Raw genomic sequence first — 144,179 nt, 5'->3', positions numbered from 1 at the left:
TGACCCAGTTCTTCCCTTGGAAATGCTGATGGATTCTGTCTTTTCCCTTAGCAGCTAGACTCTTGGGCTTGATTTGCTCCAGGCATTTAAGTTAAAAAACAAAGAGAAAATGTTCTTTTCCTTCCTGCCTTTTGCTTTTCTTGGGCCAGTGGTGTCTCTAGGGTGCTGTGCAGCAGATGGAGAGATGATGCCTGCTGTTTCAGCTCATGAGCAGCTTACCTTAGTGATTCAAACTGGAGATCAAAGAACTGCATGGGTTTGTAAGACAGACACATTGAAATTCAACTTCTTAGAGTTACCAGTTTTTCTTAAATCTATACAAAGGCAGCTTATTCAAAGATAATATTCTTATCCTGTTTCTTTAAAGAAGTAGCAGAATGCAATTTTCATGGGCATAAAAAGTGTCTATTTTCATGAACATAGATTCATGCTCAGAGGTTGAATTGCAAACTGTTTCAAGAACTTAATGAAGTAAGAAGGGTACATGTGTTTAAATGTGAGGAAATAGTCAGGACACAATATCTGTGAAACATATTCTTTTAATTAGCAGGATAACTAAGGAGCAAAAATAATTTTGCCTGCATATTACACACACAAAGTTCTCAGGATTTTAAGAGTTTAGAAGCCAAGATGACAAGAAAATGATTTAGAGGATTTGAGAAATTTGCAGATAAATGGTAAATTGGTAATATTCCTATTGCTTGCTCCTTCCATAAGAAAAACTGTAGGTAGAATTCTACCTTGTTTTCAACTGGACTGACCAAGCAGGCATGTGATCAGTATTACTGTTGAATGAACTAAAGGAATTCACCACGTGTGATCATCCTTGAAACTGAGATAGCCAAGCTATGGAAGTTGTTGAAATGATTGAAACTTTGAAGGGAAGCCCACGTTTTGTAGTGATGTATCTAGTTTTTCAGGCAGTTAGTGGATAGAACAAGTGTTCTGAGCTAATCTTTCATTGGAAGAAATGTACTGCTCTATTTTTATGTTCTTGGTTCTTAAACATTCAACAAACACTTACTGAGCATGTATTATGCTTCAGGCAGCATGGCTGGCACTAGGAATATGGAAACTCAAATCAGTCTTCGATCTTAAGGAACTCACATTCTAGTGGAGAGAAAGACAAGCACACAGATGTATATGAATCTGTGGTAAGTGCCAAGTTGGAGCCACTGGTACCCCAGGTTGGGGGAGGAGTTGGAATCAGATAACAGTTTGGGGAAGATGTGTCAGGGCAAATTTTAAAGGAGCAGTGAGACCTAGTCTGCTGAGAAAAAGGAAGCAGGTATTCCAGGAATTTGGATCCAGGCTTTTTTCTACTTTGTGGCTGCTTGGAACTTGGGTAGGTGCAGAAGAACAGTTATAAGGAGAGTTTTTATTTGGTTTATGGGGGAGGAGTCTCATCCTCGAGTGATCTGCTTAATAGGAATACATTTAGTGTGACCTAATCTCTCCCTTGTAAAAGGGAGACTAATAATTTGGATTCATTTTTTGGTGTGCTTCTTAAAAGACAGAACAATTTCCATAAGATATAATTTAAAATATGTTGTGGCAGTTAGGGAAAATTGATTTTAAAGAATGACAGAGGTATTTATTTGATGAAACAATAAGAAAAAAGAAAAATTAATGATTATTAGGCATCATTTAATCCTGTGTTAGCTGCTGCTTGCTTGTCTGTATGAAACTGGTATTAAATGGTAGATAAAAACTGGGTTCAGACACGATTCCTAGTTGCGTTTCAATCACAGGATAATGTGAAGTAATCCAGAACTTGGGTTAAAATACAAAATACTCTGGGTTTTTTTGGATAGAATATTTTTATGGGCTAAACAGATCTGAAACAATTCATGGAAGAACCACATTATAAGTAAGCTACAAGGGAGCTATGCATAAAGATACCTTTTAGAAGGGAAAGCTAAGAATTACATTTTCAAGTGACAGAATCAGAATTTGATTGGACTAAAGCTAGTGTAAAGTTTTAATACCAAGATAAGAACATATGCACTGTCAAGTCTGTCAATTATTAGTTGGGATTTACAAAACAGCTTTGTTATAAGCTTGGACAGATTATTTCTATCAGAACATAACATAAAATGCCATTGGATATTAATGGCTTGCCAATTAAGGGTTTATCTTTGCAACAGAAGCAGCAGATGAGTGACAAAAATGCGATTTTCATGTCCTATAATCTTCAGAGCTAACAGCAGGTTAGCTGTAGAAAGAAATTCTTTATCTTTATGTACAAATCATTCACTCAAACTTGATTTCTTTCATGACTTTTCTTTTCATATTTACTAATTACAGGTCTGGGGATGTAGTGAGTCAGTTGAAGAAAAGCTCTTGGATGAACTCTGTATATAGAATGCTGGAAAGCAGAGGAAAGACACACTGAGACTTTGAAATAAAGGGACAGCTAAGAAACAATAGCCTAGACCAAAACCTCTAAGAGATCTAGACCACCTACACTGTTATTGTGCCGCTAGTGTGTAGATTTTTGTGTTCTGTAAATTGAATAGTCCTGTCTGCATTAATTCACCTTGACTCTAGCCTGTAGGGCCATGGCTGAGGTGTAGCAAATGAACGTAATCTCTAAAATGTTGGGAAACTCTCAGGCAAGGAAAGGTACAGTAACTCCCGTGGAAGGAGAAACTGCTTTAATGCAGGGCTGTGGCTTTCTGATGCTGCCTTTGTGTGACTTTTTAAAAGGTATCTCCCTCTGGGAAGGGCAGAATTTTGGAGAGCAGAGTACAAGCTGGACTTCAGCCCTCACTCATCTCCTCACCCAGGTACCACCTGAGTGGCCTATGCTTTAATGAAGACCTGTGAAGAGAGTCCTTCATAGTAGCTACAGAAAGTCCTCGCCCTAGACTCTTAAGTTCTAAGTGTAATGTGCATGCCTGCATTTTCCTCTGTTTTATCTTGCTGCTAAGTCACTTCAGTCGTGTCCGACTCTGTGTGACCCCATAGATGGCAGCCCACCAGGCTCCCCCGTCCCTGGGATTCTCCAGGCAAGAACACTGGAGTGGGTTGCCATTTCCTTCTCCAATGCATGAAAGTGAAAAGTGAAAGGGAAGTTGCTCAGTCATGTCCGAGTCTTAGTGACCCCATGGACTGCAGCCTACTCCTCCGTCCATGGGATTTCCCAGGCAAGAGTACTGGAGTGGGGTGCCATTGCCTTCTCCATTATCTCGAGCCTAGTACAAAGCCCAGTGCAATAAATATTTGATCTATAGCTGCAACTGATTAGCTGACAAACAGATGAGCCTCTAAGGTTAGAAGAATTGTTACTTGGCTATATCTTCTGAATACACTGAAAAAGTGGCGATGCTTCAGTTGTGATAAGGTATTAGGAGTCTCTCTGTAGGTTAACCTTACAGTGTTACTCATTGGCTGTCATGATAAAATGTCCCTTACTGACATGTGTGACTTGCTCCCCAACAGGATCCTTTTTCAGAAGAAAATCACTACAGAGACATATGAAAAGTTTGAAGAGACAGCAGAGTGAGGAAACCCAGAGGGTAAGTGAGAAACAAAGAAAGGAAAATAGGGGAGAAACCTCTGCCAAGGCAGCAAGTTGGAGGCAACTGGCTCAGTAATAACTTTTCTCCGTCTCATGTTCTTTTCCTTCCTATCCATGGGGGAATATCTTTTCTGAGCTTGTTCCTTCTGTCTTGAATAAAGATGTTCTCTGCTAGCTCAGTACCTGGGTCATCAGAACAGACACTTGTCTGATGAAACAGGGCTCTCCTGCTTGGATAGATTACATTAACTACAAACATATGCTTACCTGTGAAACACAGACTTCCTAGATATAGCCTAGAGCATCTTTCTTTTGAACATTTTTACTTTGCATTCAACCTGGGTTCTGATTCTACGTCAAAATATTCCTCGTAATTACCTTATTATGGAAACTAGAAAATGCATTCTTAATTTAGCACCACATGTGTCCTTTCTCTTGCTTCTTGTTTTCTGGTGTTTTCAATGTTTTGACTCCATGGGTGAATCAAATGAACAGGAAATTTCATGCCCAGTTTCCTCCCCATTCATGGCTGAATCAGAAGCTATTCATTTTGTTATGGAGACAGATAGGAAATGCTGGAAACATTTTCAGTTCCTTTCATGATTTACCTTTGTTTCTAAGAAATTTCTAACCATTGACTTCTAAATTTGTGGTTCTTCTGGCAGTTATTTTTGTCCATGTGGAAACTGGAGAGGAGTTGAAATTTAGTAAATTTCATCATGTGAAATTATTTTTCATAAGGGCCTGAATTGGAATCTTTCAGAATTTAAGGTTGTTGGTGGCGGTGGGAACAGGGGGATGGTGAGGCAAAGGAGGCCAAAGTAACTGTAAAAATATTAGGGTATAGTTGCTTCCCAATGCTGTGTTAGTTTCTGCTGTAAAACAAAGTGAATCAGCTATATGTATACATACATATACCCCCTCTTTCTCTGCTGCTGCTGCTGCTGCTAAGTCGCTTCAGTCGTGTCCGAGTCTGTGCGACCCCAGAGACGGCAGCCTACCAGGCTCTTCCATCCCTGGGATTCTCCAGGCAAGAGTACTGGAGTGGGTTGCCATTTCCTTCTCCACCTCTTTCTCTGACCTCCTCACAATTCCACCCATCTTGGTTACACAGAGTACCTAGGAAACTTTTAAAACTACTTTAGGCCGTGGAGGAGCTTCATGAAAATAGCATTTATTTAGCTTAATCTAGGAGCAAAAAAGAGGCATGTAGAGAGCTGGTTTATTTTTCTTAGCCAAATATTTTCTCCTTCTTGAATGTGACCTCAGTAGTAGAAGAGTTACAAATTAATGGCTTAATCTATCATCATTGTCATTTTTTTGCTGTGGAGGCTTTAGAGTGGTGATGCTGAGGGTCCTTGGGTGAAAAGAAATTGTACCCAGAGACACTTAAAGGGTTGAGTGGCACTTAGCTTGGGAACCATATTTACTAGACCAATGAAGGAAGGTTTAAATCCCATTTGGATAATCAGCAATTTCTCTTCACAGTAGAGAGAATTCTAGCAAATTGTATTTAGGCAAAGAAATAAAAATGGCTTGGGGTGAGGCTATTAAGTTTCAAGCTATAACGTTTGAGATTTAATAATGACTCTTGGCTCTTTCCTATAGGAAAGTTCCATGCTAACTAGCTTACATCAGCATGAATGCTCTTGCTCTCATTAGCTTTAGGGCTGTCAAGATTGTGACTTTTAAAATTTCACCCTTCATCCTGGTGTGAAAGGCCATGTACTCACAGTTAAAGAGAACATAGAAAAGCATTTATTTTCCAGAAAGTTTAGGTGACTGGAATGTTAGACTTAGTATTTTTATTATGAGCTTTGTCTATTCTCCTGAATGTGTAACTAGACTCAGAAAATAAACAGAGGTTTGGATGAACTTTACGTCTCTTTAGAAAAAGAGAATTAGAAACTGAAAATAAATTAAGAGAAAGAGCAGAGTGACAACTGGATTTTAAACATTTCATTTATGATTTTTAATTGAACCAATGACAAGAATCACTTTTGTTCTCATACATTAAAAAGTCAACTACATTTATAGGAAGTTGGTTTAAAAATATATAAAAATATTATTTTCCTTTGCTGTGAGGACTGTCAGTGTAGGATGAGCAATAAGTGTCAGGAGATAGATATCATTAAGATATTTCTGAGATTTGGCCTGAGCTCGTGTGCACAGTATAAAGATATTAGCAAAATATTGTTCTTCTTTTGATGCTTTCTCCACTTAGAATTTGTAATTATGTTCTCTAAAGCTTAAAATCAATAATTACGTTTAGATAATTTTTTTCTGTAAAGCAAGAAGCTTGGATAATTATTAAAAATACATCTAAGATGGCAATCATAAGCTCTTGACAATAACATAATAGAATATACCGATCCAGGTTGCTGGGAGCAGGATAGGAAGAAGAATATGTGTGGGAACATGTCTGGGTGCTGAGCTCTATGTAAAACAAATACAACAATAACAAATATGATTTCGGTGGTATGTACTCCAGTAACTGCAGGGCTGAAGAGCAGTGTGAAACATTGCCTAATGACAAAAACTTCATTAGGAGGTGAGCTTTGTTGATTACAAATTAAATGGCATCCCATTCTGGAAGCTAAAATTTGGGACCTGGGCCAAGACTCACAACAATTCTCTCTGAACCTGTTCTCGCTCTGCTAGGCCAGCCTGCTTTTTATGCTGAAAATGTTCCTGGGGGAAGTTAGCTGCGGTATGACACGGAGAGGAAAGTGGAGGGGAAATTTAAAAGCTTGGCTTCTAGTTTCAAATCTGGCAAAGCAGGCATATAAACCTTCTTTGGGTTTCAGTTTCCTCATGAGTAAAGTGATGTGTCCTTCCAGCCATAAAATTCTTTGATGATTGTCTGTAGTTCCTCAGGTTCTTGTGGTAAAGGATGGGGGCATGGTTAAGACCTCATGGAAACTTTGCCACGGAGGTCTAGTCTTATGAACATGTACCCAGTCTGTTAACTTCTTTATCTGTGATATTGTTCGTGTTGGTGAAGATTCTGGTTGTAAGTTTAAACAGTGAAGAAAACACAGAGTGATTTTAGTAATTCAGGAATGTAATGAAATTGAATGTAAATTATACAAAGTTAAAAGATGCCAGAGGAAACTTATGGTGAAATAGGTTCATAAACTCAATACTATTTCTAGATTGCCAAACCAGTTTTTTTTTTTTCACCAAACTGCTCTCAGATTTCTTAGACTGAAACCCAAACCTCAGATTTTATTCAGTGCTACCATGAGGTGGCACTAATGATACATTCACTATATAAAACTTCACTTCTTTCAACACAGGTGAGTTTTTTCCTGTTGCTGAATTTGCTCAGGGACCTCAGTAAGGGAATCCTAATTGTAAGCCCTCCTGGTTGTACCACAAGTAAATGATTTAATACTGATATAGCCAACATTCTTGGAGCAAATAACTTTTATTGAGTCTTCCTAGAGAATGTGACAATGATTTATTGAGCTCACTTTTCCTATAACTAAGAATAGCAGTGTAACTTTAAGTCAAGATCGGTATGTGAACAGGTTGCCTTTTTGCGTAATTTCAGATAAAAGATGAGTATTGTGAAAATCCTTTCTTTGCCTATAGTATCTCCACAGAAGAAGAGACACTCTCAGGTGAAGGTTTTCTTGGTATGAAAGTGAAGTATTAGTTGCTCAGTCATGTCTGACTCTTTGCAATCCCATGGACTGTAGCCTGCCAGGCTCCTCTGTCCATGGAATTCTCCAGGCAAGAATACCAGAATGGGTAATTATCCCTTTCTCCAGGGGCTCTTCCCGACCAAGGGATTGAACCTGGGTCTCCTGCACTGTAGGCAGATTCTTTACCATCTGAGCCACCTATGGCTGAGCTTTAATTTTACTTGGCTTAAAGTCTTTTAAAATACGATAGCTTGCATAATATTTGAAACATTTCCTATATTTTCCCCTTTTCTCCTTACTTGGGTTACTGAGGCAAAGGATGTAGCTGTACAAGAAATTGTCATGTGCTGTTAATGTTTTTGAACTTTGTGTTTCAAAATCCTTAATATTTTTTGGAAGAGGACTTACGGGAATAGAATAAGTACTTCACCAGAAATTGGAAAGAGAACAAGGCTATAACCTACCCCAGACCAGAGAGAACTTTCCTTAAGATAGGAAGAGGTCTATGGAACCCAGGAAAAAGATGACCTGGGGCCTGCTGGCTGCCAGTGTCATTAGAGTGGCTCAAGACTTTAAGAAGTGGCTTCCTGTTGCATTTAGGCTGATGAGAATCCTACAGCATTACATAAACTTTTTCTCTTGAAATTGTGGAATGGAAATAGCAGAGAGCCATAAAAACTGAAGGAGTTATGTCATCAGAGATAATGGATGTTACAGTGGCAACCCACTTGTGCGGACTGGACCGCTCCATGTTAACAATCATGTATACTCACAACACTCAGTGCCTTGGGAATTCACTTTAGAAAATGGTAAAACTAACTTTAAGTGTTTTCTATTAGTCTTTAGTGTGGGGACTTGGAATAAAATATTGTAGAAGATAAAAATATTTTATGCATTTGAATATGTGGATGGCTTTTCATTCTTTGTCTGTTGGGAAGGATTTTTTTGTATATCCATCAGGAGTACCCATATCCTAGAATTCTCCTGTTCTTTCCCAGTCTGTCTCAACACAACCCACTTCAATGCCTTTGCTCACTGGGTTTGGAAGTGATCTCTTTGGAGCTTTTGTAAATTCCCTCATTAGACACTTTCCTATCCTACTTTGAAATAAATATTTTGCCAAATAAACCAGAGAGTGAGCACAGAAGTATACCTTTGTTAATAGTGGTTTGAAACAAAGAAGCAGATTCACATGGAGCTCCACTAGATCAAAATCTCATGCATTTAAAGATTTTTCAATAGATTGTTAGGACTTGAGAGATTTTACTTTTTCTCTCTTCTCCTTCAGAGAAGGCAATGGCACCCCACTCCAGTACTCTTGCCTGGAAAATCCCATGGATGGAGGAGCCTGGTGGGCTGCAGTCCAAGGGGTCGCACAGAGTTGGCCACGACTGAGCGACTTCACTTTCACTTTTTACTTTCTTGCACTGGAGAAGGAAATGGCAACCCACTCCAGTGTTCTTGCCTGGAGAATCCCAGGGACAGGGGAGCCTGGCGGGCTGCCATCTATGGGGTCACACAGAGTTGGATGCGACTGAAACGACTTGGCAGCAGCAGCAGCAGCAGCTTTTCTGCTTGATGTTGTAAACAAATATAAAGGATGCTGAAATTAAGGTTAGAGCATGATATCATGTTGTCATGATGTCGTGCTCTGCTTTCTCATACTGTTCATGTTTTCGGGGTTCCTATGGCAAAAATACTGGAGTAGTTTTCCATTCCCTTCTCCAGTGGACCACGTTTTGTCAGAATTCTCCACTATGACCCGTCTGTCTTGGGTGTCCCTGGATGGCATGGCTCATAGCTTCACTGAGTTACGCAAGCCCGTTTGCCATGACAATGCTGCCGAGACAGTGTATTAAAAAGCAGAAACATCATTTTGTTGACCAAGGTTTGTATATTCAAAGCTATGGTTTTTCCAGTAGTCTGGGTATGAGAGTTGGACCATAAAGAAGGCTGAGCACTGAAGAATTGATGCTTTGAACTATGGTGCTGGAGAAAACTCCTGAGAGTCTCTTGGGCTGCAAGGAGATCAAACTAGTCAATCCTAAAGGAAATCAACTCTGAATATTAATTGGAAGGACTGACACTGAAGCTGAAGCTCTGATGCTTTGGCCACCTGATGCAAAGAGTTGACACATTGGAAAAGACCCTGACATTGGGAAAGATTGAAGGCAGAAGGAGAAGAGGGTGGCCGAGGATGGGGTGATGAAATAGCATCACTGACTCAGTGGACATGAATTTGAGCAATCTCTGGAAGATAGTCAAGGACAGGAAAGTGTGGGGTGTTGCAGTCCATGGGGTTGCAGAGAATTGCACACTACTTTGCGACTGAACAACAACAACTTGCTCTGCTGTCATTGAGACGTTATAGGTGCACAGGGATATGTATGATATCTGAAGGTATGTGATTTTCTTTTAAAAAAATCTTTGTCAGTTTTGTAAAATGATACAGGGTTGAAAAAACTGTAATACAGAAAAGTACAAGAAATGTAAAAATCTACTGATATCATAAAGGAAGTAACTACTGTTACAAATTTATGAATCCTCCCAAATATCTCTGTACTTATATGTTAATGTATGTAATACCTTTACATAAATAAGACCCTATCATACAAGTATGAGGTACTACATTTTCCCCCACTCATCAATGTATGGCTGTTTATACCAATAAATATGAATTTATCCATAATTCCTAATGGGTGCATAGTATTCTATCATATATATTTACTCTGATTAAACTATCCCTTTTTCATGAGCCTCACACTAACTCAATTACATTGGTGGATCCCAAGAGTTCTCCAATAAAGTCTTTCTTTATGTACACATATATAGGCAACCTCAGAAAGAGCATGAGTATATAAAGTTTTAGGGATACAGGTGAAATATTCAACAGTCTGTTTTAAAAATATTGATTTAATTACACATAAATTTGAAATAATTTAAAATGTTCCTTTTCCTAATTTTATAAAACTGTTTTATTCAAACTCCTCTGGCAACTTGATATCAGTGTCATCACTATTTCTGGGGGCCTGTTTTGAGTCATTGATCTATGCATCTTATGATACTTTTTTAAGATCAAAGTTGTTTAATTTATAACACTATTTTAATCAACGTATAGAGCAGTTGCCGGATATTTTATTCCAACCTACAGGACTCATTCACTCTTTGTGATCTCTATATGTAACCACACATATTACTTAAAACATTTAAAAAATTTAAAATTTGAAATATATAGCACATATATTGAATCGAGTAGAAATGTATTGTATTAAAAGTAATAATAATTACTAATGATGATCAAGCAGATATTATATTTTTCTATAGAAGATAGAGACTACATGGAGCAATATTTTTTTTTAGGAACATAATACCTTTCAGTGTTTAATGAATGCTAAAAACCTAACCAAGAAATTAATTTGTTTTCCCCAATTTTTTATTACAAAAATGTCAAAGATGCAGAAAAGTTGAAAGAATAGTACAGTGAACACCTGTAAAACCCCCAACAATAGTAGCATTTTCTGTACATTTTTTTTCTTCCCTCCCTTTCTCCTATCTATCCTCCTTCCCTATCTCCCTCATTTCCTTTCTCCTCCTGTAGGGGAGGTAGAAACTTTTTTTCACCCTTCTAGAATTTTGTGGCTGATCTAAGGATTTAAGCTGATATAAAACAGGTTAGCAGGAGAGAAATAATACAGATTTTATTTAATAAAATATTATGTGTACATGGGAATCCTCACAGGAAAATGGAGATTAAAAAAATGGTTAGACCTAGGTGCTTATTTATTAGCTTGAACAGAGGGCCAATATTGGAATATTAACTGAAATATATGGGAGACAAAGGAAAATAAGAATTATTTTAGCTAAGTCTATTTGTATACATTTCTCCTTGTCTCAAGTCCCTGTCTCTAATGATAAGAATGTTTCTTTCACCCTGGTGTCAAGAGGGTGTCCTTCACATGAGAGTTTCATCTGTTGTTTTCAGGAATAAAAGGGAGATCAGATGCCCTTTTGCATCTGCTGTTTTCAGGTGCCTTTGGCTCCAAACAATCAGTATGGCAAAGCCACATATTTTGGGGTAGCACGTCCTAAACTCCTTTACTTCATTCCTTTCTCGTTTCCTCTCTTTCTCTTTCTCTCCCTCTGTCTGCCTCTTTCTCTTCACACACACACACACACACATACACACACACACACACACACAAACAGACATATATGGAAAATTTTTTTCCTACGCCATGAGAAAGTAACTTGTGGACATCATGATACCATATCCCTGCATACTTTAGCATATATCTCCTGAAAATAAGGGCAATTGCTTACATAACCATATATCACTACCACACCTAATTAACAATAAGTCAATGATATAATATGCTGACTATATTGAAAATTTCCTTAATAGTCTCAAGATTTTATTTTATAAAATATCTCCTACCCCAAATTGTGTCTCCAATCTCTTATAGTCTTCTACAGTGATTCTAAAAGTGTAGTCTGTGGACCCTTGGAGATTCTCTGAGAGCTTTTAGGAGGTCTGTGAGGCTAAAGTTATTTTTATTATTATACTCAGATGTCATTTTGATTTTTCATTCTGTTGAAAATTTCAGTGATGGTGGTACATGAATAGTGGTGGGTGAAACTGCTGTACCATTGCACAAATCACACTTTTCTAGTAGGTTTTTAAAGAATTATACCTATAACTGAGATCATGTGGTGTTTGTCTTTGTCTGACCTTTTTCACTTAGCATAATGCCCACAAGATCTGTCCATGTTGTCAAAAATGGCAGGATTGCCTTCTTTTCAATGGCTGAATAATATTCTATTGTGTCTATATATCACATTTTCCTTATCCATTTATCCGTGATGGACACTTAGACTGATTTTATGTCTTGGCTATTATAAATAATACCGCAGTGAGCATGAGGGCACAGGTATCTTTTTCAGTCAGTGTTTTGTTTTCTTCTGATAAATACCCTACATTGGAATTGCTGGATCAGAAGGCAGTTCTATTTTTTAAGTTTTTGAGTGACCTCCATACTGTTTTCAAAGTGGTTACACCAATTTCCCACCAACAGTGCACAAGGGTTCCATTTTCTCTACATCCTCATCAACACTTGTTATTTCCTGTCTTTTTGATAATAGCCATTTTAATAGTTGTGAGATGATATCTCACTGTGGTTTTGTTTTCCATTTCCCTGAGGATTAGTGATGCTGAGTGTCTTTTGCTTCATCTACTAGCCATCTGTATGTAATCTTTGGAAAAATGTCTATTCAGATCCTCTGCCCATTTTTAACTATATTTTTTCTTTTTCTTTTTTTGCTGTTGAGTTGCATGGGTTTTAATATATTTGCATATTAAATCCTTGTCATATAATTTGCAAATATTTTCTCCCATTCAGTAGTCTGCATTTTAATTTTGTTGATAGTTTCTTTTGCTGTGCAGCAGCTTTTTAGTTTGATGTAGTCCCATCTGTTTATATTTGCTTTTGATGTCAAATCCAAAAAATCATCATCAAGACCAATGTTAAAAACTTACCATCTATATTTTCTTCTAAGAGTTTTATGGTTTCAGGTTTTATGTTCAAGTCTTTAATTCATTTCATGTTGATTTTTATTTATGGTAAAAAATAAGGGTCCACTTTAATTATTTTGCATGTGGCTGTCCAGTGTTCCCAACATTGTTTATTGAAGAGACTATCAAACTCTTTTCTTGGGCTCCAAAATTATTGCAGATGGTGATTGCAGCCATGAAATTAAAAGACGCTTACTCCTTGGAAGAAAAGCCATGACAAACCTAGACAGAATATTAAAAAGCATAGATATTACTTTGCCAACAAAGGTCCATCTAGTCAAAGCTATGGTTTTTCCAGCAGTCATGTATGGATGTGAGAGTTGGACTGTAAAGAAAGCTGAGCGCTGAAGAATTGATGCTTTTGAACTATGGTTTGGAGAAGACTCTTGAGAGTACCTTGGACAGCAAGGAGATCCAACCAGCCAATCCTAAAGGAAATGAACCTTGAACATTCATTGGAAGGACTGATGCTAAAGCTGAGTCTCCAATACTGGTGCCACCTGATGCTAAGGGCTAAGTCCTTAGAAAAGACCCTGATGCTGGGAAAGATTGAAGGCAGGAGGAGGAGAAGGAGATGACAGAGGATAAGATGGTAGGATGGCATCATTGAGTCAATGGACATGAGTTGGAGCAAGCTGTGGAAGTTGGTGATGGGTAGGAAAGCCTGGTGTGTTGCAGTCCGTGGGGTTGCAGGGAGGCAGACATGACTGAGAGACTGAACTGAATTGAACTGATCCTTTCCCGATTGTATATTCTCGGCTCCTTTGTTGTAAAGTAATTGGCCATATATGCATGGATTTATTTCTGGGATCTCTATTTTGTTTTCTTGATCTATGTGTCTCTTTTTATGCCAATACCACACTGTTTTTATTACTGTAGATTTGCAGTATGGTTTGAAATTAGGAAGTGAGCCATTGTTTTCAAAATGACCAACGCCTGTTACAATACCAAATTCAAAGTGAAATATAGGCGAATAAATTAACGTAACAAAAGTTTATTGATGTGGTTTCAGATTCGGAGAAGGCAATGGCACCCCACTCCAGTACTCTTGCCTGGAAAATCCCGTGGACGAAGGAGCCTGGAAGGCTGCAGTCCATGGGGTCGCTGAGGGTCGGACATGACTGAGCGACTTCATTTCCACTTTTCACTTTCATGCGTTAGAGAAGGAAATGGCAACCCACTCCAGTGTTCTTGCCTGGAGAATCCCAGGGATGGGGGAGCCTGGTGGGCTGCCATCTGTGGGGTCACACAGAGTCAGACACTACTGAAGTGACTTAGCAGTTAGCAGTTCAGATTCCTTACTGCAATTAACCATTAAGAAATTTGCACTTTTTGAGTTTGAGGTAGTATCAAAAAATATCTATAATTATCTGAAAAAGTTATTAGCATATTCTTTTTCTAACTGTTTATCTATGTGGGACTGGATTTTATTAATACAGTTTAACTTAACATTTTATATCAAGCTGAATACAGAAGCAATTATGAGAGTCTAGCTTCTTTTATTAAGCCAGATATTAAAAAGATTTTATAAAATGTAAAACAATGCCACTGTTTTCATTGTATTTTTTTGATTTTGGAAAACTGAGTTTTTTAAATAAAAAATGTGCTACTAATTTGGACCTGTATGACTTATTATTATAAAATGACCCTATAAGCATGTAACTTAAAATATGTTTTAATTTTTTAAATTATATGTTATTAGATATAATCTGCATAAACAAAAACTCTTTGGGGTTCTTAATAATTAGTAAACTGCAAAAGGGCCTCAAGATCCAACAGCTTGAGAACAGCTGAGATTGAGAGAGATGAGAATTAGGTGGATAATCAAGAGAGGACTGTGTGCAGAAATGACATTTGAGTTGAGGACTGAATAGTGAGAAGAAGGCATCCAAGTGAAAATTAGGAGAACATTCCAGGCAAAGAGTGATGATGAGGAGCAGCCAATGAAAGAGCTCCAAGACAGGGAAGAATTTTGGGTGTTTCCAAGGAGAAACAAGCTAGTATGAGATCAGGTCAGAGAGATGTGTTGGGATCAGATTGTTAGGGTCTCATAGATTGTGGTAAGGAGACTGAATATTATTTTATATATAATGGAATTCCACCAGGGCATTATAGAGTTGTGACATCATCCACATTTTCCCTTTAAAAAAAGAATAGACTGTATGTGCTGAGAGTTGAGGAAAGAATTAAGTTAGAAGACAGTTGCAGCAGCCTAGGAGAGTGAGAAGAGAAGGCAATGGCACCCCACTCCAGTACTCTTGCCTGGAAAGTCCCATGCATGGAGGAGCCTGGTAGGCTGCAGTCCATGGGGTCGCTAAGAGTCGGACACGACTGAGTGACTTCCCTTTCACTTTTCACTTTCATGCATTGGAGAAGGAAATGGCAACCCACTCCAGTGTTCTTGCCTGGAGAATCCCAGGGACGGGGGAGCCTGGTGGGCTGCACAGAGTCTATGGGGTCGCACAGAGTCGGACACGACTGAAGCGACTTAGCAGTAGCAGCAGCAGCAGGAGAGTGAGAAAAGGGGCATGCACTGTGTTTTAGCAATGAAAATAGTAAGGAAATGTCTTAGTCCATTTACATTGCTGTAACAGAGTACCATTGACTGGGTGGCTTATAAACAACAACAATTTATCTTTCATAGTTTTGGAGGCTGGGAAGCCCAAGATCACAGCATAAGCAGATTTGGCGTCTGGTGACACCTGCTTCTCAGTTCATACATGGCTGTCTTCTTTCTGTGTCTTTACATCATGAAAAGAATAAGGGAGCTGTCCAGAGTCTCTTTTATAAAAGTGCTAAGCCCATTTATGAGGACTCTGTCTTCATAATCTAATCACCTTCCAAAGGACCCATTTCCAAATACAATCACATTGGGGATATACTCAACATGTTAATTTTGAAGGGACATAAATATTCAGTTTATAGCAAGTGATAAGATTTAGATTATACTTTTTTGAAGATAAAAATGACTGATCAATTAGATGTGGAGTGAAGGGTAAAGCAATGAACTGGAGTTGGTCAGAGCAACTGGGTAAGTGACAGAGATGTTTACTGAAACCAGGAAGACTGGGAGAGGTACAGTTTTAGTGAGTTCTGTTTTATACTAGTTAAGTATAAATCTTATGACATAAGTACTGTCATTTTTTACATTAAAAAATGAGGATGTGGTGGTTCAGAGAGGTCATGAAACTCATCAGAAGTCACTTGTGTGTAAGTGGTGGAGGCAAGATTTGACCCCAGACAATTCAGTTTCAGAGCCTGCTGTCTCAGTCACTAAGATGAGAAAGGACACTTGAGTTTTTGGAAGGTGAGCCACTAGCGTGGTCTTTTAAAATATAAATCAGATTTATATTTTAAATATAATATATCTGCTCTCTCATCTTGTTACTCATTTCCATGACCTTCCAGAAGAAAATCCAGACCTCTGCCTGTTTTTCAACCACTTACACCATTCAGCCTCTTGTGAAGATCCAGCATGCTGGCTTCCCTTCTCTTGCTGGAACATGCCAAGTCTCTTCCCGTAGTAGGGCCTTGGCACATTCTGTTTGCTCTGCCTGGAATTCTCTTTCTCCAGCAGTTTGCCTGGATGGCAGATTCCCATACTTCAGTTCTCAGGTCAAAGTTAGATTTTTAGAGAGAGCTTTGCTGGTCACTTTTTTCCCTTCAAGGAGCCCCTTCCAGGACCATGCTACCTGAGCACCTTATTTATTTCCACATAGACCTTTCATAGGGTGAAATTATCTTGTTTACTTACTTGTTTACTTTTATACTGAATGATTTTTTACCAGTATGAGGTAAGATCCATGATGGAAGATCCACTATTCTTTTTTTTATCACTACTCCTTAGACTTAAAGTGCCTGGGACAGAAGATGCATTTGACAGACAATTGAGCACTGAATGTATAAATGATATAGTTTACAACCAGTGAGTAGATAATCAGAGATATTTGTGAGATACTAAAGGAATAGAGGCAGTGATTAACTGTACTTATTTATTAACCTTGAACAGGACCAGTCCTGTTGGAGTGAGGGGTTGCTTAAGTCTTCCAGTACAATATTTTCTTTGTTACACAACTGCTTGAAATTCTTTATTTTATTACACTTCCTGAATTACCACAATATATATTGATTAATATTAGCATTAACAACCATTTGTTCTCTTTTTTCTTAGTTGTTCTTAGAAGGCAAATATCTCTGAGAAAGTAAACACAGACCAAACTACTAGTCATATTTTAGGGGGAATCAGTTCAAATAGCTTCTCTTCTAATAATATGATCCCTCAGTAGAATAGAGGAAACAGGACTTAACCTGGCTCAGACAATAAAGAATCCGCCTGCAATGTGGGAGACCTGGGTTCGATCCCTGGTTTGGGAAGATCTCCTGGAGGAGGGCATGGCAACCCCCTCCAGTATTCTTGCCTGGAGAATCCTATGGACAGAGAAGCCTGGGGGGCTACAGTCCATGGAGTCTCAAATAATTGGACACGACTGAGCGACTAAGCACAGCACAAAGTCACTGAACATCCAGATGATGGCTCAGGCATCAGGGGGCTGGAGTGAAAAAAGTAGGGAAGTGAGTGAAGGGCAAAGACAAGAACATGAAAGATCCCCCTCAAGGGCAAAAGTTTCTCTTTTCTCAGTTTTCTCCAGGGCTGAGCTTGATAGGTGAATGATGTTTCAACTCATTTGGATTTGCTATTACTTAGTTTATGAAAAGTCAAAGCCAGTTATTTAAACCATCCCACATAAATTCAGCTGTAAAGACACTTTCAGAGATTTAACTGATGCAGTCTTTGTAGAAGAATCTTATGAATTATTGAAATGGTGAAACAAGAAGCAAGCAGTTACCTAATTTGCCCTTGATGATGAATGGCAGAGATTTAGAGATTAATATCTTTCTCTAAGATATTTTCTGTTAAATGAAGATGTAGACACTATCATTTGAGATGGACTAGAGTAGAAAATATCTTTCCAAAATTTATTAGCTTTCCAGCTGTGAATGTAATAAACAGCTTTTTACAAATTAATGTTTGTTTTCATTCATATAGTTTTAGCAGTTGTTTTCTGTTCCGAGGGATAGAAGTGAAGGTGTTGATGGGAATAAATTACCTCTGTGGCCCATGGTTTATGTAGAGAATATTTTTATGAAGTGGTAACAAATCATGACTTTTTTGGGGAAAGCTTTTGCTTATGATAACATTACTTCTGATATTTTTATGGTTACCTAGCAGGAGAAAACTTTATACCTTAAATTCAGAGCAGTGATTTGTGTGTGTGTGTGTGTTTAAAGTTCTCTGTGAATTTAACGTGCAGTGACATGAGGCAATGCATTTTATTTAGTTTTGATTGAGGGTGAATTTTTTTCAGTTTAAGAATTAAAAAAATCTTGACTTAATAGGATTATTTAAAAAATCTCAATAGTTTTAAAGATTATAATAATAATCTTAAGATTTTAAGGTATTGTCCCAAATTCTGTCTTACTACTGGAATCTAAATCCAGAATTCCCTTCTTATCCTCTTATATCTTGCATTTCCAGAGCAAGAACAGATAATATATATTCTATAAATATGTTATAGATAGATGTGGCTAAATGAAGACTGTTTAGTGATACAGTACAATAGTCTTGGTAATATACACTTAAATAGAATTATCATGAGAAGTAAAAATCAGTCCCTTAAGTCCTATTCATTAGCTTTCCCTCCAATGAGTCTAGAAGATTTTAATTATTAGCGTAATGTCCAAAAACTAAACAACACAAAGTGCCCATGAAGAAGTAGAAAGTAATGGTTAAGTCTTATTAGTAACAATGAACCATATGTTCCTAAAGGAGTTGTTGTGATTTAGTCACCAGTGGTTGAGATTTCAAGTTTTTATTGAAATATAATTCACATATAGCACTGTATAGATTTAAGATACATAATATGTTGATTTGATACACTTACATATTGCACAATGATTATCACCATAGTGTTAGTTAACACCTCCATCATATCACATAATTATCATTTCTTTTATTTGGTGAGAACATTTAAGATCTACTCTCTTAGCAACTTTCAAGCATATAATACAGTATTTGTTGTGGTTCAGTTGCTCAGTCATGTCTGACTCTTTGTGACCCCATTGACTGCAGCACACCAGGCTTCCCTATCCTTAACCATCACCTGGAGCTTGCTCAAACTCATGTCCATTGAGTCAGTGCTGCCATCCAGTCATCTTGTCCTCTGTCATCCCCTTCTCCTCCTGCCTTCAATCTTTCCCAACATCAGGGTCTTTTCTAATGCGTTGGCTCTTTGCACCAAGAAGCCAAAGTACTGGAGCTTCAGCTTCAGCATCAGTCCTTCCAATGAATATTCAGGACTGATTTCCTTTAGGATTGACTGGTTTGATCTCCTTGCAGTACAGGAGACTCTTAAGAGTCTTCTCCAACACTACAGTTTTAAAGCATCAATTCTTGAATGCTCAGCCTTCATTATGGTCCAACTCTCACTGGTAAATAGTCATAAAAAATAATATAGTAAACAATTTATCACTGCCATAGTCCTACATGTGTATTCCTACTGTACAGTCATATACCTGATACCATGTTTCTCCAGCTATTTTTTGATTCTTGAATGAGGAAGCATGAAATAGAAGGACTGTTTCTAAATATAAAAGAGGTATCATGATTTTAATTCTATTGTGAGCAAGTGAGCCAATGTGTTGAAAACTGAGGCAGTAAATTAGGACCTATGAGCTTATGAGCTTAGATCCTAGTCTCTCTTACTAGCCAGAGGGGACTTGGAAATACTTTATATTATGCTTTTATAGTATTACTGACAGTGACAGATTCAGTCTATATGCTAAGCCAGTCCCCCCCCCCCCATTTTCTCTTTCTCATGGTTGACATCTAGAGATGTTTCTAAAGTCTGAGACATAGACACTGCAGTATCATCATTGAAGGTTAGTTGAACAGTAATAAATCATTGAGTCCTTCAAGCCAAATACTCTCCTTGGGCTATATTCTATACAAGGGCTATGGCTAATATTTCTTACTGCTTTGTAGTCCTTTGTGGTTTCTCTCTAGTTGCACTTCTAAAGGACCAAAACATTTGGAGTCTTAGATCTTCAGAGACATATCAGGTACCTTAATATTTCCTTTGATTTGGAAGCAGAAAAATTTTGAAATGAAAGTTATTGAACAAGAGGAGTATGGGACAGATAGGTGTCATCTTGGAGATAATAATGAACTTTGATCTCCAGAATAATATACTAAATGTGATAATAAAGCTTTCATTGAGTTCAGAGCATTGCCTTGTTAAAAGTAGCTTTATTGCATTTTTTTTTGCTTTTCTTAAAGAATAAAATATGTCTTAAGTAACTAAAAAATACAAGCCTGAAATACATAAGGCTGAACAGATTCAGCATGGCTTAATGTGACTTATGAGAAAGTATTCTACATTTTGGCATAATATGAACCTGCGTATAATTCTTTTCTTCTGCATCTTTTTTTCCTGTGAGCAGGAAATCCTGTGATTTAGAAATCTTTGAATCACAAATCGGGAGATTCTGTTTATGCTCTTAATTTTAACAACATTGAAGTGCTAATGTGATCTAATGATGAAGAAGCAGGTAAGAGAATGGGAAGAATTAAAGTGCAGGCCTTTGAATGTATGCTTTTATTTTCTTAGAGTACACCTCACCCCAAGCTTATAAATTCTGATTATAAAATTTGATAAATGCTCAATGAAAAGAACTTAGAAACTAGAGAAAGCCATTAAGAAAAAAAATCACCCTTCAGAGATAGCCACTCTTAGCTAACATTTTGAAATGTCTTTTCAGCTTAAAAATTGCAAAGTTTAAAAAGATAATCTGTAAATTGTGTGGTAGTTTGAACACTCATCTCACACGGTAGCAAAGTAATGCTCAAAATTCTCCAAGCCAGGCTTCAACAGTAAGTGACCGAGAACTTTCAGATGTTCAAGCTGGATTTAGAAAAGGCAGAGGAGTCAGAGATCAAATTGCCAGCATCCACTGGATCATAGAAAAAGCAAGAGAGTTCCAGCAAAACACCTATTTCTGCTTTATTGATTACACCAAACCCTTTGATTGTGTGGATCACAACAAACTGTGGAAAATTCTTCAAGAGATGGGAATACCAGACCACTTTACCTGCTTCCTGAGAAATCTGCATGCAGGTCAGGAAGCAACAGTTAGAACTGGACATGGAACAACGGACTGGTTCCAAATTGGGAAAGGAGTACACCAAGGCTGTATACTGTCACCCTGCTTATTTAACTTATTTTCAGAATACCTCATGCGAAATGCCAGGCTGGATGAAGCACAAGCAGGAATCAAGATTTCCAGGAGAAATATTGATAAGCTCAGATATGCAGAAGACACCACTCTTATGGCAGAGAGTGAAAAGGAACGAAAGAGCCTCTTGATGAAAGTGAAAGAGGAGAGTGAAAAAGCTGGCTTATGACTCCGCATTCAAAAAACCAATATCATGGCATCCAGTCCCATTACTTCATGGCAAATAGATGGGAAAACAATGGAAACAGTGAGAGATTTTATTTTCTTGGACTCCAAAATCACTGCAGATGGTGACTGCAGCCATGAAATTAAAAGATGCTTGCTCCTTGGAAAAGAAAAGCTATGACCAACCTACACAGCATATTAACGAAGTAGAGACATTACTTTGCCAACAAAGTTCTGTCTAGTCAAAGCTATGGTTTTTCCAATAGTCGTGTATGGATGTGAGTTAAGAACTGATGCTTTTAAACTGTGGTGTTGGAGAAGATTCTTGAGCATCCCTTGGACTGCAAGGAGATCAAACCAGTCAATCCTAAAGGAAATCAGTCTTGAATATTCATTGGAAGCACTGATGCTGAAGCTGAAGTTCCAATACTTTGGCCACCTGATGTGGAAGAACTGACTTACTGGAAGACTCTGATGCTGGGACAGATCGAAGGTAGGAGGAGAAGGGGACAACAGAGGATGAGATGGTTGGATGGCATCAGTGACTTGATGGACATGAGTTTGAGCAAGCTCTGGGAGTTGGTGATGGACAGGGAAGCCTGGCGTGCTGCAGTCCATGGGGTTGCAAAGATTTGGACATGACTGAGCAAATGAACTGAACTGAATCTGTAAATACATGTTAAAAATATTTTAAATAGTTTTCTTTATGTAAAACACTTAAAAATAAATGACTGGTTAGAAGTAATTAATATTGAGAAGTTTGTAATATTTGCATTGTTCTCAAAACTTTGGTTTTATTGGATAAAGATCAATTTTTCTCTTTGGTAAATACTTAATGAAAATTTTATCATATTTTAGGGTATGGTTATATTTAAATAATTTAACATTTACCTCATTAACTCTATATCCTTTGCCCAAATATGCAACTTAATTACCTGAGTCAATTCTTGTATTGTAAATGAAACTCTAAAAGGCATGTGGACAGATTTCTTTGAAGTCCTGATGCCAAGCTCTTTCATGTGCTTGGACATTTGTGGTTGTCTCCATTCTGAAGAGTCAAAGTTCTGGAAGTCTTTGCAAGGGATTTGGATATATTAAAGGTAGATGGATGTGTCTCACATGGAATTGAATACACCCGCCCACCCCCTGTCAAGTTTAGAGTTTGATCTTGTTGCTTTCAGTTCAGTTCAGTTCAGCCGCTCAGTCATGTCCGACTCTTGGCGACCCCATGAATCGCAGCATGCCAGGCCTCCCTGTCCATCACCAACTCCCAGAGTTCACTCAGACTCATGTCCATCGAGTCAGTGATGCCATCCAGCCATCTCATCCTGGGTCGTCCCCTTCTCCTCCTGCCCCTAATCCCACCCAGCATCAGAGTCTTTTCCAATGAATCAACTCTTCGCATGAGGTGGCCAAAGTATTGGAGTTTCAGCTTTAGCATCAGCCCTTCCAATGAACACCCAGGACTGATCTCCTTTAGAATGGACTGGTTGGATCTCCTTGCAGTCCAAGGGACTCTCGAGAGTCTTCTCCAACACCACAGTTCAAAAGCATCAATTCTTTGGCACTCAGCTTTCTTCACAGTCCAACTCTCACATCCATACATGACCACTGGAAAAATCATAGCCTTGACTAGATGGACCTTTGTTGGCAAAGTAATGTCTCTGCTTTTGAATATGCTATCTAGGTTGGTCATAACTTTTCTTCCAAGGAGTAAACATCTTTTAATTTCATGGCTGCAGTCACCATCTGCAGTGATTTTGGAGCCCAAAGAAATAAAGTCTGACACTATTTCCACTGTTTCCCCATCTATTTCCCATGAAATGATGGGACCAGATGCCATGATCTTCGTTTTCTGAGTGTTGAACTTTAAGCCAACTTTTTCACTCTCCTCTGTCACTTTTATCAAGAGGCTCTTTAGTTCCTCTTCATTTTCTGCCATAAGGGTGGTGTCATCAGCATATCTGAAATTATTGATATTTCTCCCAGCAATCTTGATTCCAGCTTGTGCTTCTTCCAGCCCAGCGTTTCTCATGATGTACTCTGCATATAAGTTAAATAAGCAGGGTGACAGTATACAGCCTTGATGTACTCTATTTCCTATTTGGAACTAGTCTGTTGTTCCATGTCCAGTTCTAACTGTTGCTTCCTGACCTGCCTATAGGTTTCTCAAGAGGCAGGGTCAGGTGGTCTATTCCCATCTCTTTCAGAAGTTTCCACAGTTTATTGTGATCCACACAGTCAAAGGCTTTGACATAGTCAATAATTCTAATTTTCTTGAAGAGATCTCTAGTCTTTCCCATTTTGTTGTTTTACTGTATTTCTTTGCATTGATCGCTGAGGAAGGCTTTCTTATCTCTCCCTGCTATTCTTTGGAACTCTGCATTCAGATACTTATATCTTTCCTTTTCTCCTTTGCTTTTCACTTCTCTTCTTTTCACAGCTATTTGTAAGGCCTCCCCAGACAGCCATTTTGCTTTTTTGCATTTCTTTTCCTTGGGTATGGTCTTGATCCCTGTCTCCTGTACAATGTCATGAACCTCCGTCCATAGTTCATCAGGCACTCTATCTATCAGATCTAGTCCCTTAAATCTATTTCTCTCTTCCACTGTATAATCATAAGGGATTGGATTTAGGTCATACCTGAATGGTCTAGCGGTTTTCCCTGCTTTCTTCAATTTAAGTCTGAATTTGGCAGTAAGGAGTTCATGATCTGAGCCACAGTTAGACTTCCCTAGTGGCTCAGATGGTAAAGCATCTGCCTAGAATGCGGGAGACTGGGGTTCAATCTCTTGGTCGGGAAGATCCCCTGGAGAAGGAAATGGCAACCCACTCCAGTACTCTTGCCTGGAAAATCCCATGGACAGAGGATCCTGGTAGGCTACAGTTCATGGGGTCGCAAAGAGCTGGACACAACTGAGCGACTTCATTTTCAGAGGATCTTAAGATATTAAACATGGGCTGAAGTCAAGATTGCTGGGAGAAATATCAATAACCTCAGATATGCAGATGACACCACCCTTATGGCAGAAAGTGAAGAGGAACTAAAGAGCCTCTTGATGAAAGTGACAGAGGAGAGTGAAAAAGTTGGCTTAAAGCTCAACATTCAGAAAAGGAAGATCATGGCATTTGGTCCCATCACTTCATGGCAAATAGATGGGGAAACAGTGGAAACAGTGTCAGACTTTATTTTTGGGGCTCCAAAATCACTGCAGATGGTGACTACAGCCATAAAATTAAAAGACGTTTACTTCTTGGAAGAAAAGTTATGACCAACCTAGATAGCATATTCAAAAGCAGAGACATTACTTTGCCAACAAAAGTCCATCTAGTCAAGGCTATGGTTTTTCCAGTGGTCATGTATGGATGTGAGAGTTGGACTGTGAAGAAGGCTGAGCACTGGAGAATTGATGCGTTTGAATTGTGGTGTTGGAGAAGACTCTTGAGAGTCCCTTGGACTGCAAGGAGATCCAACCAGTCCATTCTGAAGGAGATCAGCCCTGGGATTTCTTTGGAAGGAATGATGCTAAAGCTGAAACTCCAGTACTTTGGCCACTTCATGTGAAGAGTTGACTCATTGAAAAAGACTTTGATGCTGGGAGGGATTGGGGGCAGGAGGAGAAGGGGATGACAGAGGATGAGATGGCTGGATGACATCACTGACTAGATGGACATGAGTCTGAGGGAACTCCAGGAGTTGGTGATCGACAGGGGGGCCTGGCGTGCTGCAATTCATGGGGTTGCAAAAAGTCGGACATGACTGAGTGACTGAACTGAACTGAAGATATTAAAATAACCCTTTTCTTTTAAGAGCAATAGTGTTTATTATGGACCATTTGAAAATATAGATCATAGGAAAAAATCCAACAATCTGACCTCTCATACTATCACTTAATGTAATCTTTTACACTTATACTTCCATATTCAATACTATTCATAAGTGGAGTCATAACATATGGACTGTTGTTGAACTCCCAGTATATCATCAGACAACCTGTTCATATAGCAGGCTGACAATATAGACATGTTTAAGTAAACAAAAAGAAAGGCAGCATCACAGAAGCATTTATAAATTAGGCACTTAATTCGCTTAGAGGAAGAAGTGATTTAGATTCATCCTCCATCTTCTAAGTCTCTTAAAAGTTAACTGTGAAAACAATCACAGGAAGATGGCATGTTCTGGTTTATAGGTGAGGTAGCTGAGAGGTTCTCCTTCTGCTTCTGCATTCTTTTGGTAATTTGTGATGCTTTATGCTACATGTGTACCTTGTAGAACATCTCTAGTCTAATCTGTTGGGATATAATATTCCTATAAAAGAACTCAGATATCAAGAACTCTAATTGTCTCTTTTGGGCTTCTGACTAACCCATTTTTCCTGCTTTTAAGAATACAGTTGTATAAGAAATAAATTTTAAAATCAAATCATAGCCTGATAGCTTTCCCCCCTACTATCACCCACCTTGATATTTCTTGTTTCCTTAGCATGCCGAATTTCAATCTGCAGTATATAATAAAGAACTTACTGACTGTCCAAACGCCCGTTCTTTGTAAATTTATATAAGAGCTTTTGCTTTCTTAGAAATGTTTAAAAAATAAGTGTTTGGGCACAGTCATCTCCCCCCTGTTAAATGTCTATATTTGTTTCCCATTTCAACCAGCTTAGGGTTTTGTTTTAGTGGAAGCTGCCTGGTCTGATTAAAAGCTTTAGTTAGCATTGAAAATTTGTATTGGCAGGGTTAATTGCATAGAGAATTGTTTCCATGGCTATAGACAATTTACAACTTGGTGTTACTTCTCTAATACTTTGCTATTTGAGATGAAACAATGTATGATTTTCCAAAGATGATGATATAGTATTTCACTGGAGTTGAAAGTTTCATGTGAAATTTGGCCTTTTGCAAGACAGACTGTAGTATAAAAGTAATAGTGAAAAGCATTAAAAATTACTATCTCCTAGTAGAGAAGTGATTGTTATTGCAAATCATCAGAATGGAAGTAAACCTGAAGCTGGTATTGTAATTTCATGCATTCTTGTCTTAGATTATACTGAGTGACTTACTTTCAGCCAGAATACTTGTGCTGTCCTTGGCAAAGGTTAGGTAGAAAATATCCAGTGACAGTCATAGTGTTTTATAAAAAGGGGAGATATATGACTATATGATCTCCTTTTTGGTGGGATTGGAGGATGCTAAAATGGAATCATTGAATTTAGAAAAGTCCTGGGCCTGGGTGAGATGTTGCCCTAGATTAGGTAATCAAGGACTAGTTTGATGATTATGTTCTAGTTATAAAGTGTGGAATGCATCTTGATGAAGTAGAGTAATACCAAAGAGAAAGTAGGGTCTGTTTATAGTTTTTTTCTTTTTTTTTTTTTTACAGTGTTTGACTTGTTCATTTGCTCTTATTGAGAACCAGGGTATAGACATTAGCTTCCTTGATTCTACTGAGGACAAAAGCTAATTTTAGAAGACAGAACTTTAAACATTGACAATTTTTATGAAGTCACTTCATGTCCTGAGTGTCTTTTATGCAACAGGTGCTACGTTGGATGTGTGAATGTAATGATGTGTAGAAATAAGAGACTAGTAGGAGAAGATGAACGTGGAATTATTTTGTTTAGAAAGCAATGAATGTGATTTTTTTTCTACTCTCTCTTTATTCTTTCCATATATTTGGAAAAACAACTACCTGAAATATTTAGGCTTCCGTAAGCAAGGATTTACCCAGTAATCAAAGAATCTTTATCAAGCACATGCTATACACAGTGTCGTTCTAGACCCTGCTGCTGCTGCGGCTGCTAAGTCGCTTCAGTCCTGTCCGACTCTGTGCAACCTCATAGACGGCAGCTCACCAGGCTCCCCCGTCTCTGGGATTCTCCAGACAAGAACACCGGAGTGGGTTGCCATTTCCTTCACCAATGCATGAAAATGAAAAGCGAAAGTGAAGTCGCTCAGTCGTGTCCGACTCTTAGGACCCCATGGACTGCAGCCTACCAAGCTCCTCCCTCCATGGGATTTTCCGGGGAAGAGTACTGGAGTGGGGTGCCATTGCCTTCTTCAGTTCTAGATCCTAGGAATATAATAATAAACAATCCACGTTTATGCTCTTATGAAGCTTACATTCTATTTGGCGCACAGGAGAGAAAAGAAAGAAGAGAAAGAAGAGAAGGGATATCAAATAAACACGTACCTTCAGATTGTGATGAAGTGAGGTTGTAAACAATGATGAAGTTTTGTTATATGGGATAGTCAGATTAATTCTCTCCGTTGGCTGATTTTAGCAGTGACCTGGATAAAGTGAAAAAAAAAACTGGACGAATAGACATCTGGGGAGAGCATTCCAGGGTGGGGTGAAGAGGTAGCTGTTGTAAAAGATTTGGCCCCCACAGTTCTCCAGCATCTGTTTGCTACAAGCTGCCCTGAGCTTCCAGAACCTCTCCCAGTATATCCCCAAATTCTGTCTTCTTGGGGGAAGCTCCAATGTTTTACTCCTTTACTGCTTACCTCTTAACAAAATAGCTCTCATTTCTTGAGTGCGAACCAAGGTGCCAGACACTGATTATCTAATTTATTCCTTACAACAATCCTGAAAAACAAGCATTACTGTCTCTGTTGTAAAGATGAGAAAACTGAGTACCCAAGAGATTACAGAGTTTTAATAGCATGTAATAGTCCCAGATTTCTGGGACTGAATGGAAGCTTTCTAATTTTGAAGGTCATTTTTCTAGACTACATGGTCTTTCTATATTTACTTGATTTGTGACCTTGCTTTCAGTTAAAAGCTGATTTCTAACATAAAATTATGTTAATAGGTTAATATTTTTTAAATTAAATGTTTTACTTTAAGATAATTGTAGATTTATATACTATTGTAAGGAATAATGCAGAGAGATCCTATGTATACCTCCCTCTGATTTTCCCAGTGGGACCATCTTTCAAAGTTACTGTAAAATAGGAGACAGGAAAATTGAGGCAAATCTCTTTTTATTTTAAAATTAAATGAAAGATTCTTTAAATTCTATAATGCTTTATAATTTTTGGAAGTTTCACACATATGATAATCTCTTTTCTTCTCTTACCCCTATATTGACCCTCCTACTTTTTCTCTCCCCTCAGGTAACCATTAATTGGTTATCTATTTCTGTGAATCTGCTTCTTTTTCTTTTATTCACTAGTCGTAATTTTTAAATTCCACATATATCATGTCATACAGTATTTGTCTTTGACTTATTTCACTTAGTGTAATACTCTCCAAGTCCATCCATGTTGCTGCAAATGGCAAATTTTCAAGAATTTAAAGTTTTAAAACTACCCAAGACTGTGTGGAATGCATTGTAACTGTGATGTGAAGGTGAAGAATTCAGGAGACAATTTCAATCATTTCACATATTGCCAGGCTTCAGCAATACGTGAATTGTGAACTTCCAGATGTTCAAGCTGGTTTTAGAAAAGGCAGAGGAACCAGAGATCAAATTGCCAACATCTGCTAGATCATTGAAAAAGCAAGAGAGTTCCAGAAAAACCTCTATTTCTGCTTTATTGACTATTCCAAAGCCTTTGACTGTGTGGATCACAACAAACTGTGGAAAATTCTGAAAGAGGTGGGAGTACCAGACCACCTGACCTGCCTCTTGAGAAACCTATATGCAGGTCAGGAAGCAACAGTTAGAACTGGACATGGAACAGCAGACTGGTTCCAAATAGGAAAAAGAGTATGTCAAGGCTCCCTGCTTATTTAACTTCTATGCAGAGTACATCATGAGAAACGCTGGACTGGAAGAAGCACAAGCTGGAATCAAGATTGCCAGGAGAAATATCAATAACCTCAGATATGCAGATGATACCACCCTTATGGCAGAAAGTGAAGAGGAACTAAAAAACCTCTTGATGAAACTGAAAGAGGAAAGTGAAAAAGTTGGCTTGAAGCTCAACATTCAGAAAGTGAAGATCATGGCATCTGGTCCCATCATTTCATGGGAAATAGATGGGGAAACAGTGTCAGACTTTATTTTTTGTGGCTCCAAAATCACTGCAGATGGTGACTGCAGCCATGAAATTAAAAGACGCTTACTCCTTGGAAGGAAAGTTATGACCAAGCTAGACAGCATATTAAAAAGCAGAGACATTACTTTGCCAACAAAGGTCTGTCTAGTCAAGGCTATGGTTTTTCCAGTAGTCATGTATGGATGTGAGAGTTGGACTGTGAAGAAGGCTGAGCACCGAGGAATTGATGCTTTTGAACTGTGGTGTTGGAGAAGACTCTTGAGAGTCCCTTGGACTGCAAGGGGATCCAACCAGTCTATTCTAAAGGAGATCAGTTCTGGGTGTTTTTGGAAGGACTGATGCTAAAGCTGAAACTCCAATACTTTGGCCACCTGATGCAGAGAGCTGACTCATTTGAAAAGACCCTGATGCTGGGAAAGATTGAGGGCAGGATGAGAAGGGGACGACAGAGGATGAGATGGTTGGATGGCATTACCAACACAATGGATATGGGTTTGGGTGGACTCCGGGAGTTGGTGATGGATAGGGAGGCCTGGCGTGCTGCAATTCATGGGGTCACAAAGAGTCGGACATGACTGAGCGACTGAACTGAACTGAACTTCAATCATTTCATTTTCTTTAAAATAACCCTCAAAATAAATAGTTTTTATTCCTATAAAGGACATAAATTAGGTTTCTCTCCACGGATATAATTTTGAATTATGTTGATTGGAGGATAAATCAGGAGAACTGCATACTAGTATGTGAATGTTTAAATAATTATCGTTAATTTAAGTGTCCTTAAGAGAGCTTTAGCTGCTCAAGTGAACATTTGCTTAATTTAAATTGAATTAAAAATGATCTTTGGGAGAAACAGTTTCTAAAGTGCAACTTGGGCTTTATGGAAATGGGAGGAGTAAGAGATGTTATGTTGCAAAGAGCTAATATTGGGAGAATGGAATTTTGAGGCTCACTGTTGCAGATATGCCTGAATATTAGATTGGTACAAAATTGCAAAGTCAAATGATGCTCCAGAGGGGCAGAAAAGTTTCTGTCTAAGGTTTCTTTCCTGCGGCCACAGAGCTCTATCAAAGGTTCATTTCTTGCTTTCAAATTTAGGAGCATCTAGGAAATTCCCTGAAGGATAATTTTATGTAGAATATATTAAAATGTTCCAATCTTCGCTCACCTTCCAGGTGGCTGAACAGAACTCCTAGGGGAAGAGATTACATAAGGGCTTGCTAAGTAACATGAAATAGGTGCCAAAGCAGCCCCTTTGTTTTAGAAATGTGTTATTGGAGAATTGCATAAGTAAACAAATATGTTGATATATTCCCTCATTGGAACTGTCCAGGCATGGTTTAATTCTTAAAATCCTCCTGTCTGGTTTGCCATATATTTTGATAGGGAAAGCACTGCTAGAAATGAGAGACGGCAGTGGTGAGAGGGACAGCTCTAGGGAAGAGCTGCTTCTGCTGCTAAGTCGCTTCAGTCATGTCTGACTCTGTGCGACCCCCATAGACAGCAGCCCATCAGGCTCTGCTGTCCCTGGGATTCTCGCAAGAACACTGGAGTGGGTTGCCATTTCCTTTTCCAATGCATGAGAGTGAAAAGTGAAAATGAAGTCGCTCAGTCGTGTCTGACTCTTCGCAACCCTATGGACTGTAGCCTACCAGGCTCTTCCGTCCATGGGATTTTCCAGGCAAGAGTACTGGAGTGAGTTGCCATTGCCTTCTCCTAGGGGAAGAGCTAGGAGTAATAAATATGACTGTCACAAATGTGGGTGGAGTCTTTTGGCTGGCTCTCTACTATCATTGTACTTTGAACACTGGCATCAGAAGGAGCAAAAGACTGTCCTGGTTTTGACTGTTGTGCAAATAATCAGGCAGCTGGGGCAAAACAAAACCTGAAAAATCCACCTGAAGGCCTTAAGAAAAGGCTGCAGGCAGTTTGCAAAAATTTGGGAGGCTTTAGTCTTTCAGGGAGCCTGGTATCAAGAAAGGGGTCCTAGATTTCAGTGGCCAGGGAACCTGTATAGAAAAGTTAACACAATTGGCCTGGGACCGCTGTCTTCAGAAAGTGAAAATTGCTTGCTGCTGCTGCTGCTAAGTTGCTTCCAACTCTTTGAGACCCTATGGACTATACAGTTCATGGAATTCTCCAGATCAGAATACTTGAGTGGGAGAAGGCAATGGCACCCCACTCCAGTACTCTTGCCTGAAAAATCCCATGGACAGAGGAGCCTGGTAGGCTACAGTCCATGGGGTCGCGAAGAGTCGGACACGACTGAGAGACTTCACTTTCACTTTTCACTCTCACGCATTGGAGAAGGAAATGGCAACCCACTCCAGTGTTCTTGCCTGGAGAATTCCAGGGACAGGGGAGCCTGGTGGGCTGCCGTCTATGGGGTCGCACAGAGTTGGACATGACTGAAGCGACTTAGCCGCAGCAGCAGCAGCAGCAGCAGCAGCAGCCTTTCCCTTCTCCAGGGGATCATCCCAACCCAGATTTCAAACCCAGGTCTCCCACATTGCAGGTGGATTCTTTACCAGCTGAGCCACAAGGGGAACCCAAGAATACTGGAGTGGGTAGCCTATCCCTTCTCCAGGGGATCTTTCTGATCCAGGAATTGAACTGGGGTCTCCTGAATTGCAGGCAGATTCTTTACCAACTGAGCTATCAGGGAAGTCTGCTTGCAAAGTTAGCCCTTGTCTGGCATCTGGATTCTCAGATTTGGAGAATGTTTTCACCATTTTCTAACTTATGGTTTACTGTGCCTAAAATGTTTATTTAAGCAATATGGCTTGTGTTTAACACCTACTTTCATTCTGAGAATCTGGAGTTTTGGTATATGTTCAGCAGCTCTCAGTAAAAACACTGGGGTCTGAGTTTCTAATGAGATTCTCTGGTAGACAACATTTCACACATATCACACAGTTTGGTGCTGGAGGAATTGATCCCATCTGACTATGCAGGGAGACTCCTGGGAACTACGTCTGATTTTTCCTTCAGATTTCATCCCATGTACCATTTGCCTTTACTGATTTTGCTCTGTGTCCTTTCACTGTAATAAATTTTACCTGTAAGTCCTGCGAGTTCTAACAAATCACTGAATCTGGGGGTGGATTTGGAGACCTGCAACACAGAGCCTTAACCAGAAGAGGTTTGTAGATGAAGTGAGAGTTGTACTCTGGAGTATACTAAATTCTGGAACTTAAACCAGGGATGAGTTTGGAATAACTGTTTTACTAGCATTGAACTCTTAATAGCTTTGTCTAGAGATTGTTATGGATTGAGATGTGCTAGCAGTATTGTGGGTTTGTTTTGTTTTTTTGGTAAAGAATTTGCCTGCCAATGTAGGAGACACAGGAGATGTGGTTTGATCCCTGGGTTGGGAAGATCCCCTGGAGTAGGAAATAGCAACCCACTGCAGTATTCTTGTCTGGAGAATTCCATGGACAGAGGGGTTTGGTGGGCTACAGTCTGTGGGGTTGCAAAGAGTTGGATGTGACTGAGTGATTGAAAATGAGATCCTTCACATAAGCATAGTAAGATTAGATTAAGGCGGGTTAGGTCCATGTAGTCCTCCCCAACTTTCAAGAAGAACTGAAACTGGTTAATTGAATCTAGAGGAGTAATGACAACCTCTTAGTGGAAGATCTCTAAATGGACATTTTGGTGGAAACTCCTGTTACACCAGAGTAGGCACAGACAGGGGAGAAGACCCCATTGCTGGCAAGGCCAAGAATTTTATGGCCTGACATTAAACGTCCATAGTTAATACATTTTTCTTAGTTTAATGTAAACCAAGTTCTTTCACATTTCTTCTTTGTTGGTTTTTATGTTAAAGATGGTGATTTCACTAATAGCAAACTCTGTTAGAAGCCATAACAAAATGGCCTTACATTCATGGGAAAGTGCTAACTGAAATTGTAAATACCTGCAATTTAATGTCAGCAGGTAGCCTGTCTTGTTCAATAGTGTCCAAGAGAAAAAAAGTCTTCTACTTAGGAAAATAAACCCCCTTGCTTAAAATTACCATAAACAAGTTTCAGTGTTTTAAAAGAGTACCTAAAAAAGTATTCAACTGTTCTTTGACTTGCCCATTTTCTAAAGTAAAGTAAGAAAGATTTTCCTTTGAAATCAATAATGTGCAGTTTGGTCATATGGATCTTTTTAGTATTTTTGTCACTTACAGCTTTATAGAAGCATGGAAAGGCTGCTACTCTGCAAAATTTAGAATTTTACAAGTATTAGCATAGAAGGTACTGATTGCTTACATGAACAAACAAGACTGGGTGTATACCCTGTCTTGTTCTCTGTTGTGGGACCTGGATTAGCAGAGAGCCTTAGAATTACGTGGTCCTGGTATGACCTCATTCTTATCAGCTTCTGGTTGGTATCCTCACATACTGGTAAAGTAACTTGCATGTTGTTCAAAAAGCAAGTGCATTTGGAATATTCATGTAAATAACCTGGATATTTTAAAGAGTTTTTTTTTTTTGAGAAACAAGGATGTGAATTTTGCTTTGTACGTATAGTCATGGCCTTTGAATTATAGAAACTTGTGCCAAAGAATTGATGCTTTTGAACTGTGGTCTTGGAGAAGACTCTTGAGAGTCCTTTGGACTGCAAGGAGATCCAACAAGTCCATTCTGAAGGAGATCAACCCTGGGATTTCTTTGGAAGGAATGATGCTAAAGCTGAAGCTCTAGTACTTTGGCCACCTCATGCAAAGAGTTGACTCATTGGACAAGACTCTGATGCTGGGAGAGATTGGGGGCAGGAGGAGAAGGGGATGACAGAGGATGAGATGGCTGGATGGCATCACGGACTCGATGGATGTGAATCTGAGTGAACTCCGGGAGTTGGTGATGGACAGGGAGGCCTGGCGTGCTGTGATTCATGGGGTTGCCGAGTCGGACATGACTGAGCGACTGAACTGAACTGAACATCAAATAAGATTATCGTGTAACTTATTAAACTGGGCACTTTTATGAGTGAAAGGGGGGCAATTAATCATTACTTTGGGATGTGTGTAAACGGGGACTGTTCCTGGGAGAACTGAGACATATGGTAATCCCAGCCTTGGACACACAATTTCTACTCTTTTTCCTTTCATGTATATCAATGGGAATTTGTGAAATTGTAAAGTACTTTAGATGCTGTCAGAAAAGATACTCAGGAAACCTGTTTTTGTTGATATTGAAACATGACCTCAAAATTCTTTAACACTTTACCTTTTAAGAGGTGGGTTCTATGATATTATTCTTTAAATCTATATAGGCTTGTGACTGCTTTGACAAAGAGTATGATGGGAATCACACTGTGATTTCCAGAACTGGACCAATAGATGATGTAGCTTCTTTCCTGTGACACCACTGTTTGGAACCCTGAGCTGCTGCCATGTAAGAACTCTGACTACTCCGGGGCTGCCATATTGTGAGGAAGCAAGGTCATATGGAGAGGCCACATGCAGGTGTCTTGGCAGCAGTCCTCATCTTTAAGTCATCCTAGCCTAGAAGAATGAGAGTGAATGAGCCTTTTTATGGCCATAGTTTGTAGACTTCAAGTCTTCCCAGGTGAGGCCAGTGTCAATATGGAGCACATATTGACATAAACATTCCTAATTTATTCTTTCTAAATTTTTGACATACCAAATTCATGAGAATAACAAAATGGTTGTTTTAAGCCATTAAATTTTAGGATAATTTGTTATACAGTAATAGAATGGGTATACTGTGCTTTCCATTTTTGCATTTATCTGTTTCAAGGTATTCCAGGACTTTCCCAAGTACCCTTGGTTCTGAACAAAACCCTCTCAGTTCAGTTCAGTTCAGTTCAGTCGCTCAGTTGTGTCCGACTCTTTGCGACCCCACGAATCGCAGCATGCCAGGCCTCCCTGTCCATCATCATCTCCCGGAGTTCACTCAGACTCACGTCCATCGAGTCCGTGATGCCATCCAGCCATCTCATCCTCGGTCGTCCCCTTCTCCTCCTGCCCTCAATCCCTCCCAGCATCAGAGTCTTGTCCAATGAGTCAACTCTTCGCATGAGGTGGCCAAAGTACTGGAGCTTCAGCTTTAGCATCATTCCTTCCAAAGAAATCCCAGGGTTGATCTCCTTCAGAATGGACTGGTTGGATCTCCTTGCAGCCCAAGGGACCCTCAAGAATCTTCTCCAACACCACAGTTCAAACGCATCAAAAAAACTCTCAGGGTTCCACAAAAACACATTGGTCTCTATGTTTTGAGTTACTCTGTCTACATATTAGCTATCTTGAGGCACATCTATTTTCTGGAAACCTGCTTTTTGGACCTCAATACTTAATTTTTCCTAATCTCCAAACACCAATATTGTACACTATAATATACAGTATATACTATATGTTATACACTATAATAACTTTGTATTGTACACTATAATATATAGTATTATACACGATAATAACTTTGGCCACCTGCTTTGAAGAGCTGACTCATTGGAAAAGACCCTGAAGGTGGGAAAGATTGAGGGCAGGAGGCAAAGGGGTCAACAGAAGATGAGACATTTGGATTGCATGACTGATTCAATGGACATGAGTTTGAGCAAACTCTGGAAGATAGTGGACAGGGAAGCCCAGCGTGCTGCTGTTTATGGGGTCGCAAAGAGTCGGACATGACGTAGGACTGAATAAGAACAAAGACACTATAATATACATTATACACTGTCATTGTCAACCTTTGGGCTTTAGTAGATGCTATTTGTATTGCTTACTCTTGCTTTGTGTGTGCCCTTTCTCCTCGGGTAGGTGGTAGTATAAACTTCTTGAAGGCAGGGAGCATGCTGTATATTTTATCTTGTGTAGCGCAGTGTATTGATGAATGAAGGAGAGAAAATATTCTTCTGGCACTCCCTGGGACTGTGTTTACATTTTCAATATTTCTGTTTGATCTTGAAATGTGGTGGAGCCCTGATGTATTTGAAAACCATTTTCAAAGATAATTCTCAATTGTAAAGAAAAAGCAGAAGAGACTATTTTAGATATGCTGTGTAAGATGAGTTAATGAGATGCTGGGAAACAAAAGCACATAATGAATGGCTCTATTTGTGGGATAAACAAGACTCCCAGAATGTGCCAATACAAAATCTTTTATGATTAGGTGGTTTTAGATTCTTTTTAAGGCTTTTGGTTATGTTTTACAGGCTAATAAAGCTTCTTGGGGGAAAAGTCAAGCCTAAAATCTTTGCTATAAATTAGTTGATGCTTTTATTTTCCCTAAATCAATGTTGCATTCCAATAAGGAAAGCTTACGGGAGGTTTCTTTGCAATGAATAAAAGGAAGTTCGAAAAGAATTAGGAAGATGTTAAGGAAATACAGAAGAACATTTTAAGGTTAACTGCCTAGGATGGTTTTCAGGTTCCAGGGATATGAAGATAGGGCAGTCCTGATACAATGTGATATTCCCTCAGTATCTTATAGGCTAAGAGTGATATTTTATTCCTTCTTCCTGGGTCTTACTCAACTGCTGCTGAAATCTGCAGTAGAAGATTGGTGTAAAATTTTCCAAGTTCTCCATTTCATCTCCTGGGAGTGGCATAAACTAGCAAGGGAAAATTTGGCACTAGATTAGATAACTGAATATGGAGGTAACTGTAGAGAAATGTCAGAAGTAAAATTTTCAGAGAAACAAATAGTAGAGACATCATTGCACAAAACTAATTATGTAAGAGTGTTCTCTTTTTTAGCCGTTTTAATAGTACAGATCTCATTTAAAATTCTACGTTGCTATAGAGGTTTGGTCAAAACTGATGTCTCTTCAGTTTCTGCTTCTTAGGATTTGTTTTGTCTCAGAAATTGTCTTATTTCAGGTCTTCAAATCAATGTTTTTGATCCTATAATTTTTTTTTCCACACTCAGACCTTTCTGGAGATGTGATACAAAATTAGAGATTTAATAATTAATCACTTATGTTTTTAGGGTTTTTGACTTTACCAGTTAACCTTAGCTTTGATCCAGGTTAGAAGCAGTGGTTGACCAAAGTTGCTTCTCGTCAGTCCCCCTGCACAGAGAGATTTTTCATGATCTGTATGTCACAACTTGTTAGAGGGAGTTTAGGAGTTAGGAGTGATATACGTTAATGATCTCAGTGCTGTGCTTAGTCACTTCAGTTGTGGCAGACTCTTTGTGATCCAGTGAACTGTGAGCCCACCAGGCTTCTCTGTCCTTGGGGATTCTCCAGGTAATAATACTGGAGTGGGTTGCCATTCCCTTCTCCAGGGGATCTTCCCAACCCTGGATTGAACCCAGGTCTCCTGAATTGCAGGTGGATTCTTTATCATCTGAGCCACGGGGAAAGCTGAATGATCTCAGAATCCTGTTGTAACTAGGTGATTTTTAGGACATTGCAAAGAAAGCAGTCAGTGAGCAACCCTCAGGGCAAAGTGATAATGGATAAATAGCTTCACTCTCCAATTTAGGGATGTGGAAAGAGACAGGTTGGCATGGTATGCCCTGTGCTCCTACACAGATAAGAGTCCTACATCTGATGACTTGGTTACTCATAGATAAAGTGAATTAGGTCTATTTATTAAGCATCTTTTGGTTTATGAAAGAAATAGCAGAACTACAGCAACTTACGTTTCAGGAACATATAAATCTCAGTAGTTTGTCATTCCAAGTTGTCAGAGAAAGTGTAGAATCTGGAGCACAAATACATATTCTAGGTGCTTGGGTCAGTGGTGGTCATTCTCAGCTCCTCAGTGTTTTTATTTGCTGGATAGCAGTGGGACATAGGAAAGGGTAGGTGGCAGCATCTTTCCACTTTATGAATGAAAGCTTAGATTACTAATATGTCATGTATTCCATTTAAAATGAAGGTTCACACTGAGAAAAGATAGAGGAAGAAGAAAAGCTTATACCATCTCAGTTTCCTATGACTCAGGAAATATTTGTATCAAGGAAAAGAATAATATAAATTTCAAATTAATTTTTTGCTTACTTTTCATAAAAACCTAATTTTAATAGCATTGATTAGGCATTTGGAGTTTGAAGTGTAAGCTGAAACACAATTCACAAATTTTTAAATTATTTTCTCTGTTGTGGACCTTAATTAATTTGATCTTTAATAGTAGGAAGCATACTCAGAAAGAAATGGACCTTGTTAAAATGAACTGCTTACCTCTTATCCACTCTCTTCACCCTTTATTTATAAAAGAATGTGTGCTCTTCATAGAAAAAATTTTCTGATATGAATTAAGAAAATAAATATCCTTTATATTGCCACCACCAGAGAGAACTCTTGGTAATACTTTTTTTCTGGTCCTAATTTGTGCATTTTGAGGTTATATTGAATATATAAATTTATCCTGCTTTTTATATAATAATTTTCCAGTTTTAATACAAATTCTTCATGAACATGTTTAATGCTTGTATAATATTCTGTTGGCTCCTGGTTTAGTGCCTAATGCCCACTTAATATTCATATTATAGAATGGCTAGAAAATGGTGGTGTTGATTTTGAGTGGAGTCGACCCTTCTGGGTTTTAGCAAGCAATTGGGTGAGCAATCTAAACAGCAGGCAGCCGCAGTCGATCCACTCCTAAGCCAATTTACCCAGGCTGCCATGAGAATGAGCTTTGCCTTTTTCCAGCTGAAGGTTCCTTCTAATATTGATGCAGACAGATAGAATGCATTTGATGAATGCACAAAACTCTTATTTGTTTATTTATATGGGTTATTACCAAGTCAACTTTAGTAACAATGGATCTGCCATGCCTGAGTTGTTCTGGAGCACTCAGCTACAGCAAAATCCTTGATACATAAACCCCAATTCATTCGCTGTGTCATTTAGAACCTTTCACTTCACTAGTTCAGGAAGTTCCTCCCAGAACTCTCCCTAAAGTAGAGATAACTAGAAAATACTGCTTCACTCCTAGTTAGTAATAACTTCATTTACATATGGACCTTTTCAAAATGGTTTTAGTATAAGGAGGACCCAATCTTAGGATAACAGAAAGAGATGCATATTCTATTCGATTTTTGCAGACACTTTAGCCCTGCCAGGTTATCTGCTCCTGCAGAGGTTTGTGGGACTTCACTGCGGTACTGTTAATAAAATGTAAAAATTTTGCAGCATTTCTCTTCCTCTTTCATCTGATTTTCACAAATTTGCATTTATCAGTATATTCTATCCTGAATTTACTGAGAACTTACTTGTTTCTAATGATACTTGTTTCTAGCAATCCCTCCTCTAGTATTGATAGATTTGATCAGTACCATCTAACATGTTACTCAATACATCCCAGTTTATGAGGACACCATGATTTCCTAATCATTCTATAATATGAACATTAAGCTTTTGTTGTATTTTATTTGTTTTGAAGATATATTGTCTGAAAAAAAAACTAGGTCAAAGTTTATAAACATTTTAAGGTTCTTGATGTATATTGCCCAAGTTCTTTCCAGTGTGCCAGCACATAGTAAATACATGAAATAATTGCTGACCATGATGCCAGGACTGTGACTGTACTTATGAGTAATAATCTGTTTGATATATGTCTTTTTGTGTATATTTATGATTATCTCTGAGAGATTTTTATGAAGCCTTATGGTGAAATGAGAAAGTCCAGTCCCCAGCCCTGTATACAAATGAGTGATAGTATATTTACTGAGTGATTAATTAAGCATACATTAAATATAAAGACCATGAATACCAAAAATAGCATACTAATATCCATTTACTGTGCATCTGAGTGAACAATAAGCATCCTTTTGTTTATTATGCCAAGAGAGCGGTTGCTCTTCCAGTTTGAATTCTCTCTAAAATGGCTTTGTCCAAGTACCAAAATACTCCTTCGCATGTTTCATTCTATCTCCAGTTCCCTCTCAGTTGGGATTGGTCCTTTCCTTGCTTCAGGACATTACTATTTGTAGAAATGTCTAGTTTTTGTCATCTCTGAATACTCAAAACATTCCTAAAATCCTCAGTGTTTATTGATACATTGGTAAGAAGTGTTGTGTTGATTTTATTACATTTTTGATTGCATGCTTTACTTATTTCTTGGAAATCGCTTCTTCCTGCTCTTTCTTTTAGGATTTTTTGAAATTAACTTTTATTAGTGTATAGTTGATTTACAGTGTTGTATTAGTTTCTGCTGTACAGCAAAGTGAATCAGTTATACACATACCCACTCTTTCCTAGATTCTATTCTCATATAGGTCATAACAGAGGATTGAGTACCCTGTGCTATATAGTAGGCTTACATCTTTTTCATGTAGTAGTATATGTATGTGGAGAAGATGGCACCCCACTCCAGTACCCTTGCCTGGAAAATCCCATGGACAGAGAAGCCTGGTAGGCTGCAGTCCATGGGGTCGCTAAGAGTCGGACAGGACTGAGCGACTTCACTTTCACTTTTCACTTTCATGCATTGGAGAAGGAAATGGCAACCCAGTCCAGTGTTCTTGCCTGGAGAATCCCAGGGACGGGGGAGCCTGGTGGGCAGCCATCTATGGGGTTGCACAGAGTCGGACAGGACTGAAGCGACTCAGCAGCAGCAGCAGCGGTGTATACGTGTCAATCCCAGTCTCCCAGTTTCTCTCTCTCCTTTCTTCCTTGGCAACCATAAATGTGTTTTCCACACTTATGACTCCATTTCAGTTTTGTAAATAGGTTCATCTGTACCCTTTTAAAAGAGGTCATTTCCATATATAAATGGTATCATGTGATATTTGTCTCTCTCTGTCTGACTTTCCTCACTCAGTATGGAAATCTCTGCGTCTATCCATGTTGCTGAAAGCGGCATTATCGATATGTTTTTAAGGGCGGAGTAATTTTCCGTTGTATGTTTGTGCCATGTCTCCTTTATCTGTTCCTCTGCTGGTGTCCATTTAGGTTGCTTCTATATCCTGACATTGCAAATAGTGCTTCAGGGAACATTGTGGCGCATGGATCTTTTTGAATTATATTTTTCTTTGAATACATGCCCAGGAGTGGGATGGCTGGATCATAAAATAGATGGCTCTATTTTTAGTTTTTTAAGGAGTCTCCATACTGTTCTATATAGTTGCTTATTGATTTACATTCCCTAAGTAAAGGAGAGTTCCCTTTTCTCCACACTCTTTCCAGCATTTATTGTTGGTAGATTTTTTGATGATGGCCATTCTGACCAGTGTGGGGTGATATCTCATTGTAGTTTTGATTTGCATTTCTCTAATAATTGATGATGAGCATCTTTTCATGTGCCTGTTGGCCATCTGTATGTCTTCTTTAGAGAAATGTCTATTTAGATTTTCTGCCCATTTTTGATTGAGTTGTTTATTTGTTTATTTTTAAGTTAATTTATTTTTTATTGAAGAATAGTAGCTTTATAGAATTTTGCTGTTTTTTGTCAAAGCTCAACATGAATCAGCCATAGGTATACATATATCCCCTCCCTTTTGAACCTCCGTCCCCATCCCACCCCTCTAGGTTGGTATTGTTTATTTTGATATTGAGCTGTATGAGCTGTTTGCATGTTTTGGAGATGAATTCTTTGTCAGTTGCTTTGTTTATGAATATTTTCTCCCATTCTATGGGCTGTCTTTTTGTTTTATTTATGGTTTCCTTTGCTGTGCAAAAGCTTTAAAGTTTAATTCAGTCCCATTTGTTTATTTTGTTTTTATTTTTATTCCTCTGAGAGGTGGATCAAAAAAGATATTGCTGTGATTTATGTCAGAGTGTTTTGCTTATGTTTTCCTGTTAGAGTTTTATAGTGTCCAGTCTTGCATTTTGGTCTTTAATTTATTTTCAATTTATTTTTTATGTGGTGTTAGAGAATGCTCTAATTTCATTCTTTTACATGTAGCTGTCTAGTTTCCCCAGAGCCACTTATTTAATGCTGTCTTTTCTCCATTGTATATTCTTGCCTCCTTTGTCATAGATTAGGTGATGGTTCCATTGATTTATATTTCTGTTTTTGTGCCAGCATCGTACTGTCTTGGTTACTGTAGCTTTGTAGTATAGTCTGAAGTCAGGGAGCTTGGTTCCTCAAGCTCTGTTTTCTTTTCTCTAAATTGCTTTGGCTCTTCAGTGTCTTTTGTGTTGCCATATAAATTGTAAAATTTTTTATTCTAATTCTGTGAAAAGTGTTATTGATAATTTGATAGGGATTGATTGCATTGAATCTATAGATTGTTTTGGGTAGTATAGTCATTTTGACAATACTGATGCTCCCAATCCAAGAACATGATAGATATATCTATCTGTATCGCCTTTGACTTCTTTCATCTGTATCTTATAGTTTTCAGAGTACAGGTCTTTTGCCTCCTTGGTGGGTTCATTCTGAGGTATTTTGTTCTCTTTGATGCTATGGTAAATGGGATTGTTTCCATATTTTCTTTTTCTGATCTTTTGTATTAGTGTATAATAATGCAGGAGATTTCTGGTATTAATTTTGTATGCTGCAACTTTGTTAAATTCATTGGTGAGCTTAGTAGTTTTCTGGGAGGCTTTTTGGAATTTTCTATATATAGTATTATGTCATCTGCCAACAGTGATAGTTTTACTTCTTCTTTTCCAGTTTGTATTTCTCTTATTTATTTCTCTTCTCTGATTGCCATAGCTAGGACTTCCAAAACTATGATGAATAAAAGTGGTGAGAGTGGACATCCTTGTCTTGTTCCTGATCTTAAAGGAAATGTTTTCAGTTTCACTGTTGAGAATGATGCTTGCTATGGGTTTGTCGTATATGGCCTTTATTATGTTCGGGTATGTTCCCTCTATGCTCACTGTGTGGAGAGTTTTTTTCATAAATAGGTATTGAATTTTGTCAGAAGATTTTTCTGCATTTATCCAGGCAAGGATACTGAAGTATGTTGCCATTTCCTTCTCCAGGGATTGAGGTGACCATATGGTTTTTATTCTTTATTTTATTAATATAGTGTATCACATTGATTGATTTATGTATGTTGAAGAATCCCTGCAATTCCTGGGGTAAATCCCACTTGATCATGGTGTATGATTCTTTTAATGGGTTGTTGGATTCAGTTTGCTATGATTTTGTTAGGATTTTTATGTCTATGTTCATCAGTGATACTGGCCTGTAGTTTTCTTTTTTGTGTATCTGATAGCTTTGTCTGGTTTTGTTTTCTGGGTGATAGTGACCTCATAGAATGAGCTTGGGAGTGTTCCTTCCTCTACAATTTTTTGGTATAGTTTGAGCAGGATAGGTGTTAACTCTTCTTTGATAGAATTTGCCCGTGAAGCCGTCTGGCCCGTGGCTTTTGTTTGTTGGAAGTTTTAAAATCACAGCTTCAGTTTAAGTACTTATGATTTGTCTGTTAATATTTTCTATTTCTTCCTGGTTTGGTCTTAGAAGGTTGTACCTCTCTGAGAAATTGTCCATTTCTTCTATGTTGTCCATTTTATTTACATACAGTTGCTTGTAATAGTCTCTTAAGATCCTTTGTATCTCTGTGGTGTCAGTTGTGACTTCTCATTTTTATCTCTTATTTTATTGATTTGAGTCCTCTATTTTCTTCTTGATGAGTCTGGCTAAAGCTTTGTCAATTTTGTTTATCTTCTCAAAGAACCAACTTTTAGTTTCATTGCTTTTTGCTATTGTTTCCTTTGTCTCTATTATTCTATTTTGCATGTGTTCTTCTATCTCCATGGAACATTTTATTGGACTGTTATCCTGTTGCTACTTCATCTATCCTAATAGCTCTTAAAAATTCCAGCTTCTCTAAGAATACTTTCCCAATCAGTGCTCACTTTTCTTCCAAAAATATCAGTTCCATCTAAGCAAAATGTCCTTCTTCAGTGCTTCTAAGGTATCTTCACCCAACATAACATTCATCACTGTAAATTGCCACTACCTGTTTATTTCTCTGTGTTTCAAGGGGTGGGCCAGTGACTTGCACATGTATATATTTCAAATATTTAATGCTGTGCTTGGTACACCTTAGGGGGCATGCAAATAAAGATTTGCCAGATGAATGGAGAAGTTATTAAAAAAGTTCCCACCTTAAAAAATAAATTGCTTTTCATGTTTTGTTTGATTATATCTTAAGACAAAATTAAAATAGCAATATCAAATATTTCCATAAAAATAAGAAAATTGACATGTTTGTTTCTACTTTTTCTTTCAAAAGGAGTTATTTGTTACCAGGGTTGCTCCTGTGGACTTAATCATTGGGCATTTCATTAATACCTGAGGGTGATAAATCAAAGAACATAAAAAGAAGAATATTAGCGTTTATTATATAGTGTCTAGGTCATTTTCTTAGGTTGAGATAGAAGAAAAAAATTCTATGGAATTACAAACTGAGACCTAAAAAGGACACTTGAAATATGTATGGAGCACATTGCCTCCAGCACTCAGATTTGCTTAGAAACTTGGGAAGAATAGACTCAGCCACAAAATAGTTCTAGGTATGGCAGTGATAAGAAGAACAGTGGGGCAGTGGAAGGCACAGGAAGGGTGAGATTGCCTTTAGCTGGAGAAAGAGAGAAATTATTTTGGGGAGAGAGTTGAAGACATTAGATGTCAGGGTACATACATGTGAAAGGGTAAAGAAAACACATACATTCTTAACTCTGTCTAAAGAGAGGATTAATTTAACTATTCCTAGTGACTGAGAACTAAAACAATAAGGAGTGAGATCTCAGAGAGAAAATTCAACAAACTGATCTAGAGTTTATCCAGGACTATGAAACATTAAAGAATGCCTTCTGAAAGTTGTAGACAGGGAGTCAATATTGAGAGCTTTTTGGATGACTGGACAAGCTGCACTAGTGATTATAGAATATTTGTACAGACTTGAGCTATTTAAACTGGAAATTTCACTACTGATCATTGTGGACATTGTTAGATGAATTTCAGGGTGACCACAGTTATCGTAGGTAGGGGAAACACATACGTGGTAGATCCCTTGGGGAAATATGGCCAAAATTTATGAGCTTGAGATATTACCTCCATGAGAATGTGCATTAATTATGAAACAGAGTAAAAATGAATCAAATGGGACTAATTACAGACAAATAAAGCTCAGATTACAAACTGGACTGATGGAAGATTTCCTTGTGTGGACTAACTCTTAACCCTGTCCAGGATTTGAAAGAAGGTGGAATTTGTTTAAACAACAGATATTTGTGGCAGATCTCGGACTTTGATTTCTTATCTCTCACTGTGGAGGACTTTAAAAGACAGAATCTAGAGTTAAGAAAGCAAATTTGAGGATGGGGAAGCAAACCAAAAAAAACAACACACGTAAAGAGCATTATTGTTATTACTTCTTGTGGTAGAAAGAGAACAACAACCTAAGGATTATATTGAAATACTCAAATTTCACTTGGGCTTGATTAAAAAGAATAGAGGAACAATAGCCCGATGTGGAAGGCTGGACATATGTTCCATTACTATGAGGAACAAAGTGGCAGAAAGACGAGTTTCTACTGCTAATGAATTAGTGCAGTAGATAATAGATTGGAAAATTTATAAATTGAAGTAATGAAAAACTTTGAGGACAAAAACATGTCAGATGTCAAATGATAGCAAATATCATGGGATTACAAATTCTAAAATGGAACTCTAAAGTGATTGTCTGGTGGAACACATATGGAGATTAAGGATAAAGTTCTCCTTTGAGTCAAGATTAATATGCTCAAGGAATTCTTCACCAGGAGGTAATAACACTTGCCTGGCAACCCACTCCAGTATTCTTGCCTGGAGAATCCCATGGACGGAGGAGCCTGGTAGTCTACAGTCCATGGGGTCGCAAAGAGTCAGACACAACTGAGCGACTTCACCTTCACCTTTGATACAGGAGTTTTCCTAGGGATGCAAGACACCCAGAAAAGGTGTCTGGGACAACAGGGAATACAAGAACATGAAATTTGCTTGGAGAAAAGTGAAATGTGCCCTTTTATTAAGAGAGAGTGGGGGCCACTCATGTGCCAGGAGATTTATACCGTGTTTGGATTGTATTCCTCCAGAGAGGAGGGAAGATAGTAGGAGAATTTCTTTTCTTTGGATGTGGGAAGTCAGTGTCACATTTACTCTCTTGAGAGGAGACTTTAGCAGTTGTGTTTATGTTTATATGTCATAAACACTAGACCCTGGCATGAATTTGCCAGCCTTCTGGCAAAACAGAATCAAGATGAGGTTTTCTTGTTCTGTCCTGTTTTCTCTTTTTACACTGTAGTAGGAAGTCCTCCCTAACAATACAAGGTGTCTGTTATCTTGACTGCCAAGCAATGTAGTCTCATTTTAATACATTCTTGTTTCTGAAGATACCATCTTTGCTTGGGATAGGGTTGTCAGCTACAAGATATTGATTTTTTAAGGTGGAGATTATGCTATAGAAAAAGTCAAGGAATGTTAGATTAATGAAAAATTTCTGGAAGTTTAGGGAAAATTACAAAAGTAAATTCTTAGGAAATACAAGTATAATCCTTTGATCTGGGGTTCGGAGTAAGCTGTTGCTTATAAGGGAAACAGGGTTCTAAAAATTTGTTCTTACTTTAAGAACAAATAAATCTAAAGAGAGGGGAAAAGAGAGGTCATTTTAAGAACACCAGATAGTAATTTTTTATATAAATCTAAAAGATAGACCAATCTATCCACTTACCTATGAGATATATCTATATCTATTTATATATACACATACACACACACATAATTTAGAATGAAAATATATAAATGTAAAACATACATATTTAATGGATGAGACATATATAATGGAGAGGTACACATATTTATAATGGAATATATATACATATATATATGGAAAGGCTTATGATAAGGAAAGGTGAAAAAGTTTTTTTTTTAAGGTAGCTAAAGCTTGAGTAAAATAAATTTCACACAAATGTTAGAAAAATATTAAAATTCTGATTTGGGTTTGAAGAAGGAGAGAAGACAATGGTTCTGCTGAAGACTATGTAATGCTCACTGATGAATTAGAAATAGAACGATGCAGTTTCAATTGAACTTTTATTTTACATCAAGGGGAGAAATCTTAAAATTGGAAAGGGCAGAACATATAATGTTCAGGAGAAATTGAAGTCTCAGGCAGGTGAGGAGATGGGGAACATTCATTTTCTTTCGGTAAATCTAGGTCTCCAGGCTCAGACGAAGTATGTTCAGACCCAGATGAAATATATGAGCTGAAAGGATTTGAAGATAAAATCCCACAGCAATTATGAATTTCAGTTGGTCTTCATTTTGTGGGCTATATAAGGAAATGAATAGAAAGCAAATCATGAATAAATATCCTGATTTTCTAAAAGATAAACAGTAGACTCTGGGATCTACAGATTGCTGAGCTTGATATGGATTATTAGCATGATAAAATAGGTAATTAAATAATCAGTTTGAGCAATTAGAAGGAAATGATCAGTCATGAATTTGCCAAAAGCAATTTATTATACAAGTTTTTTCATTTGTGTATTCATTAATTTTCAAAAAATGATTTCTGAATATCAGATTGTCCCAGGCATTGATCTGGATGCTGTTGAAAGAAAGGGTCCAAGAGAGGTAAATGGGGGAAAAAAATAGGTAAAGTAATGAATTAAAAAAATAATCACAGATTATGGCTTGTATTATACAGAAAATGAACTGAGTCAATTTATAAAGAAAGGGCGTATGAGAGGGTGTTTAGAAAGGAAAGGGCTTTCTGAGGAGATACATTTGAATTGAATCTGGGAAAATGAGAAAAAGTGTGCTCTGCAAAAACCAGAGGAAGAGGGAACAGCATTTTCAAAGACTCAAAGGAAAAAGTAATTTGAATATTTGAAGAGCATAAAGCAGACCAATATAGCTGAAGTAAAATGAGAGAAAAAGGGAGAAGAGGAATCAGGTAATTTTGGAGGAGAAGAGAGGCATCAAGGTACACTACCTTGTGGGCCAAGATGTGAAGTTTGAATTTTATTCTAAGAGCAGTGGGAAGCTAAGAATATTTTCAGGGGGGGAGTGATCTGATATGCTTTATGTTTTAAGTGAATACTCTGTGGAGAATAATTCTCAAGATGGGCAGGGGAAGAAAGGAGGCTGGGAAACCAGATAGGAGATTATTATGGAGGCTCAGGCAAGAGATGGTGGTGATTTAGATGAGATCCTGGCAGTGGACAGGCACTGATGGCTTGAACATATACTATATAGGAGATGTTGAACTGATTGATTGGATATAGGAGATAAAGAGGTCAAGGGCAGCTCTTAGGTTCTTGGCCTGGGTGAATAGTGATGCTCTTTCCTGTGATGGGAAGGAATACATTTATTGGGAGTAGGAGGCATGAGGGACTCAAAAGTTGGATAGTGTAAAAAACAACAACAACAAAAAAAGGAGTCAGACTATGTAAGTTAGAGAGACCTATTAGACATTAGACATCTAAGTAGAGTGGGCAGTCGCCTACAAGAGTCCGAAATTTAGGGGAAAATTCAGAGCTAAGGAGGTATATTTGAGAGCTGGAAGCATATAGGATGTATTTAAGGGCATGGAACTCAAAGAGAGCAGACAATGAGAACACCAATGAATGTAGGTGAAGTTTAATGAGTTCAGGTTGAAATCCAGTTCTTGGAGGTTGGGCAAGAAGGATACTGAAAAGGCATAGCTGAGAGGGAAAATGCAAATCAAGAAAGGTAGAGGCATGGAAGCTAAGAGAGGGGTGTTTCTCATGAAGAAGGTATGATCAGTTGTCAAGTGCTTATCAAGTTGTCATTTTGAGTAAGAAAACAGGGAAAGAATTCTACCATCATTTCCACTTAGGCTGTAGATCTCTTGCCGTTCAAAAAATTTTCCTGCAAAGATTTCTTTATTTTAAATTATGAACTCTTATCTTTTGTCAGAAGCATAAGCCCACAAGACCAAACAAACAAACAAAAAAACCCTTGAATGCTTATTCTTCTCAACTACTTCCCTTTATCACTGATCTTTTTCATAGCACATTTTGTTAGAATTGCACAATTGTTCTTTCATTCCTGTCAGTCTCTCGAAACTATTATTACAGTCTCAAATCACCAAACAATACTTTGTCATATTGAATAAAGAATTCTCTATTTTCATTTAAAGAATTCTCTATTTCATTTAAAGCCCCAGCAGCACTTGACATACTTTGCTAAAATACTTTTTCTTTGCTTCCTCTGCACCAAAATTTCCAAGTTTTCCTCCTACTTCATTGTTTTCTACTCTTTATATGTTTTGCTCACTTCTCTTCTTCCTGGAAAAGGTCAGTTTTCATTCCAATCCCAAAGAAAGGCAATGCCAAAGAATGTTCAAATGACTGCACAGTTGCAGTCATCTCCCTGATGGCTCAGTTGGTAAAGAATCTGCCTGCAATGCAGGAGACCCTGATTCGATTCCTGTGTCAGGAAGATCCCCTGGAGAAGGGATAGGCTACCCACACTGGTATTCTTGGGCTTCCCTTGTGGCTCAGCTGATAAAGAATCCGCCTGCAGTGTGGTAGACCTGGGTTTGACCCCTGGGTTGGGAAGATCCCCTGGAGAAGGGAAAGGCTACCCACTCCAGTATTCTGGTCTGGAGAATGCCATGAACTGCATAGTTCATGGGGTTGCAAAGAGTCAACTTTCACTTTCATTTTCACATGCAAGCAAAGTGATGCTCAAAATTCTCCAAGCTAGGCTTCAGTAGTAAGTGAACCGAGAACTTCCAGGTGTTCAAGCTGGATTTAGAAAAGGCAGAGGAACCAGAGATCAAATTGGCAACATCTGTTGGATCAAAGAAAAAGCAAGTGAATCCCAGAAAAACATCTACTTCTGCTTCATTGACTACACTAAACCATTTGACTGTGTGGATCACAACAAACTGTGAAAATTCTTCAAGAATTGGGAACACCAGACCACCTTACCTGCCTTCTGAGAAATCTATACGCAGGTCAAGAAGCAACAGTTAGAACTGAACATGGAACAGTGGATTGGTTCCAAATTGGGAAAGGAGTATATCAAAGCTATATACTGTCACCCTGCTTATTTAACTTATTTTCAGAATACCTCATGCAAAATGCCAGGCTGGATGAAGCACAAGCAGGAATCAAGATTTCCAGGAGAAATATCAGTAAACTCAGATATGCAGATGACACCACTCTTATGGCAGGGAGCGAAGAGGAACTAAAGAGCCTCTTGATGAAAGTGAAAGAGGAGAGTGAAAAAGGTGGCTTAAAATTCAACGTTCAAAAAACTGAAATCATAGCATGTGGTCCTATTACTTCATGGCCAATAGATGGGAAAACGATGGAAACAGTGAGAGATTTTATTTTCTTGGACTCCAAAATCACTGCAGATGGTGACTGCAGCCATGAAATTAAAAGACGCTTGCTCCTTGGAAAAGAAAAGCTGTGACCAACCTACACAGCATATTAAAAAGCTGAGACATTACCTTGCTGACAAAGTCCATCTAGTCAAAGCTATGGTTTTTCCTGTAGTCATATACAGATGTGAGAGTTGGACCATAAGGAAAGCTGAGCACTGAAGGATTGATGCTTTTGAACTGTGGTGTTGGAGAAGACTCTTGAGAGTCCCTTGGACTGCAAGGAGATCAAACCAGTCAATCCTAAAGGAAATCAGTCCAGAATATTCACTGGAAGGACTGATGCTGAAACTGAAGGTGCAATACTTTGGCCATCTGATGCAAAGAACTGACTCACTGGAAAAGACCCTGATGCTGGAAAAGATTGAGGGCAGGAGGAGAAGGGGATGACAGAGGACGAGATGGTTGGATGGCATCACTGACTTGATGGACATGAGTTTGAACAACCTTTGGGAGTTGGTGATGGACAGGGAAGCCTGGCGTGCTGCAGTCCACGGGGTTGCAAAGATTTGGACATGACTGAGCGACTGAACTGAATTGAACTCACAAAGTGTCTCACAATCCATGTGTCAATAAAATGGCAGAATGTGGGCTGAATGAGAGGGCAGGATTAAGAGATGATTGCAAGTTTGTCCCCAGAAGGTTGGAATTGAACTTTTAAGTAGAATTGGCTTTGTAATATATACTTGAATTTATCTGGGTAGGTAATTTTATTCTGCAAAGAGGGAGTAATCAGCAATATTTTGAGATAGTGAGTATTTATATACTATGCCTTTCCCCTGAAAGTTTAGGAAAGCAAAACCTCAGAATTTGTACTTATAGGCTTTTTAAAGTCAGTCCTGTCCATTATGGACCTAACTAAATTTTTACTGACAGAGCACTTACTACAAATAACCAGGAGATTAACTCTGAATTATAGCTTTTGTTTAATTCACATCCACTTCTAACAGAGCTTATTTCTAGCTTATGAAACTTAAATTTACTGTGATATAAAACAATTAATGACTTATGAACTTTTGTGCCCAGAAGAGAAGATATGTGGAAATGGGAAACCAATGAAAAAAATGGATGTGCATTAAAACTTAGAAGGAAAAATGGTAACTTTTGTAAACAGGGTTTTACTCTAGGGCAATGATTCTTGACCATGGCAATGTTTCTCCCTCAGAGCCATTTAGCAATATCTGGAGACATCTTTGATTATCATGATGGGTGGTGGGGGGTTGCTACTGCTCTCTAGTGGGTACAAGCCAGACAAGACAATCCTCCTTGTCCCCCTAAAAGAAAGAATCATCTAGACCAAAATGTTAGTAGTATCAAGCTTGAGAGAAATCTCTCTATAGACAGTGGTTCTTAAACTTTAATGTGCATCAGAATCACCTGGAAAACTTACTAAACCTATTTCTGTTTTGGGTCTCTAAGAGTTTCTTATTCAGCAGGTCTGGCATGGGGCCTGAGAATTTAAGTCCAGGTAATGTTGATGGTGCTGGTCTAGAGGCCACATGTTAATGACCATTGCTCTAAGGCTAATATTTTTTTAACTTATTTATTTATTTGCACTTACTTATTTATTTGAAGGATAATTGCATCACAGAATTTTGTTGTTTTCTGTCAAACCTTAACATGAATCAGCCATAGGTATACATATGTCCCCTCCCTCTTGAACCTCCCTCCATCTCCCTCCTCCTCCCACCCCTCTAGGTTGATACAGAGCCTCTATTTGAGTTCCCTGAGACTTATAGCAAATTCCCATTGGCTATCTATTTTACATATGATGATGTAAGTTTTCATGGTATTCTCTCCATACATCTCACCCTCTCCTCAACTCAAGGCTAATATTTTTTATTTATTTTATTTTATTTTACTTTATTTTAATTTACAATACTGTATTGGTTTTGCCATACATTGACATGAATCCACCATGGGTGTACATGCGTTCCCAAACATGAACCCCCCTTCCACCTCCCTCCCCATAACATCTCTCTGGGTCATCACCGTGCACCAGCCCCAAGCATGCTGTATCCTGCATCGGACATAGACTGGCGATTCGATTCTTACATGATAGTATACATGTTACAATGCCATTCTCCCGAATCATCCCACCCTCTCCCTCTCCCTCTGAGTCCAAAAATCTGTTATACACATCTGTGTCTCTTTTACTGTCTTGCATACAGGGTCATCATTGCTATCTTTCTAAATTCCATATATATGTGTTAGTATACGGTATTGGTGTTTTTCTTTCTGGCTTACTTCACTCTGTATAATCGGCTCCATTTTCATCCATCTCATCAGAACTGATTCAAATGTGTTCTTTTTAACAGCTGAGTATTACTCCATTGTGTATATGTACCACAGCTTTCTTATCCATTCATCTGCTGATGGACATCTAGGTTGTTTCCATGTCCTGGCTATTATAAACAGTGCTGTGATGAACATTGGGGTACATGTGTCTCTTTCAATTCTGGTTTCCTCGGTGTGTATGCCCAGCAGTGGGATTGCTGGGTCATAAGGCAGTTCTATTTGCAATTTTTTAAGGAATCTCCACACTGTTCTCCAAAGTGGCTGTACTAGTTTGCATTCCCGCCAACAGTGTAGGAGGGTTCCCTTTTCTCCACACCCTCTCCAGCATTTATTGCTTGCAGATTTTTGGATCACAGCCATTCTGACTGGTGTGAAGTGGTACCTCATTGTGGTTTTGATTTGCATTTCTCTAATAATGAGTGATGTTGCTTTTCATGTGTTTGTTAGCCATCCGTATGTCTTTTTTGGAGAAATGTCTATTTAGTTCTTTGGCCCATTTTTTGATTGGGTCGTTTATTTTTCTGGAATTGAGCTGCATAAGTTGCTTGTATATTTTTGAGATTAGTTGTTTGTCAGTTGCTTCATTTGCTATTATTTTCTCCCATTCAGAAGGCTGTCTTTTCACTTTGCTTATATTTTTCTTTGTTGTGCAGACGCTTTTAATTTTAATTAGATCCCATTTGTTTATTTTTGCTTTTATTTCCAGTATTCTGGGAGATGGATCATAGAGGATCCTGCTTTGATTTATGTCGGAGAGTGTTTTGCCCATATTCTCCTCTAGGAGTTTTATAGTTTCTGGTCTTACATTTAGATCTTTAATCCATTTGGAGTTTATTTTTGTGTGCGGTGTTAGAAAGTGATCTAGTTTCATTCTTACTAATTGGCGGCTATATACAGTTGGACACAAATTGTGTCTTGTACACTAGAAAGTCTTTTACAAAATAATCATCTTAGATCAACAGAAGACCTATCTTCAATGTCCTCCTGCAAGATGGTTACTTTAGCAATCTCTTCCTGTTTTCTGCAGTGTCCCCTTTAATACGGCTGGTAATTGTTTTGGTGATTGCCACCCCCTCGGGATGCCTTGCTGTAAGAGCTCTGTTGGCCACTGTAGTCTGCATATCCCTGTCCATATCCATAGTTCCCATAGTTATACCCAGTATAATCATAGCCGCCATAGCCACTATAGTTTTGATCACCACCATAGGCACTATTGTAATTTCCATATCCTTGATCATAATAGTTATTAAATCCTTGGTTCCAGTTTTGGCCCTGACCTCAGCCTCGACCCCTATTACCACCTCGCCCACCAGCTGCAGTACCTCTTCCTCCCTTTTGTTGTTGCTGTTGCTGTCTATATACCTCTTTAGGTTGTGCAACTTTGATTTCACACTTCCCAGAACCAATTTGATGGTATCTGCTTTCTAACAATTTCTTTACTGGCTCCTCGTCTGTATATATAATAAAGCAAAATCCTCTTCTTTCATTTGTTTTTTGTATCCATTGGAAGTTCAATATTTTCAATCTCTCCAAAGGCTCCAAAATATTCTTTAATTTGTTCCTCCAAAGTATCTGGGCTCAATCCACCCACGAAAACCTTTTTGGGGGGTTCCTTCCCTTTGAAAGCTTTGGCCCTTTTAGGGTCTATCAATTTGCCATCCAGTTTGTGTTCTTTCAGTTCCAAAACCTTATCAACACTAGCAGCATCCTTGAAAAGCACAAATCCAAATCCTCGTGATCTTCCAGTAACAGGATCTGTTTCAATTGTGCAGTCCACAACTTCCCCAAATCGAGACAAATATTCAGTTAGATCTTTCTTGCTTGTATCCCAGCTCAAGCCTCCAATAAACATTTTACCATCATCCTGCTGGTTCTTGCTCACGTTGATCTTGGATCCCTCTGCGAATTCCTCTATGTTGCTGTACTCGTTCATGTCTTCCATAGCGGCGGAGTGGTCGGCCGGAGGGTGCTGGCGCACAGACCGAGTCGGGGCAGCAGCGGCGGCGGAGCGTTGTATGGAGCTGGATTTAAAATGGCAGCGGAAGAGCAAGGCTAATATTTTTAAAGGAAGTTTTTAAAACTCCTGCTGTGATTTATGTCTGAGAGTGTTTTGCCTATGTTCTCCTATAGGAGTTTTATAGTTTCTGATCTTACATTTAGATCTTTAATCCATTTTGAGTTTATTTTTGTGTGGGGTGTTAGAAAGTGATCTAGTTTCATTCTTTTACAGGTGGTTGACCAGTTTTCCCAGCACCGCTTGTTAAAGAGATTGTCTTTACTCCATTGTATATTCTTGCCTCCTTTGTCAAAGATAAGGTGTCCATATGTGTGTGGATTTATCTCTGGGCTTTCTATTTTGTTCCATTGATCTATATGTCTGTCTTTGTGCCAGTACCATACTGTCTTGATGACTGTGGCTTTGTAGTAGAGCCTGAAGTCAGGCAAGTTGATTCCTCCAGTTCCATTCTTCTTTCTCAAGATTGCTTTGGCTATTCGAGGTTTCTTGTATTTCCATACAAATCTTGAAATTATTTGTTCTAGTTCTGTGAAAAATATGGCTGGTAGCTTGATAGGGATTGCATTGAATTTGTAAATTGCTTTGGGTAGTATACTCATTTTCACTATATTGATTCTTCCGATCCATGAACATGGTATATTTCTCCATCTATTAGTGTCCTCTTTGATTTCTTTCATCAGTGTTTTATAGTTTTCTATATATAGGTCTAGGAAAAAAGACACAGATGTGTATAACGGACTTTTGGACTCAGAGGGAGAGGGAGAGGGTGGGATGATTTGGGAGAATGGCATTCTAACACGTATACTATCATGTAAGAATTAAATCGCCAGTCTATGTCTGACGCAGGATACAGCATGCTTGGGGCTGGTGCATGGGGATGACCCAGAGAGATGTTATGGGGAGGGAGGTGGGAGGGGGGCTCATGTTTGGGAACGCATGTAAGAATTAAAGATTTTAAAATTAAAAAAATAAAAAACTAAAAAAAAAAAAAAATAAAATAAAATCATAATAAGTCAAAAAAATAATAATAAAAATAAAAAGATGTTAATAGAAAAAAAAAATAAAACTCCTGAATTAAAACAAAACAAAGCAAACACAATGAAGATAAGTAAAGGTCTGCCATCCTCATATCTCTTTGGTTTATTTTCCCTTTTATTTTTAATTATGTAACCATTTTATGAATATAGTCTTAGTACACAGTTTTATGAATTCTAGCACATGTATTGATTCCTGTAACCACCAATATTTTCATGATACAGAACAGATCCATCACTCCAAAAAATGTTTTTGGGCTATCCCCTCGTAGTCACATCTTCCTTCCACTTCAGATGTCTGGAAAACCACTGATCTGTTCACGGTCACTGTAACTTTTAGTTTTTGAGAATGTCATATGAATGGAAGCATACAGCATATAATGTTTTGAGACTAGTTTCTTTCACTTAGTCTAAAGCCTTTGAGATTCAGTCATGTTATTGCATAGCTCAGTAGATCTTTTTTATTGCAGGGTAGTCTTCCACTATAAGGTCTTCCCTCATAGCTCAGCTGGTAAAGAATCTGCCTGCAGTGCAGGAGACGTGGGTTTGATTCCTTGGTTGGGAAGATCCTCTGGAGAAGGAAATGGCTACCCACTCCAGTATTGTTTCCTGGAGAATCCCATGGACAGAAAAGCCTGGCAGGCTACAGTCCATGGGATCGCAAGAGTCAGACACAACTTAGTGACTATATGGATTTCACTATATGGATATACCACAGTTTTAGAAATTGAAGTATAGTTGATTTACCGTATATTATGTATCTAGTGCGGTGGTGGTTTAGTCAATAAGTTGTGTCCAACACTTGTGACCCCATGGACTATAGCCCATTAGGCTCCTCTGTCCCTGGGATTTTCCAGGCAAGCATACTGGTGTGGATTGCCATTTCCTTCTCCAGTGATCTTCCCAACCCAGGGATCAAACTCAGATCATCTGGATTACAGGCAGATTCTTTACTGACTGAGCCATTAGTTGATTCACAACATATTATGTATCAAGTGTACAACATAGTATTTCAATATTTTTATGCAATTATATTCCATCTAAACTTACTAAAAATTATTGCCTTGATTTCCTGTGCTGTACACTGTTTCCTTGTAGCTTATTTATTTTATACATAGTAGTTTGTACCTGTTAATCCCCTACCCCTATTTTGTTCCCACTGTTTCTTCTCCCCACTGTTAACTGCAATTTGTTCTCTCTATATACGTCTGTTTCTGTTTTGTTATATTCCTTTGTTTGGTTTCTTACATTCCAAATATTAGTGATAACATATAGTATTTGTCTTTCTCTGTCTAACTTATTTCACTAAGCATGATGCCTTCTAGGTCCATCCATGTTGTTTCAAGGGGCAGAATCTCATTTTTTTTTAATTGGCCAGCAATATTCCATTGCACCTTTTATACCACAACTTCTTTGTCCATCCATCTGTTAATCGACACTTAAACACTGCTGGTGTGAACATTTGGGTACATGTATTTTCACAGGTGGCACCAGTGGTAAAGAATCAGCCTGCCATGCAGGAGACACAAGAGATGCAGGTTTGATCCCTGGGTCAGGAAGATCCCCTGGAGGAGGAGATGGAAACCCACTCCAGTTTTCTTGCCTGGGAAATCCCATGGACAGAGGAACCTGGCGAGCTATAGTCTGGGGACTCAGAGTCAGTCATGACTGAGAGGCTAAAACAACAACAACAAATTTTTTTAGATAGTCTCCTGTAGCTTTAAGATGATCTTTTCTTTTTGTTGCTATTCTCTTGCCCCTGCTCTGCTTCAATTTTGGTAATTTCTATTAACTTAACTTCAAGTTAGGAAAATTTTTCCCCTCAGCAGTATTGAGTCTACTGACACGTCTTTTGAGGAGATTATTTTTTGTTACCATTGTTTTTATTTCTAGCATTTTTATTTGACTCTAAGGGCTTCCCTGGTAGCTCAGTGGTAAAGAATCTGCCTGCAATGCAGGTGACCCAGGTTAGATCCCTGGGTTGGGAAGATCCTCTGGAGAGGTTAACGGCAACCTACTCCTGTTTTTGCCTGGAGAATCCCCATGGACAGAGGAGCCTGGCAGGCTACAGACCACAGGGTTGCAAAGAGTCGGACACGACTGAACAACTAAGCACAAAGCTTTCATTTTTTTAAGTTGAAATAAAACTGATATACAATATTATGTTAGTAACAGGTATACTACATAGTGATCTGACATTTTCAGTTCAGTTCAATTCAGTTCAGTCGCTCAGTCGTGTCCGACTCTTTGCGACCCCATGAATTGCAGCAGGCCAGGCCTCCCTGTCCATCACCATCTCCCGGAGTTCTCTCAGACTCACATCCATAGAGTCCGTGATGCCATCAAGCCATCTCATTCTCGGTTGTCGCTTTCTCCTCCTGACCCCAATCTCTCCCAGCATCAGAGTCTTTTCCAATGAGTCAACTCTTTGCACAAGGTGGCCAAAGTACTGGAGCTTCAGCTTTAGCATCATTCCTTCCAAAGAAATCCCAGAGTTGATCTTCAGAATGGACTGGTTGGATCTCCTTGCAGTCCAAGGGACTCTCAAGAGTCTTCTCCAACACCACAGTTCAAAAGCATCAATTCTTCGGCGCTCCGCCTTCTTCACAGTCCAACTCTCGCATCCATACATGACCACAGGAAAAACCATAGCCTTGACTAGACGGACCTTAGTTGGCAAAGTAATGTCTCTGCTTTTGAATATGCTATCTAGGTTGGTCATAACTTTTCTTCCAAGGAGTAAGCGTCTTTTAATTTCATGGCTGCAGTCACCATCTGCAGTGATTTTGGAGCCCAAAGAAATAAAGTCTGACACTGTTTCCACTGTTTCCCCATCTATTTCCCATGAAGTGATGGGACCGGATGCCATGATCTTTGTTTTCTGAATGTTGAGCTTTAAGCCGACTTTTTCACTCTCCTCTTTCACTTTCATCAAGAGGCTTTTTAGCTCCTCTTCATTTTCTGACATAAGGATGCTGTCATCTGCATATCTGAGGTTATTGATATTTCTCCCAGCAATCTTGATTCCAGCTTGTGTTAGTTCCAGTCCAGCATTTCTCATGATGTACTCTGCATATAAGTTAAACAAGCAGGGTGACAATATACAGCCTTGACGTCCTCCTTTTCCTATTTGGAACCAGTCTGTTGTTCCATATCCAGTTCTAATTGTTGCTTCCTGACCTGCATACAGATTTCTTAAGAGGCACATCAGGTGGTCTGGTATTCTTATCTCTTTCAGAATTTTCCACAATTTTTTGTGATCCACACAGTCAAAGGCTTTGGCGTAGTCAATAAAGCAGAAATAGATGTTTTTCTGGAACTCTCTTGCTTTTTCCATGATCCAGCAGATGTTGGCAATTTGATCTCTGGTTCCTCTGCCTTTTCTAAAACCACCTTGAACATCAGGAAGTTCACGGATCACGTATTGCTGAAGCCTGGCTTGGAGAATTTTGAGCATTACTTTACTAGCATGTGAGATGAGTGCAATTGTGCGGTAGTTTGAGCATTCTTAGGCATTGCCTTTCTTTGGGATTGAAATGAAGACTGACCTTGTCCAGTCCTGTGCCCACTGCTGAGTTATCCAAATTTGCTGGCATATTGAGTGCAGCACTTTCACAGCCTCATCTTTCAGGATCTGAAACAGCTCAACTGGAATTCCATCACCTCCACTAGCTTTGTTCACAGTGATGCTTTCTAAGTGACATTTTCACACACTGTGAAATGATCACTGTGAGAAACCTAGTAACCATCATGTCTTCATATAAAGTTATTACAATATTATTGACCATACTTATTACGCTATATACTATGTCCCTGAGCTTATTTATTTTTTAACTGGAGGTTTGTACCTCTCAACCCTTTTCACCTATTTTGCCCACCCATCCAAGTGCCTCTTCTTTGGCAACTAACAGTTTGTGAGTTTTCATTCTGTTGTGTTTGTTTTGTTTTTTAGATTCCACATATGTAGGTACGTGGAGATTTTATGGTATTTGTCTTTTCTCTGTCTGACTTACTTTCCTGAGTCTGATACCCTCTAGATCTGTTCATATTACCATATATGTAACCTTTTTTTTTCATGGATGAGTAACATTCTATTGTGATAATTTATATGTATATGTACACATATTACATCTTCTTTATTCATCTGTCAGTGGATACTTAGGTTCTTTCATATCTCAGTTATTGTGAATAATGTTACTGTTAACAATGGTTTCATATACCTTTTTGAATTTGTACTTTTGTTTTCTTTGGGTAAATAACCATAAGTGAAATTTTTGAATCATGCTGTTTTCCATAATGGCTGCACCAATTTATAATACCACCAGCAGTGCGTGAGGGTTTCCTATTCTTCTCATCTTTGCCAACAACTGTTATTTGTCATCTTTTTGATGATAGTCATTCTGACAAGTGTGAAGTGACATCTCATTGTGGTTTTGATTTGCATTTCCCCGATGATTAGTGATGATAAACTTCTTTTCATATGTTTGTTGACCTTCTATATAGCTCATTTGGAAAAATGTCTATTCAGGTCCTCCGTGTTTTTTTTTTTTTTTTTTTTTTTTTGCTGTGCCGCATGGCTTTTGGATCTTCCAGGGATTAAACCTGGGCCATGGCAGTGAAAGCCCCAAATTCTAACCACTGGACTGCCAGGGAATTGTTTCTGTCCATTTTAATCAAGTTTGTTTTTTGTTGTTGATTTGTATGAGCTGTTTATATATTTTGGATATTGACCTCTCATCATATATATATTTGCAAATATCTTCTTCCATTTAGTAGGTTGTCTTTTCATTTTAATAATTTCCTTCACTATGAAAATGCTTTTTTATTTGATGTAATCCCATTTCTTACTTTTTGCTTCTGTTTCCCTTTCCTGAGGAGGCAGATCCAAAAAAATATTGCTTACATTGATGTCAGAAAGTATACTGTTTGTTCTCTCCTAAGAGTTTTATTATTTCAGGTCTTACATCTATATCTTTAGTCCATTTTGAATTAATTTTTGTATACTATGTAAGAAAGTAGTCCAGTTTCATTCTTTTGCATGTAGCTGTTCAGTTTTCCAAATACCATTTGTTGAAAATTATATCTTCTCCCCATTATATATTACTTCCTTCTTGTTACAGATAATTGGCCCTGTAAGTGTGAGGTTATTTCAGGGCTCTCTCTTTTCTTCTGTTGATATATGCATCTGGTTTTATACTATTGTCATATTATTGGGTTACTATAGTTCTATGGTATAGTTTGAAATTAGAGAGCTTGATACATCCAGCTTTGTTCTTCTTTCTCAAGATTACTTTGGCTACATGGGGTGTTCTGTGTTTCCATACAAATTTTAGAATTATTCTAGTTCTGTGAAGACTACCCTTGGCCTTTTGATAGAGGTTGAATTGAATCTGTAGATTGTCTTAAGTAGTATGGCCATTTTAACAATATTAATTCCTCTAATCCATGAGAACATTATAAATTTCCATTTGTTTGTGTTGTCTTCAAATTCTTTTGTCAATGTCTTATAGTTTTCAGAGTCTAAAACTGTTACCTTGTTGGTTAAACCTATTTGTAGGTATTTTAGTCCTTTTGATGAAATTGTAAATAAGATTATTTTCTTGATTTCTCTTTCTGATAGTTTGTAATTAGTTTTCAGGAATGCAACAGATTTCTGCATATTAATTTTGGATGCTACAACTTTACTGAATTCATTTATTAATTCTTATAATTTTTGGTGGTATCTTTCTTGTTGTTCAGTTGCTCAGTTGGGTCTGACTCTTTGAGACCCCATGGACTGCAGCATGCCAGGCTTCCCTGTCCTTCACCATCTCCTGGAGTTGGCTCAAATGCATGTCCATTGAGTCAGTGATGCCATCCAACCATTTTGTTCTCTGTCGTCCCCTTTTCTTCTTGCCTGATGATCTTTCCCAACATCAGGGTCTTTTCAGGTGAGTCAGCTCTTTGCATCAGGTGGCCAAAGTATTGGAGCTTCAGCTTTATCAGCAGTCCTTCTAATGAATATTAGGATTGATTTCCTTTAGGATTGACTGGTTTGATCTCCTTGCAGTCCAACGGACTTTCAAGAGTTTTTTTCCAACACCACAGCTCAAAAGTATCAATTCTTTGGTGTTTGGCCTTCTTTATGTCAAATTCTCACATCCATACATGACTACTGAAAAAATCATAGCTTTGACTATATGGACCTTTGTTGGCAAAGTAATGTCTCTGCTTTTTAATATTCTGTCTAGCTTGGTCATATCTTTTCTTCCAAGGAGCAAGCGTCTTTTAATTTTGTGGCTGCAGTCACCATTGGCAGTGATTCTGGGGCCCAAGAAAATAAAGTCTGTCACTGTTTCTACTTTCTATATGTATTATCTTGTCACCTGCAAACAGTGGCAGTTTTATATCTTCCTTTCTAATTTGTACTTCTTTGATTTCATTTTCTTGTCTGTTGCTGTGGTTAGGATTTTCAGTACTTTGTTGAATAAAAGTGTGAATGTGTGTATCCTTGTCTTAGAAATGCTTTCAGTTTTTCATCATTGAGTGTAGTGTTTGCTATAGGTTTGTCCTTTATGATGTTGAGGTTTGTTACTTCTATAATTACTTTGCTGATACTTCATCATAAATGGATGTTGAATTTTATCAAATGCTTTTCCTGGAGTTGTTTTTGTAGTTTCTTCTTTCTTTGTTGTTGTTCATTTTTCTTTCTTTGCTCGTTTCTTCTTTTACTCTCTTCTCTTGTGATTTGATGACTATCTTTAGTGTTATGTTTGGATTCCTTTTTTGTTTTATGAATGTATCTATTATAGATTTTTGGCTTGTGATTACCATGAGGTTCATGTATAACTGTATATATGAAACTTTATAACTATAAAACTGCTGCTGCTAAGTTGCTTCAGTCGTGTCTGACTCTGTGCGACCCAATGGACGGCAGCCCATCAGGCTCCACTGTCCCTGGGATTCTCCAGGCAAGAACACTGGAGTGGGTTGCCATTTCCTTCTCCAATGCATGAAAGTGAAAAGTGAAAGTGAAGTCGCTCAGTTGTGTCCGACTCTTGGCAACCCCATGGACTGTAGCCTACCAGGCTCCTCCGCCCGTGGGATTTTCCAGGCAAGAGTACTGGAGTGGGGTGCCATTGCCTTCTCCAACTATAAAACTATATGACTATAATTATATTACTGGCTAAAACTAGGTGCATGACTCAGTGGTTGTGGGGATTGTTCCAGCTTGCTGGTGGGTAGGTAAGCTTCTGGTACTGATAGGCTAGAGGGAGAATTCCAGAATTGCACTTGTCAGTACTGAATTTATTGCCATAGAATGAGTTTCCCAAAATGGATGCTGCCATTATCTCCATCCTCAAAGTGAGTCCCAATTGACTCCTGCTTCTCTGGGGGGTTCTCCAAAATCACCAAATTGTTCTGATCCAGGCTCTTTTTGAGTTACTGCCTCTGTGCTGGGACTCAAGGTGTGAAATTTTGTGTGTACACTTTATGAGCCAAGTCTGCTTCCTATATTTCTCTGGGTCTCTTGAATTTAAGCCCTGCTGGGTTTCAAAGCCAAACATTTTTGGGGCTTATCTCCCTGGTGCTAGATTCCTAGGCTGGGGACCCCAGTGTGGGTCTTGATCTCTCAGATCCTTGGAGAAGACCTCTAAGATTGTGGTTTTCCTCCTATTTGTGTGTCACTGACCCAGGCTTAAGGATCCTGACTGTACTCTAAATGACATCTCTTCTTTTCCTATCTTCTTCATTGTGGCTCCTTCTTTATATCTTTAGTTGTGGTAAATCATTTCTACTGGTCTTCAGTTCATTCTCATAGAAGTTGCTCTGTAGTTAAAATTTTGGTGTGCTTGTGGGAGGAAAGTTCAGCGTCTTTCTACTTTGCCATCTTAGCCACATCTGATTCTTTCTTATATTTCTATCTCTTGGCTAAAAGTTCCCATTTATGAATACAAATTGTTCACATTCCACCCCTCCTCCACCCTGCTATATCCTTTCATGTGTTCAGTTCAGTTCAATTCAGTTCAGTCGCTCAATCGTGTCCGACTCTTTGCGACCCCATGATTCGCAGCACGCCAGGCCTCCCTGTTCATCACCATCTCCCGGAGTTCACTCAGACTCATGTCCATTGAGTCCGTGATGCCATCCAGCCATCTCGTCCTCGGTCGTCCCTTTCTCCTACTGCCTCCAATCCCTCCCAGCATCAGAGTCTTTTCCAATGAGTCAACTCTTCACATGAGGTGGCCAAAGTACTGGAGTTTCAGCTTCAGCATCATTCCTTCCAAAGAAATCCCAGGGCGGATCTCCGTCAGAATGGACTGGTTGGATCTCCTTGCAGTCCAAGGGACTCTCAAGAGTCTTCTCCAACACCACAGTTCAAAAGCAGCAATTCTTTGGTGCTCAGCCTTCTTCACAGTCCAACTCTCACATCCATACATGACTACTAGAAAAACCATAGCCTTGACTAGACGGACCTTAGTCGGCAAAGTAATGTCTCTGCTTTTTAATATACTATCTAGGTTGGTCATAACTTTTCTTCCAAGGAGTAAGCGTCTTTTAATTTCATGGCTGCAGTCACCATCTGCAGTGATTTTGGAGCCCCCAAAAATAGAGTCTGACACAGTTTCCACTGTTTCCCCATCTATTTCCCATGAAGTGATGGGACCGGATGCCATGATCTTTGTTTTCTGAATGTTGAGCTTTAAGCCGACTTTTTCACTCTCCTCTTTCACTTTCATCAAGAGGCTTTTTAGCTCCTCTTCATTTTCTGACATAAGGATGCTGTCATCTGCATATCTGAGGTTATTGATATTTCTCCCAGCAATCTTGATTCCAGCTTGTGTTTCTTCCAGTCCAGCGCTTCTTATGATGTACTCTGCATATTAGTTAAATAAGCAGGGTAACAATATACAGCCTTGACGTACACCTTTTCCTATTTGGAACCAGTCTGTTGTTCCATGTCCAGTTCTAACTGTTGCTTCCTGACCTGCATACAGATTTCTCAAGAGGCAGGTTAGGTGGTCTGGTATTCCCATCTCTTTCAGAATTTTTATGTGTTAATCATATCTATTTTAAATTCTCTGTCTGATAGTTTCAACATCCAGGTCATCTCTGAATCTGATTCTGTTGATTGCTTGTATGTTTGTTAGTCTCTTAATTTACTGAATGTTCGACATCCTTTAGAACAAAAGACACTGAAGTTAATAATATTTATACATGGGAATGAACTTGCCTCTTCTCAGGAAGTATGTGTGAAGTCAAACATGGTCAGGAGTTGAACTGAAATTTGGTTTTATTGTTGCTATGATTACCTTCAGTTCAACACAGGCTTCAAACTTCCCTCAAAATACCTTTTACTTAGAGACTGGAGTTGAGTTTTTGGGGTGAGATCTTAGCATTCCTGCTGCTTCTTCAAACTCTGCCCTGTATATATTAAAGATTTAATCAGGGGAAAGTATCCTTACCTTAATCCAGTGCAGTGTTTCTCAACTTTTTTTTTTTTAATATCATCTACTAAAGAGTCTTTTAAGATACTTTTATCCTCTGACTTCTTATGAAAATTTAATACCAGAAATATACTGTGTGTCTTTATATACTGTGGCCCTTTGGAACGCCATAATGAATTAATATTTTAGATTTTATTTTATTTTTTGCCTACAAATAATGTAGTGTTGCTCACTTTGGGGAAGATATTTATCCTGTGGAGAATGTATGCCCCAGTGGTATGTGACATCTACTACTATTAGTTTAAGATCCTGGGTTTAGGACTGTTTTCCTATTTCTTCCCCCAACATAGAAGCTTTTTCTTCTATTCTTCCCCAAGCAGCAATGAGACTTTGTCTATGCCCTAAAGGCAATAGGTTCAGTGATCAATGCAAAGAAATAGAGGAAAACAACAGAATGGGAAAGACTAGAGATCTCTTCAAGAAAATTAGAGATACCAAGGGAACATTTCATGCAAAGATGGGCTCGATAAAGGACAGAAATGGTATGGACCTAACAGGAGCAGAAGATATTAAGAAGAGGTGGCAAGAATACACAGAAGAACTGTACAAAAAAGATCTTCACGACCCAGATAATCACGATGGTGTGATCACTCATCTAGAGCCAGACATCCTGGAATGTGAAGTCAAGTGGGCCTTAGAAAGCATCACTACGAACAAAGCTAGTGGAGGTGATGGAATTCCAGTTGAGCTGTTTCAGATCCTGAAAGATGATGCTGTGAAAGTGCTGCACTCAATATGCCAGCAAATTTGGATAACTCAGCAGTGGCCATAGGACTGGAAAAGGTCAGTCTTCATTCCAATCCCAAAGAAAGGCAATGCCTAAGAATGCTCAAACTACCGCACAATTGCACTCATTTCACATGCTAGTAAAGTAATGCTCAAAATTCTCTAAACTTCAGCAATACGTGAACCGCGAACTCCCTGATGTTCAAGCTGGTTTTAGAAAAGGCAGAGGAACCAGAGATCAAATTGCCAACATCTGCTGGATCATGGAAAAAGCAAGAGAGTTCCAGAAAAACATCTATTTCTGCTTTATTGACTACGCCAAAGCCTTTGACTGTGTGGATCACAATAAAATGTGGAAAATTCTGAAAGAGATGGGAATACCAGACCACCTGACCTGCCTCTTGAGAAATCTGTATGCAGGTCAGGAAGCAACAGTTAGAACTGGACATGGAACAACAGACTGGTTCCAAATAGGAAAAGGAGGATGTCAAGGCTGTATATTGTCACCCTGCTTATTTAACTTATATGCAGAGTATATCATGAGAAATGCTGGACTGGAAGAAACACAAGCTGGAATCAAGATTGCTCGGAGAAATATCAAAAACTTCAGATATGCAGATGACACCACCCTTATGGCAGAAAGTGAAGAGGAATTAAAAAGCCTCTTGATGAAAGTGAAAGAGGAGAGTGAAAAAGTCGGCTTAAAGCTCGACATTCAGAAAACGAAGATCATGGCATCCGGTCCCATCACTTCATGGGAAATAGATGGGGAAACAGTGGAAACTGTGTCAGACTTTATTTTGGGGAGCTCCAAAATTACTGCAGATGGTGACTGCAGCCATGAAATTAAAAGACGCTTACTCCTTGGAAGAAAAGTTTTGAGCAACCTAGATAGCATATTCAAAAGCAGAGACATTACTTTGCCAACAAAGGTCCGTCTAGTCAAGGCTATGATTTTACCTGTGGTCATGTATGTATGTGAGAGTTGGACTGTGAAGAAAGCTGAGTACCGAAGAATTGCTGCTTTTGAACTGTGGTGTTGGAGAAGACTCTTGCGAGTCCGTTGTGCTGCAAGGAAATCCAACCAGTCCATTCTGAAGGAGATCAACCCTGGGATTTCTTTGGAGGGAATGATGTTAAAGCTGAAACTCCAGTACTTTGGCCACCTCATGAGAAGAGTTGACTCCTTGGAAAAGACTCTGATGCTGGGAGGGATTGGAGGCAGGAGGAGAAAGGGACGACCGAGGATGAGATGGCTGGATGGCATAATGGACTCAATGGACATGAGTCTGAGCGAACTCTGGGAGATGCTGATGGATAGGGAGGCCTGGCGTGCTGCGATTCATGGGGTCGCAGAGTCGGAAACGACTGAGTGACTGAACTGAACTGAATGTGGATGACTATGTAATTTTTCCCCCAGCATATTCCAGCTGGCTTCATCTAAAAGTGAAGGTATATATTAATAGTTGGAATAACTGGAGTTTCTTCAGCAAATAAATTGACCAAGGGGTGAGGTGGGGGTATTAGTAAGATGATTGTTTCGTTGCTAAGTTGTTTCTGACTCTTTTGTGACCCTATGGACTGTAGCCTGCCAGGTTCCTCTGTCCATGGGATTTCTCAGACAAGAATACTGAAGTGGGTTGCCATTTACTTCTCCAGGGGATCTTCCTGACCCAGGGATCAAATCTGTGTCTCCTCTTTGGCAGGCAGATTCTTTACCCCTGAGCCACCTGGGAAGCCCTAGTAAGATAATAGGGAATGAAATCTAAACTGGATAGGAAAGAGGATGAGGAAAGTAGGTGATTGACAGGGAGAAAGTATGTGGCATAATCTCCTTGTGTCTGGGGTAGTGTCTGTACAATCTATATTTTTCTTCAATATTCCTTAGTATTCAATTCTACCTCCATTATTGGCTTATTGAGAACTTTTGTTTTTATTATTTTATTGATTACCCTGGTTGGCTCCTGGGAACTAAGCACTAAGCTTTTAAAAATATTTTGCCTGTTAAGAATGTATTTTTTTATTCCTGAGTCCTGGGACTGTGCTGTACCTGTTTGATCAAATAGTGTGTATTAATACAGTAACATGCTGCATCTGAAGTGGATGAGAGTTAGGGATTTTTTAGTTTTAGAAGCCTAGTTTTAGTTTAGAAGCCACATGGGGAAGGGAAGAGAATACCAATCATGCCCTTTGTGTCTCTCTTTGCTCAACAAAAAAATTCTGAGTACTTATTATATGCTAGACGTTCAAGATCTTTCACTATTTTCTTGGTTTTGACTTAGCAGTTAGAATCAAACTTGGTATGTTATGATTATACTCCATATGAATTTTCTGCCTCTGTATACAGTATCACCCCATTCTTTCTAACATTCTTATTATACTGCTTACCCTAGTCCTTTAAGCTGATACTGAATTCAAATTGCTCCATTTGAAAGTATTTTGTGCTAATAATTGTCCGGTGTGTCTTAGACTCAAACCATGAGTCATGACCCATTAGTAACTTTTGAAAACAATTTAATGGATCTTGAACAACATTTTAAAAGGGAAAAGCATGGTAGTTTAAGTATTAGCTTATTGGAATTAAATAGAATTCTGAGTATTTTGCTGTTTTTCACCAAATGAAAGGCAATTGCACAGTTCAACCTGATAGTTGATATTAGAGACTATCACACTTGGTCAGGTTTAATGTTGTTCTGTAAAACTTTTGCTTCACTCTGGCATTAAAAATCAACCAGAAAACTCCAGTTCATGGTCAAAACAGTTTGAAAATCAGTGTAATAGGCCACTCACGCTGTCTTGCTGAGTCATGCCACTATGATCTAGGACACATGCCGGTGTTGGGTAACAAACTAGGGCCATGGTCTAAGGCTGGATGATAATTTGGGCTTTGACTTTGTTAGTTTTATGCTTTACTTTCATTCAGCCTGTGATTTTATTACACATCCTATTTTCTTTTCTTTTATTGTTTTTTAAAAATATTTATTTTTAGTTGATTGATAATTGGTTTACAATATTGGTTTGATTTCTTTCATACATCAACATGAATTAACTATAGGTGTACTTATGTCCCTTCCCTCTTGACTCTCCCTCCCACCTCCCACCCATTCCGCCTCCCCCCAGGTTATCACACAGCCCCTGTTTGAGTTCCCTGAGTCATACAGCAAATTCCCATTGACTATCTATTTACATATGTTAGTGTATACGCATCCATGCTACTCTGTCCATTTATCTCACCCTCTTCCTCTTCTCTCCCGCCCCTGTCCATAAGTCTGTTCTCCCTGTCTGTGTCTCCATTGCTGCTCTGCACATAGATTTGTCAGTACCATCATTCTAGATTCCATATATGTGTATTAATATATGATATTTGTTTTTCTCTTTTTGACTTACTTCACTCTGCATAATAGGCTCTAGGTTCATCCACCTCCTTTTTCCAAAGTTTTTTTCCTCTCATTTTTTTTTTCTCTTTCTTCTCCTTATCCTCTCTCTGCACCTTCTTTTTCTGTCTTTTGTGGCTCTGCTGGTGGACTTGGTTTTAAATAAATAAAATCATTACCACCTGCCAGGGGAAAATCATTATTTTTTCCTGGTTAGTGAAATTGATAAATATGAAATCACTTCAATTGTTTCATTTTTAGTTGCCCTCATTTGTTTTTGTTACTTCTTATACTTGGGGCCTTTTGGAAATATTTCTGAGTTCATGGTTTGTATAAATGATTAAGGGTCCCTGAGAAAAGTGGCATGCTGATATATCAGATGTTTGTTTATGTTTTAGTTTTTACTTTAGGAAGGGTAAGAAGTGTTTGCACTGACAGATGAGGAAACTGAGGGGCAAAGAAATGACATGAATCTGCTTCACCTTTTGCATACTGGGAAACATGGCAGTCTTTTGTATTAAACAGATCCTCCAGTGCTAATCATAGTGAATAGTATTAAGTTGAGAATGCATTTGACTATTTCTGAAAAGATGTAAAGACTGTCTCTGTGGAGACAGATACTATGATTCTGTCTAACTCTTCTTAGTCCCCTAATCTTCTTGTCTTGATTTTATACCCACATATCCTCTTCACTTCAAAAAGATATTCTCAAAGTGAACTGAATAGCGATTCAGTTGAGGGTTTTATTTATTTGTTTATTTATTGGCCAGGAAAAGTTTTCTCTGTTTGCCAGGGCGGTGCATATCTTCCTTGCGAGCACTTTACACTGTGAAATAGAACGCTCAAGTAGATGATTTTAGAAAGCTACTTGCTGCAAACTATGTGCTTTAGATCTGTTTAACAGCCTGACATGAACTGCTGTCACTGGGCATTAGGGTAGCTGCAATATTGCCTGTCATTAATAGTTTCTGCTACTCTGCCATCATAATTGCTGACCTTAGCTTAGTCCTCTGCTGTGAATTAGAAATTCTTTTTAAGAGGGAATATTAAAGAAACAAAGTTAAATTCTTCAGCAATTTGCAACTGGAATTGAAGATAGCCTCCATTTCATTTATAAAGGAGAATGACTTTGAATCTACAAACATTGCTACTGTGACTACAAAATGCATGAAAATAATTATATTTAGAAGCATTTCTTTTTGAGGAGGTGGAAAAGGGTATTTTGCTCACTTTATAAAATTCTTAGAAGAATTTAAAACACTTTTTCTGAAGAACATATAAATAAAGGGGATTCTATGTCTGCCAATGCAGGAGTCTTAAGAGATGCAGGTTCAATCCCTGGGTCGGGAAGATCTCCTGGAGGAGGGCATGGCAACCCACTCCAATTCTTACCTGGAGAATCCCCATGGACAGTGGAGCCTGGTGGGCTACAGTCCACGGGGTTGCAAAGAGCCAGACATGACTGAATGACGATGCACAGAACTTCAGCAATGAACTATCTCATCAGCTGAAGAATTACTTAATGAAAGGTATAAGAAGGAGAAATGCCTTCTTCTCATCACCATGTACTTCGCTAATTTTAAATAAAAAACTGGCCCAGGACATTATTTCTTCAGAAATGCATACATAGCATATCCTATCCTGTTTTTAAATGTGGATTTCTCATGTTTTACTCATCTTCCAAGATATAGCATATTTATATATTGAGTCTTTTTATTTTTATAGTGGAAATGAAAGAAAAGTTGAGTGATATGTTTATTGTACTGAGTCATGCATCAGGCAATCATGGAAATGACTGTCAGACTGATAGAAATGTGACTGATTTTGGGAACTTAATAGTTGTGATGAGTTAAAAAATGCTTTATTATTAGGACATATATAATTTTAGAAATTAAAAAGAAAGTGTTTTATTTTAAATCTCTCATCATCCTCTCATATGGGATACCTGACACCGAGGAATCCATGATCATAGAATCTAGAAACTGAAGATTATCTCCACTGTAATATTCTAATCACCTCATCTTTAAAAAAATGAGGACTTTATCTTGAAATTGTAGCTAATTCTAGTAACTTATTTCAGTGAAAATAATTTCTTTAATGTATTGCTTCAAGTAAATGTTTTGCTTTTGAGATTGCTTCCTTTAGGTTAAATTTCTTTGCTCCTATTTTTCTTAAGTTTGGGGGCCATTACTGGTTCATCTATCTTCCTGTTATGGATATTCACTAGAGTAGCAAAAGTTACTAGCAAGAGGAGTTATGCAGTTCATCTGGCATTTGAGTTTTATTTAATACATCAACATGATTCTATTAATTCTGAATGTTGCTATGGAACTAAATAGTCACAGGGCCTTCAGAAACAGCATTAGGGCTCACTATATATATATTCTGAGTGTTTCCCGATGGCTCAGAGGGTAAAGAATCTGCCTGCAGTGCAGGAGACAAAAGAGACGTGGGTTCATTCCCCGGGTCAGGAAGATCCCCTGGAGAAGGGAATGTCAACTCGTTCCAGAATTCTTGCATGATAACCCAGAGGAGCCTCGTGGGCTACAGTCGAAAAGGTTGCAAAGGGTCAGACATGACTAAGCATCTAAGCACACAGACATATAGTTGATTGATTGATGTTACTAGTCCAGTTCAGGGCTTCCCTGGTGACTCAGATGTTAAAAATCTGCCTGCAATTCAGGATACCTGGGTTCGATCCCTGGGTTGGGAAGATTCCCTGGAGGAGGGCATGGTAACCCATGCTGGTATTCTTGCCTGGAGAATCCCCACGGACAGAGGAGCCTGGTGGGCTACAGTCCATGGAGTTGCAAAGAGTCAGATGTGACTGAGCAACTAAGCACAGCATAGCAAAGTCCAGTTCAAATGATGGAAAGATGTTAAGATTGAATTTTTAGGTGTGCTTATAGGCACCTGGTACACCTAGTCGAGATGTTGGCCCAATGAGTTATAGTCTTAAGACATTATAATAAGTCTGGATCTGGCCAGAGGATCCAAAAGCTACCCTTCTCTGTATCATTTACTTTCTATTTTTCAAAGTGGCAAATTTATTTGCAAGTTGAATAAAATTTTACTTCATGGCTACAGGATAGAACAATAGGCCTGAATATAAGATAGTTGGGGGTGGGGTGTGGGGCTGGCAGATAGAGGACTTGCTATCCCTTCTCTGTGAAGGGAATTTGACTAGAAGATTTGATTTGGCTACCTGTCATCACCCACTCTCTCAGAAGTCTACTGAAATAATGCTTCAAAAATAGGCATCTAGAACCCATTCCAGTACTCTTGCCTGGAAAATCCCGTGGTCGGAGGAGGCTGGTAGGCTGCAGTCCATGGGATCGCTAAGAGTCAGACACGACTGAGCGACTTCACTTTCACTTTTCACCTTCATGCATTGGAGAAGGAAATGGCAACCCACTCCAGTGTTCTTGCCTGGAAAATCCCAGGGACGGGGGAGCCTGGTGGGCTGCCATCTATGGGGTCGCACAGAGTCGGACACGACTGAAGCGACTTCACAGCAGCAGGTCAAGACCTAATCAACCTGGTATCTCTGTTATTTGTCTGGCAAGAAAACTCTAATTCCCAATACCAGTTCAAAGTATTGCTTTTTCAGGAAAAAAAAAAAACAATGAAAAGTAATATTACAAAATAAAAAAATGAAAAGACATGTCAAGCCATGTAATTATCAGGCAGTTTATATAATTTGGTAATCATCCAGTAAACAAGGAAATTTTTTTCCTCCCCTCAATCTGACAACTATAAGGAGGGCCAAGGAGAAAATAAAAGAAACTTTAGCAAGGTTATTTAGAGCCTGACCTCCCTGTCTGGACTCTGTGCCGTTCCCTTAGAAATTGCATTATCATTTGGACTTCTTTTTAGAGTAGACAGTTGGGGTAGCTGTAGTTCAGTTTGATTGTGATAAAAAATTTGATATTTAGACTTTTGTTAAGATGGTAGTAAAGTTAGGCAGTTTCAGTAAAACCTAAAAGGAAAAAGGACATTTCATTTTAGCTTCAAAGTATAAGTATTTTTGATATAATCTTTGCTCTGGAAAAAATGTACATTAATGCTAACAAGATTATTTTGAGCATAAAAAATTTGAAATATTCAGACAGAAACCAGGCCAAAGTTTGTTTTTTTGACTATCTGTGAAAATTGGAATAAATAAGAAAATTAATGATATAAGTAAAATGTTATAGAAGTCATTAATAAACAGTAAAATGATGAGATTGTTTCCAAATATTGTGGTATATATTAATGTATAATTAATCAGTGGGATTAGAAATCATTTTCAGTTTTTTCTTAGAACATCCTGATGTAGTAAAATTTGTATTCATACTGGAGATTAGTAAGCTTTCAATTACTTAGCATAAAATAGAAAATAAACCACTTATTTTTATTGTTCTTACTCTCATTGCAGTAGATATGTGATTACTCGAGATATTTTATATATTTTAAATGAACTAATAACTTCTCATCATATTGTGTTGGTAGCAGAGAGATAGTGTATATAATATATATAACAATATCTTGGACATAAGTAAATGAGGAATAAAGTGACCTAAAGGTATCAAAATGCACCTCAGCTACCAACACATCATCTTCATGGTGAATAACCATTCTGGGCTAAAGCAAATGACCTCTGATAATTCTGAGTGTATTAAACTACTCTTAGCTACTGGCCTTAGTTGGGATGAATGTATCAATACTGGTATATTTTTTGCTCAAGTTGCCATCTAAGGGGCAGAAGTCGTCAGATAATAAGGGCACTAAATCTCTGGGGAAGTAGAAGAGAACAGGTGAAGGTAAGGTTGACCAAGGGTGGATATCACAGGTAAAGTCTGCTTACTTTGCATTTTGGCTGAGTGTATGTGTATTGATTATGTGGGTGAAGTGGTGGGAGGTAGGATAAATTATGTGTTTTTATTTAATACCTTTCAAACTTATGCTTTGTTAGATAGTTGCCAGGGTGAATATCTTTACTTTAAGTGACTGCTTGATACTAACTTCAAGTTATGAAGCAATTCCTGAAATTATGATAAAGATGCAAAACATCCCCTGCCTTTGGCAGAAAGTTAACTGTGGTTCAAGGGCAAACCACCATCAGACGTAAACAAAATTGTGCTGTTTGATTCATATTCTCTCAAAGACCTACTGCTTGATTTAGCTTAACCTATTCTTTCTGTTTGTAATCTATTGAAGAAGTGGAATAATTTAGACCCAGCTGATAAACAAAGTCATTGTTTGAGAATGAATTCTGCTATCTAAGAAACCTTCGGTCATAAATTATTTAATGAAAATATTGACTGAAATCATAACAAGTAAAGCATTGAGGAAATTATCTGCAATAATTTATACCTAAGGAAAGTTTCATCTAAACTTTGAAATAATAGAGAAAAATTTTTTGGAGTTTTGTTTTGCTTAAATTACCTGTATAATTGCCTTTCCTAATATGTATTAATCTGGAAACCACTCATTCATCCATCTTCTATTCTATAAATATTTATTGAGCATCTATTCTGGCTAAGAATGGGGCATATGAGGTGAGATGAATAATACCATCCCTCCAAAAACTTACTGTTTTGTGGAATTCTTAGATGTTTAGTAGCTAGTTTTTATTACTTAGTAAAATATAAGTATAAAACTAATAAATCTAAGCAGACTTAAGGCCTACCCTTGAGATATTAGCCATCAAAAATAAAACCAGGCCAATGGGTAAATCGTCTGAAAAGCAACTTAAAATAGTCATTTAGTCTCCTGAAGCATGCCAACGTGAGATTGTATTAAGAAAGCCCAGATAAATTTTCCACTCCTCCCTGTTTCTAGACAAGTGACTCTTTCCTAAATCTCTGAGCTTCTTTGCTGCAAAAAAACTTTTCAACTCTGTTTCTCTCTTCCATATCTCCATAATCTCTTCTTTAGTAACATTGGCTTTTCAGACCCTTGTTTCTCCCCTCACTCACTTCTCTGACTTGCTATAAGAAAGATCACATCACAGAGATAGAACACACACCTCTTTTTTTCTGTTACATGAAACTTACGAAAGAATATTTGAGCTCGAATTTTAGGATATCCAAAGTCTCAGAAAACATATTCACAAATCTAAAACATCAGTTTATTATCTTAGTCACTTAATATTAATTTCATTGAATACAATAACTTCATATATATATTTTGCTTTAGATCTTCATAATTTTGGCCCACGGAAGCATGAGTAGGCTAAATGATTTTGAAGTTGTAGAGCAGACAAGTAGACTATGATATATGTGTTATGTTTTCTCTGTAAACACATTTAAGTGGATATTCTCTTCCTACACTGACGCCAGAGTCTGGTGTCCGTCAGTGTTCCTTAGTCTTATAAAATCAAAACGTTTTTAAAAGCTTCAACTGTTTATATTTGGGAAAATTGCTGCTTTGTGCAATAGCTTGAGTATGTCTAATAAAACTTTTATCTTTAGAGCTAGTTAAGTCTGTAAGATGTTATGGCGGCATTGAAATCATGATAGTTCTATTGATATCATAATTGCTCCGAAGGACCATTACAGCGTAAATATGCAAGTGCTCCTGACAAGCTACGCTGTTAAATGAAGCCGCCAAAAACAAGCTAAATGTAACAGTGCAGATACAACAAGCCTACCTAAGAACTTGCTAAATGTGTAGTGACTATGGAACCAAGTTGTTTGTATTTAGTTTTAAGAATTAAAGTAGAACTGTGAACCTGGAAAAAGCCTAAATCACCATTTAGCTCATCCGTTTTATTAATACTTTTCAGAAGAGAAGAGGCAAAGGGAGGTTAATGGTTTATTTGAGGTTTCATACCTCAAATGGCATCAGAACCAGCGTTTAAGGCCTAATTTCTGTTCAGAATTGCTTTCACTACATGGTTCCCACCCAATGACAAAGTAACTCTGTGCAAATAGACCTGTTTCTTTTGGGGGAAGGTATTGTTATTTGTCCCATGATGAGATCTTGATCACCATCTGTGACTGTTCTCAGGATTAGTTGGAGTGTTGTCTGTCTCAAGTGAGCAGCATAATACTCTTCGCATATAAATAATAAGGTTTGGGAGAGAAAGAAGGAAATTCTCTGTAAAGTAGGATGGAATATCCCCTTCCTGAGAAGGTAATTAGGTGACTGGTAGCCCGTTCTTTTTGTCTGCTGTAAGAAGAGTAAGAAGGGTTGAGACAGAGGGCTGGTGAGGGCAGCACTGGTCTGAGGGAATTTGGGGGGTGACCTGCTTGAGGGTCTTACATTAGCTGTACACTGAAAGAGCTAAAGAGTTTGGAATGCTAGGTTTCATTATGTAGGGTATTATATGTATATGTTAAACATTTCATCTAGAAACTCTCAATGTTCTGATACAGGCTTTGTTGCTTGCACCTCCTCTCCATAAAGTTAAGGGTGAGTAAGTGACTTCAGAAAAAGGGATGGCATCTTAACTTAGTGATTCTTTACCAGCAAATTTGCATGAGTGATTCTTTGGAGATAGATGCTTAACAACCATCAATAATTATTTAAAAATTTACTGTGCTGTCTACTTTGTAGGAGAAGGCTTGCAGCTCCCAAGTGCACAAAACCTGGGATAATGAAGAGCTTCATTTGTTGTAGGGCACTAATGGCTTCCTAAACAAAGTGACACTTGAGCCAAACTCAGACTGAAGAAGGAGTAGGAAATAACAAGGCAGAGAGTAGAACTTTCTAGTAGAGGGCAAAGGCTCAAAGTAAGAGGGAGTATGGCATGTTTAAGAAACGCATAGTTCAAGAGTGGAAAATAGAGTGAAAGTGGCTAGAAAAGAGGCTCATGAGAAGGATAATCAGATGATACTTAATAATTGGATATTAAGTAACTACAAATATATGTATAATTAACACAGCTTGAATATTTTAAAGTATAAAGTTAAATGGGCTGCCATTTTAAATGAAAAATTTTATATTTCTGAGTATTTTTACCACATAAAGATATTAAGTGAGGGAATTTTAAGGGAAAATATATTAATGTGCCAAGTTTTCAGCAGGCTCAGTAAACTAGTTAATTATCTGTTTTTTTCTTAATGAGTGAGCATATTTCAAATTCAAGAGAGATCAATTGTTCTATTTAGAAGTAAATGTAACACACACTGAACTTATAATGGAATGCGTTAAATAATGAAATAGATTGATTTTAGTTATCACCATCATTTTTCCAAGGTGAGAAATACTTGTTTTCTTTTCCAATCATACATAATGATTGAATTAGCTTTGTCTTTTCATGCAGCATTTTCTTCCCTCTTGGTTGATTATATTCTGAAAGCTTGAAAATTTTTGAGTTTGAAAATAATTAGAAAAGTTATTTAACACTTAACTGTTTGATTCATTCCTTGAACTTCATGCTAGTTTGCCGTTAGTGGTGGTAACTGAGGGAAATAAGCTGGATCTGGCTACCAGAGTATTTACTTGGAGATGATGAAACTGCCATAACAGTAAAACGTGTCACTGAAACTTTTAACTCAAGTTCTGATGCAAAGTTAGCTAATATGGCTATACTTGTAATTACATGCAATTATGTATGCCTTTTATTTACAAACTAATAATACTGAATAAAAATTCCTGCACTGCTCAGCCCTAACCAGTGATAATATGATTACCTTTAACTGAGTTTAATTAGGAATCTTTTTTTTTTTTTTTAATTTTTATTTTTAAAATTTTTTATTTTTTTTAAATTTTAAAATCTTTAATTCTTACATGCGTTCCCAAACATGAACCCCCCTCCCACCTCCCTCCCCACAACATTAAATGATGATAGTGATGTGGTAAAATGTCTCATATGCCAGAGTAGGAATCAAATAGAATATTTTCTATTTTTTATACTTCCTGTGGGAATTTCTTATTTAGATATGCAGGCACAGAGGTGCTAATGGACTCTGTATAGAGCACTGACTGTAAGCCAGGCACTGTGCTGGCTGCTAGACACAGTTGGGAGCTTACCAAGATAGGAGTGATATTTATGCTCATGGAATTTCTAATCCATTTGCAAAGGCTGACTAAATAACTAGTTTCAAACTAGTTATTTAACACACAGTTACAACAAATTTATGAGAGCATGTAATAAGGAAGTCAGCCTTGTTTGAAGTGGTCCAGAGAAAACAAGGGCACCAAGAAAAACTTTCTCCTGAATAAATGACATTTAAAAAAAAGCTGAAATAATTATGGATGAAGGTTGGACTGAGTGGGAGGAAGAGTCTTCAAGGAAAGGCTTTGAGGTGGAGGAAGTTGGCATCAATTCAAGGACTTAAAATATTATTGCTAATTATAACTAATAATTATAATTATTGATAGTAAGTGATAATAATTATTACTGGCAGCAGCCAGTAATTGAGAGACACACCAAAGGTTAAATATTACCTGCTCTACTTGAAAAGATTCTTTTTGCCGTATTAAATTTATTGATTAGATTTTATGGGCCTTGCTTGAAGATTGAAGAAATAACTAAGAAATCATTGTTTATATGACCTTTTCTCCTCTTTTGCCAAACACTGAAGCTCATGAGAATTTGCTTATATCCTAAAAATTATGAGTTGGAATTTAAGTTGGTTTGTTGCACAAGAATGAAATATAAAAACTTTCCAAGGAAAAACAAAAATAGAAGTAATTACACATGGGAGAGTGGGGGTTATCTACTATTTTAAAAACAGAAACCAGTGAAGACATATTATATTAACCAGAAATTTAAAATTTGCTGCTTTTTGGTATAGATTCCAGTTAGTCTACAGACGTTAATTTGACAGATAAAAATATGGGAAGGCTAAATATTTTAATTTAATATTCAGTGGTGGCCCTTGAATAGCCTTTTACCCAGACATCTTCTGAATCCTCATGTTGACAGTCTCACTGGGCTTTGGTCATAGCCAGCTTTAATTATTTAACAATTACCATCAGGTTAATGAAAGTATGCTGAGACCTGACTTCCTGAGGCACAAAATGTTCAAGATGATCGACCATGAAATAATCAGTGGTGGCTGCCCTCAGAAATAGTGTTAGAGCCATTTTGATTGTATTAATAGAATTGGGGAAAAAAAAAAAAAAAGAATTGGGTAGCAGTTCAGACTGCTGATCTCTTTGAACACAATGGCTATTCTAATTTTCCACCTCTGATGAAATCTGGTTTCTTATGAGTAGTCTTCACAGTCAAAGTTATGTCTCACCTGTGACAGGAAAAGAGGACAAATTCATGCTACTGACACTCATCTAACATAGCACCATCCAATAGAAATATAACGTAACATATAAAATTTAAAAATTTCTGGCAGTCACATTGAGAAAATGAAAAGAAACCTGATAAATTAATTGTAATAGGATAACTTATTTAAACTAATATATGCAAAATATTATCATTTCAACATGTAATCAATATAAAATAATTAATGAGATATTTGGCTCAGTTGGTAAAGAATCTGCCTGCACTGCAGGAGACCCAGATTCAATCCCTGGGTTGGGAAGATCCCCTGGAGAAGGGAATGGCTACCGACTGCAGTATTCTTACCTGGAGAATCCCATGGACAAAGGAGCCTGGCAGGCTACAGTCTATGGGGTTGCAAAAAGTTGAATAAGACTGAGTGACTAAGCAAACACACACACACGCACACACACACATCATTTCTACATGTAATCAGTATACAATGATTAATGAGATATTTATACATTTTTTCATATTAAGATTTCAAAATCCAGTGTATATATTATAATTGTAGTACATTTTAATTCTGACTAGCAACTTATCAAATATTTAGTCATCACATATATTAATATTTTTCACTACAGAGACATGAAGTTTATCATAATTGTTTCCTTTTGCATGTAATGTGCTTTGCACATGCATGAAATTGCATTTTTTGCTTTGTTCTCTGTATTATCTATCATTAATTTTTTTTACATTGATAATCTTTTAGTTACTCATGCATCAAATCTATCAATTTCTTTTCCTTTCTCCCTGCAGACCTCCACTTCCTAGTCCTATGTCCTTTTGTCATAATCTACACTGGTTGTTCTCTACTCCTTGGTGCAACACCAAAATTTTGGTGCTTCCCTTTGTCATTTTTTGTTGGATCCACTCTTTCTTGCATGCCACATCTTTCTTTTACTTGGTTTCCTCCCATTTTTTGTTGATGATTATCTTCAGTGGTTTCTTAACCAAAAATGACAAAGGGCTGAAAAATGATGTTTGCATGTTTAAATTGCAAAATTTATATTATAAGGAAAAGTTGGTGATTTTATAAGTGAAATTCATGAACTTTGTATGTGAAATAGCAGCAATCACTTGTCAAATACCTGCTTGCTCTCTGGAGGTTATAATGGCAGCACAATTCTGAAGTTTGTGTATTGTTTATTGCTCTAGCCTTAGGGCAGAAAAGCTGTGGGGATTTAGAAATTATGCAGGGAATAGTCTGTGGCAAAAGTGCAAGAGATGAAGATTGAAGGGAGGTCCATGGATAGAGTCGTAAAGAAGGTCCTTAAAGGGACCTGTGTCCTAGTTAGTAGTCAAGTAGGAGAATGTGCATGTGTATATGTGCGCTAATCGAATGTGTACTTGTGTTTGTGCACAGCACATGCACAGCCTTGCCCTTTGAGGAGGAAATGGCAACCCACTCCAGTATTCTTGCCTGGAAAATCCCATGGACAGAGGAGCCTGGCGAGCTACAGTCTATGGAGTCGCAAAGAACTGGGCACGACTGAGTGCACACACACAGCAGATTCTTTATAGAAGAGGGAGAAATATTACTACCTTCCTCAAGGGACAATGATGAGGGTTAAGTGAGATAATGTTCTTAGTGCACTGAAATGAGTACCTGACATGAAGTAAGCATAAAGTAAATTTTAGTTATCAAATCAAGTTGCATCTTGAACCCAGAAGTGCATGGGGCCAGGCTGGGAAGAAAGATCCCTCCAAAAAAACCTCATACTCCCTGGTATTTGCTCAAGTACATGCTGGAATACAGTGTGATGAACCAGGAAGAAGAAAGGGATCCCTCTTGTAGCTTGGGGAGGTGACAGAACCTTAACAATGATCAAATTAAAGGGTGATTGTGCTGCTAATGCTTCCTTTCCTGTGGAAATTGTAGTTAAGGGGTTCCTTAGAACATTTTAACAAATAAAAAACAATTCAGACCATGCCTTGCCAACTTCACAGACTTAAATTCAAATTCAGTGAACCAAAGAACACACGTCTTTGTTCAGGATTAATATTTAAAGGAGACTTAACCCTATCTTCAGTTTTGGTCTCACTTTAGGATCGAAGGACATAGGTGTTGATCTCACCAGGGACTGTGACTTCTTTGAACATAGATTTAGGCAAAATGAGGTTTGTTGATCATTGCATCCTGACGTCTTCAGTTCATCTTTCTTTTCTTAAAATCTTAAAATATTTAAAGATAAACCAAACTGTGATGCCCTGTTTGCCATCTTCTCCCTTTTACCACTCCTCCTTTTTCTTCCTCTCTCAACCTTTCCATTTGTCCTTGCTCCCTTCCACTCAGACTGTCTTCTTAGGTCTCCATATTTTCCTTCCATCTTGATCTGCATCATTCTTTCTCTGAATTCTGCCCATGTCGCTTGGTTTTTTGTATTGAGGAGAGGAAAGGGAAAGGTTGGTTTGGGCAGCAAGTAGGGGAAGAGAAGGAAAGAGGAAAATGCAGCAAAGGGTGCATGTGGTGCTAAAAGACAGAAGCAGCGGACATATCTGGCTTCATGTGTTGAGTCCTCAGACCCTCATTTAGCTGAGAATTTCCCAGACATAAAAATGTTTAATCTTCTACTTATTTGACTGATATATATATTATTATTCACTAATTCCAAATGGGTTATATAATCTGATTCTCTCTTTCTATCCTTCACTCTCTCTCTCAGTAAGAGGCAGAGGGAGGAAAAGAGAATGGAGGTTCAGTTCAGTTCAGTTCAGTCGCTCCGTCGTGTCAACCATCTTTTCTGTCTATATAATTCATCATTTTTGTTTTGCTGATTGACTGCTGATGTGTTCCCAGAGACCAGCTGTACTGCATCACAGGGACTGAAGCCTTTCATGATGTCTTGCTTGCCCTGGTTGGCAGGGGTCCTACTGCGCTGCCATCTGACTTTCCAGGCCTTGAGCTGCCTCACTCCATGTAAGTTTGGCACTGAGGCTCCATTTCCTGTTGCTATGACCCAATGCCTGGTGCCCTCTGAAGCTGCAGGTTCTCAGCTCTCATCATTGAACCTTTTTGTGCTAAGACCACTCTGGAGGTCAACTGAAAAAGTCAGACAAGCCTATGGATAGTGCATATTGGTGTGTTATCAGAGAAGACTAAAGCCAGAGGCAAACTGGCCCTCCTTCCCCTGCTTGTTCCGTTGAGCGGTGGCCTTCAGGATGCCTTAAGTTCCCCCTAAGATCGCAGAAGAAGAGCAGTTCATAAAATTTCCATGATTAGGCATGTAGTCCAGTCACTCAGATGGCTCTCTGAGTACCACTTTCTCCTGCTAGTCTTTGTTTTTGTTTTGTGCCTGTTCTACCAGGAATACTTTTCTTATTTTGGTTTAATTGTCAATATACAAGTTACATATCTTTCCTGACACTGTACTGGTTCAGATAGATGTCATTTCTGTTGCAGAGAGCAGAACATACATTCCTCTGTCAGCGAAATTTGCATGTCTGATTCTGATTTCCTTACACATGGAAGTGTTTTCATTTATCTTCAGGGAGGGCTCACATTTTATTCTTTTTGAATTTCCAGCACTTTGCACATGCTTGGAAGCTGTAGGAAGTCAATACAACATCAACATGTTGCTTAAATATGCTGTCTATGGTGGAAAGACGGCATCACCATCTATGGTGGTTGGATGGCATCACCAACTCGATGGACATGAGTTTAAGAAAGCTCCAGGAGTTGGTGATAGACAGGGAAGCCTGGCGTGCTGCAGTCCATGGGATCACAAAGAGACACAACTGAGTGACTGAACTGATGGTGGAAAGACCGAGAGAGGAAATTTAGGGCCAAATGTTATGAGTTTGAGAGGAAGCAAAGAGCTTCATGTGACCATGCATCAGGATCCCCAGATGGCGTTATTTAAGGCAGGTTTTCCAAGGTCTGTTTCTAAGACCAGGTAATTTTTCTTTAAAGGCATTGATTTCTACATGTCTCCACATAATTAACTTTAATTATTGTGTCTCTTTTAAAATATATGAGTAGTATAAGAAACAATGTGATCGATTTTCTGTGAGTAAACACTTGTCTTATATTTCTAATTTTAAAAATTTCATCCTTAAGATACTAATTTTGAGTTACTTTTGGCTTATATTTTTATGAGCTAATATATTTAAAGTTTCAATCTTGACTTTTCCTCATTTTCTATCATTATTTTAGCTTGCTTGCAGAGTTGTAAGTGAAGAAGGTCCTTGTTGAGAGGTCATCTGGGACAGCTGGGTCAGCGAGATAGTTGGCCAGAATCTTATAGAGGGACAGTGAAAGCCTGACAATCTGTCTAGTCTGTGTTTTGAAGCAAATGGTTAGTTTAGAAATCCTGATGGTAAAAGTCAGTGCAAATGCTCATTTTTATTGTTTCACCTCAATTCTGCACTGTACCAGGATGGTTTAAAACTCTGGTGACTCCTATTTGGTGCAAGTTAAGAAGTATGTGCTTACTTCTGTATATTCTAAAACATGTGCACATTATATTCCTATTCCCCTGTGAAATATTATACTTTCTTCTATTCCTTCCAAGTAGGAAAAGAAAATAGGAATAGATAGATCCGTGGATTCTTTCTCTACCATATATTATATAGATTTTTGAGACATATGGTTGATTATAAAATGCTACTGATCAGATATGTATTATTTTGAGAAAAAAAGTAAACCAAAAATGAAAATGACTTATACCAATATGGCGCATTAATAAAAATTAAGATGTAAAATATTCATAATAATTTTACATAATAATTTACCTGGTTTCTAACATTCATCTTATCTGGATTTGAACTTGGATAAGATTTACCTTTACAGTGTTAAACTATCTGCTTTTTGTGTCTTTAAAACAGATTTATCAAACACACAAGTGGTAACATTTCTGTTAATTGCCTCTGAACATACTGAAAAACTGCTGTGTGTGTAGAACCATTACATAAGTAGAATTGAAGGCCTGCAGAGCAGATTGTGAATTTTGCAATTGCATTTTTAGAGCCAGCTCAATCTAGCCTATAACTATTTTCTTAGCTTGTGTTCATGTAACGGATGATGGGTGCTTTCTGTAAGGTAAGCAGATTGAAATGAATATTGAAGTTTGTATTTCTTTGCTTGAGAAAGCTGACTTTTTAAGTTAGGCCCAAACTATAGCAGTCTTTATGGACAAAAATAATCTAACATTCTCAAAAAGTATATTTCAAGCCTATCATCATAATAACAATGAAATATGGAGGTTGAGTGCTGCTCCTTGAACAGCGGTTCTTAGAGTTTTAATATGAATTTCTCATATATAGAGGAAAATGGCATAATTGCTTTCCATCTTCCTCTCCTCTTTCTGCCCTATCTTCTTCCTTTTATTTCCCTTCCTCCTGTGAAATTCAGCAACAGTAAAGAAAAATATAAAAAGTGAAATTAAACTGTTTTTCTTATTTTACATTAATTTAATATGTAAGTGTATACAGCATGTGAATTTCACTGTATGTACTATTTTGCATTCCATAAAACCTGATGATCTTATTTGTGTACATATACATCCAACATACTAACATACTTAATTATAGGCTTTCTTTTTTAGAGAAGTTTTAGCTTCACAGCAACATTGAACAGAAAGTAGAGTTTCCAAATACTCCCTCTTCCCACACCCTCACAATTTCCTCCACAATCAACATCCCACACATTTGTTACAATTGATGAACTGACATTGACTCATCATTATTGCTCACAGTCTATAGCTTGCAAGAAATTGAAAAGTTTAGGAAAGATGAAAGGTATTTTCAGATCAGTCTTGTTTTAGGCAGAGAAATAGAAAGCTTTTTCCAGGATGAAGGAATCATAGTTGCAAAGTAAGATCCAATAGCAGGGGCTAAATTTTGGGAACAGTAATTGAGGCCACAGTATGTGTTCCAGTGGGTTGGGGGAGACAGTGAATTATGTAGGAATTATGAGTGAGACTGGATTCTTAGGCTGGCCTGTACTCTAACAGGTCCTATGTCTCCAAATGAGCTTGAGCTTTATCCTTTAGACAGAAGAGACCTAAAGGATAGGGTAGACTTTACAAGAACTTCCCCTGATAATCTAGGGTTTAACAGGAAGTTGTGTAAATGACAACAGCAAATGTTATGGAGCTCAGTGGTTCTCAAACTTTTGTGTGACTTGGAATCACTTACAGAGCTAATAAAACATAGGGAGGAACAGACTTGTTGAAGTGGAATGGGGCCAAGACCTCTGGATTTTTGCCAGTGTCTCCGGATGATTCCTCTTCTTCTTCTTTTTGAATAGCTTTATTTACTTACTTTTGGCTGTTCCAGGTCTTTGTTGCTGCATGGACTTTTCTCTAGTTGTAGCGAGTGGGGTACTCTCTAGTTGCAGTGTGCAGGCTTCTCACTGTGGTGACTTTTCTTGTTGCAGGGCACAGACTCTAGGGTGAGAGCTTCAGTAGTTAGGAACATGCAGTAAGTAGTTGTGGGGGCTCTAGAGTGCAGGCTCAGGAGTTGTGGTGCATGGGCTTTGTTGCGCCACAGCTCAGTAGTTGTGGTACATGGGCTTAGCTGCTCCAAGACATGTGGAATCTTCCTGGACCAGGGATCAAACCCATGTCTCCTGCATTGGCAGGCAGATTCTTTACCTCTGAGCCACCAGGGAATGCCACCTGGTGATAAGATGCCAAAGTTTGAGAACCACTGATGTAATGTGTATGTAACAGCTGTTGTGTGGCTCACTTTTAGTAGCATTCCAAGAAACTTCTTTCACAGGAAAATTTAAATATTTAACAGTTTAAAAAATAACACTCAAGTAAATGTCCTTTATAACTTAGATTCTGCTTTTCCCATCTCTCTTTTTATATACTTCTGAGATGGAATTTAAACCCTCTGTATAAATTACTTGTACCTTGCTCATAGTCTTGTCATAGTGACTAAACATTTTTAGTATATATAAGTCCTTAGAAGTGTGCCTGGCACATATTAATAGTAAGAGTCTATATATTTCAGCAATTAATATTTTATCTTACCTTTTTGACTACTTTTATGAAAATGTCTCAAATTCATTTTCTCTAAACAGCTCCTTGATACAACTCTTTCTCAAACGAATTTTCTCAGAGTCTTGAATTTTTCATGTCTCATCTCTCACTTTCAGGACCCATTCTAGTTTTTTTTTTTTTTTTTTTTTTTCTGCTGGCTTCTATCAGTTCTTCCCAATGTAAATCTTAGAAGCCCCTCTGGCTTTTCCTAAACTTCTTGCTTCATAGACTCTTTAACACCATGTAAGTCCTAGACTGAGATTTACCTGAGCTTCAAAGACCCTCTTGAAGAAGAGAATCAAAAAATACTGTAATTGAATCTTTCTTTTTTCTCCCTTTTACCTAAAGTTATGTCAAAAGAGTCTTCGACATTGAGCGCTTCACCCAGTTAGATTTCTTTCCCTGACAGAAGGTCCTTAAAGATCTACGCCCATTGTATATTTCCATTTTAATGTCTCTGTGGCATGTGTGCCAGTTGTGTCCGAGTCTTTGTGACCCCAAAGACTGCAGCCCACCATACTCCTCTGTTCATGGAATTTTCCAGGCAAGAATACTGGAATGGGTTGCCATTTCCTACTCCAGGGTGTCTTCTCAATCCAGGGATCAAACCTGTGTCTCTTGCATCTCCTGCATTGACAGGCGGATTCATTGGCACCTCGATTGGGCTTAGATAGATTTTTGTATCTGTGTAGTGGCTGGATGGCTTCATTGACTCGATGGACGTGAGTCTGAGTGAACTCTGGGAGTTGGTGATGGACAGGGAGGCCTGGCATGCTGCGATTCATGGGGTCGCAAAGAGTTGGACACGACTGAGAGACTGAACTGAACTGAACTGAGTGATATTTTTAACAGTTTTAGGAAGTTCTTAGCCATCATCTTTCAAATATTGACTCTATTTTCTTTATCTTTTTATCATGGTCCTACAATTAATTATAATTCATAACTTCTCTCTTATTACTCCTCATTCCGTATTTTTCATATTTTGTCTCTGTACTTAATTATGGATATTTTGGCATATCTTCCAGTTAATATATTCTCACTTTACCAGTGTGCAATCTGCTTTTAAACCCATCCACAAAGTTTTTAATTTCAGTTGTTTTATTTTTTCAATGTTAAAGTTTCTACTTGATTTTCTTTCAGGATTATGCCATTTTTCTGTTTTAATTCTTTGCTTGAAGTTTGAATTTAATCATTTATTTATTTGATAAGAATAGTTATTTTAAAATCTATATCTGACCATGTATATATCTATAGTTTTAGTGATCCTGCTTTTATGGTCTGTCAATTCTACTTCTTTTTGTCTATGCTGTCTTGATCTTCTCATTTGCCAGTTTATTTTTAATGTTTGCCATTGTATTGAAAAATTGTTTGTAAGAAATTTAAGGCCTATATCATGATATTTGCCTTCACAAAAGACTATTTCTGACAAAGTGCCTGGGTTGGGGGGAGTAGCAATTTGAATATTTGGTAATTTTTCTTGGGACAATGCAAATGACTGACTGCTGAACCTTAGCCTGTGCAAGAATTTTATTACTTCTGTTTCACTCCATTCCCTTTGCAGTTTCTAAAGGAAACTGTGGGGGCTTTATTAGGACTCTAATCCTTCATGAAATCCTGTCTTCAAACTTGAGGTTTTCAGAAGTGCTGCTTAACCTCCCATTTATGTTTTCTGGAAATGGCAAATGCCCACAAAATGGCAAAAATCATTTCTGGATGTGTCTGTCATAGATTTTGACTACATAATTCTTCACTATAATGTTAATATGCCCATGCATTTGATAGATGATTTTATACATTTTATATTTTGGCAAAATTTTCTAATTGGCCTAAATAAGAGATTTGGTCTGATTCATCTGCCATTATTAGATGTGAAAGTTCAGTTTTCCTTTCTTTTCTAAAACTTTTTTCTTTCATATTGTGATCTTTTAAATTAATTTCTTTTTAAAAATTTATATATATATTTTAATTGAAGGGTAATTACTTTACATAATTCTTCAAGACATGTGAAGGGCAGACCAGAGAAAAGAAGGGACATATAGTCCTCACCAAATTGGTTCCAAAGTGGATGTGCCAATAGACACTTCCATTGCTATTGCAGGAGAGTTCTGATTGTTCTATGAGTTATGTTTCTTTAGCTCTGTTGTCATAGCAAGGAGTTCTTAAAAAATATGTTTGTAAGACAGTGTATTCTGTCTTCATTATAGAGCTGTATCTCTGATGTGTGGGTGGGAGGGGATGTGGCCAGGTGGTTTGGGCAAGTAGCACTTTTTTTTTTTTTTGCAACATGAAAGCTTCCTTTTCATTTTAGCAGCTGTAAGGATACTGGCCACTTTTCTGGTTCCATTGCCCAATCAAAATGTATCTGTAGTTAGAATTCCCATCTTAAAGTTTATTTAGAACATTATCTTGGACACAAATTGAATTAGATGCAAGTATTCTCCTTTACTTGATCCAGATAATCAAGATGGTGTAATCACTCACTTAGAGCCAGACATCCTGGAATAAGTCAAGTGGGCCTTAGGAAGCATCACCACAAACAAAGCTACTGGAGGTGATAGAATTCCAGTTGAGATATTTCAAATCTTAAAAGATGATGCTGTGACAGTGCTGCATTCAATATGCCAGCAAATTTGGAAACTCAGCAGTGGCCACAGGACTGGAAAAGGTCAGGTTTTATTCCAATCCCTAAGAAAGGCAATGCCAAAGAATGCTCAAACTATTGCACAATTGCATTCATCTCACACACTAGTAAAATAACGCTCAAAATTCTCCAAGCTAGGCTTCAACAATACATGAACTATGAACTTCCAGATGTTCAAGCTGGTTTTAGAAAAGGCAGAGGAATCAGAGATCAAATTGCCAACATCTACTCTATCATCAAAAAAGCGAGAGAATTCCACAAAAACATCTATTTCTGCTTTATTGACTATGCCAAAGCCTTTGACTGTGTGGATCACAATAAACTATGGAAAATTTTGAAAGAGATGGGAATACCAGACCACCTGACCTGCCTCTTGAGAAATCTGTATGCAGGTCAGGAAGCAACAATTAGAACTGGACATGGAACAACAGACTGGTTCCAAATAGGAAAAGGAGTACATCAAGGCTGTATACTGTCACCCTGCTTATTAACTTCTATGCAGAGTACATCATGAGAGATGCTGGGCTGGAGGAAGCACAAGCTGGAATCAAGATTGCTGGGACAAATATCAATAGCCTCAGATATGCAGATAACACCACCCTTATGGCAGAAAGTGAAGAAGAACTAAAGAGCCTCTTGATGAAAGTGAAAGAGGAGAGTGAAAAAGTTGGCTTAAAACTCAACATTCAGAAAGTGAAGATCATGGTCCCATCACTTTATGGCAAATAGATGGGGAAACAGTGAAAACAGTGGCAGACTTTATTTTGGGGGGCTCCAAATTCACTGCAGATGGTGACTGCAGCCATGAAATTAAAAGATGCTTACTCCTTAGAAGAAAAGTTATGACCACCCTAGATAGCATATTAGAAATCAGAGACATTACTTTGCCAACAAAGGTCTGTCTAGTCAAAGCTATGGTTTTTCCAGTGGTCATGTATGGATGTGAGAGTTGGACTGTAAAGAAAGCTGAGCACCAAAGAATTGATGCTTTTGAACTGTGGTGTTGGAGAAGACTCTTGAGAGTCCCTTGGACTGCAAGGAAATCCAACCAGTCCATCCTAAAGGAGATCAGTCCTGAGTGTTCATTGAAAGGACTGATGCTGTAGCTGAAACTCCAACACTTTGGCCACCTGATGCGAAGATTTGACTCATTAGAAAAGACCCTGATGCTGGGAAAAATTGAAGGCAGGAGAAGAAGAGGAAGACAGGATGAGATGGTTGGATGGTATCACCGACCCAATGGACATGAGTTTGGGTAAACTCCAGGAGTTGGTGTTGGACAGGGAGGCCTGGAGTGCTGCAGTTCATGGGATCACAAAGAGTCAGACACGACTGAGTGACTGAACTGAACTGAACTGATTCTCCTTTACAGTAATTACCTGGTAGAATCCCCATAGCTCTTTCCCTTCTTATGTCCCCAGATCGTCATATCTCTGATCTTCACATCATTTCTGTGGTTTGCTGGGAGGATTCCTTGTTTGGAAGATTCTTCTTATATCTTTTGTGTGTTTGTGGGTTTTTGGAAGTGTTGAATTTCCCCATCATTTTACTCTCATCTATTACATATTATTCAGGAAATCCTTATTGCTTTCTCTGGCATTCTTCCTGTTTTTCTAGTGTTTTTAAAATGAAATATTTATTAATATTATTACCTTTTGAGGGAGAGAGAAAATCTGTGTTTTTGTCACCTTGCTCAGTTGCTCAGAAATGCCATGAATTTCTAATATTATCATTGATATACTTCAAGATAACTACTTCAATAAGTATACTTCAAAATATTTCATATTTTATATTGTCACCAAGCACATAGTATACTCTTCCAAGAAGATCAAGAAAGAATAATTACTTGGATTTACATTTCCAATCCCCTTTGTTTTCTTCATTGTTTTTTCTTGATAGTTTGAAATCCATCTGACATTCAGTGTTCAAATCTCATATAAGCAAAGCTGTGTCATCTAATAAAACAATGTTTACCTTTAGCTTTCTTCATTTTCAAATTTACTTATCTCTTAAAATATTTTTCATCTTCTAACTCCCGTGGCTTCTTGTCTTGATCATTGTATTCTTAATGATTTTGCTGAAAAACTGTTCCAGGTTTTGAAATATTCTTCTTTTGTTTCTGTTAGATAGGAAGTTAGGCATGAGCAATGAGGGGTAGCCTATCTGAAAAGGGTGCAAGCTGACCTCTAAACCCCATCCCAGACACACCCAGATCTCACAGATAGGCTACAAAATAACCACAGCGGTTTTTCCAACTCCTGCACGTGGGCCCTACGCACACAGTGAATACAAGCTAACACATAGAACTTCCTCAAGTAACCTTGCTGCTGTTGCTGCTAAGTTGCTTCAGTCGTGTCGGACTCTGTGCGACCCTCATAGATGGCAGCCCACCAGGCTCCCCCGTCCCTGGGATTCTCCAGGCAAGAACACTGGAGTGGGTTGCCATTTCCTTCTCCAATGCATGGAAGTGAAAAGTGAAAGTGAAGTCGCTCAGTTGTGTCCGACTCTTAGCGACCCCATGGACTGCAGCCTCCCAGGCTCCTCCGTCCATGGGATTATCCGGGCAAAAGTACTGGAGTGGGGTGCCATTGCCTTCTCTGCAAGTAACCTTAGGCCTATATATATACATCTGATTATAATGGACTGAATTATGGGAAGACATACACAACAAGGCCTGCTGCTGTATAACTTGCAGCTGTCAATTGGCCTTGAGCTTTTGCCCATTTGCATTACCTTTCATTGACTGGTGTTTGGTACAAGCCCTGTTTTACACAGGGCAGAACCAAAAGGAAGACATGGGACATGAAAAAAAGGGGAAAGCCAAGAGGGATCATTAGGGGGAGGATGACTCCTTTGGGGTTGGCTTGCTCCCATATCTTGAGAGTGTCTGTCTAATAAAAGATCTGTCTGCTTGAGCTGAACTTAGTTGTAATTTGTCTGTTGTTTCCCTTTCGTCCATGGTTCCAGATTTTTGTTGTGATGAGACAAGAACCAAGAAAGAGGAGGAAAAACTGTCTTGCTTTTTACTCTTTTGTGATATCAACCTTGTCTGTTTCAAATTTTTGTAAATTTTTCTTAAAGCTTAAAAAACCCCCAAAACTATAATATTAGGGCAAAGGAAAAAAAATCATTCTTATTGTCCCTAATGTAAATATTATGGATTATTTCCTTTCTGATACATTTTTTTAATTTCTAGCACTGGCAATCAGATATTCAGGGTAGGCTAGTAATGGCTTTGTGTTTCATTGAAAATGGTTGTTTACAGCCATTGCTTTAGACACTGGGGATACAGTGGTAAGTAAGATAGACCTGCCTGACCTTATAAAGCCTACTCATGGAGAAGGGAGAAAATCACATAAGTTATAGTAGCGTGATGAGTTTTATGACAAGGTAATTATTTGGATTTATCATAATATACCACAGCATGTTCTATCTTAATCTAGAGATGAGGGCAAGTCTCCTAGGGACAGTATGATATCCCTACCAGACTGTGACTTAGAGATCAGCTATATTGTCTGAATCTAACATGCTAACTATAGATGGACTCTTTTGTGTTTTCTATTTTATCATTTTTTTCTCATAATTCTAATTTGTGTGTTTTAGTTCCGTTCTTTTTGCACCTATGTAACCACCATAGGGATACCAGGGCACAGAACACAATGCCTTATTTTCTCAGAGTATTTTATTGTAAAGTATAAAAGTTACAAAAATTTATTTTAAGAGAAATAATAATTTCAAAGAGAGTTCTTCCTTCTGAAGGGCTTAGGGGGACACATTCACTGTCCACTGTCATTATCCAAAGAAAAATGTGAGAAGCACCAATTTGAGGATCCTATGTTACTTAGTACCAAGTGTCTTCATCTTCACTTTTCATTTAATCTATTTTTATCTTGCTTAAATCTAGTATTTGCTTTAATTTCATATGAATTCTGCTTGTTTCATATGTAAATGTTTTAAATTAAATATCAAATTGTAATGATTCCCCTCAAGTCAGTAGTTCTAGAATGTACAAGGTGGAGGCTGCTGATGTTAACTCTTGTGTTTTTAAAAAATTTTTATTTCAGTTTTATTGAGCTATAAACTGTATAAATTTAGTGTATACAGCATAATGATTTGACTTACATGGTGGCTCAGTTTGTAAAGAACTCGCCTGCAACATTGGAGACACAGATTTGATCCCTGGGTTGGAAAGATTCCCTGGGGAAGGAAACGGCACTCCACTCCAGTATTCTTTCCTGGAAAATCCCATGGGCAGAGAAGCCTGGTAGGCTACACTCCATGGGTCGCAAGAGTTGGACACAACTTAGTGACTAAACCACCACCACCACCATCATGAAATGACTACCGCAATAAGTTTAGTGAACATTCATCATTTCACATAGATGATCAACAGTTTAAAAGCAGAAAATAAAAACTTTTTTTTCCTTGGGATGAAACCTCTTAGGATTTACTCACTTAACAACTTTCTTATGTAATGTACAGTAATATTAATTATGCTTGTAATGTCATACATTACATCCTGAGTACTTATCTGATAACCAGAAGTTTGTACCTTTTGCCTACCTTCATCCAGTTCCCCTTCCCGCAACTCCTTGACTCTGGTACCTGTGGATCTAATCTCTTTCTGTGAGTTCATTTGTTTGTTTTTGAAGTATAATTGACCTACAACACTATACTAGATCTTGGCTGGCAACATAGTGATTCACTATTTCTATACATTTCAAAATGATCACCATAATAAGTCTAGTTGTCATCTGTCACCATAAAATACAGTATATAATTATTTATTCCCCACACCATACATTTTATATCTGTGACTCATTTATTTTGAAAGTTTATATCTCTTAATCTCCCTCACATATTTCTTTCCTTCTACCATCTCTCTTCCTTCTGGCAACCACTTGTATCTCTGGTATCTATATCTCTGTTATCTCTGTTTCTGTTCAGTTATGTTTGTTCTTTTTTTTTAATTTTAATTTTTACTTTATTTTGCTTTACAATACTGTATTGGTTTTGCCATACATTGACATGAATCAGCCACGAGTGTACATGAGTTTAGATTCCATATACAAGTGAAGTAATGTACTTGTCTTTGTCTGGCTTATTTCGCTTTAGCATAATACCCTGTAGTTCTATTCTATTCATGTTGTTGCAAATGTCACAAGATTTCTTTTTTTCATGTGACTGGGTGATATTTCAGTGTATATATGTATATATCACATCTTCTTTATCCATTTATCTGTTGATGAGCACTTAGGTTGCTTTATATATCTTGGCTATTGTAAATAATGCTATGAACATAGGGGTACATATAACTTTTTGATTTGGTATTTTTATTTTCTTTGGATTAAATACCCAGGAGTAAAATTGCTGGATTGTATGGTTGTTCTATTTTTAATTTTTTGAGAAATGTCTGTACTGTTTCCTTGAGAAAGGGAAACAGCAAAAGGGAACAAAGGTGAAAATAAACAAATGTGACTGCATCAAACTAAAAACTGTTCTGCAGTGAAGGAAGCTATCAGCAAAACAAAAACATCAGCTACTGAATGGGAGAAGATATTTGCAAACAATGTATCTGACAAGGAATTAGTATTCAAAATATACAAAGAACCCATACAACTCAGCATCAAAAATACAAACAACCCAAATAAAAAATGGGTAGAGGACCTGAATTCTTATTTTCCCAAAGACATACAAATGACCAACAAGTGCCTGAAAAGATCCTGAACAGCACTAATCATCAGGGAAATGCACATCAAAATCACAGTGGAATATAACCTCATACCTGTCAGAATGGCTGTTATCAAAAAGCCAAGAAACAGTAAAAGTGCATGTTGATAGGAATGTAAATTGGTGCAGCCAATATGGAAAACAGTATGGAGATAGCTCTTAAATAGTTTTCTTGTTCAGTCTGATTCTTGACTTTTCTAATGACTTAGGGATGTGTAATGAGGGATGGTTTTTATATTAATATGATCCTAACGACTTTTTTTTCTAGCAACCATATGGCAAATAATAAGTTCTAATATTCAGTAATTTCAGACCTCTACCTTGTATTAAGTACTGGCTTCAAGGTTGGTTTTAGAGTTTTTTTCTTTAGTATTAGGTTTTTCATTTCTGTTTCTGTCTTGAGATAGCCTCAGAGTATTGTTCAAGTGTGAGTCCATTTGCCTTCATGAGAGCCATAGGAGGCTTCCACGCAGAAGACTGGGGCACTCCAGGTTGGTGGACTAAGCCAGTTTTTTAAAAAAAACAAAACAAAACAAAACTTTTAATTAAAATAACCTAGGTTTTTTATTGCAGCAGAGATCAGAATTTTGAGGACTTTGAAACTCAGAGATAACTTGTGCTCTTGGAATGATAAGGGAGTTTAATTCAGGTGTTGAGAATAATCAGTCATAAAAACAAAAGGCTTTGGAAAGAAAATTAGAGATGGTTTGATTCAACACCCTCCTGTTAGAGGTAAATATATTTCTAGTCTTCCCAAGTTTGAGATATTTGCTCAAAGTTGAAGGACTTATTCAAGGAAACTGAGTTGATGACAGACCTGAAATTAGGTTCCAGGTATTCTGAATTCTAGCACTTTTTAAAAAAAAAAAAAATAATGCCGTTTTAATGTAATCACATGTAGCAACATTTCTTGTAGTTTAACAAAGATAACAGAAATCATATGGATATTCCAAATCTATCAGCATGCTTATTCAGAACATGCAATTAATTAATCAAATAAACTTAGAAACTACCTCACATTTTCAAAGGCCATATTTTATTCCTTTTTGTATAACAGATGTCTAACAGTGTACTCGGTTACTAATATCATACCTCTAGCACGGTTTTTGTACATTTAAAACTGTACTGCTGCCTAAAGTCTCAATGGCAAGCTTGTCAGAACATTCTGGTAACTGGTTTCTTGGGACCACAGTACTCAGCCACTAAAATTAGATTCCATTGCTCCTCTACCCATCTGCAGCAAACTTTTCACTATACCTTTCCTTCACATCCCATGGAGTTTCTACAGATAGTTAAATAAATTTTTGAGTTTAACCTGAGAGACAGACAGATAGGAGGGAGATGAGCACTCATGATTGCTTAATTCTGTTCTTATCATTAAAAATTCCTTTCAGTGTTGTTAATAGGCAAGGTAAATTTTTATAATCACAGTGTCAATATTATTTAGTCTTCATTTAACCTGGAATGCTGTAAAAAGTCTACATATTTCATTATTCATTTTATTCTACTTATACTGTAAATTGAGATTAAAATTTTTTCTTTACCATAAATGGTGACTATGACTCATTTTGCAGGAACTATTCTTTTAAACTTCTTCGTAAAAGAAAAGAAAAACTTATTTCACTGTGAATCTTCAGTCTTTTGGTATGATTTCCTTTATTTGTAAATAATCTCTCATTAAATATTATGATTTCAGTGTTGTAGTTAAGTAGTTTTATTTTAGAGCAATTTATTGTCTAGTTGGCTAGTCTGTTCTAAATACTGGAAATATACATAATTCTGGTTTTCTTAAACTTCTGCTTGGTTTAAACCTCTTATATTAAAAATAATATAAATTTGAATTGTATTGAAAATCAGCCAATCAAGAATATTTACTTATTGATGAAGAAAAGAAAACATAAATTTAACCTATCAGTTTTTATTAAGCACCATAATTCACAACCCTGGACTATATGAAGGTATAGAAAATAAATGTAAGGTACGTTATCCATTCTCAATTTTAAAAATTGATGCACACACACAGAGGAGCATTTTTTGACTTTTTCATTCATCAAGTAGTAGCCCCAATAGCCCATACAATTTCTAGTGATATTGGGTTTTGTGCAGATACTGTAATATAGTATATGATAGAAAACTTTGTGCCTTTCTTTATAATGTTCTTTCTCTCTGTCCAGAATGTGACCCCTCTCTTTCTCTCTTGATTTACCTGCTTGTTTGCTTACTTATCTGTAAAGATTCAATGTCAGGATCCCTTCTTCTAATGGCAGTCCTCCCTAGTACCGCCTTCCCTTATTGCACCATTAAAAATAGTTCTTTTCTCTGTGCTCCTTCTGTACTCTGTACTTGTACCTTTTCTTAGACCTAGAGAAAACCTGTTTGCTCCAAAAATCATCAACAACAAAATAAGAGCTGTGTGTCTGTGAGCATGGGTGAGTGCAGGTAATTTCGTATATGGAAAAACATTTACTTGTCAAAATCCATAGGAAGAATATTAAAAAAAAAAGTTGAAAAACTGTTTCAGAATCAAATTATTGGAGGTATAATGTATTTATCACACTTAAAAAAAGTGAAAATCTCCTTTTTGTTGACTGTGAACTTTTCAAGAGAAGGAACTGTGTCTCATTCCTATTTGTGTTTTCCCTGCTTAGAAATATGTCTTATATACCAGTTCAGTTCAACTCTTTGCGAACAACTGGACACTTAGTAACATCCAACTCTTTGCCACCCCATGGACTGCAGCACACCAGGCTTCCCTGTCTATCACCAGCTCCTGGAGCTTGCTCAAACTCATGTCCATAGGTTTGGTGATGCCATCCAACCATCTTATCCTCGTCGTCCCCTTCTCCTCTTGACCTCAATCTTTCCTGGCATCAAGGTCTTTTCTAATGAGTCAGTTCTTTGCATCAAGTGGCCAAAGTATTGGAGTTTCAGCTTCACTATCAGTCCTCCCAATGAATATTCAGGACTGATCACCTCTAGAATTGACTGGTTTGATTTCCTTGCAGTCCAAGAGACTCTCAAGAGTCCTCTCCAACTCCACAGTTCAAAAGCATCAATTCTTTGACGCTCAGCTTTATGGTCCAACTCTCACATTTGCACATGCATGACCACTGGAAAAACCATAGCTCTGACTGGACCTTTGTTGGCAAAGTAATGTCTCTGCTTTTTAATATGCTGTCTAGGTTGATCGTAGCTTTTCTTCCAAGGAGCAAGCATCTTTTAATTTCATGGCTGCAGTTACCATATGCAGTGATTTTGGAGTCCGAGAAAATAGTCTGTCACTGTTTCCATTCTTTCCCCAACTATTTGCCATGAAGTGATGGCACCAGATGCCATGATCTTTTTCTGAATGTTGAGTTTTAAGCCAGCTTTTTCACTTTCCTCTTTCATCTTTATCAAGAGGCTCTTTAGTTCCTCTTCTCTTTCTGCCAAAACGGTGGTGTTATCTGCATATCTGAGGTTATTGATATTTCTTCTAGTGATATTGATTCCTGCTTATGCTTCATCCAGCCTGGCATTCCACATGATGTACTCTGCATATAAGTTAAATAAGCAGGGTGACAATATGCAGCCCTGACATACTCCTTTCCCAATTTGGAACCAGTCTGTTGTTCCATATCCAGTTCTAACTGTTGCTTCCTGACCTGCATACAGAATTCTCAGGAGGCTGGTAAGGTGATCTGGTATTCCCTTCTCTTTAAGAATTTTCCAGTTTGTTGTGGTCCACACAGTCAAAGGCTTTGGCATAGCCAATAAAGCATAAGTAGATGTTTTTTTCTGGAATTTTCTTGCTTTTTCTATGATCCAGCAGATGTTGGCAACTTGATTTCTGGTTCCTCTGCCTTTTCTAAATTCAGCTTGAACATCTGAAAGTTCTTGGTTCACGTATTACTGAAGCCTAGCTTGGAGAATTTTTTCATAGTGATGCTTCCTAAGGCTCACTTGATTTTGCATTCCAGAATGTGTGACTCTCTAGGTGAGTGACCAGACCATTGTGGTTATCTGGGTCATTAAGTTCTTTTTTGTTTAGTTCTTCTGTGTATTCTTGCCACGTCTTCTTAACATTTTCTGCTTCTGTTAGGTCCATACCGTTTCTGTCCTTTATTGTGACCATGTTTATATGAAACAGAGGAACTCAACCATTGTTTGTTTAATGAAAAGATGAGCATCCAGAGATTGTGGTGTATAATCTACATTCACTCTCTTGCTCAGTGTGTTACATAATTTCTATTTGCCACTGCAAATCCATCCTCTGCCCTTACCTACCCTACTGTCTGCCTTGGGGTGTCTTTAAGGCTTGTATTGATGGGCTCCCATTTCCTCTCTTTTTGGTTTAGTTTAGGTAGTTGGGAGTCCTGGGAAGAGACTGGAGGGACAGAAGGTTTATTTTTTTCTGCAAGACTCTTTACTTTTTGTTTTTAGTAACTGCTCCTTTTCTTTATCCCTTTGGACAGCTCTTCTAAGTTACTAGACTATTTCTTGTGGCTCTTCTATACCCTATTTATACCTTTGTAATTTGTCCCTTTGAAAATAAATTTTCTCAGATTATCCCAAATTGAGTGTTCCATTTGTTTCTTTTTGGGACTGATAAAACCCAGCAGCCATTCTTCTGTCTTTTCCTTGGATGAAAAGCCCTTTCTTTCCTTTCAAAAACACCTTTCTTCCATGTATAGCTCATGGAGCTGATCTCACCCATGTTCTGGGAATTGGCCTATGACTCAGACTTGCCAAGGTATTCATTCCTTTAGCTTGAGTTATTGGTTTATCCGTGGGCTCAGAACAAGAATAATGTCTCCTGTTGGTATTTTTTCTAGCACTGTTGGAAAGGAAGCACCCTCTTCTAAAATTATATAATCCAGGGTTATTTGGGAGCTATCTTTGCTTTTGTGTGGAGGGAGAGTGTTCATAGAAATAAGCCAATATAAAGAAGCACTGGAAGAGGAAAGGATTTATTCCAGTTTGAGTTGAGTCTCTGTTATTTGCAACTGAAAAAAAATTAATATATGGTATCGTTAACATCCAAAGACAATAGTTTTGTGTTAGAAATTGGGTAAAGGAAGATGACTATATTTGAGGGGTGTGTTGTGTTAAATTATGACAATAGCATCTAGAGAATAGAGGTCATTTTGTTTCTGTATAGGTCTACATACCTATTAACTTCTGGCTGTAAAAATTTAAATAGTAATGATTCTATTTCTAGGGTATTATAAGAAATGTATCTGCATAATATTAAAAAGCTCTTCTATTTAAACAAGTTTTTGAAACCTTGTAGAATGAATCTTTTTTACCCTTTTCTTATATATTTTCAGTTTTCAGTAAACATCTTATTTCCCAGCCTGTATTTGTAAGCTTAGTTTTTTATTCCTCAATAGGCCAATGTTTTCAAAATAAAGATGGTTAGGTTTAGCTATAGTCTGAAGGAATCCATCAAATTGATTTCACTTGTGGTGTAAGTTTTATTTTCACTTAAATCTCTAGAGCAGGAAACCTACCAGTTGCACAAATTCATCCCTGAGTAAGAATTTTGAATGGAGCAGAAAGCAAATTGCAAAAGCAAATAGAATATATTGTTGAAAAATGTCCTGTTTCTGGCTGCATCTCAAAATAAGTTAAATGTGATAATTTCCTCAAACAGGCAATTTAAAGTAAGTAGTTTATCCTAAGACTGCAGCCAGTTAGATGTGTCTTAGAATTCAAAAATCATGGTTGTGTTTTCATTCAAATACGTCTAAACATTCGAATCATGCTTCTCTTTTCAATGGAGGTGAAAAGGAAACACAACAGCAACGATGCGCTCATTTTTAAGGGTTTGGGATGAAGGGATTGCTTCTTGATCTATTTAAATCAAGAGGTACAAATCTCTGTAAGTGTCAAGTTATTTTTTTCAGGAAAGCTTTGAATTCTTTCGGATAACACTGACAGTTGAGATTCTTTTCCCTAAAGGTTGATTATTTGGCCCTCAATTGTCAGTTTTTCTAAAAAGGAAAATACTGCCAAACGGTATGTTTCAGTCCAGGATAAAGCACCAAATACCTTCTGATTTGGTGGTTAAAATCCAGGAACACCTGCTAATGGGTCTGAATCCTTATTATTCAACCCTTCCTCTGAGTCTCACAGATACCCTTGTAACCTCCCTTCAAAACTCCCATTAAAAAAAATAAAACAAATAAATATATAAAAAAATAAAACCTCCCATATACTAAAAAATAAAACAAACAAATGTATATGACAACACAGAAACGGGTTTACAGATATACAGAACGAATTAGAAGTTACCAGTGAGGAGAAGGAAAGGGGGAGGGGCACGATAGGGGTATGGGATTAAGGCAGACAAACCACTATGCATAACATAAATAAGAACAAGGATATATTGCCCAGCACAGGGAAATATAGCCATTCTATTGAAATAACATTAAATGGAGTATAATCTGTAATAATATTGAATCTCTATGTTGTACACCTAAACTAATATTATAAATCAACTACACGTCAATCAAAAAATTAAAAAAAAAGAAGAAAATCAAAAGCATATTTTGTAACATAAAAATTATGTGAAATTCAAATTTCAGTGTCCAAATTGTATTGAAACATTTAAAAAACGTTCCAGCCTCTAATTAAATAGTTTTTTTTTTTTTTACTGTTTTGTTTGCACTAGCCTGAGTTGATTCTGTCGCTTGCAACTAAATGATGTTCCTGAAGTGGTTGCATTCTTTACATAAGATGCAATGGAAAATGCATGACCTCCCGCCCCTAGCAAAAGCACAAATTTCATTATTATACCGCTTTCAAAAGAGATTAAAATAAATTTTAGTAAAAAACTGAGTAACTGCTATGAGCAGTTGATATGCCTGCTTTTCATATATTTCATTTGCATCTGTATTTGTTTTCTAGGGCTGCTTTAATAAATCACCACAAACTGGGTGGCTTTAAAGCAACAAAAATTTATTCTCTGACAGTTTTGTATGCCAGAATTCTGAAATCAAGATGTTGGCAAGGTTTCAGTTCCTTTCCGAGTCTCCGAGGGAAAATCTGTTCCGTGCCTGTTTCCTAGCTTCTGGTGACTGCGGGCAGTTCTTTGCCCTCCTTAGTTAGTAGCCACATAACTCCACTCTCTGCCTTAATCTTCTCATGGCTTTCTCCCCTCTGTCTCTGTGTCTTCTCCATTTCTACCTCTTAAAACTGACACTCGTATTGGATTTAGGACCCACCCTGAATCCAGGAGCGCCCCCTGGTGGCTCAGACAGGAAAGAATCCGCCTGCAATAAAAGAGACCCGGTTCATTCTCTGGATTGGGAAGATACCCTGGAGGAGGGAATGGCAACCCATTCCAGTCTTTTTGCCTGGGAAATCCCTTGGACAGAGGAACTTGGTGGGCTGCATTCCATGGGGTCGCAGAGTCAGACACAACTGAGTGATTAACATTTCACTTTCAGGACTTCCCAGGAAGGGGTGGTGGTAAAGAACCTGCCTGCCAATGCAGGAGACATAAGAGATGTCGGTTTGATGCCTGGGTCAGGAAGACCCCTTGGAGGAGTGCATGGTAGATCACTCCAATATTCTTGCCTGGAAAATCCCATAAACAGAGGAGCCTGGTGGGCTACAGTCCATGGGGTCACAAAAGAGTCTGACATGACTTAGCTACTAAACAACAACAGCAAATATTTACTGACCACTTATGCCATGTCATGTATTGTAAAGAGCAGCAGTCCTTAGGGTTACACAGAATCAATCAGGCATGACTGAAGTGACTTAGCTGCAGAGTCAAAATTATTTAAAACCATTATATTCTAAAAATGACCAATCAAAACGTGAAACCTTTTACACGAAACCTAGATGTTCTTCATACCTGAGCACTTCAATCATTTGAGTATTTCATTCCTAGTAGAGATGCTCTGGCCTGGGGCAACTGTTATGCTTAGTCTCAAGAGGTGGTTTTCTGTGTCATTTTCTCCTCCTTACAACCCATCTCAGTCCCCAGATTACTCTGACTTGATCCACAGTGTTCTGGGACAGGTTTTGCAAGAACCTGAGTTTGGTTTTGAACACATTGAGTTTGAGCTGACCACAGTATATCCAAGGGAAAATGTCTAGAAGATATGTTAACTGGGTTTTCTGAGAAGCAATTACCAAGAAGGAACCTGAAGTACAAGAGACATTAGTGAAAAACGTGTAAAAGATAAAGAGAGTGGGATTAGGGATCCACAGGGAGCCTACAGATGCAGCTGTGACACCCGTGGAAAGAGATGGGGAAAGGAGGAGAGTTGGGTAAAGACAGGCTCAGACGATAATGAAGTTCTGAGCATGTGTTGGCCAGGCCACTGGGAGCTCCAGTATGCCTTCTGTGTAGGGTCATTGACAGCGTACAGCCAGTGAGATAAGGCCTTGGTGTGGGTGTGAATGCTGTGGTGGATTCTGAAGATGGAGGTTATCAGTCAACTATACTCCCTGTAGCAGGTTCTTACTTGAAGGGAAATCTGAGCCATTCTCCTCCGGGGCTGCCACAGAGACATGGAACTTCATTTAAAGATGTGCAAAGGTTGTTTTCTTAATAGTTGGCAAAGCATTCCTTTCAGGAAGGAAATATTTTAATTTGGAAAAATAATGAGCCTATTTATATGTGGAAGGATGACTGTAGAAACCCAAGCAGTTATAAAGTATAGCTAAGATACTCTGAGGAAGAAAATTTTTTTGTTATTTACTCAACAAATATTGGGTTTCCCTGGTGGCTCAGAGAGCAAAGAATCTGTCTGCAGTGCAGGAGACCCAGGTTTGATCCCTGGGTTGGGAAGATCCCCTGGAGAAGGGAACAGCAACCCACTCCAGTATTCTTGTCTAGAGAATTCCATGGACAGAGGAGGAGCCTGGCGGGCTACAGTCCATGGGGTCGCAAAGAGTTGGACATGACTGAGAGACTAACACTTTCACTTTCAACAAAAATTTAGAAGTTAGTGGTAGAGTGTGGTGCTGGGTTCAATCCCCAGTACCTCCATCCTTGCTTTAGAGCTTCCCCGGTGGCTTGGTGGTAAAGAATCTGCCTGGAATGCAGGAGACATGGGTTTGATCCCTGGGTTGGGAAGATCCCCTGGAAAAGGAAAGGGCAACCCTTCCAGTGTCCTTGCCTAGGAAATCCCATGGATAGAGGAGCCTGGTGGGCTACAGTCCATGGGGTTGCAAAAGAGTTGGACATATCTTAGTGACCAAACAACAACAGATATTTACTGAGCATTTATGACATGTCAGATATGGTGAAGATAGACCAGCCATCAAAACAGGCAGCATTCCTTGCCCTTATGAGGTTTATATTCTAGTGGGTAGAGAAAGATATTAAACAAATGAGCAAGTTATAGTGCTATGGAGAGAAAACAGGTCAGGAAAGGTTGGTGAATAATTCAGAAGTGATGACTTACTATTATAAAAATGGGGTCTGGGAAGTTTTCACTGAGCTAAATGGGAGTGGGGGGAGTGAGCCACGTAGATAACTAGAAGGATGTTCTAGGCAGAATGATAAAAGGCTCTGAGGCAGGAGTGCTCTGGAACAACAAGGAGGTTTTTATGGTGGGAGCTGATAGAGAAGGTGGGCCTTGGTAGGAGAAAGGTCTGAGAGTTACTAGGGGGACCAGGTGATGTAGGACATATCATAAGGACTTTTGGCTTTTCCACTGAGTATGACGCAAAGTTATAGAAAGCTTCTGAGAAGGGGAGTGGCAAAAAAACAAAAGGCCCATTTTCAAAGGATCCCTCTGGCTGCTGTGTTGAAAATGGAGAGCAGGAGTGCAAAGCAGAAGAAGAGAGACCAGTTGGGGGGTGGGCTATGGCAACAATTCAAGTGAGACAAAGGGAAGAATTAATTTTTCTCCTTAGATGAAAGGGGCAGAGGTGTGAGGAGGAAAGAGAGTAGAAACAAAAGTTATAAGGAAACAGGTTGTATGGAGACTTAACTGATGAAGGTTTTCCATTGTGAAGTGAATAAGGGACATTTTAAGGTGAATGTCGAATATTACCTTTGAAATTGTTGTCATGTGTATGTTTCTGCTTTGTATTTAAAATCAATCCTATTTTACTCACAATGTATTGTGGGAATGTGTCTCCATCATCTTTTTTTTTTTTAATTCTAGAAAAAGTCTGTGGATTACAATTGGGTTGGCGTATAGAACACAGGAAATTCCTGGTAATATGAGTTGAAAATGAAACATAATCAGGAGAATGAAAACCACGGTAGCTGGCAAAAGTCTTGGGGAAAGCTTTGCATCTTAAAAGTGGATTAAGGATTTGAACAAATCATTTAGTTTCAAACATTTTTAAACTTTCTGCTGACTTCTGATTTATAGCAAGCCTAGAGATTAAAATTTTTGAGCTATCCCTTGTAGAAATGATATAGAAATGATGACTAAATACAGGGACTCTTGGAGGAGAGAAAAAAAATGTCTGTACTTTAAGACTTTAGTACAGACATTTTCCACGTAGAAGAGAGAGATCGTAGATTTAGTAGGGTGATAGATGAGAAGCAGGGTTGCATGTCGTGGCAGAGTCTTCTGATTTCCCACATTTCCACTGCATATATACAAAATGTAATTGTATGGCTGAAATACTGCGTTTCTTCTCCTCCATATGTAACAAGATTTGACTCAGTTCTTTCCAGTGAGATGAAAGTAGAAGTTGGATGGAAATTTTTGACAGAATGAAAAGGAGCCTCAAAAGTGATCAGATAGATAGGATACATTTTTCCCTCTTTTCCTCTATTTTTATCTCCAGGAAGTTGGAAATATTATGATGGCTGGAACTTCATCAGTCATTTTGGACCATTAAGTTGCCCTTGAGGATGGACAGTAATGCTAGGATGAGAGAACAAAAAGTAGGAAGGGCCCTGGACTTCCTATTTTCAGACTTCATATATGTGAATGAAAAATAAATTATTTTTCTTATTTAGGTCACAGTTAATTTAGGTGTTCTGTTTATGCCAGTATAACTGCTGTATGATAATGGCAGCCACCATTTGCTGAGCTCTATTACAGTTCAGGCATGGTGCTAATAACTTATATTATTAGCTCAGTTAATCATCACAGTTATCCTATTAAATGGGTGCTGTTATTTCCACTAAATTAATAGATAAGGAACATGAAATTTAGAAGGGTCATATAAATTCCCCAAGGTCACCTAGGGAGTGTATAGTCTCAAACTTACTTGGTTGATTTTAAAGCTTGGGTATATTCCAACATGCTGTCAGGTGGGGATAAAACTTAAATGAAATTCTGAGAGTCTTATTTGAAACTACTATGTCTCTAAACTTAATTCTTTATCATCGACCAGCTATACCTTTTAGGGCTATCTTCTGTACACACAATTTTGACAAATTCTCATCTCATCTAAGACTCATTCCACCACAGCTATGCTGCAGTCCAGTATGATGTTTAAATTCTGCTTGGCACAGTTCTCTAGGATAGCAGTCCTGAGGTCAGGGGAGAGCTGTATTCTCAGAGGCTAGGTCTTTGTTCAAAACTGAAAGGAGGTAACAGCTGGCCTAAAATTATGACTGGCATTTGGTTTCAGACTCATTATGGTTGCCCCGATGCTTTCTCAGATGCACTGAAATGTTTTTCCCTCTGAGAACAAAGCTTCCAGAAACTAAGAACACATCTATTAACTGTTGATCTAAAAGGAGCACTTACCTGCTAACTTCCTGGCCAGTTTTCAGGTGGCTTGGCAGAGACTTCCAGCTGTAACCAGGCTGCTGTAAAAAATTAATCATTCTGAATAGCTAGGCCTATTTGAACAGAATCTGCCTCACTGTTAAAATCTGTCTTTTGAAAATTTCTAATAACTATTAAGAGGCCATTAGTAAAATTATAAGGAAAATAAGAAGGTAAGACTAGTAAAGCCATTATCCCAGTTACTCCTACTTGATGACACAGCATGCTTTAGCTTCTGTGGACGGCTTTTGGTCTTTTGTTTTACAATTAATCTAGATTACAGAGATGAAAGAGCTTCAGATCTTTTTATTTGCAAGTGTGATCAGGCGTGAAGTATGAAAGAGTAGGTATGAATGGAAAGGATCGTTTAAATATTTTATTCAAAATTACATAAGCACTTATCATTTATAGACTGCCTATTAGGTGCCAGATGTCACATGAGGTATGTTACTTGTCTCATTTAATGTCACCCTTGCACCAGTCCATGTGAGGTAGAGCACAGTTTGTAAATAGGATGATGTTCAGAGGCACTGAGTGAATTGCCTAAGGTCACATAGTGGGAATTTATGTATAGATCTGTCTGTCTCCAAAGTGCATGCTCTTTAGTTTATTACTCTGTGACAAAAAATGCTCTGCTATGGGATATTTTCGGAGAAGGCAATGGCACCCCACTCCAGTACTCTTGCCTGGAAAGTCCCATGGATGGAGGAGCCTGTAGTCCATGGGGTCATTAAGGGTTGGATATGACTGAGTGACTTAACTTTCACTTTTCCTTTCATGCAATGGAGAAGGAAATGGCAACCCACTCCAGTGTTCTTGCCTGGAGAATCCCAGGAATGGGGGAGTCTGGTGGGCTGCCGTCTATGTCGCACAGAGTTGGGCATGATGAAGCGACTTAGCAGCAGCAGCAGCAGCAGCAGCGTGGGATATTTTAAACTGGGATCTGTTTTATAGAACTTCAGTGATAATGAAAACTCAAGTAGCACTTGTGAACAACTCTGAATCACTGATTATGGTCTGATTTAAAGTTTTCAGATCCCGCCTTTCTCTTTCCTGCTTCTACCTTTTGACCATTTCATATATGCCAGAAGAAAGAACACAATTAATTAATTTTGTTCATTACTAACTGCCTTGGCAAAAGTTTTGATGAAGAAGGAAATGGAAATTACTGATTAGAATGAACTTTATTTATTGTTTTTCAATTTCATTTAGTGGTACATTACCATTTTTCATTCCCTTGATTTCTTGAATTGACTCTAGTTTAAAAAAATCTCTTAATTGCTCTCATTTAGCAAGTGAATACAGACTTGTTTTTACAAATAAGAACACTAACTTATATTTTAGTTTATAGTTACCCTAATGGTAACATCAGAGAAGGAAATGGCAACCCACTCTAGTACTCTTGCCTGGAGAATCCCAGGGACTGAGGAGGCTGGTGGGCTGCTGTCTATGGGGTCACACAGAGTCGGACAGCGACTGAAAGTGATTTAGCAGCAGCAGCAGCAATGGTCACATAAACAAAGTAAATCCTTAAAGCAACCAGCTTCATTTGTTACTTTGAAGAGGTTTAGCTATAAAATAGTAGCATGGTTCTGGAAGAGCTTAGTGCAGTAGGGTCTCGATTGAACAGTATATTGTTTCCTTTGATGGACAACCTAGCTATGTATACAGTTAATCCTTAAAAACCTTAGCCTTAAGGTTTTATCACCATTAGCAATTACCAACATCATGAAATACATTAATACTTTAAAGTTACTGCTTAAATAAATTTATCACTTGCTAAATTTTATATGAAGGTCAAACAACATTAACTATTTTAGTAGTTATAAAATGTTTACTCTTATCAGCTATCTTCTATGGAAAATTTGAAAAAACAAATATATCTTTTTATTTCTATTTTGTATATCTTTCCAGCTAATGAAGTCTGGAGAAAGTAATGATCAAATTCTTGTGTTTTTCTTTCTTTACATTTAAGTAGGTAAGGTACTTTTAGTTTCATTTATGGGTATTTTATTGACTATGTTTTAACTATTAGGAAATTATACAAAAAATTGATTATTCAATGTGTGTAGAACATTCATGTTTTTGGAAACACAAAGGAAAGAGGAAAATATGTAAATATTTACAAATTTGTTTGACAAGATTAAATAATCCCATTATCACTAACTTGTTGCTGATAGTATTTGTGGGAGTATGTGTAGGGAAAGGAGAGTTTATGTATAGACTCAAGACTACTGGACTTTTTTTTTAAACTGATTCAAAGGTTTCTTAGAGTTAGGGGATAAGCAGAAATCATGTATTTCCATTACAAAAGGAAAATTTGTTTGAGAGTATAATTTTGCCTGAATTTTCATTGCTCACCTGGCCTTCTATGCAAGTTTAGAGGTCATTTGCAGCCCCCGTCCTAGGATTAGACTGAAATAAGTTTTGGGGGTAGGAGGGTGTTCATCAAGGTGCTTTTCTCTGTAATCCCAGGTTTGAGAAGAATGAATGGTCCCAGAGAATAAGATGGAATAGTTTGCATTAGAAACTTTTCTTATCCCTTCTCCCCAGAATTTAAAATTGGAGACTATCAGAATAGCTTCAGTCAGTGTCCAATGGTAAGGACAAGACATTGAGCTGAAGAAGTGGCCTTGAGTCAGGCCTAACATGAAGGATTAAATATCTATGAAAGAGGACTTGTTTCATCTAGTGTGTTTGTGACCATAACCAGTTACTTGAGCATGGTGGTTCTCAAACTTTGGCATGCATCCGAAACTCCTGGAGTAAACGGATACGTTTTGGGCCCCCAATAGGTTTAGGGTGATATCTGAGAGTTTTCATTTTCAATCAGTTTCTGCATGATGCTGCTGCTGGTGGTTCAGAGACTACACTTTGAAAATCATTGCCCCCTACATACAGTTAAGCTTTGTGTAGGATCCTGTGAACTCAGAGTGCTGATGCTAAGTGAGACATTATGGGGCTTTGGTAGGAATCCAGCTGAAAAAAGGCATCTCTGGAGGAGTGGTCAGCTTCCTTTGGATTGGGCCTAATTGTCTTTTGTAGCTCTGCTGTGATAGCACAGTGAGAAGCAATGGCAGTGACTCGTACCTTTTAAATCTCTCTCACCTCTCCTGGAGGAGGATGGATAGGGAATGTTTGCTGAGCACATGACAACAGAGTTAGCTCTTCAATAAGTTCTTTGGGAAAAAATATTCTGGGCAAAGGGGAAGATCCCCTGGAGAAAGGAATGGCTACTCTCTCCAGTATTCTTGCCTGGAGAATCCCATGGACAGAGGAGGCTGGTGGGCTACAGTCCATAAGGGTTGCAAACAGCTGGACACAACTGTGTGACACACTTTCACTTTCACAGCTTCCATAAAAGCAAAAATCAGCTTGATAGTGTGATGATGATATGTGTGTATGTTTCATGCATGTGTGGTAGGAAGTGAGAGATGGAGGTAAAAGATAAATAGGGAATGCAACAAGATGTTTTAAAAAATATGTATGGAGCAACTTGGACATTGATTGAGGTGTACAGTTTCACACATGTGCATTTTCACGCACATGGTGAAAGAAATGAATAGGGCTTGGGGGCTCTCATGCTCTTTTCAACCAGGGTTTATTTATATCTTTTATAATTTGGGCTTTTCCTAGTCCTTATGTTAAACAAAGCACTCTACAACTCTCATATTTACCTATGGTGGTTATGTGTTTTTTGCCATTTCTGCATAATCTTTACATTTTTGGCACATAATGTCATTGTCTTAGCTAGTCTATGAACTGCTTGGACAATTGTGTTTCTTTTTGCCTTTTCATATTGTACCAAATGCTAAAGCCATGGATTACAACAAACTGTGGAAAATTCTTAAAGAGATGGAAATAACAGATCACCTTACCTGTGTCCTGTGAAACCTGTATGCAGGTCAAGAAGCAACAGTTAGAACCTGACATGGAGCAACGGACTGGTTCAAAATTGGGAAAGTACATCAAGGCTGTATACCGTCATCCTGATTATTTAACTTACATGCAGAGTACATCATAGGAAATGCTGGACTGGATGAAGCACAAGCTAGAATCAGGATTGCTGGGAGAAATATATCAGTAACCTCAGATATGCAGATGACACCACCCTTATGGCAGAAAGGGAAGAGGAACTAAAGAGCCTCTTGATGAAGGTGAAAGAGGAGAGTGAAAAAGCTGGCTTAAAACTCAGCATTCAGAAAACTAAGATCATGGCATCTGGTCCCATCACTTCATGGCAAATGGATGGGGAAACAATGGAAACAGTGACAGACTTTATTTTCATGGAGTATTACTCAGCCATTAAAAAGAATTCATTTGAATCAGTTCTGATGAGATGGATGAAACTGGAGCCAATTATACAGAGTGAAGTAAGCCAGAAAGAAAAACACCAATACAGTATACTAACACATATATATGGAATTTAGGAAGATGGCAATGATGACCCTGTATGCAAGACAGGAAAAAGGACACAGATGTGTATAACGGACTTTTGGACTCAGAGGGAGAGGGAGAGGGTGGCATGATTTGGGAGAATGGCATTCTAACATGTATACTATCATGTAAGAATTGAATTGCCAGTCTATGTCTGACGCAGGGTGCAGCATGGTTGGGGCTGGTGCATGGGGATGACCCAGAGAGATGTTGTGGGGAGGGAGGTGGGAGGGGGGTTCATGTTTGGGAACGCATGTAAGAATTAAAGATTTTAAAATTAAAAAAAAAAATCACTGCAGATGGTGACTGCAGCCATGAAATTAAAACACACATGCTCCTTGGAAGAAAAGCTATGACCAACCTAGACAGCATATTAAAAAGCAGAGACATTACTTTACTGACAAATATTCGTCTAGTTAAAGCTATGGTTTTACCAGTAGTCTGGATATGAGAGTTGGACCATAAAGAAGGCTGAGTGCTGAAGAGTTAATGCTTTTGAACTATGGTTGGAGAAGACTCTTGAGAGTCCCTTTACTGCAAGAAGATCAAACCAGTCAATCCTAAGGAAATCAGCTTTGAATATTCATTAGAAGGACTGATGCTGAAACTGAAACTCCAATACTTTGGCCACTTGATACGAAGAGCCAACTCAGTAGAAAAGACCCTGATGCTGGCAAAAATTGAAGGCAAGAGGAGAAGGGGATGACAGAGGATGAGATGCTCAGATGGCATCACCATCACAGACTCAATGGACATGAGTTTGAACAAGCTCCACGAGATGGAGAAGGACAAGGAAGCCTGGCATGTTGCAGTCCATGGGGTTGCAAAGAGTCAGACATAACTGGAGTGACTGGGCAACAACAACAGCAGCAACAATCTTGTTTCTTCATTTTGCTCCTTTGTTCTTTTCTCTCCTCATGAAGATGATGTGTAATTGGATAAATAGAATTATGTCTTGTGAAGGTTCTAGTACCTTTGATTTCTATTTTCCCATTTAGAATTACATGCCATAGAATCGTGAGTATTTTCCCCAAACTTTCAAATTCTTGTCTTACTACAGTTTAGACTTATATCAAGCCATCTGGCTCAGCTGTTTCACTGTTGGTTGTTGTAAGCCTTTGAGTGACTGGATGCATAAATCCTGATTGTAAGCACTCTTGCTTCACTAACCAATTCTTTTTATGGTCTTAAGTTCCTGTTTCCTTGATCTTCTCAGTGTCCAAACTATGAAGACTTGTCATATGCTTTGTTTTTACTAAATGAGAGACAAGGTCTTTATCATGACTGTGCCTATTTTGCAAACTATCTCAGTAGCACGTTTTAGAATTGACTCAATAATATTACAGTATCATCGCAATACTTTTTATTTCTTTCTTCCCACAAATTTCTACCAAAATGTTATCTTCATTAATTTATTTCGACTGCATTTACCTTTTACCAACCTAATGAACCTTTTCATTAAAATAGAGTAACTCAGAGAAAAAGAGAAAAAATAAAATAGGATGACTCCTCTTATTATTACATCTGAAATATATAGGCTTATACTAGCAATTATCAGTAGTATCTGTATGATCATGATTATTGTCCTATATTATACATTTAAGCTTGATGTTCATTTCAGTTCAATCTTGTTGGTTTTCAAGACTGTGTATAGCTTCATAGCTATGCTAACATAGTGATTGTTGAGTAGCATTTCAGATCTTTAAAATTATTTTCTCATGGTAATTGTCAGACATCTGCTCTCTGGTTAGAGTTTTTTAGGCCGACTGATGAGAGAGACTTGTTGGAAAGATAGAATTTTTCAGCATTTATCAATACCACTTAGAAATAATTTTCTATTGTGTTCAGTGGTAATAATTCATGATGTATATAAGCCCAGTTGAGAGACCTCTTTAAGAACAGTGGCAGAAAATATTAGGATGAAAAAGTGGGAAAGAGTGCTAACCTTGTACCCAGTTGGGGATTTGACAAGCCTTGCACACAATAAAACTTGACTAATTTTCCCCTTAAAGGTCACCGTTTGAGGACACCATTATACCGAGACACACAATTGTGATTATCCACTGTAAAACAAAACGAAGACTGTAAAAGAAATGAAATGTGGTATTATTGGATTATTTCTAGATAAAGATACGCAATTTGCTTTTACTATTTTGTGTGTGTGTGTGTGCTTGGTTGCTCGGTTGTGTCCAACTCTTTGCGACCCCATGGATGTAGCCCACCAGGTTCCTTTGTCCATGGGGTTTTCCGGGTAAGAATACTGCAGTGGCTTGCCATTCCTTTCTTCAGGGGATCTTCCCAACCTAGGGATGGAACCCATGTCTCCTGTATCTCCTGCTTTTGCAGGTGGGATTCTTTACCCCTGAGCCACTTAGGAAGCTTTGCTATCACAGGGAGATTCTATTCGAATGAGATGTAGCTAGAGATGATCACTAGTTATTATTTAGTTTATAGGGAGCTTGGAAATCCAGTTTATTTAAGCAAGTGAAGTGCTGTGTTATTCATGATAAATTATTAGTTCAGTATTTTAACACATGCTTTGGGAAATCATGTTTGTCTTTAGAAATCTGTGTTATCTCAATGGAATTTTTTCCCTCTGTGAATGCAGGGCCTGCCTTGTGACTATTCTAATGTTGGTGCTTATGTGGACAAAATGTTTGCTTTCATTTTCTCAGTGTTATTGATTTTGTTTTAGACAGTAATTTTGCTCCTTTTGCTTATCACTCTGAGAATATTGGTTGATTCCCACTGTTATTCGGGGAACTGACTGAAGAAGAGAGTTTATAACCCTACAAAGTCTTTTGACAAAATATTTATTACTTAAGTGGTTTCCCTGACCACTGCTATCCATGCTGTAATAACTGCTTTTCTTATTTCAATATTTTTTCCTTGTTAACTATAATTATAGAATTAAGATATTGTGAATGAGATATTGACTTTCTTGATCTGTTATAAAAACTGTCAAGGATTAGAAGTAGTTATATCCAGCAGTAAGTGTTAATGGATTTTTTTTTTTTTTGGTAAGTGTTATACAGAACCTAGAATTTGGGTAACTGGAGCTTGGAAAGATATAAGCAAAAGAGAAGGCTAAAAGACTATTGTGTATAACAGAAATCCCATGTAAATTTAAGTTAAAACAAACTCATAGAATAAAAAACTCTTTTAAAAAATAGTTATAAGAGAAACGGCATTTTCTCAAATCCCTTGCTTTTGGATCTTTCAATCTAATAAAGCTACATTGAGATTTCTAATAAAGATTCAGAAATTTCTGATAAAAATTTCTGATAAATTTCTGATAAAGAACATGAGCACTCTTCAGGCTAGCATAAGAAAGGGCTTCCATCTACTTGCCAGCTTTTGTTTATTTCTCAAATCATATTCTAGTGAACTTTCTGCACACTAAAATTTATCTAGTTCAGCTGTGGTATGGTTTCTTATATTTTAAAAGTACTAGTTTCATCTGCTAAGGAGAATGGATGGAAACCTTTGGTAGGAAGTGAGCCCTGTAGTGTTTTTCATCAAGTGAGACTATGGCAAAGCCTTCTGATGGTACTAAAGAGAAATACGTGAATAAAAAGACAACTGCTGCTTGAGTCTTTCCTGAAGATGGCACTGGTGTTGCTTAGATAAAGAATGTTTTCATGCTCAGCAGCTTTTGGTTCTTTGTGCACAATGAAAAGGCTTATAGGTACTGACTGGAAGTGAAGTGGAGTGAAAGTTGCTCAGTCATGTCTGACTCTTTGTGACCCCATGGACTATTCAGTCTCTAGGAGTTCTCTAGGCCAGGATGCTGGAGTGGGTAGCCTTTCCCTTCTCCAGGGGATCTTCCAAACCCAGGGATCAAACCCAGGAGGATTCTTAACCAGCTGAGCCACAAGGGAAGCCCGAATACGTACTAGGAAACCTAAGTAGATGTCTTACAGTAAGTAGCTACTTCTCTGTGCATGACTGAAGCCCAGCATGGTTCAGCCAGTCATTTTGGAGGTCTGTATTTCAATTAATGCCTTCACATGGAAAATAAAATTTGATGGAATACTCTTTTTGACCAGGGAAGAAGACAGTACCAAAGTTACATTATGAAGCTCCAGGCTCATTCTCCCACTTTCAAAGTATAAAAACCTAGTAGCTTTATTCTGATAATCTTAAAAGTTAATTCAACAAAGACTTACTGAACACTTGTTTGAGGCAATGCATTGTGCCAGATTGTTTTGGAGGGTTCAGGATGGAAAACAAAAACAAACATAATCTTCATCTTCTCACATCTCTTTAGACATATGCATAAATACATGAGATACAAGTGTCTTAGTCCATTCAGGATACTGTAACAAAATATCACTGATGGAGTAGTTTAAACAACAGAAATTTATTTTGCAGATTTTAGGAGGCTGGAAGCCTGAGTTTAGGGTGCCAGGATGGTTGAATAAGGGCTCTCTTCTAGATCATAGACATCTCACTGTACCCTCTCACGGTAGAAGGGGCTAGAAATCTCTCCAGAACCTCTTTCATGAGGCTTTAATCCTACTTATGGAGCTTCCCAGGTGGCTCAGTGGTAAAGAATCCGCTTGCCATGCATGAGACACAGATTTGGTCCCTGGTTCAGGAAGGCCCCCTGGAGAAGAAATAGCAACCCACTCCAGGACCCTTGCCTGGGAGATCCCATGGACAGAGGAGCCTGGTGGGCTATATAGTCCATGGGGTAGCAAAAGAGTTGGACTTGACTTAGCGACTAAATAGCAATAAAATCCTACTCATGAGGGATCCACTTTTATGACTTGATCACCTCCCCTAAACCCACATCCTAATGCCATCATCTCTAGCAATTAGGATTTCATTATATGAATTTGGGGGGAGGGAGTGATACCAACATTCAGACCATAGCATACAAATTAGTTTCATAAGTCATAGACAAATTACTAAAGAAGTTATTGGAGTACGGGAGGAGGGTTGAGGTAGGTTTGAGATAGACTATGAAAGGAGGGCCTGCTTTCAGCTGAATATGAAATGAGAACGAGACAAAATAGAATTTCCAATAAGGGAACTATATGAGTGAAGCAGTGTATAGAGAATGGTATTCCTTTTGTGTTTAATGATTCATTCAGGGACTGTTCTGTGCTCTCTGTTAGGTGTTCTGAAGCATGACTTGTATACCACTGTTATCTTAGTTCAGGTTTCTATAACAGGTATACTATGGACTGAGCAGCTTACACAATTAACATTGACTTCTCACAGTTCTGGAGGCTGGGAAGTCTTAGATTAAGGTGTCAGCAGATCCAGTGTGTGGTGAGGACCTGTTTCCTGGTTAGCAGGTGGGCACCTTCTCGTTTTCTCCTCACGTGATGGTGAGTTGAGTGAGAGGAAGCAAGGTCTCTCATGCCTTTTCTTATAAGGACACTAATCTCATACATGAGGGCTCTCCTTTATGACCTACCTACCTCCCAAAGGCCTCAACTTGAAATACGGCACATTGAGGATTAGGCATGCTGGCGTGCTGCAGTCCGTGGGTCACATGACCGAGCAACAGAACTGAACTGAGGACTAGGCATTAAAACATGAATTTGGGGGGGACACAAAATTCAGCCCATCACAACTTTGCAATTTTCTCTTTTCGTTAAAATTTCGTTTTTTGGCTGTGCTGGGTCTTCGTTGCTTTTGCGTCGGCTTTTTCTAGTTGTGGTGAGCAGGGGTGTTTTGCCAAAAGTTTTCACTTTTGTCTTAGGTTCAAAGGATTTGTTAACAAAATAAACCACTTTTTATATACAAATACATAATACAAATATTTATTAGAGAATTATAGAACTTACTTTCAATATGCTAACATTAAAAGAAAAGAGAATAGCAAAGCATACATCACCAAATTGGGTTTTGAGCAGCATTCAGACTTAATCAGCACTGGGAAGTCCCGTGTCACAGCACATCTGGAGTCTCAACTGGGAAAAGGTCCCCGGCAGCTTGTCTGCTCCATGGGTGAGACTTCAAAGATTGTAGTTTGGGGTTTCAGGGTTCCTGTTTATAATCCCAGGAGGTTGCAAACTGACAGCATCATCAATCTGTGACCAAACTGCAGCTCTGGTTTCATGTTAATGCTGTTTGTTTTGTTGTATAAAACTTGGGATGTAGTCAAGCGTGGAGCTCAGTTGGCTAGACCCCCCTCGAGGGGCTCAACAATCTCAAGATTTCTCCCCCATCTTATCTATGGTGCTACAAGGCTTGCCCTCACAGCAGCCAGTCACTCCCAGTCACTCCCAATCAGGGCAGTGTCCAGGCAGGATAGAAGCAAAGTCAGAGGCCTACTCTGCTTTGTCTCTGAAGCCTAAACAAGACTATTCATTTTAATTTCCCAAACAAAAGGGTCTACTCTCTAGTTGTGGTGCATGGGCTTCTCATTGTGGTGACTTCTTTTGTTGCAGAACACAAGCTCTAGGCATGCAGGCTCAGTAGCTTGAGACTGCAGGCTTAGTAGTTGTAGCTGGTGGTCTCTAGAGCATGAGCTCAGTAGTTGCGGCTCACGGGGTTTGAAAAGTGAAAGCATTAGTCCCTCAGTCATGTCCCACTCTTTGTGACCCCATGGACTATAGCCCACCAGGCTCCTCTGTCCATGGAATTCTCCAGGCAAGAATACTGAAGTTGGTAGCCATTCCCTTCTCCAGGGGATCTTCCCCACCCAGGGATCAAACCTGGGGTCTCCTGCATTGCAGGCAGATTCTTTACTGTCTGAACCATCAGGAAGCCTGATGCATGGGCATAGCAACTTTCTAATTTTGTATTAGAAAAATAGAAAATAGAAAATTAGTTTTAATCTCCTGCCCCTCTGCTTGTGTATCTTGGGTTACTTAAGCTCTTTGTCTTTGCTTCCTCATCAAATGAAAAATGGTAAAATGGAGGTTTGATAAGGCTACTTACTTCAAAGGGTTTCTGAGAGGATTAAATGAGCTAGTGTATGTATAGTACCTGGCCATAGTAATAAATATTACTGTAGTTATAGACATAAATGTTAGATGTTATTATGAATATTTGTATTTTATACCAATCATTCTATTAGAGAATTCTGATTCTTTTGAGAGGCTAAGAATTAAGACAATTTAGGCACAGGAAAATTAACTTGCCAAAGAGGTACAGATTACAATTTTAAAAATTGAAGTATAATTGATAGTTAAAATATGTTTAAGGTATATAATTTGATGGTTTAATATACATATACATTGTTAAATAATTACTGTATTCAAGCCAATTAACATGTCCATCGTTAGAGGCTGCCTTTGAACTGAGGCCAAATCTGTCCTTTTTTTTCTGCTTCATCATTCAATTCTTAATAATTATGTTGATTATAATGTCTTTCTGGTGAGTGGATAGCAAGGAGCTACAGTAGGATATAAAGATATTAGTGTTCCAAGGTGGAGGGCTTCTAATGCTTGGCCAAGGGTTTAAACTTTGTTGTGTAATAGGAAATAAATTATGAGATGTCATGGGCATTGCTTGTTTCCCTTGGCAGAGGGATAGATAGCTATCATCTATAAGTCAATTAACAGGTGTAATGAAAGTCTCTTAGTCGTGTCTGACTCTTTGTGACCCCATGGACTGTATAGTCCATGGAATTCTCCAGGCCAGAATACTGGAGTGGATAGCCTTTCCCTTCTCTTCCCAACCCAGGGATTGAACCCAGGTCTCCTGCATTGCAGGTGGATTCTTTACCATCTGAGCCACAGTTTAGTTCAATTCAGTCGCTCAGTTATGTCCGACTCTTTGCAACCCCATGAATCGCAGCACGCCAGGCCTCCCTGTCCATCACCAACTCCCGGAGTTCACTCAGATTCACGTCCATCGAGTCCGTGATGCCATCCAGCCATCTGATCCTCTGTCGACCCCTTCTCCTCCTGCCCCCAATCCCTCCCAGCATCAGAGTCTTGTCCAATGAGTCAACTCTACACATGAGGTGGCCAAAGTACTGGAGTTTCAGCTTTAGCATCATTCCTTCCAAAGAAATCCCAGGGCTGATCTCCTTCGGAATGGACTGGTTGGATCACCTTGCAGTCCAAGGGACTCTCAAGAGTCTTCTCCAACACCACAGTTCAAAAGCATCCTTCGGCGCTCAGATTAACAGGTGTGGTTGAGATCTCTTGCCTGTCTCCCTGGATAGCCCAGTATGATACCCTACAAAGATTCTCCTAGGTCAGGATTCCAATCTGGCAGACATTTATAGACTGGTATCCTGGTCTAGGAGAATGTTCAAAAAGTGTCATACTGGGCTCTCCAGGGAGACAGGCAAGAGATCTGAACACAGGAGAACATGTAAACTTTTGATAAACTTTTGTAAACTTTTAATCCAAGTGGTTAGGGGAGAATCAGGAGATATCCTGAGTGTCATGGATCCAAATAATGAGAACGTTTTGGGAAAGAACAAAGCCTTGGCTGCTAAAGAGTGGTTGATCAAAACAATTGCTGAGAAGAAATGATTGGACTTCCTGGCTGGATGGACATCTGTGACTCTTCAAAGAACTCTCCATTGTTGTGGTTTCAGACTGATACATGAAGTAAAGAGAGATTCAGAAAAATAAGTGGGGACAAACATAGATTAGTCTGATAAGAATGAAGCTTGGAGATAAAAGAAAATAGTAATTTAAGGTAGAAATATTATTACTAAGGGAGAGATGTTATTACTGAAGATTTTCTTTTAGTAAGAGGACGGAGCACGGTAGTACTTCAAGGGACTACAGTAGCACAGGACACTTAAATGGAACAGTTCAAGAAGATATGGAGAAAGCACTGAGATATTTTGGGATGGGCATGGACATAATGGCCAGGAGAATGCAGAGGAGCAATCAGTAAAGTCAAATGCAGAAGAGAAATCAAATACAATGTCAGTGGAGGTGTGAGAACAGAAACTGTGTGTATTGATAGAAGTTTCTTTTCAGGAGCTTGATATGCTTGGGTATGAAGAGGAGAGAAGAGGCAGCCCCCAGGTGATGGGAGTTTTGTATTTTTAAGGATGGAATTGTATTTATAGTCTTTGAGGAAGATATCAATAAAGCTGAAGCCAGAGAAAGAGAGGTAAACCATGAAGGCCAGGGAGATAATGATAGAGAATCTGATCATGAGCTCAAAGTGTTTAGGTATCCAGGACAATGAAAGTTGGATATGTTTGTGGATGGAGATGGGATGTTAAAGGAGCTCCTTTTTGCTTCACAAAGAAAATAGACCAGGGACAGCTCCATACACTCTGAATTTGCCTATACAACACATAAAGCCCTTGACTAATATCCTAGTTTTCATCTCCTGCCCTTCTGCTTGTGATGTAGCACCATTTAGACCTGTTACCCAAGTGCTGTTCATATCCTGAGTCTTCCATGTGCTGCTCCTTCTGTTTTTCTGGGTGCCTCTGCTGTTCAGGTAGAATTTAAGGTCTTTCTGTGGCCTTCTGTGTCTTGAGCCCTATAAAACCCCTCCAAATAGACCATTAGATTGAAAGCACTTTAGGAACATGGACCATTTTCCAGTTCCATTTTTATATGTGGCTCCTAGCACACAGTAGTTGCTCAATAATACTCATTGAATTTCATTTCTGCATTTTTCAAAATAACACTTTTGTGTGTTTTGAAAGTTTTTATAGCAATTGAAGATGATTGCAACTTACATATGTTCAATTTATAAAGTTGAATTGGAGACTGATTTGATTTTAAAACTGATGGAACTAACATTTTACTGATTAACTCACCTTCTTAAGCACATACTATCTCTGCTTATTTGACTTGGTATGTGTGTCTGTTATCTCTGTGTGGATAACGGGTCATAATGTTCAAAATTTTCTAAGCCAGGCTTTAGCAATATGTGAACCGTGAACTTCCTGATGTTCAAGCTGGTTTTAGAAAAGGCAGAGGAACCAGAGATCAAATTGCCAACATCTGCTGGATCATGGAAAAGCAAGAGAGTTCCAAAAAAACATCTATTTCTGCTTTATTGACTATGCCAAAGCCTTTGACTGTGTGGATCACAATAAACTGTGGAAAATTCTGAAAGAGATGGGAATACCAGACCACCTGACCTGCCTCTTGTGAAATCTGTATGCAGGTCAGGAAGCAACAGTTAGAACTGGACATGGAACAACAGACTGGTTCCAAATAGGAAAAGGAGTGTGTTAAGGCTGTATATTGTCACCCTGCTTATTTAACTTCTATGCAGAGTACATCATGAGAAATGCTGGACTGGAAGAAAAACAAACTGGAATCAAGATTGCCCGGAGAAATATCAATAACCTCAGATATGCAGATGACCCCACCCTTATGGCAGAAAGTGAAGAGGAACTAAAGAGCCTCTTGATGAAAGGGAAAGTGGAGAGTGAAAAAGTTGGCCTAAAGCTCAACATTCAGAAAACGAAGATCATGGCATCCGGTCCCATCACTTCATGGGAAATAGATGGGGAAACAGTGGAAACAGTGTCAGACTTTATTTTTTTGGGCTCCAAAATCACTGCAGATGGTGACTGCAGCCATGAAATTAAAAGACGCTTACTCCTTGGAAGAAAAGTTATGAGCAACCTAGATAGTATATTCAAAAGCAGAGACATTACTTTGCCGACTAAGGTCTGTCTAGTCAAGGCTATGGTTTTTCCAATGGTCATGTATGGATGTGAGAGTTGGACTGTGAAGAAGGCTGAGCACCGAAGAATTGCTGCTTTTGAACTGTGGTGTTGGAGAAGACTCTTGAGAGTCCCTTGGACTGCAAGGAGATCCAACCAGTCCATTCTGAAGGAGATCAGCCCTGGGATTTCTTTGGAAGGAATGATGCTAAAGCTGAAACTCCAGTACTTTGGTCACCTCATGTGAAGAGTTGACTCATTGGAAAAGACCCTGATGGTGGGAGGGATTAGGGGCAGGAGGAGAAGGGGACGACAGAGGATGAGATGGCTGGATGGCATCATGGACTCGATGGACGTGAATCTGAGTGAATTCTGGAAGTTGGTGATGGACAGGGAGGCCTGGCGTGCTGTGATTCATGGGGTTGCAAAGAGTCGTACACGACTGAGCATCTGAACTGAACTGAGTCAGTGTTAAATCTGTGAAGGGCAGAAGGTTTGCTTCATTTTCTAAATCTGCAATACAACATAGGCATGATTTGTGGGTATAACGTTTTTTTGGAGAAGTCACTTTACATCCCTGTGTCATAGTTATTGCTCTGTGAAGTGATTTCATCTGCTAACCTCTTTCCCACAATTGTAGCTCAGAATTAAGCAGGTTATATTGATTAATATTAATAATTTTTGCTCATAGAAGGTAAGCACTGTACAAATAATTATTCACCAAGAGAAAGTTTCTTAGTCATGTGCTGAACTTTTCAGTGGATGACTGTACATGAGTAATATAATCTGCAACAACCATGCTAGTATGCAAAACCAGTGAAAAATAATTTAACAGATGCTTTTGCTCTTATTTAAATGAACACGAATGTATTGCCTTGATTCCTTAAATGATCAGTTCCCTTTTCTGCCTTATTTGGATCATTTTATATTTCCGTCTCCTTTCTTCCATGATTTGTAATACGTCTCACCTCAGTCCTGTCAGCATGTACCGATAGTTTTCATATTATGTGCTGACAGTGTTACTACTCAGGACTGGGAACATGGTCAGAAAGACAGATATGACCATCCGTCCTTTCCAGGTACTATTGCTGTCATAAGGAACACTCATAGGAGACTTTCTGTTTTAGCTACCAAGGTAACTTCGGTATGCACATCTTACTTTTTATTTTCCAAATGAATACTGCTACTATGTTTCTGAAGGCTTTGCTTGACATCATGTCCTAGGGTTTTGCTTCTGTGAGTTTTGCTTAGCATGCATGCAAAGAAATAGTGGTGCTGACATTCTCTATCTTATTTACAATATTTTATTGATGGCCCAACGTATGGTGTGGTTTAATTTTAAGTAACAGATTGAATACAAATGGAAATGTGTGCTGTCTTCTGAAACACGCTTCCTAGAGCCCTTTTTGGAAACTGATGTGACTATCAAAGGTCGCCATTACAGAAACATAACCTTGTGTGTGCTGTGCTCAGTTGCTCAGTCATGGCTGACTCTTTACAACCGCATGGAGTGTAGCCCGCCAGGCTCCTCAGTCCATGGAATTTTCCAGGCAAGAATACTGGAGTGGGTTGCTATTTCCTTCTCCAGGGAATCTTGTGTACCATTCCATGTTTGAATGTGCTTCAGGAAGATAATAACTTCCTGAAGATAAAGAATCAAATTTTAAGTCCATTAGCAGTAAAACAAAATTTCAGTATGTCTGAAATGTGATTTCCTATAAGACACATCCCATGATGTTACATTTAATCAATTTCTTAATATTTGTATTAATACACTTACCACTTTTATTCAGATTACAGATATTATAAGAAAAGAAAGTGGATTAAATTGAGTAAAATGAATAGTTGGTAAAAGGAGTGTAGAATTAGAGGGGAATATTTGAGAATCTGTTTATAAACTTTAATTGAAATGGTTATAAGACATGAAATTTAAAATACTTAGTAAAAGTCATTGATAAATATGATTAACAGAATTTAAAACTTTTGTTTAAATTGGACCCTATAAAGTCCAGACAGGCAGTACACTGGAAAATGTTTATTCATTCACTTTCTTATTCATATTTACAATAAACATTTATTGAATACAAATTATGTTCCAAGTATCATTTTTGGATATAGGAATCTAGTGAGCAAAACAGATAAAAACCATTGGCATCACAGAGTTTATAGTGGATTAGCATTCAGAATATAAGAAGAACTTCTTCAAAAAAAACAAAAACCCTAACATGTATACTGTCATGTAAGAATTGAATCGCCAGTCCATGTCTGACGTAGGGTGCAGCTTGCTTGGGGCAGGTGCATGGGGATGACCCAGAGAGATGTTGTGGGGAGGGAGGTGGGACGGGGGTTCATGTTTGGGAACGCATGTAAGAATTAAAGATTTTAAAATTTAAAAAAAAATAAAAAAATTAAAAACAAAACAAAACAAAACAAAAACCCAATGAACACAGGAGATGTCTAGGTAATTCAAAAGGAAAGTGCTTAGAGCCAATGAACTTTTGAAATCTTTTAAAACTCCAGTAGTAAGTGAAGGATACAAAGTAAATTAAAACAATTAGATAGCATTTGTTTTTTCTAAAAAAATGGAGAACTAAGAAAGATCAACAAATCAAGTGATAGTAATAGTGTTGGGCAGTGGGTAGTTTCAAGCATTTTGGTCCTCCAGTAAGTTGGTACAATCCTTCTGGGAGACAACCTGGCAGAACCTTCCACCCTGCAGCTCTCCTCCTTGGTATATATCTGCCATGGACTGAATGTTTGTGTATCTTCAAAATTCGTATATTGGATTTCTAACTCCCAGGATGATGGATGGAATTTGGAGATGGGAATTTAGGATTAGGTGAAGTCATGTGAGAACTCTGCAAGCCAAGAAGAGCACTCTTATGAGAACCCAAGCTGGTACCCTGATCTCAGGCATTCAGCCTCCTGAACTGTGATTGAAATAATTTTATTTAAGTCTATGGTATTTTGTTCTGGTAGTCTGAGCTGACTAATACAATATCCTAGAAAGAAAATAGAGCACAATCATGCTCATTGAGGTTTTTTGTTTGTTTGTTTTTACTATTTTCTTCAGTGGCAAAAATGGAGAACAGGTGAAAGGGATAAATAGATGGACCACATAGGATTTTTATGTCAGTGAAAATATTCTATATGATGCTATAATAGAGATACATGTCATTATACATTTGTCCAAACCTATAGAATGTACAACACCAAGAGTAAAATCTACTATAGAATACAGATTTTGGATAATAATTACGTGTCAATAGAAGTTGATCAGTTATAACACATGTACCACTCTGGTGTGGAATGTTGATAATGGGGGAGGATATACATGTGTTGGGCAGTGAGCATGTGGGATAACACTGTACCTGCTCTTCCATATTGCTGTGAACCTTAAACTTCTCTAAAAAATGAAGTCTTTAAAAAATAGGAGAGTATAAAACAAAACAAAACCAAATGGAGATAATCCAAATATTCATGGTGGGTGGGTTGTTAAATAAAACATGATATATCACACTTGGAATAGTATAGCAGATGTCTATTACTGACATAAGAAAATGAGTAAGGAAAAGAGTTAAAATGATTTGGGTATGATCCTATTTATGTAAAATAAACACCAAAATACATAAAACAAAGTCATATATATATATATACACACACACATATATATGTATTTATATATCTTATATGTACATATATCAATATATATAAAGAGGTATCTTAATATTGATTGCCCCTCTGGGGATGGGGATTGGAAGAGAAATCCAGGGGAACTTTAACATCTCCTAAATTATTTGAATTCTGTGTGATAGTGAATTAACTTAATAATTGTATAATTAAACTGTTTTAAATAGAGATGATTGCAGAAGATTTTTAAAAAGTCAATGAGCAGAAAAGAAAATTGGCAGCTGAGAGTATTAAGGGAACTGAGTTCTCCAAAGTAGAAAAACAGTGCCTTGCCTAGTCAAGTTTGTCTGAAGTTCACATAAGAAGTTGAAGACTGAGAAAAAAATCTGAAAAATTGAACTAGAAGTGTTTGCATATGGTTTTTAAGGTTGGACTACATTTTGTAGATTGTTTTAAGAAAACATGTATTAGATCTCATAAACCGACTGACAAATATATTACTTGTGGTTGGTAGTAGAAATAATTTTGAGCACACTCACACATTAATGTGTCTACATAATTTTCCTATCTTAGCTACTATTATCTTTTGTATATATTTCAGTAAAATTCAAGATGCCAAGATTTGTAGAATTTAGCAAAAAAATTAATCTGTTTTTCAAGAACACTTGTTCTGCTTTTTTTCTATCCCCTTGGCTTCACATTCTTAAGAAACCATGAACGTTATATCAGGCCAAAAAGACAGATGATACCTGCTTCAACATTTATCTCGTGGAATCGTTCTTAGTTCTTTAAATAAAAAAAGATGGATATTGAGAAAGTCATCAGTCACCACTGCCTTTCCCCCTACTCGTAATAGAGATGGAGTCAATCAATCTGAGCATCTGCCGGGGTCAGCAGACTAGAAGAGACTTTTGACATGGAAACACATTTCATGATACAGGTCTCCCTCCAGAATGCATACTAATCTTAATCCTGGACTCCATTTTTTTTTTTTAAGGAAGAAAGATTGATGTTCTTGTATCTCTGTTTACCTTTTCCTATGCTGTTTTTCATCACCAAGTTTTTTTTTTTAAAACTATCTGCTGCTGTTGCTGCTAAGTCGCTTCAGTTGTGTTCAACTCTGTGCAACCCCATAGACAGCTAGCTCATACTTTAAACACAAAACCTCTTCTCTCAATTGTCTCTTCACCTCCTAGTGTGTGATTTTTAAAAGTTGAAAGGGGGAAAAGAAATCTGTCTTCTGCAGGACATAGCATACATTTGGTACTACATACTTGTCTAGTTTTCAAAAGTGAGATTCCAACAGAAATGATAAATGAAGGTGATGTTCTTATGTTCCCTTCTCTTTTTAAGTCCATTTAATTCTCCTTCCCTTCATTCTCAATCTCCCTGCTCCTAAAACCCTCATTCTTGTTTCCACTATATAAAATGGACAGACATTTGTCCTGTGCCTACTAAACACAAGCCCCCAGAGCAAAAGAACAATTTTGTCTTAACTGTGGATAGAGAAGAATTGAAAAGGAAATGGGATATAATGATCATGAATTTCTTAAGCACAGGATTTTTTCATTCAAAAAATATTGAACACTAGGTACTAGGGACATGTGATTTATGGCAACTCTGCCTTCGAGGGGCTCAGATGACTAGGAAAGGCCTAAACGTAAGCATACCATTGTATCAGTACCATATCATAGCTATATCAGAGGTCTTTAAAGACCTGCTGCATAAATTCAGAATAAAGGTAAAAACTCTGAACTCATGTGGAGAGAGGTCAAGGAAGTAAGGCATCATAAAGAAGATGCCACCCAGATGACCGAAGGAGCAGTGTAATGAGAAGAAGGGAGTGAAGGCTATTCCATTGTGCATGGCATGTGTGAAGGCAGAGAGCAAGAAAGCATTTATTCCTCAGGGAAAGAAGGCTGCTCAGTGTGGTTACAGAACAGGATGAATAGAGGGGAGTTTGGGGAAGAACTGGGGGTGGGGAACAGCTAGAAGGGTTGCTGTGCTGGCAAGAATGACCAGTCACTGTTTTCAATGTTGTATATGTTTTCTAACATTTATTCCTTTCAAAAATTTTGAGTCAGGTATTATTACCCCTATTTTTCACAAGATAAATCTTAGATAAAGTAAAACTAAACCTCCAAATATCTCAAGTTTACATTGGCAGAGAGTGGCAGAGACAGGATTTGGATTCAGATTTAATAGGCTTTTTAACGCTTTAGCCTGTGATTCATAGAAGAGTGGAAGGAAAAGGGAGGTCTACCTTGTTTGCAATTTGAATTTTATGTATATGCAGTAGGAATTGAAAGAAACATTTTAAGCAAGAGGAAAGGAATAGTCCATCATATTCCTAGATGAAAGCAACTTTTTAAAGAATTTCTTTCGTTAACATTAGTAGCAATATTTTGGCTACCTGATGAAAAGAGCTGACTCATTGGAAAAGACTCTGATGCTGGGAAAGATTGAGGGCAGGAGGAGAAGGGCCTGACAGAGGATGAGATGGTTGGATGGCATAATTGACTCCACGGACATGAGTTTGAGCAAACTCTGGGAGGTAGTGAAGGACAGGGAAGCCTGGCATGCTACTGTCTACAGGGTCACAAACAGTCGGACACAACTTAGTGACTGACAATAACAACAATGTTAGTAACATATAGTCATTAGTATTAAAGATTTGCCTCAAGTCAATGACTGGGCAGGAACAAAATATAATTAAATTTTCTGTGGTAACTGGATATAGTCATCTATATAAAATTAAAGTAAGATATGATTTAATTTAGAAAAGCAACCTGAAAGGACAAAAAGTTAAAGCTAGCTGACTGTACAATTTTCAGTACATTCTCAGCTCATCAACATTTAAGGATTAAAAATGAATTAAGAACAGAGAACAGCTCAAATACTTCTGCAGAAGAATCACTTTCATGATTATTTAGGGTCGATGTCAACACAAGATCCAAACAAACCCAGTATGACACAATAACTGTCATAGCCAGGCTTTTCATACTCAATGAAAAAGGAGATCAGTCCTGAATATTCATTGGAAGGACTGATGCTGAAGCTGAAACTCCAGTACTTTAATACTTTGGCCACCTGATGTGAAGAACTGGCTCATTTGAAAAGACTCTGATGCTGGGAAAGATTGAAGGCTGGAGGAGAACGGGACGACAGAGGATGACATGGTTGAATGGCATCACTGACTCAATGGACATGAGTTTGAGTGAACTCCGGGAGTTGGTGATGGACAAGAAGGCCTGGTGTGCTGCAGTCCATAGGGTCGCAAAGAATCGGACACGACTGAGCAATTGAACTTAACTGATAAATTAAAAATCTGTATAAATTTGAAGCAAATCTGTAAAATTTGTTAGCATCAGGTGGAGGTCAGTGTACAAACTTATTTTTTATCTGAAACAAAAGGCATACTGTACTGTGTTGTTTTATAGGAAATAAAGCATAAACCAAGAAGAACTCCTTTATTAGGCCCTATGATGTCCCTGAACTATGTGTACAGAAACTCAATTGATGTGCAAAGCATGCTGATCTGTTACGTGGCAAACGTTTGTGTTTATTTCCTTTCATTTTTTTTAGAACAAATGAGTAAAACCATTAATAAGCTGAACAGTTTGATGCATTAATCTGCTCATGTTATCTTTTATTGCAAATTATGTGTGTATTGTAAAGGAAATCTCAATATAGAAATTAACTTGGAAAGAGACTTAAAAAATTTTTTAAAAAATTATCTATTTTAATTGGAGGCTAATTACTTTACAATATTGTATTGGTTTTGCCATACATCAACATTAATCTGCCACAGGTATACACGTGTTTCCCATCCTGAACCCCACTCCTACCTCCCTCCCCAGACTCCCTCTGGGTCATCCCAGTGCACCAGCCCTGAGCATCCTGTATCATGCATTGAGCCTGGACTGGTGATTAGTTTCACATATGATATTCTACATATTTCAATGCCATTCTCCCAAATCATCCTACCCTCTCCCTCCCACAGAGTCCAAAAGACTGTTTTATACATCTGTGTCTCTTTTGCTGTCTCGCATACAAAGTTATCGTTTCCATCTTTCTAAATTCCATATATATGCATTAGTATACTGTATTGGTGTTTTTCTTTCTGGCTTACTTCACTCTGTATAATAGGCTCCAGTTTCATCTACCGCATTAGAACTGATTCAAATGTATTCTTTTTAATGGCTGAGTAATACTCCATTGTGTATATGTACCACAGCTTTCTTATCCATTTGTCTGCTGATGGACATTTAGGTTGCTTCCATGTCCTGGCTATTATCAACAGTGCTGTGATGAACATTGGGGTACATGTGTCTGGAAAGAGACATTTAAAAAAAAGTGAGGGAATGATACTTTTCTCTCTGAATTCCATATTTAAAGATGATGATTACAGGTTGAGTGAACTCATTCAAGCTGATTCTTCCTCTTTGAATCCTGATTCTTCTACTTATTAGCTAGATGATCTGAACAAGTTACTTATCAGTTCTGAGGCTCAGTTTCCTAAACTGGAAAATGGAAATGAAACCTGCCTTTCCTCTAGAATTGGTATGAAGTTTAAAAGTGATAATGTGTAGGATACACTCAGTTCATGAAGGCTCCCCATTGCCCTGCCTACAGGAGGTCACACATAAATTGGTATCAGCATCTGATTGCTGCCAAAAAGACAGTCTTGCTGAGAAACACATGTGTTTATCCAAAAATAAAGAAGGTTCTAAGTATGAATATTGGAATTTGTCTGAATATTCAAATACTATTTATGTTGGTGTTCGTTTTTCATTGTTGTTTAGTTGCTAAGTCATATCCAACTCTTTTCATTCCCATAGACTGTAACCCATCAGGCTTGTTTGTCCATGGGATTTCCCAGGCAAGAATACTGGAGTGAGTTGCCATTTTCTTCCCCAGGGGATCTTCCCAGCCCAGGGATCGAACCCATGTCTCCTGCATTGGCAAGCAGATTCTTTACCACTAACTCTCAGAGAAGCCCAGTTATTCATTAGAAAGTTGGAATTCTGATGCTTCTGCCTTCCTCAAAGCAATTGGAGTTCACCAAAAGGAATTTTAAAAAAGATAACAGCAAGATGCTCTTGAAGATACCCTTATCTGGAACATGACTTTTGAAGATGCTTTCTTTACTCCCCAAATCTAGTTTTAGATTCTCATGAGAAGACAGCTTGGTTCTAATTTGCAATCTGCAGGATAAATCATGATCTCACTTTCTCTCTTATGACAGAGCTGGTTTTGAAACCAAACCAAAAAGCCTTGAAAGATGCTCAGGATAATTCTGCCAAGAACTAGGGTGAGGGTCCGTTTTTTTTTTTTTTTTTCCTTTTTTATTGCAGCTAATTTTGGAATCTGTAATTTAGAGGTTGCCATGGAAATAAGTCACATGTGTAATTCCTTTGGCAAAAGTGCCAGTTTGTGAATGGTGAATATTCAAGGTGGTACACTGAGAATAGTTCAGTTCTAAAGTATTCAGAAATCTAAGTCATAGGTGCAGCAGAAAGGGCACTGTTTTAGTGAATTAGAAAGCAATTGCCTAATACATTTCTCTACTGCATGGACTATGCCTGCTTAGACGTAAAGAGAAGATTCTTCTGTGTGGATGTGTCATGGTGCTATTCTTACATTGTCCAGGACAGGTTGATTTCTTTCCCACCAACGATGAATGAAATGTTGATAAGAATACCAACTTGATGTTTTAGGGTTATGTTTTAGTCAATCAACTTTGATATCTTTAAATTAACCTTGAAAAATGACTCCAGTTGAGTTGAGCTATCAGCATAAAACTTCATTCTAAAGAAAGGTTAATACATTAAAAACTATACTCACTGTTCTGTGGGTTGCTTTATATACTCTACAAAGGAAAGCTACTTAAATTCTAGTTTTAAATGTATTTTTGTTATCCTTATTCTTCTTACTCACTTGCCTACTTCTTTCACTTACTAAAATAGATAGCAGAGAGTAGGTAGATAAATAGGTAAGGAAATTTCCAAGTGGTATGCATTCTGAAGACATACATTTCAGATGTCAAGATGCTAGAGAAGTCATATTTATGTATTAGTCAGTATTTTCATCTTGTTTTAGTATACTTTGCGCTTGGATTCCTTGACATGACTAGTAAAATAGACTTCGCGACTAAGAGGTTCTAGTTACAGAAACCCAAGAAGAAATTTTCTGTTGTTTTGAGTAGTCCCCCAATAAAATTTAACCTACTATTGATACATATGGTTGAAATTCCTATTCCAATTCTGTTATTGTGATTCAGGTCTCAATTCACCACCTCTTTCAGGATTTGCAAATCTCTATAGTTATTTTATACTCTACTCTGACCACTTTGAATGACTATGGTTTTATTCCTTTTTATATACCATTTCTATAACTTTTTTCAGTTTACCATGCAGCACTGTATATGTGGTATTTGTGTATGTCTGTCGATATATTATCATCTTTCAAACCTTACGTATAAACAAAACTATTTCTTACTTGTTTCTATCTTGCCTTCATTTCAGAAGACCTGGAGATTTCATTTGAAGTTTATGGAATTTGCCTTAAGTAGGTATCTTGGACAAGTGCTAAAATTAAAACAGTAGAATCACTGATCTTCAAAGATAACATTCCATATTCTCCATACTAACTTCATCCCCTAGATTGCTTGATGATTGGTGTGTGTCCAAAAGGTGCCATGATGAACAATTCACAGATTTTTGTCAGATTTAGTTTGCTGAGTGCACATACATGCAGCCAAAGGGTGACTAGGTAGAATTCCAATGGAGCATAATAGAAAAGCCATAAAATAAAAAAAACTGTTTGGAGATGTAATAATGAGGAATGGGTTGTCAACACAAAAAAGAAAGAGGGGTAAAGGTTACAACTCAAGAGAAAATGCTTAAATGAAACTAGAGGGAAATGTTGGAAAGAGAGAAAAACATTTCACAGGGAAAAAAGAAGTAAAAGAAAAACGAACAGATTACAGACAGAATCATTCTATAACAGATCACGTCTGAAGTGTCAGGCAGTACATCTCTAAAAATGTATTTGGGAGAGCAGTCGTTTCTTTTTAATAGTAAGCTAGTCTCAAATACGGTGTCAATTCTACTCTTGGCATCCAGTCTTTCTGTATGGACACAAAAGGAAACCATGAGGCTAAAAAAAGGTAGAAGACAGTTTTTTGGAAGGAAAAAAAGAAATGATATTGACATCATTGGAAAAAAGCAGTTTAGGACTATTGCTCTTCTAAATGCTTATGCATATGTGCTGTGACTTGCAGGCACCTTCAACAGCATTGTTGCCAAACACTGATTTGAAATCGAATGCCTGGCATACTTTAGGTTGTATGTTCTATTGTATATTTGAAAACCCTGTCTAATAAAACTGTGGAAGGAATTGTGGAGTGAGTTTTTCTTCATGGGAGTTGTAAAATTCATTTACAGTGGCTTCAGTAAAGTTTCACAGTGTTTAAACTGCTAAAACATTTCTTTAAGCACAAAGTATCAAAATGTTTGAGAACCGCAATCATTATAAAACATTGAACATTTTAAGTAGGCTTTTGTTTATTTATTTTTATTTTTTATTTTTTCACTTTACAATACTGTATTGGTTTTGCCATACATCAACATGAATCCGCCATGGGTATACATAAATTCCCACTCCTGAACCCCCCCCTCCCACCTCCCTCCCCATACCATCCCTCTGGGTTGTCCCAGTGCACCAGCCCCAAGCATCCTGTATCCTGCATCGAATCTAGACTGGTGATTCGTTTCTTATATGATATTATACATGTTTCAATGCCATTCTCCCAAATCATCCTGCCCTCTCCCTCTCCCACAGAGTGAAAAAGTCTGTTCTGTACATCTGCGTCTCTTTTGCTGTCTCGCATACAGGGTTATCGTTACCATCTTTCTAAATTCCATATATATGTGTTAGTATACTGTATTGGTGTTTTTCTTTCTGGCTTACTTCACTCTGTATAATAGGCTCCAGTTTCATCCACCTCATTACAACTAATTCAGATTAAGTAGGCTTTTGAACTCATCTAATTTTGTTATAGAGATTTCCTTTAGTTCTGACACCAGCGCCACATTTCTATTCTTACACATTTTCATTCCATTAAAAAGAAGACAAGAAGAATTTCAGCTCTTTCCAAGAAAGTGTTTTGTAGAAAAAGATTGATATAATGTGCCTGTTGAGATTCATTCCCTCTCAAACAGAAAATCACAGCCCAATTGAACTTTATTTTATATTTGATGGACAAAGATTCAGGACTTTTGAATGCCTCACTACCAATTAGAAAAAATTACTGTTTGGAGATGTAATAATGAGGAATGGGTTGTCAACACAAAAAAGAAATCATTGGGAGACTCTAGTGCCCAGCTTGTTTCTGTGATTTTTGTCTTTCTTTGGTTATGGCACTATAAAACAACTAAAAATCTGATAGAAATAAATATATAACCTGTATTGCATGATGTTTTTAGCTAAACTGCACTCAAGGGAATTAAAATGAGGGCCAAGAGTCCTCGAGTTTTTCCATTTTTAAATATTCTTTTCTCTCCTAAAAAGAGAAATATATTAGTATGGAATTAGCTATCCCAAATTTTTTCTGCCCAAGTTAATTTCAAGTCTTTGAGGTGGCAATATAAGTCATAAATAAAACTGAGAATTTTTTATTATGTTAGTTTCAGGTATACACCATAGCAATTCAGTATTTTTATAATTATACTCCACTTAAAGTTATTATAAATAACATATATAAAATATTTAAACAATTATATAAAATTATAATGTAAATATTATAGTTATTATAAAATATTATAAAAGTTATAAGATATAGGCTATATTCCTATGTATGCTGTATATGCAATATAGCATACATGCTGTACCATATATCCTCATAGCTTATTTATTTCACACACAGAAGTTTGTACCTATCCCTCCCCTATTCCTCTTCCCACTGGTAATCACTAGTTTCTTCTATAAATATGGTTCTGTTTTGTTATATTCATTCACTTGTGTTATTTTTTAAGATTCCATATACCAGTGATGACATACAGCATTTGTCTTTCTTGGTCTTACTTATTTTATGAAGAATAATATCTTTGACTGTTCATATTGTGACAAAAGACAAAATTTCATTCTTTTTTGTGGCTGAGTAATATTCCATTGTAATATTAAAAAGCAGAGACATCACTTTGCTGACAAAGGTCCATAGAGTCAAAGCTATGGTTTTTCTAGTAGTCATGTACAGATGTGAGAGCTGGACCATAAAGAAAGCTGAGCACTGAAGAATTGATGCTTTTGAACTGTGGTGTTGGAGAAGACTCTTGAGAGTCCCTTGGACAGCAAGGAAATCAAACCAGTCAATCCTAAAGGAAATCAGTCCTGAATATTCATTGGAAGGGCTGATGCTGAAGCTCCAATACATTGGCCACCTGATGTGAAGAGCCTGCTTATTGGAAAAGACCTTGGTGCTGGGAAAGACTGAGGGCAAGAGAGAAGGGGGCAGCAGAGGATGAGATGGTTGAATGGTGTCACTGAATCAATGGACATGAGTATGAGCAAGCTCTGGGAGATGGTGCAGGACAGAGAAGCCTGGCATGCTTCAGTCCATGGGGTCACAAATAGTCAGACATGACTTAGCAACTGGACAATGAACAACAATATTCCATTGTATATGTGCATCAGGGCAACTTTGTCCATTCTTATGTTAATGGACACTTAGGTTACTTCCATATCTTGACTGTTATAAATAATGCTGCTGTAAATATTAGGTTGCCCATATCTTTTCAAATTAGTGTTTTTTTTTTTTGATATATACCCAGGAGGGGAATTGTTGAATAATATGGTAGTTCTATTTTTAGTTTCTTAAGGAGCCTCTATAGTGTTTTCCATAGTGTCTGTACTGATTTACATCCCCACTAATAGCAAACAGAGTTTCACTTTTTTTCACATTCTTGCCAGCATTTGTTATTTGTGGTCCTTTTAATGATAGCAGTTCAGACAGTCATGAGGTGATATCTCATTATGGTTTTGATTTGCATTTCTTTGATGATTTGCAATTTTGAGCATCTTTTCATTGGTATATTGGCCATCTGTATGTCTTCTTTGGAAAAATATCTTTTCAGGTCTTCTGCCCATTTTTGATAGGATTATTTTTTATATTGAGCTGCATAAGCTGTTTATATACATTTTGGATTTTAGCCCCTTGTCAGTCATATCATTTGCAAATATTTTCTCCCATTCTATAGGTTGTCTTTTGTTTTGTCAGTAGTTTACTTTGCCATGCAAAAGTTTTTTTAAAATATAAATTTATTTATTTTAATTGGAGACTAATGACTTTACAATATTGTATTGGTTGCAAAAGCTTTTAAGTTTAATTAGGTCCTATTTGCTTATTTTTGCTTTTGTTTACTTTGTTTTAGGACATAGAACCATGAAAATAGTGCCAAGATTTATGTCATAGAATGTTCTGCCTATATTTTCTTCTGTAGATTTTTGGGTTTTGGTTCTATATTTAGATTTTTAATCCATTCTGAATTTAATTTTGTATATGATATGAGATAAGTTCTGAATGTATTCTTTGACGTGTAGCTTTCCAGTTTTGCCAGCACCACTTACTGAAGAGACTGTCTTTTCTTCATTGTATATTCTTGCCTCCTTTGTTGTAGATTAATTGACTGTAAGTGCATGGGTTTATTTCTGTGCTCTCTGTTTGTTCCATTGATCTATGTATCTGTTTTTGTGCCAGTACAATGTTGTTTTGATGACTGTAGCTTTGTGGTACAGTCTGAAGTCAAGAAGAGTGATACCTCCAGCTTTGTTCTTTTTTCTCAAGATTCCTTTAGCTGGAGAGTCTTACATATTTCCACATAAATTTTAGGATTGTTTGACCTAGTTGTGAAAAATGTCATGGATATCTCTATAGGGATTGCATTAGACCTGTAGATTGCTTTGTGTAGTATGCACAGTTTAGCAATGCTGATTTCTTCTAATCCATAAACTTGGTATATCTTTCCATTTGTATCACCTTTGATTTCTTCATTACTGTCTTACAGTTTCCTGAGTATAAGTTTATTACTGCCTTGGTTAGATTTGTTCCTAGATTGCCGGGAGCCGCCATGGGAGATCCCACCCATGACAAGGTCATGTGGAAGAGAACTGTTAAGCAAGGCTTCAGAACTCAAGGGGCTCCCTAGGCTTTCTCGAGCATCTACCCCAAAACCAGAATCTGTCTGTTTTACTGTTTCATGACTTTCCCCAACTCCTCTGACATTAACAGGGGGCTAACCCTGACCACCTTTCTCTGGAGAAAATCAACTTAGGGCTATAGCTAACAAGTCTCCTGGACATTGGCAGGTTATCCAGACTCTTGCAGCTATGCATACAATTATTTACAGCTTCCCAACTGTGAGAGGCACAGAAAGCCTAAAACATAGAGCCTTTGAAAGAGTTAAAAGTTATTAGAGTAATGCTAGTGCTGATGTAGGATTTCATTACTGGGCCAATGCTTGTTGCTAAGTTCCCATATCTCTTATCCACTGTGCACCTGGGAGTGCATTAGTTAACATAGTGAGAATGCTGGAAAAATAAGTGTAGCCTTGAATTTAACCATATCAGACTTTTGAGCTAATTGGTTCTTTCTTGTAACTCACTGCACCTTTGCTCTGTAAAAAATGTAACTCTGTTTGGCATTTTCTGAGGCTGACATAGATTAGAAATATAAAGAAAAAACACTTTGAGGGAAAATAAGTTTTCTGGTTGAGCAGCCTTTATCAAAAGAGGGTCATAAAATGTTCACAGGCCTCCAAGGCCAGAAGATACTGTACACAACATCTTTTGTGGAAAAGGTATGCAGAAAAATCATGGTTTCGATAAGGGCAATACTGCTGGAATGTTGGGCTGACTCTGTATGACCTTGCATCTTTCATTTCCCTCTATGTACAAAAAAGGTATATAAGTTCCATTTAAAAATAAAGCTATGGATCTCGCTCATCAAAGCAGCTTGATCTCCTTGTGTCAATCATTTTCCTCCTCTTACTCTCTCTTTCAGGCTAGTTCCCATCTGGAGTACAAAGATCCGCTGTGTCTACTTATTTCCCTGGGTTTCTAAGACCTTAACGGGAAGGTGCCCTGCTCCTTCACTCCCCCGGGAGACCAGGAGGGCACCTGTGGCCTCACGTGGACAGTGCAAGTCTCTTGTCTTGAGACTTTATTGATTTTCTGTATAAACCAAGGAACACCAGCCTCTTTTCTTCTCTCCTCTATTTTCTTATCTACAACATTTTTAACTCTCTCTCTCTCTAAATCAATTGCAATTGCCGACGCCGTTTCTTCTTTGGGTTTCCCTGGATCCTGCGGGGGCTGGACCCCAGCGCTAGATATTTTATCCTTTTTGATGAGATTGTAAATGAGATTGTTTTCCTAATGTCTCTTTCTTGTAGTTTGTTGGGAGGGTTATGCCTCCATCTTTGTTCTTTTTATTTTAAGATTGCTTTGGCAATTCAAGGTCTTTTGTGGTTCCATATCAAATTTTAGGGTATTGGATTTTTCATCTCTTTTTGATTGTCCTTTATACTTTCTCTTTGCTAACAACTTCTAACACTTCCTTCTGTTCATTCAGTTTTCTCCCAAGTTCTTTGATCATCACAACCATTACCCTGTAACTCTTTTGGGTAGGTTGCATGTCTCCCTTTACTTATTTCTTCTTCTGGGGTTTCATCTTGTTCCCCATTGTTTGAAACATGTTTCTCTGTCATCTCGTTTTGCCCAATTTGCTATTTTTATTTCTATATATTTGCTACTTTTGTTATGTTTCCCAACTTTGTAGAAGTGGCATTTTGTGAGAGATATCCTATGCATCCCAGGAACACACTCCCCTCTGGTCACCAGAGCTATGTGCTCTAAGGGTGCCCCCGATGTGGGCTTCATGGTCTCTTCTGTGGTGGTTGTGTGACCACTGTGGGTGGTGTATTAGGTGTGGCTGGCCCCTGTTTGGTTGGTTGCCTGTGCGTGCTTTGTGTGGAGACTGTTGGCAGCTGTCCGCTGGTGGAGTTGTGTCTTGAGGCAACTGGCTTTGGAGCCCTGCAGGGTCCTGGGACTTCTGATAGCCTGTTGGTGGGTGGCACTGAAGCCTGACATGAGTGACTGTGAGCTCTGGGGTGTCCCAGAGTTGATACTGGTCCACTGATGAGTGGAGCTAGAGCCTGAGGCTACTGGCTGAGGGGTTCAGGGTGTCCCCAACCTGATGTTGGCCTGAGGGCTATCAGGCACTGGGTCCAGAGGGTCTCAGGGCAGGTGCGGGATGACTGGTATGTGTAGACAAGTCCTGAGGCAAGTGCGGAGCCACTGGTGGGCAGAGTCAGGTCCTGAGGTCTCTGGCTGCAGGGTTTAGAGTTCTTAGAGCCCTGCCCTTCTGCTGTCAGCACTCTGGTTAGTTGAAGGCAAGGTCCAGAGAGCCCACTGGTAGGTGTGACTGTATCCTGGGGTGGCTGACTGAGGAGCCAAAGTATCTCAGAATGGGTGTTGGCCCGTTGGTCTGCAGGGCTTGGGCCTAGGGGTGCTGGGGCTTGTGCTGATCACTGGTGAGTGAACTGGGTCCTGACACAGCAGGCTGTGATGTTACAAAAAATGTCCCCCCAAACTAAAAACAACCCCATAGTGATATGTTAAGAGGAAGGAGTCAACTGAAAGAGCTCCCAGTTGTCAAACTTACAATTAAAGTAACAAAAGTTAGTAATATTGGATTATAGTCCAATGTATAAAAATTCATGAGTGTATACTAATATAAATAGAATAGCAAAATAAGTGGAGAACAGTCAAATCTCCCATGCAAAAGAATTCCACATAATTTATGTATTGTGCCCTGAAGGATGTGGAACATAAGTTCCCACTCTAAAATATGGGCTATGGAAAGTGATTTCTTTTCAGAGAATACAGTTTGGGAAGGGGCAGAAAGATTAACTTCATTCTGGAGAACTCTGACAACTATTAACTCTGCAAAGTTATCAATGTTGGAATCAACAATAATGTCATGTTAATTGTATGTTCTTTTGATATTATTTTATGACAATGGCACTTTACCTTGTTTTTTTCTTCAAAAAATTCATAACCCCAGTTAATCATGAGAAAAATATTAGACAAATTCTATTTAAGGGATGGTTATAAAATACCTGACCAGCATTCCTCAAAACTGTCAAGATTATAAAAAGTAAGGAAAATATGAAAACTGTCACAGCCAAGAGCAACCTAAGGAGACACAGCAACTAGATGTAATGTGGGTATCCTGAGTGGGATCCTAGCTTTTCTGGAGGCTACTTGAGGGACTGATTTTCTGCTGCATGTGTTGTGGAGTGCTGATGGGACCCAGCATACTGTAGGTAACTGGGTGCCACTAAGAACAAAGACAGTGGCTTGAACTAGTGTGAAATTTTGAGAGTTTCTCAAGACTACTTAAAAATTAACTTAACCAAGGAATTGAAAGACTTGTACACTGAAAACTAAAAAACTAAACTAAAAAACACTGATGAAAGAAATTAAAGAAGACACAAATAAATAGAAGGGCATCCACATTCATAAATTAGAGACAACATTGTTTAAACATCCTCACCACTATGGATTTCAATGAAATCATTAAAAAAAATAGAAATAAAAAAAGTCTTAAAATTTATATAAATCCACAAAAGACCCTGAATAGCCAAAAAAATCTTGAGAAGGAAGAATCAGCCATCACACTTCCTGATTTCAAGATATATTACAAAGTTATAATAATCAAAACAGCATGGTATTGGCATTAAGACCAACATACAGAACAATACAACAGAATAGTGAGTCAGAAATTAACTCATGCATATTGTCAACTGATCTTTGACAAGGGTATTAAGAATACACAGTGGAGAAAGAATAATGTCTTCAACAGACAGTGCTAGAAAAATTAGATTGCTACACTACATACAAAACAATGAAATTAGTACCTTGTCATATGCAAAAATCAACTCAAAATGGATTAAAGACTTAAACATAAGATTTCAAACTATAAATCTCCTATAACAAAACATAAGGCAGAAGCTCCATGACATTGGTCTTGACACTGAATTTTTTGATTTGACATCAACTGTAAAGGAGCAAAAGCAAAAATAATCAAGTGGGACTGCATCAAATTAAGAAGACTTTGCATAGCAAAGGAAGCCAACAAAATGAAAAGACAAGCTACTGAGTAAGAGAAAATATTTGCAAATTATATATCTGATAAGGAGTTAATGTCCATATATATAAAGAACTCATATAACTCAACAGCAAAAATATAAACATTCTAATTAAAACATAGACAGAGGAACTATGTATAGACATACATATAAAATGTATAGACATTTTCCAAAGACTATATTCAAAAGGTTGAAAAGTATAGGAAGAGGTACTCAATGTCACTAACTCTTCAGTTCAGTCACTCAGTCATGTCTGACTCTTTGTGACCCTATGGACTGGAGCACGCCAGGCTTCCCTGTCCATCACCAACTCCTGGAGCTTGTTCAAACTCATGTCCATCGAGTTGGTGATGTCATCCAATCGTCTCATCCTCTGTCATCCCCTTCTCTTCCTGCCTTCAATCTTTCTCAGAATCAGGGTCTTTTCCAGTGAGTCAGTTCTTTGCATCAGGTGGCCAAAGTATTGAAGTTTCTGTTTTAGCATCAGTCCTTTCAATGAATATTCAGGGCTGATTTCCTTTAGAATGGACTGGTTTGATCTCCTTGGAGTCCAAGGGACTCTCATGAGTCTCCTCCAACACCACAGTTCAAAAGCATCAATTCTTTGGCACTCACTAACCGTTAGGGAAATACACAAAACCATTAGGGAAATATCTCAAAACCACAATGAAATACTACCTCACTCCTGTTAGAATGACTGGGATAAAAAAGACAAGAGGTAACAAGTGTTTGCAGAGATATTGGAAAAAGGAAACCTCTATGCACTGCTTGTACAAATATGAATTGGTGCAGCCACTATGGAAAATAATATAGAAGTTCCTCAAAAAATTAAAAGTAGAACTACCATATGATCTAGCAATTTCACTGCTGGGTCTCTATCTGAAGGAAACAGAACTACTATCTTAAAGAGATATTTGCACTCCCATGTTCATTGCAGCCTTATCCACAATAGCCAAGACATGAAAACAACTTTAGTAACAATCGGCAGATGAATGGATAAGGAAAATGTGGTGTATATATAAATGGGATATTATTTAACCATTAAAAATAAGGGTATCCTGCTATTTGTAATGACAGGGATAGACCTTGAGGACATTATGCTTAGTGAAATAAGTTAGAGAAAGACAAATTTTGTATGATTTCATTTATGTGTGGCATCTAAAAAACCACACAGATTGACGGTTGATGATGAAGAAAATTTGAGGGTAGGGAAAATGGATGAAGGTGGTCAAACAGTATAAATTTCCAATTATGAGATAAATGAGTTCTGGGGATGTAATATATAGTATTGTGACTATAGTTAATGCCATATTGTATATTTGAAAGTTGCTAAGAGAGTAGATCTTAAAAGTTTTCATCACATGAAAAAAATGTGTAAGGTGATATATGTTAACTAAATTTATTGTGGTGATCATTTACAGACATATATACATATAATAATTGCAGTTGTTATGCTGTATACCCTTAAACTATTGAATAATAGTGTTATATGTCATTATATCTCAAAATTGAAAAAAAAGAATTACATACTTTGGAGATTTTCATATTGACTTCCACATTGTTAGAGAATTGATAAAGTTTTATCTAGGTTTGACCAATGCAATTATTTCTTTTCTCTCAGGTATGAATTTTTCTTCTTGTGGACTACAATTTCTATTAATCCTTTTCTTAGTATACATTGTACTTCTTGGAAAAGATTATTCCTTTTTGAGGTAATAATAAAGCAAATGTATAACGTGTTTCCCTGGAGAAGGCAATGGCACCCCACTCCAGTACTCCTGCCTGGAAACTCCCATGGATGGAGGAGCCTGGTAGGCTGCAGTCCATGGGGTCGCTAAGAGTCAGATGCGACTGAGTGACTTCACTTTCACTTATCACTTTCATGCATTGGAGAAGGAAATGGCAACCCACTCCAGTGTTCTTGCCTGGAGAATCCCAGGGACAGGGGAGCCTGGTGGGCTGCTGTCTATGGGGTCGCACAGAGTCAGATATGACTAAAGTGACTTAACAGCAGCAGCAGCAGGCTCTTATATAAAAATGTGGCTTTAGGGTATTGGAGTCCACGTTACTAAATTACTACATTTTCAGTTTGTATATGAAAGTGCTCAATCCACAGGTTCAAATAACAATTATGTCCAGAGGAAAGCTTTGTTTCATTCAAAATGCTCTAAAGAATTGTGAGGAATGGCTGACATCTGCTCGGCACTCTGCTGTTTCGGTTTCAGTGCTCCTCCGCATTCTGCCTTTGAGTGTTCTGCCCCAGTTGCCATGACCAAAAGGAATTCTAATCTGTTTCTTGTAATTGGAGGGGTATTTTATTGAATGAGATTCAAGAGGAAAACTGATTCCCAGGCTAGCCCCAACCCAGGCCAATTGACATCAGTGCTCCTTAGTTGTGTCCTTGATATAGTTTTGAACTTAAAAAACTTTTGACTTACCTAATGAAAAGTATATGAATACAGATTTCTAAGATATCAACTGCTAATAAGAACCATCAAATACCTAATAATAATTTTCTTTGCTTGATCAGAGATCTCCACAGGAAGGAGATTGGCAATTCAGTAGGTGGAATTTTCCCACTGAGCCAGACCTAAAACAAAACCCCAGGAATTCAATCTGCCCCAGGAACAAGTATCTTTCCACTGAGAAATGGGACAAAGAAGGTGTTTATTGATGGTATTAAAAATATATTTATTTTGAAGTGCTCTAGTGTGCTGGTTAAAATCCAGTTTGGATAATTATATTCTTTTCATAGAAATTCCACCTACAATTATAACTGCCAACTCCAGTTTCACCAGCAGTTTGAATTCTAAACAGCCTTTCTTTAACACACATTGTTCTTTAGCTCCACTTTGCAATTTCTGGCCATCTCCCTTTCCCTCCCAACCCCCCCCACCCCACCCCCACTGTAACTGACTGGGATGAAGTAGCACAGCTAAATAGTTTTGGGAATAATGAAGTGATTTGAAATGAATGGCATTATATTAAAGTGATGTGGTACTTATTAAAATACAATCTGATTATATAGACTTTCATGCTACTGCTGCTAAGTTGCTTCAGGTGGTCTGCCTCTGTGCGACCCCATAGACGACAGCCCACCAGGCTCCCCAGTCCTTGGGATTTTCCAGGCAAGAACACAGGAATAGGTTGCCATTTCCTTCTCCAATGCATGAAAGTGAAAAGTGAAAGTGAAGTCACTCATTAGCAACCCCATGGACTGCAGCCTACCAGGCTCTTCCCTCCATGGGATTCTCCAAGCAAGAGTACTGGAGTCAGTTGCCATTGCCTTCTCCAATAGACTTTCACAGATTTTTGGAATTCCTCTGATGATGAATACTTTTGGCTTTTTCACTTGTGATACCCCATAAACCTAGAACTTGATGTACTATATTCTTTTTTTATTATACAAGTTTCAGGTGTATAGCATTGCATCAACATCTGTATATACTAAAGAGTGATCACCACCATTAGTTTGGTTACCACCCATCATTTCCACCACTCCTCCCCTTTTGCTCTGGTAACCACTAATCTGTTTTCTATATCTATTAGTTTGTTTTTGTTTTATTTTTTATTGTTTTTATTTTAGATGCCACATATGAGTAAAATCATGTCCTATTGGTCTTCCTCTGACAGATTTATTTCACTTATTTTCACTCAAGATCCATCTATG

The 144,179-nt window shown here is 38.0% G+C and overlaps 1 pseudogene; it reads right to left on the bottom strand.

The window, feature by feature from the left end:
- Positions 53,646–138,064, bottom strand: LOC108636857 (annotated as a pseudogene).

The sequence above is a fragment of the Capra hircus genome, chromosome 10 (genome assembly GCF_001704415.2).
Source record: "Capra hircus breed San Clemente chromosome 10, ASM170441v1, whole genome shotgun sequence".
NCBI classification, from domain to species: domain Eukaryota; kingdom Metazoa; phylum Chordata; class Mammalia; order Artiodactyla; family Bovidae; genus Capra; species Capra hircus.
Note: the sequence above shows the minus strand (reverse complement) of the source record. Positions and strands in the feature narration are given on the sequence as shown.